This window comes from Accipiter gentilis, chromosome 2 (genome assembly GCF_929443795.1).
Source record: "Accipiter gentilis chromosome 2, bAccGen1.1, whole genome shotgun sequence".
NCBI classification, from domain to species: domain Eukaryota; kingdom Metazoa; phylum Chordata; class Aves; order Accipitriformes; family Accipitridae; genus Astur; species Astur gentilis.
The window spans coordinates 27,178,517-27,322,695 of NC_064881.1; positions in this window are offsets into that span (position 1 = coordinate 27,178,517).

Genomic DNA, 144,179 nt, shown 5'->3' on the forward strand with positions numbered 1-144,179 from the left:
GAGACCTTAATACATCTCTTAAATAAAAGGCAGCATCAGTTGCAGGGTGCAGTTTTGGACTGTTTTCTTGTCTTTGAACCCCGCACAGGACAAACTAGTCCACTAATTTTGTATTTCCCCTGGCTTTTCACCTATCTGACTTCTTGTCTCCACTCATCGGGATGAAAGCTTGCTATTTCCTTGGTTGGCTGTTTGAAGCAGAGGTAGCATCGGACAGCCCCGCTCCCTCAGCCCGTGCAGTGGTCAGGCAGGTGGGGTCACTACTGGCCCCCAGCAGGTTACCGAGTCCTTCTCAGACCAGTAACTGAGCCAGAGATCTCTGGAAAACAGGTAGTGAAAAACATAGGGTGAAAGTCTCCATCCAAGGCAAGCTTTGCTGTGCATGCTAAAAGGTGGCCAGGAGAAGAGCTGCCTTCCTTCACCACCAAGCCTCTTGCTGGTGTCCTGGGGAGCCAGGCTTCTGCCAGGGATGCAGCACAGGAGCACATAGCAATATGGGGCTGTGTAAAAGTATATCTAGATATATACTGTATTCCATCATGAAACATGGGTGCTTCTTTTCCTCCTACATCTACAGTATGCCCCTACCCATGGTTGCAGCCACTACCCCAAATGGTTGTACATCGGGATGAACGGAGTTGTTTTTCTAGCAAGCAGCTGAGTGCAACTTCCTTCCAAACACTACAAAACACAACTTTGTATCCAATGAGGCTAAACTATTTTCCTTCTGACTTATCTCTGCTAAAGTCTTCTCCCTTTCCACATCAGGTTCAAATCTGACTTGTCACCCTTTAATGTCTACCTTTCAATTTCACATCTGCATACAACTCTTCACATATTTTCTTCCCATCTTCAAGACAGCAGAGACTGCATCTTCCATGTCTTTCCATGATGTTTCTCTTTTATGCCTCTTACTGGAAGCTCTTATCCTCCACCAAATAGCCAATATCTTTCTCATGAAGATCTCTGTGAGGCTCTTCAGTAACAATCCAAGAAACAAAACAATCTTTGCTTTCCTCTATGCTTTGGTCATTACTCGTTTTCATGGCATAGAAGTTGAGTACCTTCTAATGTTAAGTTTGTTTGTCTCATGCCATGCTTTCTAGTGGATGAAACTAATAAAATTATTGAAGACAGTACTAAATATTTACCTTCCTGACTTCCTTGCTATCTACTTCTTCCCTTCTGAAAAGAAAGCTCTTGAAGTCCTCTGTGCTTTGGTAGCACTGATGCCATTCCTCAAGCTGCCTCTGAGACCTTCCTGCAGCTCCCCATCCTTCAGCATGCTAGGTTGACATTTCTGCATCTCATATAGCTACAATTATATATTAGCTCTCACTTTCTCCTCTTATCCATGATTGTCTCTCCATCTCACATCTATTGACATTATTTTAATATCTCTTATGCTTATAATTTTATATCTAACACATTGAGAAATCTTTGTCCCTTGCATTCAAAAGCCCACTTCTTGCTTTCTCTGCTGTGGGTTTTTTTTTTTTACTAGGACAAAGTACTGCCACCTTCTCCCCTGAGTGTTTTGACTAAATTTGTTTCTCTTGAAGACCTTATGCTCTAAGTTCATTTCAAGCACAGTTTTAAAAGACACAGTGGTGTAGATGTGAAGTACAATAAAGATTAGAAGCTGAGGAAGTAGAATATCCTTTGTCTCACGGAAGGACAGTAAGCATTCAGAACTGGATGTAAGCTGAACACACAAGGATTTTGTTTTTCTTTTCATTAAAAGGAAAGGCATTATCTGTAGGCATAAGCAGGCATTCCTGCATATGCAGTGGGGAATACCACTGACACTGAACTATCTTCTGGGAGAAAAGATTAAAGACCTGCTGCTGGCGTACCCCAGTTCCAAACAGCACTGTGCTTATTAAACAGACCCAAGCTTGTTTGTGTATATAAACAAGGCTGTAGACCAAGGGGGCCTGTATACTAACACAGAGACATATCAAGGATATGTGGCTATTGGTACACAGGCACTTCAGAGACCTAGTAGAAGGAAGATAATCTTGGAAAACTGAAATAACAGTATATAAACTATATGAGAGAATAGGAATTTAAGAACGGATTGTTCCAGCAGGGGAGGGTTGCTATACATCAAGGAAAGTCTGGAAGGAAATGAGTGAATTTGATCAATGCACAACATTCTTTATCAATGCATCCCTGGCAATTGCACAGGATCCCCAGCAGCTGCAACTTCAGACCTACGTGAAGGGCACACTATGAAGCTGTCTTACAATCACCCAGGGGAGGGACCACCTGGACTGTGATTAGTAAGGGAGTTAGAGAATCCACAAATGCAGGAAACATGTTAATAAAAGACAGGTCTCATTCTTCCCCGCTTCCTTCTGCACCTTCATGCCTAGGTATATGCCATGATGACATTATACTGAGGATACATTTTTGGGCATCACAGGTGTTCTAAAGCTACTATCTCTTGGAGCAGCTGGTTAGGAAACTCACAAGCAGAGAAGCATGACTTGATGAAGTCCTCATGGGATCAGCTCACAGGTCCTAGCCTGAAGCATTATTAAACAGCTATCTTGTAGTGCTAAGTGCAATATACTCATATCCAGCAGCCATGTAGAACTGAGAAAAGTCCCCCAAAAGAAAGGAGAAAAACTCCAAGCCCCACAGTCCAGTATCTCTTAGCTTCAAAATCAGGAACTGCATAAAATGATATAATTTTTTCAAAGGAAATATAAGTCCTGGTAAGAGAATAAAATGATTGTAGGTGGCAGAGAGGTTGCATAAAAGCATTAGATTAGAAGTTCAAAGTAAATACATTCCTATCCAAAAGAAGTTTAAAAGGTCAAGAAATATTCGGGTCATGCAGCAGAACAAAGACGTTTCTGGGAGTAGGGAGCTACCCTCAAAATGTGGAACAAATCTCCAAACTAGAAAACTGGAAAAATCATATACACTGGCATGCTGAATGTAAAACTATTGCAAGACAGGCCAGAATGAGTTCAAGGAACAGCAAGTTTAGGACATGAACTTTAGTAACAAATCTTTTCCAGCCATACCAGAAATGGCACATGCATTAGAAAACTTGTAGGACCAAAAGGTAGTTGAGTTGTAAAAGGATTGCTCAAGGAAGATAAAGAAGCAGCAGAAAAGCAAAGTGCAATATTTGTATCAGCAGTCAATATGGCAAAGCCTGGGTCTGGTCTTACCCCCTCAGCCTTTCTTTATAGGAGACAGAGTAGGGGAACCGTCTCAGTCAGAACTGTCAGCAAAAGACATTTTAGGATGATTAAAAAAAAATAATCAATAGAGCATTGTCAGCGCTGACAGTATTTGGCCAGTGGGTCTTAGATAATTCAGATTTGAAACGGTCATGCTCTCAGCTATAGTGTATAACCTACCACTTAAATTGTCCTCAGTACAAAAGGAAAGGAAGACAGCAAATACAATTCTAGTTTTTAATAAGGACTTCTGGGGAATCTGAGAAATTACAGACTAGGAAGTTGTACTTTTGTACTGGGCAGATTAGTAGAAACTGTAATAAATAACGTTACTAGCAGTACACATGAATTAACATGATTTAATAGGGGACAATTAACATAGGTTTTGCAGGAAGAAATAATGGGTCTTAAACCTCTTTCAGCACATGGAGGACTCATTAAACATTGGTTTATCACTAAGCTAGTTTGTTTACTGGGCTTGGATTTCAGAAAGGCTTTTGATACTATAACTTTCCAAAAGCTCTAAGAGAAAGTAGGGTGCTATGGGGTAAGAGGGAAGGCCATCTGCAAGAGTAATAGCTAGGCTAGAAGATAGGAAAGAGGACAGGAAGAAATGATCAGTCTTGAAAGGGCTGTGATGGGGCCTGTACTGCTGTGTGTAGTCATACATGAGCCAGAAAAGGGGTTACATAATGTGATCATAAAACATAAGTATATGTAAGTTTTCTGACTTTACAAAATTATTTAGAGTAGTTAAAAATAAAACTGATCACAAAGAGCTGCAGAATTATGTTGAACTGAGCAACCATTGACAGCTGCAAAAAAATGCACTTGAGAAAAATAACCCTGACATTAACTATTACTTAGTCAAAAGATGGATCTTAGATTTATTGCGGGTTGTTTTATGAAAATGTCGTCTCAATACTCACTATAATTCAAAATGAAAACAGAATATTAAGTACTATCACGCAAGGAGTAGAGAGCCAGCCTTTAAATGTCATTATAATAACACATAAACTCAATCATGTTCCTGCGTTCTGGGTTTTGATTGCCTCACCTCTAAGATACAGAAAAGATACAAACAAGAGCAAGGAGAATGATCAGCGGTACGGCATAGCTTTCAAGCAAGACGAACCTAAACCAGACCACACCAAATGTAATTATTCTGCAAAAAGTTCAAAACAAAGCAAGTCAAGCTTTGTCAAACTGCACATCTAATAAAACTCATTGCCAAAAAATGTTTTAGATACTGAAGTATAAATAAGTTTGAAAGCAGGTTAGGTGAAAATAGAAAAAAATGTTCATTAAAGCGTCACAGTATAAAGATGCAAGCACTGTGTCTTGCTCAGAAAGCCTCTAATCTGCAACTTTCTGTGAGTGGAGAAGGTAACTAAAGAAACACTGCTTGTCCTCTTATGCTCAGTAAATAACCAGTACTTAGGACAAAGGTAGACACTCCTTGTCTGAACCCAGTTCAGGTGTTCTTATGTTTTAAGGTGGCAGAGAATCACACTGTGGAGGACGCATCTCAGAAAAGGTTGTGACAACATTTTCTATAATGAGAAATGATAACTCCCACTGAAATCCATGCAACACTTCTGGGAGCAGGAGCTACTCAGTAGGTCTAATGCTGCCTGACTATCAAGCAACTTCACATGCTGTTATTCCAGGTGACCGGTGAAAAGATACTTAGGGTTGTTGTACAAGTAGTACAAGTAGTAACACACTTGTGCAGACTATTCCTTCTAGAAACATAGCAGTATTTGGCTAATAGCAGATCACTATTTTGACTATATTCAGTCCATTGTATTTAAACAGCTGCTGATGTATTCTCTTCATGCAAATATTTGCTGCTTGACACTCCTGCTTCTCATTAAATACCAAGATTGAGGAACATCTGCCACTAAACCTTCTTTTTTTAAAACGATCCAGTATAAGACTTACCAAGACTTATTTCTGTTAGCTTTCTAAAGCTCATTCTGCTGAAGAGCAATGATTTGTTAAAGGGAAGAGAATTATGTCAGGCCTTCTGAATATGCACTTTATATATTCATAAACATTCCCAGCCCAAAATCAATCTGGATCATAATCAGTTTACTTCTTTACTCAGCCATGGACAATTATTTCAAATGTATAAATGTCAGCATTCTATATGATGATTAAAACTCTTTATGGGTCTGAAAGTCTCAGCCACAGACTGCTACATGGAAATTATTGCAAAGATTTATTTTTATTCTCCTAGTTACACTGGCCTCAGTTTTCATCCTGTGGTTGAGTAGTTAACTTCACCCAGACCACGGGTTTTTCTCTTTCCCTTTGTTCTTTTATCCTCACTCACCGAGTTTCTCTTGCAGGCATTTGCTTTTTGCAGGAAGAGGGCCACATCATTAACTGTGGCTCTTGCTCAAGGAAAGCCTCATACAGCGCACAGTGATTCCCAGAGCCTGGTGCACAAAGGAGTACTGTCCCCAGGTGATCTTCTAAGTGCTTGTAACTGTCCCACAGAGCCAGGGTAGCTCATCACATTTTCAGTTAAAAGTTTGGTGGTGAGAGAGCCCAGCAGTCTGTGAGAGATCTTGAGGGCTGAGGACAACTCACCCCAGAAGACGGGAGCTGTGTGAGTGCCGTTGCTGGTCACCCTCTCAGGCATCACCCGTGACTGACACTGCAATTTTCTGACCTCAGTTTCAAAGTTCAGATCAAGGAATCAGGCCTGGGCTTAACTTTCTATTTCGTATTAGGCTTCTATAAATACACAGGCTTTGCAAATGTAAGCATTAGAGTCACGCCAAATGCCTTCGCAGAGAGCAATATTATCTTCTGTTCTTTTTCAACTATTAAAAATTCTTTTCTTTTCTTTTGTAAAGTAGCATATTTATTTTTAACATCACTACAACAATGGAACATCTTCATATGTATATAGCTCTGGTCTCTCGGAAACATTTAATAATGAAAACATATGGAGCTCACGCCTGGTTTCAGTGCCTGCCCAGTGTTCATGCTTCCCTCCAGCTGAAGCAATGCCCAAGAGCCCTTTGTGTCTCTGCTAGGTGCAATGCCTCCATTGATACCGGGTTACTGACTTGGTGGGCCTTATTCTTCCAAATGTTTAATTATCTGTGCTGTGTAGAGCAGTTGCATAAGGAACTAGTAAGAGTGGCACCCGCTGACTTCCAGAGAGTCCTGCCTCATGCCTGGGGTACCTACTAGGGGGTGACGAATGACAGGAGAGAACCAAATCTCTCACCCTTCTGCTGTGCCCTGGGCAGTGCTGGGACATCTGAGACATCGGCAGGTGGGATGAGGGTCTCCTTCTCCAGCTGCTCTTTGGCGAACTGAGTCCTCTCTGCCTTTCCTCACAAACATTTTTCACCAGGAGATTTCAGCCGAATTCATATTCATCTATAGCTGTTTGGGACAGACAAATCCGTTTAAAAGGAAGGTGCTGTGGCGTTTGCTCTTTTCTGGAGGAGCATTTTGGTGGCCAGGAGCTTGCTACAATTGCTGCAGCTGCTGCCGCACATCTTCCTTTGGGGGCAGTTGTGAGAAGAGCAGGATGTTGTTGCTCATTAGGTTGATGACTTTCCAAGGTAGGGAAAAGCAAGAGATCCTTCGGTGACCTGGCGCTGCAAATCCTCCTTCTAGAGCGTGTTTCCGGATTACGGTTGAAGCAGGCAAAGCTCCACTGTACAGGAGCCAGCACGGTTGATATCTTGGCTGTAGATTACAGGGTTATGCAACGAGTGAAGCAATCCTAGCTGGCAATATTTGTATGATGTGAACTAAAATTTGGCTCTTGCTGTGTGAAAGACTGCAGTGTAATACAGTGGTGTGACTTTGGTTGCTTAGCTCTGTATAGCAAAAGTGTATAAATAACCATGAACAAATAGCCTTTCAAAATTGTCACCAGCAAATTACTGATTCTCTGCCTCTTGCCATGAGAGCATTAAAAGTATTTTAGATATTTATCAAAAAATAAATCCCTCTTTCATGAGAGACAACTAGAATTTTCTAAAGGGTTGATCTGTACTCCTGCATGTTTATGGAATATATTTGGCATGTGAATATTTATAGACATTCCATACATGCCTATAAACATGTTGTACAAAAGATATTTCAAACCTGAAATGTTTATGATACATATGACACTTACATTGAGCCTATAGGCAAATAATATTTTAACACAGGCAAAAAATTCTGCATTGATCTGTACCTTTCTCAACAGGGTAATGCCTCTTCACAAGGTAAATAGTTTCAAATGAAACCCTGGATATTGCTAACACCATCCCCTTATATTTTCTTTAGAGAAAATGTGAAAAGTACCCTTCTAATCCCATAGGTCTTAAAAATTGATACCTGAAAATACTCACTGACAAGCAGATCAAAGGCTGGGGTCAGCCACCATACTGCCTTTATTGGGCATCGGATGGACTCAAAGACTTGACAGCGGACACACGGCAGTTTCGGAGGGTTGGGTAAATGGTTTGAACCAAGACCCTCCTGCATGCCCCCAAGCCCTGAGTATTCCCCTGATCACTCAAAAGAGGCGTGAAAGAGACAGCCCCCCAGATGTGCACACAGCTTGAACGGTGAATTATAAACAACAAAGATTTGCCACAAAACTGTTCAGAGTGATACTGATAACCTTTCCGTACTTTTGATTGTTTGTTAGAAGTTGATTTGCCAGAGCCCTTACAAGTCTTAAACAAGAACTTCCAGGATTTTAAAGATAAACAGAGAATGTTCAAACAATTTACGAAAGAAAATGAACAAACTGGTTTAGTGTTGGTGATATCTCTAAAGGTGTTAGTTTCAAAAATAGGAACAGTATTTTTGTTGAACTCTAATTTCTGCAATCAGGGGCAAAAAGATTTGAATTTGAAGACCTGGATTCTGGATGAATTTATTGAGTAGTTTACAAAAAAAGAGTCATCCTTACTATTTGTGACTATTTCCTGAATGTCCCAGGGTGAAGCTTATTCTGGGAATTTCAGTGATGGAGGAAAACATTTTTTGATTACATGTCCTGTGCTGGAATTAGCAAACTTTTTCTGTGACAGATAGGGATGTGAATGTGGGGAGGAGACGGTGGTGGAGGTATGAAAGGGGTCTTTGAAGACTAAAACAGCTATAGAGGATGTAAGGCCATTTCTCCCACCAAGGTTCCCATGGAAAGTTTAAGCAAATTAGCACCCCTCATAGAGGAGCAAAATGAAACTGTAAGAGAAGCTGAGGTGGGGCTGCCTCTGTGACTGTATTCCTGGCAGAAATTGCTGCCACACATCACCTACAAATTTCCTAATATTAGAAGAGGGCTGGAAATGAAGGTAGCGTAACATCAGGCTAGTAGGAGCTCACACGGAAGGTTTTCCTGTTCCACCGTCTCTGAGAAGAGCTTTCTTTAATCTTATTATGGTAAACCCAGCATCAGGTCTTTCCCTTATGTTGTTTTGACAAGAGAAGGGAACTGGCATGAAGGCTGCATCTATATTAGTGAATTAACCAGCAACGGGAGTGCTCTGGGGCCACTGATGCCTGCCCTGGTCCTCAGCGTGTCTTTGGCCTGGGCCAACCAGCACTTTTTGAAACACCTCTTGAGACTGGCTTTGGCATTAGAACAGGACCGGTCCTAAGAGAAAATCTGAAGTTGTTCCTGCACTTCTGCATTCTCCAAAACATGACCCAAAGTTATAGAATTTTTTCTCTGCCTCTGATTCTCTTTCTGCCTTTTTTGATTTTTGATCACTGTCAGCAATTCTATTAAATAGCTAATATCCCTATAAGCATTCTGCAGATGCCAGAAAGAAATGAGCTATTAAATATCAGCCACTAGGATATAATTCTGTCAGATGCTTTGTTCTGGATTTGCTGCACATCTGATGGATAACTAGCCACAAAGTTATCCGTAAGTTCCTCTTACCAGTGCCTCTCAATAGCATCTTCCTTGGGACGTTGCTTTTTACAGCATTATCATCATTATTTCTTCAAAACTCCATTGAACTCTGTTTTCTTCTCCGTTTCCTTCCTCCTCTTAAAGGGAAGTATTCCAGCTTTATTTAAAGCTTCCAACCAGAGGCCAAGCTGCTTGCAGAGGTCTCAGACACACTTGGATTAGACTCTTTGCAGCACCTGTGAGGAAGAAAGCGCAGCAGCTTGTGACAGGCTCTGCAGGTGTGCTCTCAGCAGGAGGAACGGAGCACTGAGCCCCTGGTGGGGACGGCACCGCTTCATCTCAGTAAGCTGAAGTACGGCCGAGCACCCGCTTATTGACCTATTGCATTTGACCTCTGGATATATATATTCAGATTACTTTAGGAGGCCTGGGGATGCCTCTGGAATGGGGAGAGGACTTAACAAATACCTGGTCAATTTTTTGCCCTCAACCAGTAGGCCTGTGACTAACAAGGTGTTATTAAACACAAGCTCTACAAATTTTTAAATTAGTGAAATATACCTTGCAAATAATTTATATATTGTGTTCTCAAGCCACTAAAATATTAAGGAAATAACTTACAAAATCATGTTGTCAAAGCCTCACCAAATTCACAAACCAGAAACTCTCTGGCTTTGAACAGGACTAAACAATTTTGCATTTTGTCTTATTCAGCAGGTAAATTTAATTTTGAAAGTAAAATAGGAGAGGCTGACCAAAATCATATTCAGGTTAATTCTCCTTCAGGGATGCTATGGCATTTGCTGAAATTGGTGTGCTGAAGACAAAATGAGCCAGTTATTTCTGTGTGTAAAGGCCATCCCCGCAGAGTGGGTACCAGTGCCGTAGCTGTGAGGCTTCACGGTCTCTGCCGAGCAATAGCGCCTGGCACCAGGTTGTCCCGTGAGCAGGTCAGTCCATAGCTGTTTACTGTGAGAACTACAGCTCTGTCCTCATCACAGAAAAGCAGTTCCTTGTCCCACAGACCACAGTGCTGCTGCTGTTCTCATGTATTGCTATGGAGGTGTTTATTGACCAAGCCAAGTGAAATGATAGGACCTGAAAAGTTACAATAACATGCTATACTCATTACCAAACACCAGAATTTCAATCACCAGCACCTTTTTGATGCATTTAATCAGAAATCTCATAAATAATCCACTCTTTTTAACACAGTTCAATGACTACTGAACAAAAAAATGTGAATACACTCTGGTACAGTGCTGGCTGTGCGAGGCTCATTCCTTAGGCTAGAAACCCACATGGTAGCAGTCATCTGTCTCCTCCCTTCCAGGGCACAGAATCAAAGAGGAATTCAACATATGGTCCTGTGGGCAAACATCATGACCCCAAAGCCATATCATTCAATCCAGATGCAGTTTAAGATGCTAAGATTAGGATTCACAAACAAACTCATAGGTGCTTACATCCCTGTAACTGAGAGGATATGTGATCCTAAAACTAGGATGGCAGCACCTGTAGTACTGAGTAGTGGATGCCAGGCAGGTACTCAAGTATCTTAGTTTCTGAAAAAGTGATATTCAGAGCTTGAAAACATTTCCTGGACTTAATATTTAAAACTCATCTTTGATATGCACAAATAACAGTTTCCTTTGAAGGAGTATCTGAAGTGCAGCTAAGTGCCTGTGTGAATCCTGTCCTACGTATATAAATCTGTTCTTTAAAAATGTGTTTTGTTTTAAATCTTGACCTGAATTTTCAGGCTCCAGAACCAAGATTCTCCTTTTATCCAAGATGTAGTACAACAGTTTCTGGTTGCACAAATTCATATCTGCTTAGAAATATACTAAAATCAAAGTCATCACATAAAGCAAGGTTAAACTAAGACAGCAATCTGTCTGGCAGGTGAAAGGCTGCTGCTTTATTTACTAAGCCTTATAATCTTTTGACTTGCAGTTCACTGCCAAAGAAGATTATGGAAGAACTACAGCCCATATCCAAGTGTTACAAGTCTATATTTGGTATCACATTGAACTCCTATAATAAAGGTTGGAAAAGATTGCCAAGCATGGAAGATTACCAGGTAGGTTGATAGACAAGGAATGGAGCTGCATTTTGGAAGATGTGAAAAAACAATTTATGCATTTATCAGTATCGACACAGACCCTTTCCCAGCTCTTTCCCATCATGGTTCAAAGCTCAGTGCCAGTGCCAGTGTCTGAGCTGTCTGAACTGAATTAAAATCGGAGGATGCTGCACAAATTATTCAAATGCAGATTTGGATTTTCAAAATTTGATAACAGGATACTTTTAACAACCTATTTTTATTCATTCATTAGTAATTAACTTGATTGGTATGCACACATGGGGTCTCTGTGGACTTCTTCAGTTCCTCATTGACTGTCCTCAGGAGGCAGCCTGGGTGCCCTACTGCCTCCATGCAAATCAGACTGATCAAAAAATCAGAGTGATCAGAGCTGAAAAAGGGTGGAAGTCTAGCCCACATTTTACATGCAATCTATTACACTTTTGGTAACAGCAGAGTGACAGCAGAAGTCCTTTTCAACCCCAAAAGACCATTCCTGTAACTGGATTATTGGTGTGGGCTCAGTATTTTGGAGTGGGCTGTGGCAGGCTGAGGTATGAAGAAAGGTGAATCAGTGGCAGAAAGAGCTGAGTTGGCATTACCTGTAAACCAGCCCAGTTTTAGGCTGACACATTTGTGGAGAAAAATCACAGCTTTTTTATTATTATTATTAAAAGCATGAGCACGGTGGACCTTCTGCTACTGTTTCTAACCACGAGGAGGAATGGCTGACAATCTTCTACAAGATGCAAAGGATGTTTCCTTACAGAAGCTGTAGTCACATGTGCCTACATGTATTCTCACAGTGTGTTCTGTGGGCTAGAAAGGAAATGTAAGGATAGATTAGGATAGGATTGTAGCCAATATTACTGGTAGTTGGGCAATGCCTAGTGTTAGCCCTTAAAAAATGGTATTTTCCTCTTCTGCTCATATTTTCTCTGTAAATGCACAAATAAACAAATTTACTTAGGATTATTGTTAAACTGCATAACTTAAGCCAACTACTCACATGGGTTTGAAGGACTAAGATTGTCTCATGAGGAATGCATCCAGTTAAAACTAATCCAAACAGCTTGAATATTCAGATATCACTTTGCTATCAGGAGTTTCACAAGGAGTTTCTGATCTGCAGTATAAAATGCTCTAAAATATTGATAAATAATTTAAGGCACACAAAAGCAAACTGCAAGCTGTGCCATGATGAGTTATAAAGGGAAAAGTAGTTAATTTGGAAAAATGTGTTGCACCAACCATTGTTCCCTAAGATTGTAGGAGAATCAAATAGATCCCAAGTTCATAACAATGCATCTTCCCATCTTTATTTCTCTGGAACATTGGTTTTAACAGCCGGAAGCCCTATCAGAATAAATATCTGCTGCATGCACAAAACAATAGACACTATCTAAATGCACATATATAGGAACTCCTGCTTTATAACACTTTGGCTGAAGACTTATTTGCTTTTTTACTTGCAAGTATCAGACAAGGCAATATTTGCCACTTCAACCAAGAGTGGCAGAAATGTAATTCCCTCATCTTGTCCTATTCTCCACCAATCTTGAGTGAAGTGGAAACCTTGGCTATGAAACCAAGATAAAGGATAGGAGGTGAGCTGAAGCCAGACTGCCAGGCAGTGCCATCTAGGGGTAAGCCATCAGGACAGTGTCTTCTGCATTACTCAAGCTAAAGAGACCAGACCTATAGTTGCTATAGGACAAAATACACTGGGGCTTGTATTCCCTAAAGCTGACCTGGTTTTCCAGCCCTGTAAGATGGCCTAAAAAGATGCAAAATATCACTTAGGCCCTTACAGCCTCATGTCTGTGACAGCAGCTCCATGAAGTCCTATAAAAACCTCTGTAGCACTTTAGTGGGATTATTAATAATGATAGTGTTGTATGTTCTAAGTTCTTCGCTTTTTTTCTCTTCAATTCTGTCTCTGTAATAAAACTGTGCTTTGATTAATGCATCTGATTGATAGATTTAAAAAGTCTTGAGGGGATTTTGGCAACAATTTGTATTACTGGCCATACAGGCAGAAAAACAATAAAATAGGAGACTTAATAGGACATTCAGAAACTAAGTCATGGCAAAGATCCCAGACAGTCACCAGAGGTCATCTGTCTGTCTGTTTATGTACCTGACTGCCTCAAAAATGGTTTCAGTATTTGGGGTAGGATCCTGCTACATTGTGAGGTGAAATGATGGGCTTTCTAATCACTTGATCATGGCAGCAAGCGGGAGCCCACCACCCAGATGAGATTAATGGAGAGGTTGCAGCCCTTTTAGACGGTCCATTGCCTCTTCGGGAAAGGGTGCTCTTTGGCAAGACCCAAATCCAAGCAGCTCTGCTCAGACATGATGTAGAAGAGGATGGTAAAATATTAATTTTTCACAATGTGAAGCGTCTTTGGACAGCTGGGTGAGTGCTATGGTGTGTGCTGAGAGAAGAAAAGTTATTGCAGTAATTAAACTTGGTGCAGCTACCTACTCAGTTTCTTAATTTGCAACATAAATAACATGAAATCTACAAAAATGCTGACATGTTTAATGCAAAAAATAACTTTTCTTAGGGTGTACCCCAGCACAGCTATACAAGCCATAGCCAAAATAATGGTATTTTCACTTGAGGAAGTGTGTCAAGATGCAGAAAAGATCAGTGCCCAAGGGAGTCTTTGATCTTGACACAATAGAGAGTTTAGAGAAGGGAGATGTAATCTCATCCTTGTAACAATGAATTGAGGTAAGAAGAGATTAAGTGAATAGCTCAAGATTATATAGGAAAGCCTATGATCTCAGAGCCAGGAAACAAACTGAAATAAGCAAGCAAAACAAAATACAGTCTCGGCAGTTTGAAGAATTCAGACCAGAACCCATGGGCCATTTTTTTTAGGGAAGGTAAATTAAACACTGGAACAGCTGACTGAGGTGTGTCTTGGAGTCACTATCACTTTTGAATGCATCACACTCGTATGGGAAGTCTTTCATAGATGCTGTGACTCCACAGAAAGCTAGGTGCAAATATCACTTGGTGATTTGCAGAGGCACTTAAGTGTCCACCCTCTGTTGCTCTGCACTTTGAGAAGGTCTCTGGCTTGTGCTGTGTAGGAGTACATCTCAGTTTATCATGATTGCCATATCTGACTTTATTGGTTTTGTGTGGCAAGGTTTTGGAAGCGGGGCGTGGGGGTTACAGGGGTGGCCTCTGTAAGAAGCTGCTGGAAGCTTCCCCTGTGTTCGAGAGAGAGCGAGCCCACACCAGCCGGCTCTAAGACGGACCCGCCGCTGGCCAAGGCCGAGCCCATCAGCGATAGTGGTAACGCCTCTGTGATAACATTTTTAAGAAGGAAAAATGTTGGGACAGGGAGTAACAGCCGCCGGAGTGAGGAGTGAGAACATGTAAAAGAAACAAGCCTGCGGACACCAAGGTCAGTGAAGAAGGAGGGGGAGGAGATGCTCCAGGCGCCGGAGCGAAGATTCCCCTGCAGCCCGTGGGGAAGACCCTGGTGAGGCAGGCTGTCCCCCTGCAGCCCAGGGAGGTCCACGGTGGAGCAGATATCCACCTGCAGCCTGGGGAGGACCCCACGCCGGAGCAGGTGGGTTCCCGAAGGAGGCTGTGACCCCGCGGGAACACCATGCTGGAGCAGGCTCCTGGCAGGACCTGCGGATCTGTGGAGAGAGGAACCCACGGAGCAGGTTTTCTGGCAGGACCCACGCTGGAGCTGTGTGCTCCTGAAGGACTGCACACCATGGAAAGGACCCAGGCTGGAAGAGTTCGTGAAGAACTGCAGCCTGTGGGAATGGCCCACGTTGGAGGAGTTCATGGAGGACTGTCTCCCGTGGGTGGGACCCCACGCTGGAGCAGGGGAAGAGTGTGATGAGCCCTCGCCCTGAGGAGGTGAAGCGGCAGAAAATAACGTGTGATGACCATAAACCCCATTCCTGTCCCCCTGTGCCGCTGGGGGACTTGGTGGTGAAATCCGGGAGTGAAGTTGTGCCCGGGAAGAATGGAGGGGTGGTGGGAAGGTGTTCTGAGATTTCGTTTCATTTCTCATTACCTTGCTCTGCTCAATTTGTAATAAATTGAGTTAATTTTCCCAAATTGAGTCTGTTTTGCCCGTGACAGTAATTAGTGAATGATCTCTCCTGTCCTTATCTCGACCCGCAAGCTTTTTGTTATATTTTTCTCTCCCCTGTCCAGCTGAGGATGGGGGAGTGATAGAACGGCTTTGGTGGGCACCTGGTGTTCAGCCAGGGTCAACCCATCTCACTGACCTTAGCCTTTAGGAATCACGACTCTCTCCTCTGTCACAACATCTCCAGATGCCTCTTCCCAGAATATTAAACATGCTAAAAACCAGACTGTACTAAGCAGCCTAATGATGGATTAGGTACTTACTGCTGAAAATTTTGGCCAGTTATTGCAGCAGACAGAAGTGACCACAGCTAACCCTCACTTTACTTCTTGGGACTGTTTCTACACTGTCCCGGCACAACTCCAGCCCTCAATGAATGTGAGAGTTGCCTGTGATGCCACATCAGAAGAACAGGCTGACAGCTTTTGCAAATCCCTGCTTTGTACAGCTATAAACAACTACAGAAGATGCAGGAAAGCTTTGAATGGAATAGCTGATCTTCTGAAAAAAAAGAAGTGAGCCGTATTAGGGCCAGCCCGTGCAGGGCACTCGCTTGCCAGGCGCACACCGTGGTGCCCGGAGTCTGCTGCTCCTGCCATGGGTAGCACACGCCGCCATAGCACAGCTGCTTCCACCGCATCTCACCACCTTTTTTCGCTCCAAATCCTTCCTGGCTGGGAGGAAGTCCTGTCTTTGCATTAGTGTGTGGAAATCTGTGGCCTGTGATGCACAGAAGCTCAATGAGATTATCACAGCTGTCCCTGCCTGAGTTAAAGTCCATTATTCTAAGCTACTAGGTCCTCTCCCTCCCCCCAGCCTGAACTCCTGCATCACTTACCAGAAGATCAAAGCCTACCACGTGTAAGTAATAATTGTAACTCCAGCTTGTGTGTTTTGGTGACTTTTCACAATATAAAACTGTACTGAGTGATTGATTATAGATGTTAACTGTAATTCTATGATGCTTTTCAAATCACAGTAAATGCTGAGCAGCCTAATATTATAAAGTATACAGTTACAGGTGGTGTGCTTTTTCTACCTAGCTTCTGACTTAGGTAATGAAAAAGTGTAGGGAAAAATCAATGAAAAACATAAAGAGGCCTGTTTGAATTCAAAGGCAGCCAGTTTGTGAAAGCAGTCAACTTTGGCTTCTGAAAGAAGTCAACTTTGGAATACATTTTTGTTGTTGTTTTGGTGTCAGACCAAGGAAACTTGCCCCAGAGCAATCAAAAGAAGGAGCTAGAATTTGCATCCCCTGATCTGGAGCAAGGGTTCCTTGGCAGGTCCATAAGGGGTGGTGACCCGTGTGAAGAACACATGCAGGGTAATGACACAGGAGCTGTGACCCAGCATGACCCCTCCTGATGGCTCTTTGAAAGCTTGTGGTGGATTGCAGCAGCCTGAATCTTTAACTTTGAGTCAACACCATCCTCGCTTCCAGGTGGTTCCCTACACTTCTGAAATACATGTGAAAAGCCTCTCCCTCCTCTGCTAGGGGTAATACAAATTCAACAAGGAATGATAGCAAAAAAGAAAAACTTCTGTTTAGGTTAAAGATGATGGTGCCAGCTCTTCTGGCTACATCCCAAGTCACTTGATAGGGTTACTGAAGGAACCTGACTCCTCTAGCAGGGAAAAAGAGATAAAATAAGGAAGAGGAAAAACGTTACCTAAGGAAACGTTTACAAGTGTGCTGCTACTGTCTCCAGGGATATATGGATATGTGGTCACAGAAATGAGGCAGTGCCAAGCCTGCTCCAGTTCATCATTTGAAAGTAGAAAGTTTGTCAGGACTTAGTCACAATGTACAGAGCAGGCTGTGACCAGGTCTGCTGGTACCTGCTTCTCTGGGGAGGACTAAGGAGAAAGGATTGTAGGTCTTTAACCTGATCGTGTATCATTATCAACAGGTGTTCATTAATAGGTGTTTGTGGGTTTACACAAAGCTTAGATCAGCATCTCCCAAGAACTTATTTCAAAGACATTTTTGTGATTGAATTTAAATATGGAAATGTTTTGTTACCTTGGTTTTGAATTTTTAGCATTTTGACTTGTAAAATGCAGAAAAGACAAAGTTATTCACATTTAGATGTGTAGGAGGAGTGTGCATTTCAGGGTGGAGAATCTGTCGTACAATAATTGAAAAACGAAATCAAATCGGTCTTAATGGGCTTGAGAGCTCAGTTGGTAAGAGATTTGTTTTTAATGCAAAATGAAGAGCTCTGAAGCTTTGACATAGTTGAGCAAGCTTTAAAGCTCAGCTCTCTCACCATAGTGTTAGTCTTCTGAATTTAGGTCTGTCTCTTTCAGGGAATGAGAAAAAGAAGATCGGAGCTGGATAATGAAAGTGTTAAAGGCCTTAGCACAATAGCAAACCCAGAATTAGAGGAAACATTAACAATATCAGCCAAAAAGTCCTAGCAGCCACCTGGGCATAGTGGAAGGAAGATCATTTTTACATCCTGCATCTCTAGGTATGGCTAACCTGCAGGACTCGGGAAGATCTCCTCCCTGCCCCTGTCTCCCCCCAGCCATGTCCTGGCACCATGTAGAAGCAAGCCTGGACGTGTATTTAACCCGCCAACTCTTCCTCCTCAATCCCTATGGGTTGAAAATTCAGACAAAACCTTAGTCAGGAGAGATGTGTGCAGCCCCTCAGGCAGGATGAGCAGGAGATACGCACTAGGGGCAGTACTGCCCTTCACACCTGCCACACATCTGCCTTGCTGACATGGGCAAGGCAAAGTCCTCCTGCCCGGATGGCCACCTCTTGCATCTTTACATAGTCCTCTAAGGTAGATCTTCCTTTCTAGCCTGATCACTGAGCACTTCGAATAATTTAAAGCTAAATAATGCCCTCCTGGCATACCAGGGCTAGAGGACAGTCTTGCTGCCCCAGTGATGGTGACAGCTTTGTCGGGCTTACAGGATGTGAAGAGCTCAGGACCATGTGTTCTGCTGCAGTCCCTGTTCCCAAGCTGACCCGGGTATCCCTGTCAGGCACTTCACTGAGCCATCTGCACACTGAATGGGCACAAACCTCCCATGGAAACACTCTTCGTGTTACAAAGGCATGCTTGGGAATTGCACAAATACATGTACTCTGCTTCCATATAAAAGAAAGTCCTGTCACCACACGGGAAAACTAGAATTTGTCTCAAGAAAGACAGAAGACTCTGACATTCAGAGTCTATCATTAAAGCAACTAAAAAAATCCACTAAACAGTAGGAGTGGTACCATGACCACTACCTCTGATCACCACCTCCAGGACTGCATACTCACCAGGATTGTCTCCATTGTAGCACAGTCCAGAATGAAAAAATTTCTATAGCTTCTTCAATAGATAGAGATACAGACATGCCAGCTAGTACATGTATTCATTGTCACTTCTTGCTCTGACGTGGTATTTATTGAATGATTTTGATCACAGTGGGATCGCACAGAGCTTTTGCTTATCTCAAACCTTGCACTCTAATGTTACAATAGTGTGTATATAATGGTTTAGATAGGAGAGTAGAAAATTCTTTCATTCCTGTCTTATAACATGAAGATCTAGAAGACACTTAATTAAATCATAGGAAGGGCACATTTAAAATGTATAGAAAATATACTGAGATATTTAGCTAAAAGTTATATGTAGATATTTAAGTATATATGCATAAAAATTTATCAGAGATAATGATATTATTTATAAACTTTATAGAATTGTGTTATATATTACAGAATATATAACATATACTACACAACGTATATGTACATCTACTTCTCTACAAATTAAATGAAAGCCTGCCATGATTCGGATTTCCTCATACGTATGTACTTTGATGTTTTGAACAGTGAAAAGTGAAGTCCACAGTAGTGTCTGCTCTTGGATGCAGGAAGATTGCTTGGACTTTGTACCTGGCTTGGGATTACTCTACCTTGCATATTCTGCTGGTGTGCAAAAGTACTGCATAAAAATGTCAAATTCAACAAAAAAGCCGTGCCTTGGACATTGCAAAAATAGATGTAGAAACAAATGCTCAAAGTATTCTCAAGAAGTTATCTATGAGTCTCTCTGGTAATAAAGTTCTGTGAACTATTTTCTGACTTGGTACTGACATGGTTCTTGTGAACAGTGAGGCAGAACAAGGGCCACTTGTGCAGTCTATATTCCTTTAGTGTTTTGGAAGCAATGTAACACTGCCTTAGCAGAGTTCTGCTTTGAGCTATGTAACACCTTCTATCTAGAAAGCAAGAACCATTTTTTAAATTTTTTTATTTAGCTATCAAAAGTATATTGTATTTATGTATTGTACACAGGACACTGGCGTTAGAAATCCCCACTGCAAACATGAGTATACTCTGTCAGGTGATGTCTAGCAGCCATAGTAAGAGCAAATCTGTGCCCTATGGAACTTACATTCAAATAATAGATTTAAAAGCAAGAATATATCACTGCAGTGAACTAGTCTGATACTACACTTAATACATGCTGAAGATCCATATCCTATAACAGTGCACTCATCTCAGATTCAGACCCATCATTTCTGCATGAGCCATTTTAGAAAGATATTCAACCCTGAATTAAGCCTTCCAATGATGTCAGTGGTCATCATAGATAGATAGAAAAAACATAGACTTTGTTTCTAGACTTAGTCATATTTTACTTCTGATCACTGAATCTCACTGTGTCCTACTCTCCTGAACAGAAGACTTCTTTACTGTCAAAGTTCTGTTCCCTATATAAATATCTGCAGACAGAAAGCAAGTCACTCAATTTTGCTTGGATAAACATTCTAAGTCTATCTCTCACTCAGGCATATGTGCCACATGGGAATAGTTTTGCAACACTTCCAATTTTCAGCATGATCTCTACAACGTAAGGACACAAGTGAACACCATGTCAGTATTGGTCCTGTTACTGGCATGCATAAATATGAAACCACCCCCATGGCCTTCTGAGAGATTATCCTGCTGGTAAAGTCAAGTGTTTCTTAGTTAGAGCCTTGCATGGGGAGCTCATGTTCAAGTGGTGTCCACCAGCATCATAATCAGACAGAGTGGAAACCAAACAGGCAGGAATGGAAACAGAGCTAATGGGGAGTTGAAATTATTGCTCATAAAGTATCACCAAAATTAGATTACGTCTTCTGAGTCCAGGCTTTCTGCTATACCCACCAGCTACCACTTCTCAAATGAACGTCTGCACCACCAAGCTGCTACATGGTTTGGCATGACAGACTGCCCTTTTCGTTCCCACTCCCTGTGGAACAATGTTGGGGGTTTTTCCCCTAAAAGACAGATCCTAAATTTATTCAAATAAGGTGTACTCTAAATAGGCTATGACGCACTCTACACCACTTGGACTTCCTATTGCTCTGTCCTATGATCTAATCTTTTCTATCCAAATTTTGGAGGTAGTTTTTTAACACCTTGATTGTGTGTGATAGCTCTTGGGTTGGGTTTTTTGTGTTGTCAGGGTATGAACAAGTAAAATGTCTCTCCCATCTCTGTTCTCTGGACAGAGCTATGGGGACAGTCTTTTGTGTTTTTCTGTGATTTGGAGAACACAAAAATAGCCATTCCTTTAGCTTTATTCCTTTTCCTTTCTTAATCATGTTCATCTCTGCTCTGCAGGCCTTAGAGATGTACAATGAATGCTGACACTGATTTTGTAACATACAAATTAACATTTGTTTGACATCCTGTTAATCTGCAATGATAATCAGCTGGACTCTTTTGATCTAGTAAGGGTCAAAGGGAGGTTAGCACAGGATGGACAACCCTTTTAATTGATTAAAATGATAAGCGGAGAAAGAGCAAGCTGCTTCCAAATTCCTACAGGTCAGTGGCTAGAGGAGTGTACACAGTATATTTTCTAAATACCCCTGTGACTAAGCAGCTTTGACTAAGATCTCCCATGTACATTACTTCTCACTTTGGGAATACAAGAGGGTGCAGGTCTTGAATTTGCAGATCAAGAGGCATAATGATGTCTATAGCCGTTTCGTGTTCTCCTATAGGGAAAACATCAGACAAAGCATATGTAACAGATTAAAAGATCAGACAGCTGCCGTAGGTTTGCATGTCAGAAAATCAGCTTTGGTTGTTCAGGTATCAGAGAAAAAAAAAGGATGTTTTCTTTCCATCTCTGTGTTTAAAATACACACGCATTAGGGCAATCTTGTAAAATTATGTGCCAGGGAAAGTACATTTTCAGTAGCATCAGTGAGAATTACCCCTCTAGATTTACAATTATCCCTTTCAAAACTGAACGGTAAATTTTAGATACACAAAGGAAAAAGAATTCCAGCCTGGTTTTAAAGCTTTTATATTTGCTTCCTGCTGAGCAGAAACATACAAAAACCCAGAATGAATGCAAACCTTTTGGGGTGCAGACACTCCTGAGCAAATGGCTAATGCATTATCTTTAACATAAAGCCATAGGAGAGAAAATTTAATTAGGGAGCACCCTGGTGGTCAATTAGTGAAAGGAAAAAGTTAAATCTGATGTGTGCACAACCATGACAGCAGCCATCAAAGTTATTGCTCAGACAGTAAAAAGAAACGTTTTAGCACTGTTATTGTCCCCTGTGTCTCACCTGTTGTTGCCATATAGTGTGCACCTTCAGGAGGTGTTGGCAATATGCAAGTAAGTGCACATTTATATACCACTGTGCTGTGAAGAGGGAAGAAAAAACCCTAGACCGACAGATTGACAAATTTTGTATTGTTGCATGTGTGGTCACTCCAGAAATAAAGGATCCATTGCAGACTGAGTCACTGTGTTTTTCTACTTGCTCAGCTATCTGCTGTCCTTCAGGTTTAGTTCATACTGGGTGGGGTTTTTCCCTGTGGAATTTAGAAATAAGGTCAGTAAGGAGGACTCCTTGTGTAAAGTGTTACACAAATACACATGGCAAAGAGTGTCTGCAACTCAAAAATTACACAATGGGTAATTTTTACACAAAGGCTACACACAGTGAAGCATATGGGAATAATGAGTATTTGACAGAGTAACAGGCAAAAATCTTTGCTGTTGTCAAGGATTTTGTTTTCTTTGAAATAATCAACTCAAAGAAGAACTTAAAGGAGAGACATGAAGGAGGAAAATTAAGTGGATCTGATGTATTTATGGGTACAATGAGAGGGAGATCTAATAAGACCACACCCTGCCATTCTTGAAAGTCAACTGTTGATGTGTGACATGATCAGGAAATGGGAGCTGCAGAAGAACGCATCTTCAAAGCATCAGGCTAGGATGGTGACCATGGGGAGCAGCTGTGAGCAGTCTGGGATTGGCTCTGCCAGTGTAGCTAGAGAAAAAAGATATTAAATTAATGAGTCACGGATGCCAAAAGGCTGAAGGGTTACAGCCATGAAAGAGACTGAGAGCTCTAGAGAAAGAACCTTGGATATAGTCTGAACAAGAGAATTAAGTTACAGCCAAGGCAGCTTCTCACTGGTAGATGTGAGAAACAACTAAGGTCAGTCATGGTGTCTGTAGGAATCTCACAAGAAAATAATAAAAAGATGGGGAAAGGAAACTCAAAGGTCTCTCTCAGCTATGTTGGCTTTGATAAGACATCTAGATATCTGGAAGGACATGCCAGAGACATAGGTGGAGTTTTTAACTGATATACATTAAAACACTGGATCTATAAATTATTTCGATGGAAAGAGAAGCTAAATTTGTGTCAGATCATAAAAATATGAAGAAGGAAAAGAGGAAAGACCCAAGCATGGAGCCCTGTGGGGATATTTCTCTCTAAAGCCACAGTGAAGGGACCCCAACCAGACAGCAAATTTCTAAACATGCCTGCAGGCATGTTCCCTAGAAACTTTATTCCAGACTGTGCAGGCTTTTAAGCAGCAGTATTCACACTGTGCAGCACACCTAAATCCTGTGCACAGTGGCATTTTTATGAATCTCCGAGTCAGTCCTTATTCCATTTCATGCACCTTTAACTTGCTTTCAGTGTAATAAGTTCTCCAATCACCTGGGCTGGTATTCTCATTATTCTCTGCCTCTGCTGATCTTCTTGGCCATCGCTTCTCCATGTTATGCATAATCTGCATCATAATCAGTCTGTGTGCACTGCTATGTCAGTGAAATATGTGTTGTCTGCTGATACTGTGAATGGACATCTTTACACTGTATAAATGAATACGGGCTTGCTTTCATCAGTCTGCAGTGAACACTAACCCATTCATATTTCAACTTACATTTCAGACTACATATATATATGGCACAGAATGGGCTTTAGTTTCTCTCACCTGTTTTTGGAGTGATGTTGAACTATAGGCTTTTCCTCACAAACTCTTTCTTCTCAAAAGGAGGATTCAGGTTGTTGATAATGGTCTTAAGCAAACTATGCGCTTCCTCCACTAATCAGATCAGTTGCGTTTATCGCAGCATTGTTCATCCTTCAGACTATTTAGCAATTATTTTATCCAATAGTTTTTTAATATATTTTCATGTATTCATGGGATGCTATATCAAATGGGCAACTAAAATCTACCTACTTCACCTCCTATCTTTGCATAACCTACTAATTTTGTAACAGTCTTAGAGCACCAGCTGTTCAATATCCGATTATGCTGTTTGTTGTTTATAATTCCATCATACTTACACATTCAGATTTTTTTCTCTTAATATTTATTCCAGTGATGACATCTAGACTTCATTTTATCAATATCTGCTTTAACCAAGCCTTTAATACTTTGTAATTTATCAAACTGCTGTCTTTAAATATCAGCATCCAGGTTGCCATCAATTTTATCTTCTTATTTACCAGTAAGCCTCTATGATGCTTAAAATGTCTCCATGTATTATTTGTAAAATCCTTTCTGATTTCTCCCAACTTTTTGTCTTGATTTACCTCACTATATCTTTAATTTTTTCTTTTCCTATAAATCTTCTCTCATTGTATATGCAGTTACACAAGTGTCCTTTAAATAGTTTCATTGGTACACTTCATAGTCAAGTTTCTTAACATTGGACATTGCCCAACTCTCTAATGATCGTCATTAGGTCCTGTACTCTTATTTGTGGCAACTTAGTGCCTGAGTCATCTTGGTGTTTGAATATAAAATGCCAAGAAGCTCTTGGCACTTCTTAGACTGTGTGCTGTTGAGACTAGGTAAGTACCGTGAGTCTGCTTTGCTCAATTATTTGTGTTCAGTCCCAAGCTGACAACATGATTATCAATTACATTTTGCAGGATTTCAGTTCTTATCCTGCTAATTGGACTGGGATGCTCATGGCTGACCTTTTTCTCAGTCTTTTACCCCCGTTGGCATATCTGTTAAAGAACCACATCTGACCACTTGTGTAATTCAGTCTGTCTTGTTACTGCAGCTGCTTAATTAGGGGTCATGTCTTCACAATAAACTACACGGGCCCTGTATGTTAGGGAGAATTTTGATTGTCTAGACCTTAAGGATGGTGACAATAGAGTTGAGTGTTTATGGGTAAGAATCAGGGCGAAGGCCGACAAGGCAGATATCATGGTGGCAGTCTGTTATAGACCACCCAACCAGGATGAAGAGGCAGACGAAATATACTATAAGCAGCTGGGAGAAGTCTGACAATCACTAGCCCTTGTTCTCATGGGGGACTTCAACTTACCAGATGTCTGCTGGAAATAAGATACAGCAGAGAGTAAACAGTCCAGGAGGTTCCTGGACTGTGTGGAAGGTAACTTCCTGACACAGCTGGTGAGGGAGCCAACTAGGGAAGGCACCCTGCTCAACCTGTTGTTTGTGAATAGAGAAGGACTTGTGGGTGATGTGACAGTTGGAGGCTGTCATGGTTTAAGCCCAGCTGGCAACGAAGCACCATGAAGCCACTCACTCACTCATCCCCAACCCGGCCCCAGTGGGATGAAAAAGGTAAAATATAAAGAAACACTCATGGGCTTTCCGATGGAGTCCCGGCCATCTTCGGGGGCCTCCGCTCCCCCGCTCCCCTCCGTGGGCTGGGGGGGACAGCCTGCCGTCTCACCAGGGCTGCAGGGGCATCCCCTCCTCTGGCACACCTCCTCCCCTCCTTCTGAACTGACCTCGGGGTCTGCAGAGGGGTTCCTCTCACATCCCAATCCCCTACTCACTGCCGGTTCCCCTTCTGAAATCTGTTCTCCCAGAGGCGCTGCCACTGTCGCTGACGGGCTCGGCCTGGGCCAGAGATGGGTCTGACTTCAAGCGGGGGAAGCTTCTAGCAGCTTCTCACAGGAGCCAGCCCTGAAGCCTCTCCCCTGCTGCCAAAACCACACCACACAAACCCAAAACAGAGACTGTCTTGGGCATGGCAATCACAAAATTATAGTTTTCCATTCTTGGAGAAGTAAGGAGGTAGGTCAGCAGACCTGCTGCCTTGGACTTCCGGAGGTCAGACTTTGGCCTGTTTTAGGAGGCTGGTTGACAGAGTCCCTTGGGAGGCAGTCCTGAAGGGCAAAGGAGTCCAGGAAGGCTGGACACTCTTCAGGAAGGAAATCTTCAAGGCACAGGAGCAGGCTGTCCCCATGTGCCAAAAGACGAGCCAGCAGGGAAGACCGACCTAGCTGAACAGAGAGCTTTGGCTGGAACTCAGGAAAAAAAGGAGAATTTATAACCTTTGGAAGAAGGGGCAGGCAACTCAGGAGGACTACAAGGATGTTGCAAGGTTATGCAGGGAGAAGATTAGAAGGCCCAAAGCCCAACTAGAACTTAATCTGGGTAGCGCCATACAAGACAAAAAAAAAATGTTTCTATAAATACATGAGCAACAAAAGGAAGGCTAAGGAGAATCTCCATCATTTATCGGATGCAGGGGGAAACATAGTGACAAAGGATGAGGAAAAGGCTGAGATACTTGATGACTTCTTTGCCTCAGTCTTTAAGAGTAAAACTAGTTGTCTGGATACCCAGCCCCCTAAACTGGAAGACAGGGAGCAGAGTGAAGCCCCCATAATCCAAGAGGAAATGGTTAGTGACCTGCTATACCACTTAGATGCACACAAGTCTATGGGGCCAGATGGGATCCACCCAAGGGTACTGAGGGAGCTGGTGGAAGTGCTTACCAAGCCACTTTCAATCATTTATCAGCAGTCCTGGCTAACCGGGGAGGTCCCAGTTGACTGGAAGTTAGAAAGTGTGTTGCCCATCTACAAGTAGGACCAGAAAGAGGATCTGGGGAACTACAGACCTGTCAGTCTGACCTTGGTGCTGGGGAAGGGTATGGAGCAGATCATCTTGAGTGCCATCACACAGCATGTACAGGACAACAAGGTGATCAGACCCAGTCAGCATGGGTTTATGAAAGGCAGGTCCTGCTTGACTAACCTGATAACTTTCTATGACAAGGTGACTTGCTTAGTCGATGAGGAAAAGACTGTGGATGTTGTCTACCTAGATTTTAGTAATGCCTTTGACACCATTTCCCACAGCATTCTCCTGGGGAAACTGGTGTCTTATGGCTTGCACAGGCATACTCTTTGCTGGGTAAAAAACTGGCTGGATGGCCAGGCCCAAAGAGTGGTGGTGAATGGAGTTAAATCCAGTTGGTGGCTGGTCACAGGGGGTGTCTCCCAGGGCTCAGTATTGGGGCCAGTTCTGTTTAATATCTTTATCAATGATCTGGATGAGGGGATCGAGTGCACCCTCACCAAGTTTGCAGACGACACCAAGTTGGGTGGGAGTGTTGATCTGCTTGAGGGTAGGAAGGCTCTACAGAGGGGTCTGGACAGGCTGGATTGATGGGCTGAGGCCAACTCTATGGATTCAACAAGGCCAAGTCCTGCACTTGGGTCCAAGTCCTGCCAACAAGGTCCTGCACTTGGGTCACACCAACCCCACGCAGCGCTACAGGCTTGGGGAAGAGTGGCTGGAAAGCTGCCCAGCAGAAAAAGACCTGGGGGTGCTGGTTGACAGCCGGCTGAATATGAGCCGGCAGTGTGCCCAGGTGGCCAAGAAGGCCAACAGCATCCTGGCCTGCATCAGAAATAGTGTGGCCAGCAGGACTAGAGAAATGATCATCCTCCTGTACTCGGCATTGGTGAGGCTGCACCTCGAGTACTGTGTTCAGTTTTGGGCCCCTCACTACAAGAAAGACATTGAGGTGCTGGATTGTGTTCAGAGAAGGGCAACAAAGCTGGTGAAGGGTCTAGAGCACAGGTCTTATGGGGAGCAGCTGAGGGAACTGGGGTTGTTTAATCTGCAGAAAAGGAGGCTGAGAGGAGACCTTATCGCTCTCTACAGCTACCTGAAAGGAGGGGGGTGTGGGTCTCTTCTCCCAAGTAACTAGTGATGGGATGAGAGGAAATGGCCTCAATTTGTGCCAGGGGAGGTTTAAATCGGATATTAGGAAAAATTTCTTCACCAATAGGGCTGTCAAGCATTGGAACAGGCTGCCCGAGGAAATGGTGGAGTTACCATCCCTGAACGTATTTAAAAGATGTGTATATGTGGTGCTTAGGGACATGGTTTAGTGGTGGACTTGGCTCTGGTTAATGGTTGGACTCAATGATCTTAAGGGTCTTTTCCAACCTAAACTATTCTATGATTCTATAATTTTTACTGGATTAAACATTATTCATCTCTCTGACTAACCTTTGGCTTTCACTGGTGCTTAGGAAGAAGAAAATCTCACTGATCTTCAGACCAAGGAGCTTCTCAAACATGTGGGAGGCAGTTTAGGCACCAAGGACTGAGTCTGGGATTACTTCAGAGATGTCTAGAGACTTTCAGGACTCTTGTGAGACAGACTCTGCCATGAATGAGAAGGCTTTCTTGTTCCCTAGCCTGGCAGAGTTGCTTAAATTCTGCCAAATTTAGGCAAAGTGTAGGTGTAGGTCCTTGCTCAAAGGAGCTAATATAGCAAACTCTTATCTCCTGACTCACTCTGTGGACCTGACACAGTTAAGGAATTTATAGTGACGCTCCCCTAAAATGAGGATGATGGTGACCTGGAAAGGTTGACGTTCTTGCATTCTTAGTCAACACCTCACTCAGAAAGCACTTGCATTCTTTAATTTCTAGCTAAGCTTTTTATGCAAATGTGACTAAGCAGTAGGGCAGGGCAAGGAACCCTTTCATTTGTCTCCAGAACAATGCTTAGAAGAACTAACATTGCTTTCATTCAAAATATTCTGATGACGAGACTAACCATTATAGTAGCAATACATTATAGTATGTTATACCCACAAATCCAGATAATCTATTAAATAAGGAAAAGCAACATAAACATTTAGAGTTAAGCAGCAATTTCTAAGAGTAATTTATAATTGGAAAGGATATGAAGTTTATTGAGCTGGATTGTTATTTTTGCCAGTGTCTGGGGATAAGCAATTTCTGCAGGGTTTACTGCTACGTGCAACCCCTCTTATTCTGAGAAATGCTGGAAGAACTGTTCCACAAAGGAAAGGTCCAAGGATTAAATCTTTTTCATCCCACAAACTGATGTGCACAGGAGATGTTTTGAGCATTTTCTGGGATAAGGAAGGCTTCGTGGGCACCCATCCCTGCTGCAGGGGAGCATGGTCAGGTTTCCTGGCAATCACATCAGGATTTCCCCCAATGATCCCCTTATTCCCACTGTCAGGAAGATGCTGTCTCTCCCTTCATATCAGCACAAAAGCTCAGGACTCCCTTGTAGCTTCAGGTGTGTGGCAGCAGTGTGGCTAAGGGACTATCACCTTAGCAGCCCTTGCTCTGCCTTCCTGCTCATGTATCTCACACTTAACAAGACAAAGAATGGATCTTCATTTTATGCTAGGGTTGTATTTTGGGGGCAAAATGTCTTTTACTTAATCGCCATTACTTACCCCACACTATATTCTTGACGAAGAGTTCCGAATGTGAGACTCCCTTCTGCTTTTATCTGTATTAACAAGTTCATTACCTCCTTTTACATGCTATGATCCACTGACATTTTGTTTGCTGTGTAATTCTTTGTTGGAGCGGCGGAGGAATGCACATAAGTCGACCCAATATGAGTGATAGAAGTGATTCAACTTTATTTGCATGGATAGCTCATATTTATACAGTTTGCGATAATTATGCCTACTAGTCCTAGTATGATTGGTACATTGCTAATGTTTATTCATTACTAAAACACACCCACTTGTGATTTGCAGCTATGCGTGTTCCGTAACTTTCTCATGGGAACTTCTTCAAAAGTTACTTATGAAGTTATGCCAAGGTCACACCGTCCCTGTCTTTCTCCTGATAACAGCGAGACCAGCTATTTTCAGCCAAGGCCTAGTCTTGTTGCTCAAACTGACATTCTTTCACACAGAACTCTGCTCACACAACTTTTCTATAGACCCATGTCCTTTTTCATCAAGCCAATTCCCAACAATTCTTGACCAATATGTCAGGACATCCCATTGTCTGAAGATGTGTCATAGATTATTTAGATGTTGCAAAGCAGACTGATTGCTTTCTGAAAAATAGGACACCAGAGCTTTAATTTTTTAATGTATTTTTTTCCATTTTAAATCCAAGTTAGGCCTCACTTCCCACTGACCCAAACATGTTATAGATGCTTTTGAAATGTGTTTTTTTCATTGATACTGTCCCACGCCACTAATTTCCACTTCCCAAATGTCTTTTTTCTATCTTTACTGAATGAAAAGAAGAAAAATGTCTCTCCTGTTCCTCCACATCAGACTTGCTGACATTTTTGCTAAAGGGCTTTTTCTCTATATTATGCATGCGGTTGTATCAGGACGCATGTGCGCATGCTGGCATCTGACATTTTTGGACAGTTTTACTGACTATATGTAGTCATAAAAAATGGAAACATTTTACCTGGCAGAGCCCTTCAGTGTGTCTCCAAATAGGCCAGTCAGCTAACTGCTCCTAGCCCAGTGGGTGCCCCTGTGGGTTCCGAAGTAACAGTGGGACATCAGTCCCTCCTTAGGCGAGAAGGAGAGAGGGAACGGTACCAAGCAGGGGTGACAATAGCTTTAATGTTACTCTTACCAAGTTGGAAGGAGAATGGGGATTATTAGGTATTTACTAACAGCCTGTACCTGCAGCTGGACACCAAACAGACCTGGCCATCTACACAAAATAATAATTCTCCATTCAGGCATTTCTTGTGACAAGGTGAAGAGGAAATTGCCCAGGTCACTTCCCTTGTGTCAGTCAGGCAAGCTCCTTGGCTCTCTCATGCTGTAACTTTTGGGATGCTTATGGAAAACCCTTTGCAGGTGGGAAATGCAGCATGGGGACACATCAAAAGCCCATCTGAAAGTCAAGTAATTGCATGATGGAGGTTGGCATCACAGTCCTGAGACAAATACGTTCAGACTTTTCATAATAACCAAAATACCTGGCTTCCACTGTTAATACCCGGAAAGCTGGAGATGCTGGTGATCATCCAGTCCAGAAAAGCATGTCTCTTCCCTCATTTTCCAAAAGACATCAAATGGTAATGTTTTCCATTCAGTGCCATTTTTGCCATTCATCTGTCTTCAGATAAATATTTGCTTCCAACAGTTTATGCCCTCCCTCCCAGTTTGGGTTTATAGTGTATCTGAATTGGTTTCGCATATGGTATTGCAGAGGGGTTTGATAGCCACAGATGGTGCATCTGCAAACACTGAAATCTGCTTCACTATCCAAACCTTTAATACTTGTCAGTGTCCCAAAGAGGGTTAGTAAATGCCTGATGTAGCTGTTCACTCATAATAAACACTAAAGGTTAGTGAGTTGAATGAGCTGTTGGGAATTAAAAAATCAAAGGCATCTTATCCCCTGATTCTGTAGCTCCAGCAATAATATCAAGAGGAGAATCACCTCACAGCAGGTAAATTGAAGGAGAAGTTTTAGCTGGCCTTTCTGAGCTTCACATTCATTTCCTTCTCTTGATTTCAGTCAGACCTCTGTAACTAAATGACATTATTTCTACGTTAGCATATTATGTTTTGCTGTCGTTAAAAGAATACAGGGGAAGAATTTGTATATGCATTGCCTAAAAATACCAAAGTCCATCCAAAAGGAAAAGAAAAAGCAGAATTATTAGGCAGACAAAACTGACTCATTTATTAGTGCTCTTCTATAGAAATTTAAAATTACTTGTCCTATTAGAAAAATCCAGACAATTTTTATTTTCGATGTTACATGAGTACCAGCACCCAGCAGGACTCAGTCTGTCTGAATCCTACAGACACCTGTTGGTGGGCTGAGGTGGGGAGGAGGGAAGGGCAGAGACAGAGCCAGCCCCTGCTTTAATACGATGTCAGCCCAAGCAGGTATCTCAGCTGATAGCTGTGGCCCAGATCTACGTGGTCATACTGTCTGGCCTTTCCTTCAAAGGCAGTTCTATATCTGCCTGTAAGTAAAGGTAAGGACAGAGAGAAACACTATCCTCTGTACTTGTGCAGACATTTTGAAATACAAAATGCCATTAGTCCCATTATCTCATCAGCAGTCCAGTCCCCCAGCTCTAAAAATTGCTAGGATGACTCCATAATTAAGGGTAGATGGCAAGGGAAAGGAAAAAAAAAAAAAAAAAGACATTATCCACATTTTGCAAATGATAAATTGAACTCCTGTGAACACATGTGACTTGCCCAAAGTGACACAGAAAAATCTGTGCCAGAGCTATGCTGTATTTCAGGTGAAGAGTGCCAAGCCCATACTGGGTTCCCACACTGATTTATCCACAGTCTAAAGGCACTGAGGATCCAGTAAGCTGTATGGTGGGAAGCTTCTAAGAACAAACACGTGGAAGGATGGAATCAGGTGGATAGTAAATGGAAAGTTGCTCCCACAGACAGGGTTATCTGGAAAAGTCCAGACGTAGGAAAGGAGACCAAGACAGAAAGTAAAGCTGAGCTTAAGAAAAGTGTAACAAAGGAGGCTTAGAAGTCAAGAGTAGACTCTGGGACAGGAGGAAAGGGAAGTAGGGTATAAGGATTTCATAGATATGCCATGGTTAGAGGAATGGATAGGGAAATACAGTAAGTTTTGCAGCTGCAACTTTGCTGAAAAGGAAAGGGGAAAAAAGAAGGTGAAAGAAAGGTGAGCCTATTTCCCAAGGATAAATGAAAAGGGCGCAATGATGCCCTCACAGTGTGTGTGTATATTTTGCAGGGAAAGAGGGAGCCAGTTTTGTCAAGGGCCTGGGTGAGAGAGAAGGCAAGGACCCCTAGAGCTGAGGCCACAGCAGGATGGGCAGCAAGGAAAGGTCTGTAACTAAGTCTGTCATTATACCCCGGGCTGTCCTGCTTGGGGAGAGCCTGCTCAATGGGTGCTGCAACAACCATGACATCCCTCCTTCTTGTGGACATCTGCTTCCTTTGAGCCTGCCGAGCTGGGAGCTGCAGCGGACAGTCATGGCCAGAGTGCGGGAGAAGCGAGCAACGAGCTTCGTGCAAGCAGGAATAGCGGAAAAAACAGGCAGCAGCTCATCTCTTACAGGCATGGTCTTCCTTCCCAGCCATTGGTAACAAGCAGTTTTAAGCCTCAAACTTGACAGCTTTTCTACAATTTACTTGAGAGTGAGTGTATTTGCTTAGGACTCACACAGCCACGTGTAGACCTGGCTTCCTAGACTTTAAATGGCTGTGCAAGGATCATGACTTTGAGCATGAGTTACTGGGCAACCAAAAATAGCATGGTTTTGCAACCAGGGGAATGAGAAGAGAGACCGAGATTCTCTCTCACTGTACAAACTTTCAGATTTAAACAGTACAGCTTGAAACCATAACTGTTCTAATGAGGAAAATGTGCAGTCAACTGAACATTAACTGTTTTGGACACTATTGCTGCACAAATAAATAATCAACCAACTTTATCTCTGAATAGAAAATTCTGCAGTGGGAAGAGTGACTGAATAACTGACATGATTGCTGAGGAAGAGATGGAAATAACAGTTTACAGTTCATGGGATCTCAATGGACAATCAACATGGTAAATTAGGATGTGGCTGAAATTATAGATATAGTAATTAAAATTAGCCATGAATAATAGAACACAGTTCCTCTAAAATAGAATAGAAAGTGCCGCTAGCAGAAACAGAATAATACTGTGCAAATGTACAGAAACTTTAATTTTTAAGAGAAGTTCAAATTGGCAAGAGACGTGTTCAGTATCACCACTGACACCTTTCACAGGCTTAGAATAGGCAGCTGTAAATTATTGTTGGAGAGGAATTTAATTTAATCGCTTGTCCTCCTTATGAAAAGCACTTTCTGAAGCACATTTAAAGTCAATGCTAAGGTGTCTCTAAATTACTATTCAGACGGAGTCTATTCATTTCAGCTGCCCACAGTTTGACTGTACTCTCCTCTGTAGTCTATTGCTCTCTTTTAAATTGCAGAAACTGTGTTATGAACAGAATAGCCATAAGCCCTGCTGTTCCAGCACAGCAGCTATTCACAACCAATGCTGGAGCTGCTTTTTACGTAACAGGAGAAAAGTACAAAACCCGAAAAAGTGTGGGGGGGTTATTTGTTCTGTTTCCCTCCAAAACTCCTGTTGTAAATCTGACAATGTGATGGAGAACATAAGATGTTAGTTGGTTCTAGCAGAATGATTCCCACATTCTTAAAATCTTAAAGTATAATGTTATCGTGCTGAATGAATAAATGACTGCAAAGCTGGCCAAGAAGCCCGTAAGTCATTAGATTTCTACTGAATATATAGGTTCAGATTCAGCAGGCTCTATAAACATGTCTGATTTCAAGGTATGTGGATAGTATGAGTGAAGTCCTTTTTATGCCAGATCCGATCTTAAGTAGTTCCTCCATAATATCAATGCTGAACATTCAGGCTTTCCAAGGGTAAAATTTTTCTACTAGATCCCACGCATACACTTTGAAATCTTCCCCTGTCTCTTGTATAAATTCCAGTGACACGATAGAGGATACCTATGGCATCTCTAATGTTTTTTAGCTGATGGGAATCTCAACAGAAAATTTTGTCTTAAGTGGGCGTATGTGCATATTTGTAATGCAGTGGGGCTTTAGGAGAACAAAATCATACAAAACACCAGTATAAGTAAGTTATTTATTATCAAGGTAACACCAACAAGATAGGAGCATTCGGTTGTTATACATTGGAAACCAGAAAAAAAAAATGGCCATTACTTTGCAGAAGACCTTTTAACATTCTCCAGTATGTCCCTCTCCAGTTGCCACACTGCCATCCCTGTGACTTTGGGACAGACATCAGATCCTCTCTGAGGGTACCTGTGTAGGCACATGAGTGCATGAGAATGCTGTGACATGTGCTAAGCCTGCTTATCAACTCCAAGACACACACCCCCCCCTTTAATGATAAAAACTGCTTCATCATAAAAAGGAGGGGTGAACACACAGCTAGACCTACTGTATGTACATCCTCATCACTCCCCCTCGCACACCAAATCCTCATCGCTCCTCCTTGCAAACCAAATCAGAGGGCAGCCAGGGTGTTGGGACTCTCCAAATTTCCTTTGTTCCAAGGGTAGTTGACGCAAAGACTTAACTGAGGGTTATAAAACCCAGGTGGGGATGGCCTCCACTAAACCCCAGGGGAGACTCAGTGATGAAGGACATGAGAGCAAATTTGAGTTTTGATATAAAAGCATGATTATCCCTGTGATATGTCTTTTTATTTTTCTTTCTCTTGTACTACATGTATTCTGGCAAATCTTTGGTTTCTCCAGCAATTTGCTAATGATCTGTTATGTTATAAACAATCTTGTTTTGTTTTGTTGTTTTTTTATTTTATTTTTTATTGACCTGTTTCTAATGATTCACAATTAATTATAACAGCTCTAAATTTTCAATTTAAAGTAGTTTAAATGATTGCCTAGGCTTTTCCCATAGGCAGAGGCATGCTGGTAGTACAGTACTGCTGAATTAGATTTAATAAGCATTTTAAAACAAATATAGCTGCAATTATGCCCAGAGAATCCCTGCCAACTTTGTAATGGTTTACTTTTATTGTAAAAGCATTTTTTAAATACCTTTGTTTCTCCTGGGATGGAAATTATTGTTTTAGAGTGTTTCATGCCAAATTTTTAGTTAGTATGTTACCTAGTAATCTATTTCTCATTGCATAAAAATCACAAGTTATATTACAATATTACAATAAAACATAGAACTAATACAAGAGAACATGCTGGAATTAGAGGTATTTGTGTTTGCTATAATATATCCAGTAGTTATTATTTTTATGTTACTCCTGATATTTTAAAGTGCTATGCAAACATTAAGTGAATCATAAAACCTAAGAACTCATTATTGCTTGTCATGGTTTAACCCCAGCCAGTAACTAAGCACCATGCAGCCGCTCACCCACTTCCCCCCCCCGCTCAGTGGGATGGGGGAGAGAATCGGGAAAAAAAGTAAATCTTGTGGGTTGAGATAAGAACAGTTTAATAGGACAGAAAGGGAGAAAATAATAATGATAATAATAACAATAATAAAAGAATTGGAATACACAAAACAAGTGATGCACAATGCAATGGCTCACCACCCACCGACTGATGCTCAGTTAGCTCCTGAGCAGTGATTCCCCGCAGGCCAACTGTATAGTGGCCAACTCTATCCCAGCCAAAACCAGGACATTGCTCTATCCTTATTTTATAGACAGGGAAAAGAAGGTACAGAAGTGCTCTGCCTATTGCAACAGGGAAGCAAAATTAGAACTCCTTTTCCCATCTCTCAGCTGACTCCTGAAAGTTCTTGTGAATAACTACCCACCTCATAGGTTGAATTTTGAATTTACTTCTGTAATAAGATTTGGACTTTTTCTTCTTTCATGATGCACAGAAAAAGAAAAGATGTTTACATTTTATTCATCATGTTGATAAATGTTGTACATCCAAATTTTGAACCATTCTTCCACTGCAGCTTGAAAACCAAATGAATGCTAAGCAATGCCAGTCACCATGTGATAGCTATACCTCCATTTTTCATGAGATGACATTATGCATATTAGACTGGCTCCAAAAGCTTCAGTTAGTACATTTGAAGTCCAACCTCCAACATGCACAACTGGCTGGAGTATTTATTTGCTTATACAGAAGCTGCTGAAAACAAAGCAATAGACACAGTAAGAAATAAATTAGATATGTAAATTTTTTCTACCTGATTAACAAGGTACAATGAGAATTAAGATGAAAAAAACATGTAAAACATTGATGGATAAAATAGGAACACATTCATGATCACATCTCAATCATAGGATATCACCTTAGAGTGAAAATACTACTCAGGTGTTCTGAAAGAGGCACAAGGCAAATAACTTTGAATTTGGTTGAATTTATTTTCATTTGGTTATCTTTGTCACAGATAAACCATGATCCGCTGGCACTTGATTCTGAATCTCACTCATTTTGTTAAATTCAGCTTTAGCAGTATGTTGGGCTGAGGCTCCAGTCATACCTTTGGTTGGTGGTACCTCTCTTATTTGGTATGAGTCTAGCGTGACACCAGTGATTATTACTATCCCTATTTGCATTTTAGATATTTATGTATTTATGTACATCTCACTTTTGCAGACTGTGCCAACTGTGGCTCCCCAATCTCAGAAGGGGTATCACAGAAATAAGAAGGTACAAAGAAGGGCAACAAAAATGTTCTCCCAAAAAATCTGTTCCACAGCTTTATCTGTGGCACCAGTGATTATTACTGCCACTATTCACTTCTTAAATGCTTACATACTTCTATCACAATTAAGCAAGTGGGGAGTCACGTCAAGTTTTAGTATCTCCTTATCTTTGTATTTAATTTGCCCTAGCTAAGTTTTCCAGCCCCTACATTCAGCAAGCAGCTATCATCTGGAGCACACCAGAGGACACTGAAGCAACAAAGATGGTGAATGTCAATTAAGAAAACTAAAGAAGGTATGAATGATTGTCCTGGTTTCAGCTGGGTTAGAGTTAATTTTCTTTCTACTAGCTGGTATAGTGTTATGTTTTGGATTTAGGAGGAGAAGAATGTTGATAACAAACTGATGTTTTCAGTTGTTGCTAAGTAATGTTTAGTCTAAAGTCAAAGATTTTTCAGCTTCTGATGCCCAGCCAGCCAGAAGGCTGGAGGGGCACAAGAAGTTGGGAGGGGACACAGCCAGGGCAGTTGACCCAAACTGGCCAAAGGGGTATTCCATACCATGTGACGTCATGCCCAGTATATAAACTGGGGGGAACGACGGCCAGGGGTTGCTGCTTGGGAACTAACTGGGCATCGGTCGGCTGGCGGTGAGCAATTGCATTTTGCATCACTTGTTTTGTGTATTCCAATTCTTTTATTATTGTTATTATTATCATTATTATTTTCTTCCTTTCTGTCCTATTAAACTGTTCTTATCTCTACCCACAAGTTTTACTTTTTTTCCCGATTCTCTCCCCCATCCCACTGGGGGAGGTGGGGGGGGGGGGGAAGTGAGTGAGCAGCTGTGTGGTGCTTAGTTGTTGGCTGGGGTTAAACGATGACAATGATTTTCCATGCAGGCCTAGAAGGATGACACTGGAAGTGCTGATTTTTAGGAACACTCTTCTGTAAAATTGCTATTGAAGTAATTATAGAATAATCTCTACTAGACAACTTGCTAACACTATTAAAGATTACTATTTTTTCCCTCAGTGTTGTGCGTACCCGTTGGATTGCTTCAGAATCGCAAAATATATTTGTTTAGTCAGGAGGACTCCTGCTAATTGTTTGATGGCACTTGCTGTGCTGGAGGGATTTGATATTTATGTTGTTGCTCTGAATGCAATGCACTTCTGATTCATTTTAATGTTGTTTGGATAGCTGTGAAGAGAAATAAAATGGCCCAATATTGTTTTCCTATGTTGCTTTCAAAGTGACATAATTACTGCAAATACTGCCTGAGATACCCACTGAGACAATCAGGGGACTTAATTTTAGATGAAGCAATATGTGTCTGAAGACTGAAAGCAAAATGGTGCACTGCAAAGTGATGGAGGAAGCATTGGAACACATATCACTGCTAAGCACCAGGTTATCTATGTACTCACTCCCAGCCAGAGGTTACCTATTTTGAGACAACTGCCAATTTTTATATCACGTGTACTATACATTGCATTAATTCTGTAACTCTCCTTTACAAATAACAGCAGAGATATTTGTGTGCTAATGGATTACCGTTTCAATCCTTCACAGAAAATGCACTTGTTATCATGAACAATGTGCAGTTATTCCTTCAGAGACATCATTTGTAGGTTGATTGCTTTCTTATGTTATGAAGCAGTCTTTCAATTAAAGAGAGAAATGAGAAATTTTATGCTGCTTCTTAATTTTACACCTCTCAGTGTGAATGTGTGTCTTAGTGTCACTCTTTATTCAGAATAACCACTAATTTCCCAAAACGCGTGCTTCACCTCTGAGGTTGACCCCAGAGCCCCCATCTCCAGAGGCAGACCTTGTTCTTCCTTTTATCCACGCTGGCCCACATAATATTAGGTCCATTCTTCACAGCCTTCCTCCTCCCTCATACAAATGTTCCGGTCTCATTTGCCTTACAAAAGAAAAGCTTGGTGCCTGGACCAGCTTGTGAAAGGGTAGCTTGCCCCCTAGCCCTGTGGGAGGAACTGTTCTGTTCACGAAATCATTTGGTCCAAGGCAGAGGTTGGATTCCCACCCAGAGGTGGAAGGAGTTGAGCCATGCTCACGCTGTGTGAGTTAGCTTGGGACCCATGGCATAGCTTAGAGTGAACTTACGTGAGGTTTGTACTGGAATTAGAGTGCCCTTGTAAACATGGAAGTCTCCAGCACTCTCAGAAGTGCACTAGCATAGGTGCAAAGGCTTGGTGATGAAATACTGTAAAGCAGCTTTACATCTCGCTGTATACTTGAGCATGCCTTGTCACTTAGAGGTCCCCTAGCAATGCTCAGAACTTCCTGGGGGGAAAGGGACTCAGAGCCCAGGAGGCAATTTTGTGAATTTCACAGAAATAACTGGGGGGAACTAAATCGGATTCTACATTGTACCTTCAGGACTTGTTATCCAGAGAAAAAAACTCTTGAGGGGTCTTTTGATTACTTCTGACCTTCATGATCCTTGGCAGCTCTGAAACACAAACTACAGATTTTGGATTCAGAGCATGGGTGGATGTACACATTTTCCCTTGTATCCTGCCACCAAGCAGACGCCTAAAGAAGAGAAAAAGAAAAGGTCAAAAATATAATGATGTTTCCCTAGAATACTTTTCTGGCTCCAGAGACTCCTTGAGCCAGAGATGATGTCTTTGTAATTAATAGCCCTGATGGCTTTTTTTCTTTTGATAATTTTTTTTTCAGTTATCATTTGAAACCATATAGATGCTCTGCACTTGAAAAAAACCTGTAGTTTACCTGCACCATGTGAAGAATCAACTCCTTTCATTTGCTCTGAGTCTGCCATCTGCTTACTTCTGTTATCCTGTAGTTCTTGCTTTGGCAGAGAATGTAAGCAGCCATTCCCAATGCACCTCTGTGTGCAATTTTTTAAAATGTGCCACCTCTTTCTACTCCCCACTCTTTGCTAAGCTAGTGTTTACCTAGCTGCTCTTCCTATGGAAACTGTTCCATATTTTTAAAAATAGTATTGTGGTTTTGAACATCCCTGTCACCCTGCTCTCAATCTTTCCCAGTTATAATCTGTATTTTTTGAGACTGGAGGATGAGAGCTGCACACAACAGTTCAAGATGTGGCTGAACCATGGATTTATACAGCTGGGTAATGAGATTCTCTGCTTGTTTCAAAGGCTGCTCTGTCTTAAAACTGATTATCTAGTATAGCTTTGCCAGCTCCTGTATGCATATTGTTTGGAGACCTGTAATTATGTAAGAGTCTCAGCTTGCATTTATGAGTTGCATAAACAAGTTTGTCTCTTTTGCGATTAGAGAAAAAAAATCTGCAGGAATTAAAACCTATAACTTTGAAATCAGACGCTAAGAGAAAAACAAAGATGTATTATTTGGGGAGGTGGGGTGGTGGTGCTTTAAACCTGATTTCATAATTTGAGGATATATGTAATATTTGTGTGCATTTTCTTAGTACTGCAGTATTTTGTGCCACTTGGTATACAGATTGGATGAGCTATGCTGAATAAAGCTCATTTCTCAGTGCACAAGATGTACTGCCATCCGTAGATGGGACCCCCATCTCCTCACCCTAGCTCCATACCTAGCATGTCCTTATGTTTTGGCCTCTGCGTTCTCCCCACAGTCCATCTCTGACTGCAACCAACCTGCTATTAAGAGATGTTCTTACACATGTGAACTCCCAAACCTGCCCAGGAACAGTTTGGGAGAGGAATGGTTGACCTGGGATGGCTCAGACAGGCTGTAGGACCAGCAGTCTTTAGGTTTTGGTGTCACACTATTTGGAAACAAGAGCAGGGATGATAATCCCTCTACGTGACTCATTTTACTTCTGATAGTGACATGTGAGCAGCCAGAGTCCTTCCCAAGAGCAAAAACCCAGTCCTGCTGATTTCTAAAATAAATTTCTGCCTCGTACCTGTATTCTGAGGATCATGTCTGTTTGTTCTAGCTCATCAAAGTTAAGGTCAGGTAACAATGCTAAATAATACCAGACAAAAGAGCTTTTATCACTAGTTGTAAACCTATAGAAGGAAATAGAATGGATGTCGGGAAAACAGATAAGCAAGGGTTAGACGTAGCTATAGAGAGGGAGCTGGTATTAAAGCAGGGTCCTTGTCAATAAATGCCAAACAATTTAGTCTGAAGTACTCTCTCTCAGCTGCGTAAGGACCCTGCATGATAGATGTGAAATGAGAGTGCTAATGTAGCAGGTACTTATTCTACAGTCTTGTTCTTCAGAAAACTGTAATTAGCTGCATGTCTCTTTCAAGCAGTGCTATTACTATTTTTATTTTTATTGACCCTTGAATCCTATCCAAACTGCCATAATGTTTTTTTGGACTGCTGATATTGCTTACTAGGTGCTTAGAAAAAGCTAGATTAAAAGTAGATATGCTGTTCTATAACTAATTGAATAAATAATCTAGCGTGTGCAAATAAAATGTCAAGACAACAGCTCCTGTGATTAGCCTTATTCAAATACAGTTTCCATTAGCTTTCCTTGGAAATAAAGTAGAAGGAACTGTAAGGAGAAATGTGTGTGCCTATGTGTGCACATGTACCTTCTTGTTTACATCTAGGAGGCTGAAAACTCTGAAAACAAACTTAAATTCAGTGCTGTCATTCCCATTGGAATAATCCTGTAATGTTTCTGGAAAGTTATAGACCTTTAGTATCTCCTACACTCATACACATTCTTGTGATGTTGCATTTTGAAATAATCAGTTTGAAAGCTAATGGCCATTTGTAAAAAAATAAGGTCTTTGCAACCTATAAGGGCTGAGATTCAGAATTTGCAAAGCAGTAATTGTATTTATACATTTAAGTTAATGCTAAGTTAAGGAGGCTGAACTCCTGGAAAATTACAGGTCCCGTTTCTACTAGTTTAGTTGTGAAAGTTGCCTAAAAGCATGATGGCTATCTTCTGTGCAAAATTTTTCAGCTCCGCTTTACATTTCCATCTTCTACTGGCCTCACTGACTCTGGAAGACTTTCTCCCTTAGATGTTTTAAAACTTTTATTACTTTTTATATTCATTTAGCAAATTGTTTCTGGTAATCTTTTTTGGCTTATCACATTGTGATAGTATACATCAACTGTATACAGAATTCATTACCTTTTATAATTATTTGTGCTTTTTGAAGGGTGCTTTTTAACACCCAGTATCTTTATTTTGTCATCTGTGTTGTTTTTCTGCACGTGTTTGGTCTTTATGAAATCCTAATTTTTAGAGTGTATCTATATGCTGAATCACCATTGTGGTCTCATTAAACATCCTTCACAGTTCCTTCAACTGTTTTTCTTCTCTTCACTATTCTTGGTAATTTTCTTTCAAGACATGCTCTCATTTTTATTCAGATCCCTTTTTTAACACATGCCCATGTTAGATTCTTTTGGTTTTGTCTTTCCTACAGAGATGGTCACTATGATAAAGTGGGTCCAGTCTTCAGTTACTACATCTTGAACCAGATCCTGTGCACTGCTTGGGAGTATACCAGAAAGTGCTTCTCCTTTTGTAGACTTTCTGACTAGCTTCTTCATGGCTCCATCATTGATGATGTCTAAAACATTGTTTGTTTTTTCTGGCTCATCTTAATATTTGTCTTCTGCTCTCACAATCTCTCTTATTTCCTTTACCATTTTGTACCATGCTTGCTGTCATCCTTTTGGTTGGGTGATCAGTAGTTTAGATACCATACTCTTCCTACATAGGCAAAATACTTTCGAGTAGAGATTTAGATTTCCACAGAATTCACCTTATTTGACTTGAATTTTTCTTCAACATCACACTCCTTTATCAGTGCAGCCTGGCCTGGAAATCTTATATGGTTTGCATCACAGAATTATACTGTTAGGTAGTCCCTTGATTATTTTCCTTTCAACAAGCTTTTGAGCTGCCTGTTCTAGCAATATCATCATTTAAAGCCAAGTATTCCACTGCAACTTGTTCTTTGAAACAATATTTGTGAAGTTTCTTTTTAAGAGCAAAAACCAAAACAGCACACACTGGGAAAAACAATAGAAATTACAATTGGTTTAAGTCAGATTTCTTCTCATGAGCTCCCTTCAGTGACCAATAAAAAATTCTGTTGGTGCTGTTAAAGTGGAGTTTAATTACAAGCAGGGTTGCTGCCTGGAAGTTAGACAGCATATAGATAACTCCTAATGGTAAGTGCATTGAAACACTGCCAAAGGCTAGCTACCAAGGGCTCAGAATCTCCTTCACTGAAGACTTTTCAGACAGACACTACTTTGCACAAAGGAACTGGTTCTGCCTCAGTCCAGTAAGCTAAACCATGTCATCTCTTCCAGCTTTACTTTCCTAACTAAAGTTAACTTAGTTAAGCTTCCTAAGTTTCAAATTTGCATAGTCCAGGTAACTCTTCTGTATGCCGCAAACACAGTCTGACACTGACAATGGTTAGATTTCCTCTACTATAAAATGAAGTCCTCAGGCCACGGTGAGTCAACCGACTAGCCATTAAAAATAAAACATTTAAAATAAACACTCTTTGTAGTAGAACTTTTGACTCCCACATTTCCAATTATGGAAAAGTTGCTTTCAAAATACTTAATGTAAATATTATTTCAAATGGTACAATTTTATATCCCGCAATCTGTTGTATACTAATTAAAATGAAGAGAGGAAATGTGAGAGACACATAAACTACTGAATTTAAAACAATCATTCAAGAAATTCATCCATTTTAATAGAATAAGTTTACAAATTAAAGATGGATAATTAAGGGAAAGAAAACAAGGAATCTTAAACAGTCCTTTATTTGTGTTCAAGTGATGCCCTCAACGAAGTCTTGTGATGACACCTGGAACTAACACATGAATTGTTATGAAGTTTATCCCCAGATTTAGTATGTAAATGTGAGTATTTTTCAGTGAGGTTCATACTAACTAGGAAAAGCAAGACTGAGCACAAACAATTCTAAATGACCACACCTTCAAAGAATGCACACTCAGGTAAACCAACACAGTTTTCGGGAGCAACACTCCCACACCCTGTTTTGTATTGCTATAAGAGAAGGGACAGTCCCCAAAGAGGACACAACCACCCGGCAGCAGGATGACAAAGCATGCAGGGTGCTCTGGCCATTTGCAGCGCCTCTATCCACATCCCTCCTGGCTTCTGTTCATGTTGCGCTAAGATGCAGTCAGTCTCCATGGGAACCAGCATCTTCCCTTCTGACGGAGCCCTGAAAGCCTAGATCCCTGGCTCTGCTGCTGCGTAGGTACCACTGCGAGGGATGGGAATGAGAAGTGCTCCCTTTCAATATTCACTGTTTTTTCCAGCCCAATAGCTGGGTAAAGCAAGCTCTTAAACTGGGAATACTAAAAAAAAATGGAATCAGTCAATTTTTCAGCTTGCACAAGGGCAGCCAGGTACCTTACCTACTTTAGGAAGTGGAGGCCAGTGCTTGAGTTAGCAATGGTCTTCCTTCTCCACTTCAATCTACTATGAGAGATTGCAAACCACTTTCACATGTCATCCCGTTTAGTCATCCAGAAGATGATAACCACGGAAACTAAGGTTCTTGCCCAGAAAGAATGCTAGACATAAGTACAGAGCAGGGAGGGAAGTGGCCTGGAGTTCTTCCCATTGATTTCAAATGACAAGAAAACATTTAGTGCTTCCACTGAATTGAAGTATCAATCAGAGGGAGCGGTCCTTGTCACAGTCTGCTTCCTTGAGTTGAATGCCTAATTTTTTTGCATACAGCTACTGTTCACCTCGTATCACTTATTCATAGATCTACCTGTGAATATACATCCCTTTATGGTCAGCATCCAGCACTCCTGGAGGCTAGACTCCAGGCAGGTATATAAGCCTTGAGCATGGCTCATATTGCTGGATGGCTCCCCTGTAGAAGAGCTTGACCAGCAGTGTGTGGGTGCACTGATTTGCAATCACAAAACTTGTACAATGTAAAGGTACAATCTTCTGAAACAAAGTATTACTTTTATAGCATAACAATCTTGAGATCATACCACAAAAAGATCTTTTATCAACAAATAAATTGCTTGTAAAAACCATACTTACTCTGCATTCACCATCTTGCCAATGATGCTGACTTTCAATAGCTATAATGATTAGAATTAGCCTTCTTTTTAGCACAGTTTCACCTGATACCAAAATTAAAAAAAAAACCCAGCATTTTTTCTGTTCAGGTTGGGGTCCTTTTTTCCCTTGCCATGACAGATACTTACTTAATTAATCTAAGCTTACTATCAAGCTGTGTTTAATTAATACTGTAACTGACATTCCTGACTTTAACTACCTCAAAATAAAACACAAAAGGTCACAAAATCCAAGGTCTGTATTCTAGAAATGTGCTTTTTCTTCATAATAGCCTTTATGATATAATAGGCACGACATTTTTCTCTCCAGTATCTGTAAACGTATATTGCAATAACGTCTATACTATGCAGAAGTATGTGTGCTGATGGAAGTTCTACATGGAGAGAAAGAAAACAAAAAAACGGAAACAACAGCTAACCAATATTTCTATCTCTGGCATAAAACATTTACTTTGCTAGCAAAATAAACATGGATTTCACATAGATAGAAAATCTGAACAATATAATTCCTTCAATTTTCACATTTTGTCTTGGAAATACATTCCTAGCAATGTGATTCTACATTAATAACATTAAAACAGAGTTACTCATTAGTTACAATATGTTAAATATTTGAATACTGTGGTGGAGCCAAATTATTTCTACACAGCTATAAAATGAAGATCACAAAGGACTTCATTAACTGGTAACACTTTCCCTGAACTTTTAATTAGAACAACAGTGCAGGGTTACAAACATGGTTCAGTCCTGAGAGATGTTCAGTAGCCAGAGCAGCATGGGGCTATCTTAAATAGTCTGGGGTTTTTTTCCTGGACCATCGTGCTAAGTACTCAGCCCTGGTTCCAGACTGGTCCTTGGCAGGAGTACTTGGAAGCACTGACTGGCTCCAGGCATGCAAGGACGTAGCCATAAAACCTGTGTCACTCCTCCTCAACAGACAGGGCAGGCCCACAGCCTGTTAGATGGGTATCCATTTGACATCCCTCAAGGCCACCAAAGCTCAGTATTGATGAATTCAGATAATTGCAAGGCAAACGACCAAGGTGCAGGAACACAAGTTGCAGAAGGATTGAGTTCAGAAAAGACTGCAGGAAATGCCAATTGTGCATGGCCAAATGCCAGCTGATACCACATCTCCATTTCAAGTTTGACAGTAGAGGCACTAATACCTTTAATTACCAACCGCACTGCACATGAAACACTTTACAAGATAACTACATTCTAGACACTCAGCTGCATGTACTGCAAAAGCTAACTTTTTCCCCTTGGATAAAAACGATTGTGTAACATTAAAGGAGCTCCTGGCACTTGCTGAGTGTCTTTCCTGAAAGCACTAGCTTTTGTCTGAAGATTGAAGCCCTGATCCTGTAGAGAGTGAAATGAAAATTCCTGAAGGCTGATGGTTCTTCCAGGCAGTCCTTGCAGAATGGCAGCACCGACTATGTTTTCCCTCTGTTACAGTAACCTGCTGTGACCCATATTCAACCCACATCTCACATGGACCACCCCAGATGTACCATTCCCTCCACTAAGACTTACTGCCTCTGACTCAGTCAATGATACAAAAAGCTTTGTCCCCTTGTAAGAAAATTACTTTAATTACTTTCTGCTGCTAACACTGGCAGCAGGAGGTACCTGAGTGTAGATTTAGTTCAGCCATGCCTTCCGTCACCCAAGTGCGACAACAAACTCCAATGGGGCAAAGGAAATGCCAGGACTGCAAACACGAAAGCATTAGCTTCAGTCTGCAAGGGCTCGCTTCCCCTATTCCTTTCTACTTCAAACAGCTTAGTGGAGATAATTGCTAGCTGCAGACACTCTCCCTTGTAAATTCATTTTCCTACAATCTGTAGCATCCTGTTTCTTTCAGTGTTTGCAAAGATGCTTTCAGTGACAAAAAAATACCCTGGTATATAACTTGCCTCAGACCCAAACTGCATAGAAGAAACCTACACTGTCAAAAAATAGTATGTCAGTGAATGGTTTCCAGTCAGTCAAACACAAGAAAACAGGTAGGTTTTGCCTGGCAGTGCTGACTACATGTATTTGCTCTCATTAGTCCATGCTGTTTTGCTGTTGGTTTTCCACTGTGAAAATTGCTGTATGAATCCACAGTGGCTCTTCCAGCTGGAAATAATATATATTATTTTAAGTTTCTTGGGAGGAGCAATCATCTGTAATTTAGTAACGCTGTATCATTCCAGAGCAAGCAATATGATCTGACACATTGTTTACAGTATGATGTAATAGAAATAAACCTGGCATGGTATAGAATTATCCTGATCTTGAAAAAATGATGCTCATCAGTATGTGATAGCCACCAGATATGAAACAAAGCCAGGAAAAACACCAGATGAGAGATTGGTGTTTGTACAAAACTCACATTTGAGAACTTTTCCCTCTTTTTACAAATGATGTGAATACAAAGGGAAACTCACTTACAGTCATAGACAGAGATTCTTCTTCACTGCAGGTGATTTTGTTGAAGATCTTTAAAGTTACTACCACCTTTAGCTAAGCTGTGTTTTCTCTGGCTGGCCTGAGCTCATAAAATAAGCCATAGGAAACCACAGCAAGAATGAGAAAGAAGGAAAGTAGACAAAACACCCCTGATTTGGCAGAATATGGCACTGATGTTTTGGAAAGTCCATTTTCTTCTAGAACTGCTGTAGAAATTATCCTATACACTGAACTGATGCTAGGGAAAGGGCAGTGTGACCCTTTTCTGTTAATTGCATTTTCTGGATGAGACATTATTGCACAGCACCACTAAAACCTGATCCCCGGCAGTTTTTTCCCTGAATATACTAACACTAATTTTTAGCGAAGTTCAAGGTTAGGCAAGTAGCATAATATCTAATTAAAGGACTCTTCAGCTTCTGGTAGGTTCAATTTTATTTCTGATCCTATTTTACTTCCTATTCCTTTGTAGTGCTGTTGCACATGTGCGGGGTGAGATCGAGTTCATTAAATTTCAGTGCCTGCATGTGCACCGGGTGTCTGAACTCCCGCTCCAACAAATGAAACCCTTGTCACCAGCTGATGGGGCATCAGCAAGTGGTGCAGATGGTCACCAGTAAGTGTCCGTGGAAGGAGGAGCTGCATCACCTCCCGGGCTCTGCTCCGTAGATCTCCATAGACCACAGCGAGCGATGAAGCACTGAGCGTGCAGGAAAACACCCGCCAGTAGACACACCTACGTTTTGGTATCATAACGTGCTCAGTCAGCCTCATGCCTGTGTGCTTAATAGTGAGTGAACCAGCGAAGCAATTCCCAGAAGTGCAATTTTCTGTCTACTTCTGAGCTCGCTGTAGTCAACTGAAAAACTGCGTGTCCAGCTAACTGCCTGGGCTCTTCCACGGCCATGGGGAAAGAGGTGGTGGCAGGCAGTCAAGCAGTTTGACATTATGACTTCGGTGCAGAGAAGCACCTCTTGAAGGTGTTCATCTCTTTCCATTACCTCTAGAAAGCATTCCCAGACAACTGGCTTTCACTATATACTGAAATTAAAGGCTAGCATCATGAAACTCACCCTGCACCACACTGTCTGAAGCAATATACTGGCAATAGCTACAAGAACCTTATTGTAGCTGGTGGCAGAAGCATTAGTTCAGTGCAAGATCTTTTAAGTCTCCAAAGCCAGCTCTCATGCGTTCCTGGAGTGTGGGAAATATATCACTGTACTCATTTCTTGCTGATGGCTGTGTCAAGGGCTGATGGTTACCAGCACCGCTCCCGCAAACCAGCCTCACACAGAGTGGCTGAGGCTGCGAGCAGCACCAAGGCCTGTGGCATTCCCCGTCTTTGGTTTTGGTAGATAAAGCTCCAGGCTGCTGAGGGCAACCTATGCGTGGTGGACGTGGCAGCACCTGAATGAAAGACGCTACATACATACGAAAGAACTTTGTGTATTAAAAGTATGGTAGGGATTATGGCTAAAATCTAATTAGTTGCTGCCCCCCATTCACTCTGAAGGCAGCTCAGTGGCCATGCTTATGTCAAAAGCATTGTCTGAATCTGCTCCCTGCTCCTCTCTGACCTGAGTGGTGTCCGGGTACCATAGCCAGCAAACAGTGGATGGCAGCATTCGTCCTTCACGTGATGCTTCTACTTACAACTCAATAGACTCATTTTGCTATATTCACAAAATGATAGAATGGTGTACAAGGCCTACCGAGACAAGGGAAAAGTGGAAGGTTTCTTCTACCAGTTCTCCGTATACAGACCTTTACATAATGTAAATTGCTACCAGTCCCTCATACAGAATACCCTGATCAGTATATGAAACATAACTTGATGTTTCTCAAATGCTGCAAGCACCTGTAAATAAAAAGAGGAAGTGTACAGGCAGATATGCCATAATATTACAGCTTTGAGATCTGTGGTTGCTAGCTGTATTTACTGTCTGTAAGCAGCCTTTCCCGTTAAGTATATTCATTGCATCTTACTCAAGCCAACATTGCTCAATATTCATTAAGCCTACAAATTAAATGTGAAGAATTAAAATTGGATTACCTCACTACCCTGCCATCTGTTCCTCAACTCCAAAGTAGCAGAGCATCAGGCTGGGTTTGGGGTTTTTTTCTCAAATATTCATTGCAGACCAAAAAAACCACTTACAGCACCTGAAGGCTCACAAGCTCCAGGACAGCGCCCAGAATCAGACCGTTTTACCGCAAAAGCTTCCGAATCGTTGTAAATCCAGCCCGAACACAAAGAAATGTGTTCTCTGACCACTGGAGGGCGGCAGCTTTGCTCCTGCGGAAACCCGGGTGTTGGGGGGCGGGCGGGCAGGATTTTTTTCTGCGAGCAAGGTGAGTGCTAGCAAATCTGAAAAGGTGGTAATCTAACAGTAAGGTTCTTCATCAGTCTGCCTGGAAGGAAATCGGACGGCGTAGCCAGAGCTCTCATGCAGTTGTTTTAAGTTGATGCAGCCAGAGTTGTTCTTTGTGAACATTTTGGTAGTTAGAAGTTTTCCTCAAGTTTCACGTAAGAATTCAGTTTGAAATTGAACATACCCAAATATCATCTCGGTTACTTCGGTAAAAACCAGATATTATTCTTTAATAACTTTTAGAACTAACTTCAAACTTTGGAACCTCAGTACAAGCCATTGATGCTAATATTTGGCATCACCTCATGCCCAGAGACTGGAGAAATGGCTAAGGGAAAGGCATACTGCCTTTCTGCAGCAATTATCCAAATGGATAATTAAAATGCAGGTAAAAAATTTCCTGTTTAGAAAAGGTAAACCAGGTCATCAGTGTCATATGACACTATCTATCCCTAGAGATCCATCACCTGATGGGAAATTCAGCTCTGAACAGAGGGCCAATAAAAGTCTAATTTTAGTGCAGAAGTCTTTTTTTTTTTTCCAGACACAGAGTGAATCAAGGCTAAAGGGGCATAAAGGTCATCTTTGTATTCTCCTTTTCGAGCTGTTGTAGCTGCAGATCTGATTATTGCTGTAAAGGCTCACCATTGATAATTGCAGCAAAGGGTCACGTTCACCGAGGGGTGAATTTCATCCTAACGTAGAGGCTCCAGTCCTCATTCCAGTGATGCAAGAAGGCACACGACGACTGTCAGGAAAGGCTAGTGACCCCTATTAAAACAAATAGACTATGCTGGGTACTTGGAATTCCCAGTAACTTTTGAATACTTTTTTTGTGGCTTCTGTTACAGCAGGATTTACTCTTTGATCTCTGCAAAATCCTCTTCTGAGCTCTATAAATCCTTAGTATCATGATGACCACATAAGATTAACTTCAGTGAAGCTGTGATGGAGCAATCTCAATTACTGGGAAGCACCTGGGTAAAAAAGGTTAATAGGAACAGCTAAAGGAAGGCATATATGACACTGAGCAGTAGTAAAATACTGTTTCAGAGTTATATGTCATAGAGAATCTCTGCCTGGGTTCCCTGTTGATGTCTGCCTTTGCCTACCCATTCTTACAAAGGCAGTAAATTCTTTTGTGGCTAGTAATTACTGATTACACTTCATGTGCAGAATCATTCTCTCCTTTCCTCCAAAGAAACCTATCAATAATGTGTTCTTATATTATTTTCTAATGGTTATGAGAGAGATATTTTCTGCCATACTGCAGATTTCCTTTAAAGCCACTATCTGTAGTAGTTCAAAGTAATTTTAAATCATGTCTGATGGATACCTAAATGATAGTGCAAAGATTTAGAACAGATGCAGCATCACATTGGTGTTTTAAAGAAGTTCAGAAGAAGTCTGCTCCATTAAATGATTTACAAGGGGAATAAAAGGTCAAGGAACTTGTTCTTACTGCATCCCTGTAGTCTGAAGGTCTAAAACTCTGAAGTCTCAGGCAACTTAGAACAAAACCAAACCAAACTGTACAGCAGCTAATTGCACCTCAAGGCATTTTTTTAAAGGTTACAGCTGGAGCTGGACAGGAACTGGGAGATCTGACGAGATTCCCACCCCTCCCCATGCACCATGGGGATCGCAAGTGCTGGAGCTGAACTTTGCAAGTTGAACTGCAGACTGCTGAGCTTTTTATTTGTTACACATCAACGACAAGAAGAAATCTCCGGGGTGCAAAAGTGGTCCGAATAAACTTATTCACCAGTATATTTCGAATTCTGGGCTAAGGCACATCAGTGCATGGCTGTATATTCTGATAGCATCTAAAACAAGACAGGGAAGCTTACTGGAGGCAGCACAAATTACTTGAAGCATACACTGTGTTCTGGCATGTTTTGTAACCTCATGTGAGGCATTCAGCCTAGACACCACCATTCCCTTCCTGGGGCATGATCTCGAGTAATGCTGCAAGGTAGATTGCTCCTGTGAGGGAAAGGGTCATTTAAAACTGCACTGTCAGTTTGTAGTTCGTGGTGTGCAGGCGTCTGTTTATGTGTATATGTGTCTGTCTGCCTACATGGGGAATTTTGACTCCCTGGGAGTCTTACGTTAAGATGACTATATAGTTGCTCAAAGCGTCATCAACTTGTGCAGCAGCAGATACGCTGAGATGCCAGAAGCAGTTACCCCAGCTATCAGCTACCCTGCCCACCCCTCTCCTAGACTTTGCCAGCTCCACAGCAGGGGTGTTTGAGAGGATTGTATACCCACCCCGAGCCGCTGGCATTTTTATCTCCATTCTTTAGCACAGTGGAAATGTTACAGTACGCTGTGCTGTAAACACAGCAGCATGGATGCAGCCATGTGGTGTGCTCAGATGTCCCTGTGAGGGAAACAGAGACCTGCAGAGGAGACGCAGCAGGAACGCAACAGAGGAAAGCACACACGAGCTGTATTACCAACCCAGCCAAGACTTGTTTGCCTGACACCCTGAAACTTTTGCTGTGTGAGGGTTTGATGACACCACTGCAAACATGAGGGATTTGACTCATACGTTTCTGCTACACCACCCCCAAGTCACATACAGCCACCCCAGAGCTCTTAACTAGGCTCAAGAACTCTCTGAGCGCTTGACTGGGAAGAAGCAGGAAATAGTTACAGCATCCCATCTGTTTCCCCCACACCACTTGGGATTTAAGATCAATAAACACGAATGTCCAATTCAACATTTCTCGCTGGTACCTTTCAGCTGTGTTCAGGTTTGATGTTGCCAGGTTGGCCCCAAATGTTCCTGCTACAGCCCTTTGAAATCACTTGCCAAACAAGATGAATAGCTGCGTGGACAACCTGCAGAGCTGTGGAAAGCTAATCAATGCCTGCCTCATTCTCCAAATGCTTTATGTGCTTTCACAGGTAGTGTGAAAGTCAATACCCAAACAGAAGACCATTGCCACATGTTGTCATGCCCTTCTGAGCAATTGTTTTGATTTGCAGATGGCTTTTCCTTCCCCTGCTCTTTGCGGCAAAGCAAGTCACGTACTGTCAGGCTCTGCCCAGATGACATGATGCATCATGTTGCTTGTAGGCCCCTGTGGCTAAATCTAGAGAAAGCAGGCATTAAAAAAATAACCAAATTCAGGGGAGGATGTTGATAAATGAAGAGACATCAGCCTCGGTAGGTTAGGTCAGATCCCTGGATTTTAGTGGCAGGCAATTAGAAGGAAATGACCGATGGTAAAATTCATCTTGCTTAACTTTAGTCCTCCAAAAGGCATTTGGTCTAAACTAGTTATTTGGGATGCAGCCTCAGTTAAGGGAGAGACACACCTCTTCAAAATGTGATCCGTGCATTCATCAGAACATGTCTCAGATGGGAGAGATGAATTACCTGTTGAATGTACTTATTCTTCCATATGGGCAGCAGCAGTCATCTCTGACCATCTGTCGAACTTCTAGGAAGTTAAAGGGTCCTCCCAGGAGCCCCAGCAACTCAGGGAAGAGCATGTGCACATTGATTTAGTGTAATAGTTTTTAAAGATGTAGGAGCTTAAGTTTCATTTCCAAGGGTGGTTTAGGTAGCAAACCACATCATGGCCTTGTAAATCAAGGGACTAAGGCTCCTATATGCCTGTTGCCTCTGAAAGTGGGATCCAAGTTCCTAAATTGCTTGATCTTTTGGGAAATCAAAGCTAATTCTGAAAGACTTTGAAATTAATGGCCCTTGCACTACACTGCAGCAGCTTCAAGCAATGTGTTGAATAACCTGATAATTTGAAAAGGTAACTGAAGGATGAGTTTTGTTTTAACTTGAACTCCAACAAGGAATATATTTCCTGGCCAAAATAGTTTCATAATTTTCAGATAAATCTCTCAGTAGGGAATATCAAGTTATTCTCTATAATTTCAATTTCTGATGGAATAAAATGCCTTTTAAAATGGTAATGCTGTATGTTGTGAAGCACTTTCTCTCCCTTGTAATCTGTGGAAGAAGGTTTGCTCTGAAGCATTAATTTTTGAACTATGCAAGTCTGTATACCAGTCCGTGAAGTCAGACCCAGACTGAAGTTTGTGCAGCCCATTTCAAGAGTCTTCTGTGTCTAAAGGCATGGTGGGAATGAAGTTTTTAGACAGAGGCTGTGCCTAAGCTTACATCCTTTTTGAATAAGGCTAATGTGTACTATAGTTATATAAGTCCATCAAGAAAGGTTCAAGAGCACTTCATCACCAGGAGTTGTTGCCAGGTTTATGGATCTCAAGATTTGCCAGGGTGTTTGTGGTTTGTGTTTTAGTTTATCAGCACTGAACAGTAAGTGCTTTCAGTAGCTGCTTATTGAGAAAGCACATCTAGAGTCTTGCACAAGGGCTAAGTGTTGCACATCTTTCTGTGCTTACAGAATTAAAATCCTGAAAATTATTTCAGAAACCGCAATCTATCAGGACGTTCAAGTCTGCAATCAGAGACTAAAGACAATGGGGGAAAAAAATGTAGAGAAATACAAAAAAAAGAAAGGCAAAGATAAATAATGATCATTCTGGCATATCCGGATCAGATGAGCCTGAATAGGGATAAAATTAGAAATCTTACATGATTTCAAATACAAATGGAAATGTGTTGTTGTTTAACCCCAGCCGGCAACTAAGCCCCACACAGCCGCTTGCTCGCTCCCCCCGGTGGGATGAAGGACAGAATCGGAGGAGTAAAAGTGAGAAAACTCGTGGGTTAAGATAAAGACAGCCTCCTTGCTGGTGGGGTGGGGTGAGAACCAGAAAAGGCCTTGGCTCTCTGTAAGCACTGCTCAGCAGTAATGAAAACTTCCCTGTATTAACAACACTGTTTTCATCACAAATCCAAAACATAGTCCCATACAAGCTAATATGGAAAAAATTAACTCTATCCCAGTCAAAACCAGCACAAAATGGAAAGAGGTCAGGATAAAAGAAGAAAACAGAGCAAGAGCAATTGCACTGTCACATGTCCTACTCACAATTCACTATATAGCTAACAGACTAAAGACCGAGGAAAATATTAGAAGTGCTCAATCATGTTGACATACGCAACCAAGAATCTGTGGAAACACTATATCCTCACATTACCAAACCACGCTAGTCACCAATTCATTCAGCTGCTAGATCTTGGGAGATGAACTAGGTCATAAGGGATTAGGAATAAGAGACAAAGAGTTTGTATGTGGAAGCATGGAGAATGTACACAGAGTCTGCAAGGCTACAGATATGAGCGAACTTAGTAAATAAACTCTCATACAGATGTAGAGAAAAGTAATTCTCCAAGTAGCAAAGATCAAAAATTTACAAGTAAAGATAGTGCCAAGTATGTGCAAAATCATGGAATCATAGAATCATAGAATGGTTTGGGTTGGAAGGGATCTTAAAGATCATCTAGTTCCAATTCCCCTGCCATGGGCAGGGACACCTTCCTCTAGACCAGGTTGCTCAAAGCCCCATCCGACCTGGCCTTGAACACTGCCAGGGATGGGCCAGCCACAACCTCTCTGGGCAACCTGTTCCTGTGCCTCACCACCCTCATAGTCAAGCACTTCTTCCTCATATCTAAATCTACCCTCTTTCAGTTTAAAACTGTTACCCCTCATCCTATCACTATAGCCCTGATAAAGAGTCCATCCCCATCTTTCCTGTAGCCCCCCTTTAAGTACAGGAAGGCTGCTATAAGGTCTCCCCAGAGCCTTCTCTTCTCTAGGCTGAACAACTCCAACTGTCTCAGCCTGTCTTCATAGGAGAGGTGCTCCAGCCCCTGATCATCTTTGTGGCCCTCCTCTGGACCCGCTCGAGCAGGTCGATGTCTTTCTTATGTTGGGGGCCCCAGAGCTGGACACAGTACTCCAGCTGGGGTCTCACAAGAGCTGAGTAGAGGGGCAGAATCAGCTCCCTCAACCTGCTGGTCACGCTGCTTTTGATGCAGCCCAGAATGTGATTGGCTTTCTGGGCTATGAGCACACATTGCTGGGTCATATTCAGTTTTCCGTCCACTAATACCCCCAAGTCCTTCTCCGCAGGGCTGCTCTCAATCCACTCATCGCCCAGCCTGTATTTGTGCTTGGGATTGCCCCAACCCAGGTGCAGGACCTTGCACTTGGCCTTGTTGAACTTCATGAGGTTCGCATGGGCCCACCTCTCAGGCCTGTCAAGGTCCCTCTGGATGGCATCCCTTCCCTCCAGCGTGTCGACTACACCACACAGCTTGGTGTTGTCGGCAGACTTGCTGAGAGTGCATTCAATCCCACTGTCCATGCTGCCCCCAAAGATGTTAAACAGTGCCTGTGCTGTGGTTTAACCCCAGCCAGCAACTAAGCACCACACAGCTGCTCAGTCACTCCCTCCCTGCCCCAGTGGGATGGGGGGAGAGAATCAGAAGAAAGAAGTAAAACTCATAGGTTGAGATAAGAACAGTTTAATAGAACAGAAAAGAAGAAACTAATAATGATAATGATAACACTAATAAAATGACAATAGTAATAATAAAAGGATTGGAATATACACATGATGCACAATGCAATTGCTCACCACCTGCTGACTGATGCCCAGTTAGGCCCTGAGAGGTGATCCCCCCACCCCCCCTCCCCCCAGTTTATATATATACTAGATGTGATGTTACATGGTATGGAATATTCCTTTGGCCAGTTTGGGTCAGCTGGCTGTGTCCCTTCCCAACTTCTTGTGCCCCTCCAGCCTTCTCGCTGGCTGGGCATCAGAAGCTGAAAAATCCTTGACTTTAGACTAAACACTAATTAGCAACAACTGAAAACATCAGTGTGTTATCAACATTCTTCTCATACTGAACTCAAAACATAGCACTGTACCAGCTACTAGGAAGATAATTAACTCTATCCCAGCCAAAACCAGGACGGCCTGTCCCAACACCGAACCCTGAGGAATGCCACTTGTCACTGCTCTCCACTTGGACATTGAGCCATTGACTGCAACTCTGAGTGCGACCATCCAGCCAATTCTTTATCCACCAAGTGGTCCCTCCATTAAATCCATGTCTCTCCAATTTAGAGACAAGGATGGCATGTGGGATGCACAAATACAAAACAGGAAATTAAAAGTAAAGGAAGACTTTTGGAGAAAAAACTTTCTAATAGTTAATGCTCAATTTATTGAGTCATTTGCAATAATTATGGCTAGGGAAATCATTATGCCAAAGTTTGCAGACAAGAAAAGCCAAGTACAAATGTGCCATACTGAGGAAGCAAGCAGTGACTCACAGGAAGAATTTCAAAATAATGTAATACTAATTGAAAAGAAATAGTTGGTAAGACCAGGTTGGCACTAGGTACAAAGACAAAGCAACAGCATCCACAGGAAAGCAAACTGAATGACAAACATGCAATGTAGATTATAGTATCTTAGTGAACACACAAATCTTCAACAAAGCAGCATCAAATTAAATTATATAATAGCGTGATCATTGCAGTGCTAAGATGAGCTCAGGCAGAGCACAAGGAAAAGTATGCAGACTGGAGGATTAGACAGTGCAAACAATTCAGAAATCATGGCTTTCACCTAAAACAAATCAATTGATGCGCTCATTGATACTAAACCTGGATGAATTGTTCACACCATTGACAAAGAGATTCATCCATCCAGGCTGGCAGGCTGTGAGGCACCGTGTGGCACCAGGGCACTGCTGTTGTCACATGAACTCATTTGGAAATCCAGGCCAGGCCAGATATCTGAGGAAAGAAAGCTATTTAAGAAGTTGCTATTTAGCTATATGTGAGAATACAGGCTTTAGGGTAAAATAGTGAACTTAAAAAGAAATGATACATGCACTGTCTCGCATCTCTCTCTACCCCCACCATACTTGAACATCCGAATCCCTTCTAAAAGATATTTTAAAAGTTTAATCTTAATTTTGCCTTTTCTTTATAGCCTTTTGTTTCATACTGATAACGTATGTGGGGAAACACTTGTCTGTTGCTGTTCTCCCAAAGCCATTATGTTTGAAAGACAATGAAACAGAAGAACAGGCCAGTAGTAGGTACAAAACCTGTGTGTTTGATGGATCTAAGTTCATCTTTAAAAAGGCTACATTAACACACACACCCCCCTGCCATTTGTTCCTCTTTGCAGCAGTGCTGAACACTGCCAGCTGAAATGACTTCAGAGGCAGCTGAAGTGACCACCACAGTGGGTTAGCTGAGCTGGCGACAGCAGTGGGTCAGTGCCAGTGTCACAAGTTGTTTGGTTTGGATGGCTGTCCCAAGGAAAGCCAATGAAAGATGAAATACACCTTACTAGGATAATCCTTAAAAAAAAAAATTCCTTCCCAAATACTGTATAATAGAAGAGGAAGAGGAAAGATGACTGATGTACCCAAAGAATCAAGAAGTCTCCAGCTGGTGCCTATACTTGTACAAGATACATCAATTTTTCTTAGCTATTGATCTGCAATTACTTTCCATCTTTAGAATCCTGAAGTACCTCCTTGTTTGTTTGCTTTTTTTTTTTTCTTTTAACTGTTCATGCTCCTGCATTGCATTGTATAAAAGCCTTTAGATGTTGCCTGAATTCTGTCTCTTGCCAAAGTTGCTAGGTCATTTGCAATAACAAACAAACAAACCAATCTGTGTTTTGGATAGATTCACTTTGCAAAACACAGCAATGTGAAAGACAAAATGTCTGCTTTGGCCGGACGGAATCCTGGAGTAAATTTGGATGTTCAGCATCTGAGCTGCTCTTAGGGTCATTCAAACCACTGATGCCACAGCCTGTTGTGCCCCGAGTACAATGTTCCTGAATACTTAGATGTCATTTCTGTACATTATCCGCTACTTCTACTTTCACAAACCATTGTAGAAGCCAAGTGAAACATTATTTTGAATGAATGAAAATCCTGATATAAGGGACTACCACACTGAATGTTGCAACAAAGGCAGTTTCAGAGCGCACCTACCTACTAACAGCTCCCTGCAGCTCCCCCAGCCACAGGCAGAGGTTTTTAGTGTTTTTATTGTCTTCTTCCATCCCAGGTTCACAACAAGCACCTCCACTTCTTTTTTTTTTTCCCCAATCTGGGGCATCTTGGATGAAAATCTACTCCATATTATTGCTTTGCAGATTTAAAGAGTTAATGCTTTTTCCCTCCCCCAGGGTATGTGGCCTTGCAATGTAACTTCTCAAGGTGGAACAAATGGTGGTTACTGAAAATTATAGGAAGATGCTAAGAGTATTTCCAGACCCTTTATTCTAAATTGTCTCATGGATAAAAATCTGCTTGTAAGTGAAAAGATTCACTTAGCAAAAGCATTTCATAATCATTTGGGTAATGGTACCATGATATCTAGCTGACTTAAAAGGTCACATTTATGACCATAAAGAAAGAATAACATAAATGCCCATGTGCACAGTTATTTTAACAAAAATGTCTCTATAATGAAACGTGCTTAGAGAAGTGAAATACAGTGAATGGAAAAAAATTTCAAATCTCTTTGCAATCAAAGGGCATAAAAATTCCAGCTCAAGTTAAAGTGAACTTTCCTTCAGACATGGCTAGATAAATTGCATGTTTATCACCTATCTAGTGATACTCCTGTCCTGAGAGGTAGTTGTACAGAATAGTGTCCTACCAACAGTACAAACAATGTGCTGATTACAAACAAGAAAGTTTAGGGGAACATCATTTCCCCACAAACATGAGATCAGGAAGTCCAAATTTCCCATTGTCCCCTAACAAAGACAGAAATTGGCTATTACAGCCACAGAAAAGTAGTATGTTTTAATAGGACACTTCACATATGCTATAGTTCCGTCTTCTCCTGCTTAAAATGATTTTTTTTTTTTTTTTCACTTAGGAGATTGATTGAGCAGTTCTGGTTTGAGCCACACTCTTTTCTCACTTTCTTTTTCATGGAACAATTTATTCACTGTTACCATGGAAATTATTTCATTTTTCCAATAGTAGGATTCCAGCCCTGCAGTCTTGGTTTTGTCAATATAGTGTCCAACACCTAACATTCCTCCTTTATTAACATCACTGTTAGGTGAGACTATTTACCTATGTTGAGAAAAAAATCTCTAGGACAGTTTCTTAAAGGGATTTTTTTTTTTTTTTCTTTTTCTGGCCATTAAGTTTGAATACTAAAGCTCTTATTCAGTTTCTTATCCTATATTGATGTGATATGGAAACATAACGCTACCCCCTTCTCTGTCCTGTGTCCTGTGTTCAGAATACCACTGTGTGACCTGCCCCCTATTCTGAAAGGGCACAAATGGGCATAAATGGACATAACCCAACAAAAGAAGAAGTAGGTTTTGGCCCAGTCCCTTGCTTGGTTCAACACGACAATCAACATGACATGGAGAAAAGCAAACTGCAACCAACTACATTTGTAGCAGCAGGATATAAAGCCAATCTCCTCTATAAATGGGTCCATAATCTCATTTTACAACACAAAGTATGACCAGACTGGGCTTTGGTTTCCCTAGTTTGTTCGGTCTACAGTACTGTCAGTACTTTAAGGCCTATTAAACATGCAAGTCTGGAAAAGTTTGTGATATTAGCTTGGAATCATTGGATCAAGAATGTTCCTGTGATGGAAAAATTTCATTCACTAAAGTCTCAAAGAACTTGATAACACTTGGAGTGATGGGTGTTAATTACAGATTCAACAGTATCTGACTGAACCTCCATTTTCTGTCATTTCTGTTTTCTTGTAAGTTCAGAAACATAGCATTAATCACTTTTAAAGTGTAACAGATCATACAAAACTTAACTTTTATTATTTATTTCTTCCTCTTTTATGTGACAGTAAGCCTAAAAAACCATTTTAAACTAAATAACTTATTCTACAAAGCTTCTAGTAACCTTGTCCAACCTTTCAGAAGACCTCAGTTTACTTACAGAGGAAATACTAGAATTATTATTTTAATTTTGAGGAGTCTGCTATATTCCTGGGAAAGGTAACTTAACTTTCCAGAAGTAAAGAAGTGGTGGAAAGGCAGCAATGAAGTGCAGAACCAAACAAGCTAATTTCTTCCATTTTTAAAAGTGCATCAAGGTTTCTCAGTCTTTCTACCGTGAAGGTAGAAAGGAAAAGGAAGGGGTATTTTTGAGACTAGCATACCACTTTCTGTCTGGCCAGGCTTAAGATGTAAAGTCTCAGTGCAAATTTTTGGTGCCTCTCTTCCCTGAAGGAGAAGTCAGGCCCTGGGAGGGTGAGAGCAGGTGTCTAGGGAGGATTATTTTCATGGACTTTTAGTGAATGTACTGCCCTTGTGTTTCTGAGGGTTGGTTGGGGGCCACCAGCTTCTGAGCTGATCTAAGAGCTCGCTGCCCCTGGGGTACGTGCGAGGTCTCTTCCCTGCTCTGCTCTTCTTCCTCTCTCACTCCCTTGTATCCCCCTGGGTTTGCACCACTTCTAGTATTTGTGGGACCCTTCATGGAGCTCATTCAATCCCGTGGCCCCAACCACTTCTTTTCTGCAGGTCACCTTTGTGCTGTGCTCGTGAGCAGAGCGGGCTTGGGGAAGGGTTTGGCACACACCAGGGCTAATGCAAGGGGAGCACGGGAGCATGCAGCCAGTGGGAGAAGGGGGCAGGACATCCCTCCTCCAGCAGTGAGATGTAGCTCACGTGCATTTTCACCATCTGAGGCCACGAACTGAAGTGGGCACAAGCCAAACACCTCTGCTTCCCAGAGCTGCCTTCCCCACCACAACCCTCTCCTGCCCACACACAGGAGGTGAAGGGATGTGCTGGCAAATGACATATGCTTGCAAGTGACATAATTTCACACCAGTTGAATTCATGTCCTGCAATCATACTGTACACTCATGTTTTCCAAGGTCTTATTTTAAAATACTTTCCACTTATTTGATCTCCTCGTCTTTAAAAGATTGTCAAGGTGATATGTCAGCAATTTACTGTGGAAATTAGAAGGCAACCAGAGAAAAAGAGATTCTTAACAGAGAATACTGCCAGTACCTGCATGTATTCAACCCATGTCTGGCTACAAAATTGTGCACCATGGTGCTAGACCTGTAGCTCAGCTGATGCAGCCATAGGTTGAGAATTCCCAAGCATAAGACACTGGGGTTTCAGGGAGGTGAGCTGAGAAATAACTTACTACTAATGAATGCTTTTCTCCAAAATGAAGAGGACAAAACAAGTCCTGGTCCAACTCTACTTCTTACTGCATGTAATTGTAGTCTTGTCAAATGCTTAAGAGTCACAGAACTCTGGAAAAGACTGCAAAGGCACCTCTGGAAATCACCTTGTCCAACCCCCTACTCAAGGCAGGGCCAACTTCAAAGACACATTAGGTTGGTTAGGACCTTGTCCAGTCAAATTCTGAAATTTTTTTTCTATTTAAAAACTTCCTTTTATAGGAGGTTGTTTCAGGTTTTCCTGCATACCCTTCTGTTAGCTCTCATTTTGACACAGGATTCACATCATTAATAACACAAAATAACAGTATTACTGTTGTATTACTCTTTGAAACTCCCTCTTCCGGAAAGCAAAAGAAAAAGCATTAATTTACTGTTTTACTAGATCTGAAGGTACGAACAGCCTTTCATGGAATCATGATTCAGTTCGCTATTACAAGACTACAACCCGACCCCTCCCACAGTTCCAGCAAGTCCTCACTTTCCTAAGGATCTGCTATTAGCCAGCACCAGAGATGAAAGGCGGGGCGAGACAAACCTCCAGTCTAACCCTGTATAGGAATTTGATGTTTCTGTACCACTCTAGAAGAAAAGTATCTCACATTCGTAATCTTCGGTTTGCTCAGCTGATTCTGAGCCTGAAAGTCCTCTAAGAGATGCTGCTGAATGCTGATTCAGTTGTTCTTAGCTGCCTCGGGTTCAAAATCAGCCACATTCCTGACAGTCACTGGCACTGTAATCACCTCCATACCTTTGAGGATCAGCATGAGTTGACTGGTTGCAGGCTCCCCGTCGCTCTATCTCTCAGAATGAGTTTGAGCTACATACCATGAGCTACGAGGATGCAGTATAGCCAAGCAAGGAAGCTGGGACTCCATCCTTTCATGGCTGTGTGCTGCAAACAAAAGACCCACGTTTGTCACCCTCACTATTTACTATGGAGTAAGTCAAGATACTTCAGCCTCCTCCCAGTGGCCTGTCTTGTGAGCAGTTCTCTCTCTCCTGGAACAGGTAATGGACAGACACTGGTGTAGCACAAGGTTTCCCATTGGATTTTTCTTTTCCCAAACTCACAGCTTTTTCATACTTCCCTGATGTTCTTTTGGGATAAAATAGACCTGGCATTCCTGAGGTTGTATCCCTACCTCTCCGCTGCTGTTGCTGGCAGAATTGCCAGGGGAAAGACACACTCTAATCCTCCTACCAGCTGAAAGAGAGTTTTGCTGTGTTTCATAAGGCAGAGGAAGAGGCAGAGAGAACACTCTCAGACCAGCTGATGGAGAGCAGAAGCAGCATACGCACAAATAATCAGAGCCACGTAAGAGAGTAATGATTTCCTCACAATCTGCTACGCTTCAGCTGTGACTCCTTTGCAAAACACCAGCCCCAGCCACTGTTCTTGTGGATGTGCTGGTTTGGGCTGTGAGGGAGGTGAGTGAGCAGCTGCATGGTGCTTAGTTGCAGGCTGGGGTTAAACCACTACAGTGGAGAATAACAAATTAATTTCTCCCTTTGATGTTCACCAGAAGATTTTAAGAGTCTATTCAGGAGCTGGTGAAGAGTGATTTAAAGTTCAACCTGGCTTTTGCTTGATTGTTTCCGAGGATTGCATGTCCGACAGGAAAATATGAAGTTTCTCTTTAAAGCATGATAAACTTCAAGCATTTTGATGAAAATGTTCTGCTCTGCCTTTGACTGTGCTTCAGACAGAAGTCTCCTGGGCTGCTCCTCCAACATGAGGCAGTAATGTGGAGCAAAGCAGTCTGATCAGCTGTAGTGCTATTACTCCATTTTAAGCCACATCAGCACTCCTTTAATTTTCTGACTCATCTTCTTCAACATTCTGGTGTGTTTTGTTCTAAACTCAACTGCTGGATGAAGTACATCCACCTTTCATTAAAAATCCCCTCATTGCCCATCTTTCTGAACACAGAGGCATTAAAGTTTCTCGTTAGAGCAGCCTCTACAGGGAGGGATAAATTACCTCATTGATTGAAGACTTAAAATTAGCAAGACAGAGCTGATGAGTGTGAATGAATGTGTCCTTTTAATATTTTGGGGCTCTCTGTACATGGCATGTCATAATATTACATTAAATTTTCAGATGTCTTGTTGCCTTCTATGGCAAAAAATAGATAGTGAGACAAGAGGGAAAACCATCAAAGATAAGAAATGTCTGGACAAAAAGACTATCTGTTCCAAGACACTGCACATTTCGATTATGTCATTCCCTTTTTATTCAGGCTCAGTGATAAGCCACTGGTGGAACACAATGTGGTGGTGTGCTGAATTCTGGCTTGGCTCCGTCTGCCCGTGGCAACGATCAGGAGATGACAAACAGAGCTGATAGCTCTAATGGTAATAAAGGTGACCCTGACGGTTCCTGTTGTATTTTCAGCTGCTTAAAACTTTGCAGGCTTTTAATGGTTAAGGGGGAAGTTTTTCATGCTGTCTTTCTGCTCTGGATGACCTTTTTCTTCTTTTAAGATTCACCTAACATAGTGTGGCTATTTCTGATGGAGAAGCTTCCTGTTTGGCTCCTAATGAACCAAAAAAAAACAAAACTGGGAGGAGTGGCTGATATGTCAGTTGAGAGTGTTGCCATTCAAAGGGACCTGATAGGATGAAGAAATGGGCTGACAGGAATGTCGTGATGTTCAATAAAAGGAAATGCAATTTCCTGCATCTGGGGAGGAGTAACCCCAGGAACCAGAACAGGCTGAGGGCTGACTGGCTGGGAAGCAGCTCTGCAAGGAAAGACCTGGATGTCCCAGTGGACAACAAGCTGACCACGAGCCAGCAATGTGCCCCTGCAGGAAGGTGGCCAACAGCATCCTGGGCTGCATTAGAAGGTGGGTTGCCAGCAGGTGGAGGGAGGTGATCTTTCGTCTCTGTTCAGCACTGGTGAGACACATCTGGGGTGCTGGGTCTAGTCCTGGGCTCCCCAAAACAAGGGAGAGATGGACTTACTGAAGCGAGTCCAAAGAAGGCCACTAAGATGATTAAGGGAGTATCTTGCGTACAAGGAGAGGCTGAGAAAGCTGGGACGATTCAGCTGGGAAAAGAGAAGGCTCGGGGTAGATCTTCCCCATACCTGATAGGAGGGAATGAAGAAGAAGGAGCAAAACTCTTCTCGCTAGTGCCCACTGACAGGACAAGAAACAAATGGGCACAAAACCGAAACACGAAACTCCATCAGAACACATGAAAACACTTATTTACTGTGAGAGATGTTGTGGAGTCTCCATTCATGAAGACAGACAAAATCCAGCTGGATGTAGTTCTGGGCAAACGGCTCCTCCTGATCCTGTTTGAGTTGAACTAGATGATCTTTAGAGGGCCCTTCCAACCCCACCAAGTCTGTGATACTGTGAATTAAGAAATCTTGCCACACCTTAACAGATAATTTCTAGCTTTGGAGCAGGAATTTTAGATGTCTTCACAGGAGGAGTCTTCTGCTGTCAGTTGTCTTCCTGTTTTCACCAGAAACTTTCTAAATTCACAACACATTGAAGTTGCCAGGGTTCAGCAGAGCCTGGCTGGAATTTGATCAATAGGCAAATCCTGCAGGCACCTCCTGCAAGGAGCACACACCATCTCTGGGATACAAGCACTGCATACAACTTACCCTACATTTGCTGCTTGGGACACTGTGGTACAAAGCTCAGACACAGTAAATGGGGCTTCTTCAGGCTTGCAAGGCTCTAATTGCTGGTGCCCCAGTTGGGAAGAAGAGGAAGAAGCCTAACTTGACTACAGCAAAGTGATATATCCCTCACAGGGAAAAGATTGCAAGAGTCAGGAATGAAGTGGAAAATACCCAATGCAGAGGAATGAAAATGAGTAACAGGGCTGTAGCCTAGGGGCATTTGGGGGGCATGGGACAGACTGTACCCAAATGCAGATGCAGAGAGAGACCAAGGGACAATGCCACAGAAAACCCAAGCTACAGCGTTTTGTGACCTTAATGTGATTTAGCAACTAATTATTTTAACACACTGTTTTGAGACTACTACACATCTTCCTCCCTCCTGCCCCATGCACAGATGTATATATGTGAATTCTGCCCACCAGGCTCATCAGAACTCTCTTAAGATGCTTTGAAAAACCCAATCTTAATATATAAAGTGCTATAGGATCTTTTGAGATAAAATTCTCTGGAGTGTCCCATTCATCTCCTCTTCCTTACTTTGTGGAAGTACTTAGTCTTTATATAATATTCAGCCCTGATTATAGGGTGCAAGACTGTTTTTTTCTGTCTAAAGAACTAGTTATGAAAGAAGGCTAGGTTTGGGTTTTCTGCCTTTATGCACAGCAAACATACAATTTTGTTACCAGTAGCAACAACCAGCTCAGAAAATGATTAGGCTTTTAAATGACTGGGTTTTGTGAAAAAAACATAAACAGGAAGGTGTGGGCTGTTTCTGGGGTTATAGAGACTGCACTAGAAGGAATTCAGGGAAGAGACAGAGTGAGTGAGACTCCTACACCAGATTCCACGTGGACTCTGCCAAGTCATAGGAATTCCTCCAATTTTATGCAATTTGCAAAATTTTAATTGAGTGTAAAATTTGGCCCTTACTGTTTTTCAGGGCCAGAGCTGGATTTTATCAAACTAAATGATAACTCTTTTGCAATTTTGAAAGGTTAATTATATTGCTGAGCAATATTTTAATTTATTCTAATTTGTCTCATCTGGATTCGTTTGCCTAATAGTTTTGCATATCTTTACATTCATTACAGTCCATTAAGGTAAAACCTTTTAACAAATACTCATTTGTGGCCACTTTCACCACTTTCTGCTTGAACCTCATTCTTTTCCAAATGTCAAACTCTTTAAAAATCTTGTCATGAAAGGTCACCTTTCTATGAAAATTGTATTCAACATTTCAACTCTGGCATGGAATGACAAGTTATACAGAAGTCTGATCCCTTTCAAGAGGAATCTCAGGAAGAACTTAAAGTATTTATTTTTTTTCTTAAAATTACTGTTTTCCCATCAGTTTTTAGCACTATGCCTCTCACAAAAGCTAGTGTATCTACTGACCACAGTTTTCACCTGAGATTATTTCACATGGCCCAGGAAGAATGCAAAGGCATTTCTTGTGCTTTGGTGGAGCATCCTGCTCTTGCACTGTGCTGAGCAGATCCACCAGTCTCACCAGTGCTCACTCATGACTCATGATAACGAAACGTGTACATAATGGCTGAAAAGACTGTCTGAGATGCTTATGTAGGGGACATACTCAACCATGTAAACTTGGATTGCTTTGCATTAACTTTCATAAAGAAGTCAAATATTTTATTTTGTTATTATTTGTACTGTGGTACTGCCTGCTTCCTCAAGTGTGCTTATACCCTGCAAACATACAGTAAAAAGATATTTCTTGCCTTAAAGGCCTTCTAAGTTTAGGAAAAAAACAACAGTAACAGGTTACAGCAAACAGACACATGGACACTAGGAAATAACTAGTTAAAACAAGTCAGCAAAAAGTGCCGCGGAAGTAATAGGTTTGTAATTTCTTTATAGGCACCATAGCATATATGAGATTGTGCATTCACCTGAGGCTGAAATGGCCATTTAGGGGAGCTGCTAATGATAGCTGTCAAGTGATAAAACCACTTTTTAAAGTCCAGGTAAAATTGAAATGGGAACGTTTATTGAGTTAACTGATATTTCCCAAATAAACATGTGTAAAATATATGGAACAAAATGGCACTTACTATTGCACAGTGCCTTATGCTGTTCTCAGCTTTGTACCCTTTCATGCAAGTTTTTAAGAGTCTCAGTTGTGGTACTTTTCTGCTTTTATTCTTGCATTGTCCTCGTGGCCCTGCACCTAGAAACCCCAATAGTGTTGTCAAGGCAAGTTCTCACAGGAAACAACCCCTTTTTTTTCCTCACTCCTTACTTCTTGTTTTGTAGACCTTAGCTCGTGTTGGAGAAAACTAAATGTATTGAATAAAAAAGTATAGCACAGTAATTTAAATATTCAGTCAATATTATCCAATAATTTATGTGCACAGAAGTTCAACAAGTAGCAAATGTGTAAAATTTGCACCCAATTAGTATACTCCAGTCAGTACTAATAGCAGTGTAAGTGGAAACAATAGGTAGTGTGAGTGGGTCACAATGAAAAGTATATAGTGCTAGGGAAAAAACATGACAAAAATCATCATTATCCTCATCATATTTGCCCTTACCACCTGCTGCACTGAACAGCCCAGCCACTGCCTCCCCAGAGGGGGACAGTCACCTGGAACTCTCTCTCTCCTCTTCCCGAATGGGCACAGGGAATAAGTTTCCCTCTTCCCTTCTCTCTTTCTCTCCTCTCCCTCCCATCCCCTCCCTCTTATGTTTTTATTTTTCTGCAGAAGTAACTTGCACTGTTAGAGTAGACATATGTCAACAGCTATGGACCCTACTAATGAGTGTGTGCACATGAACATGTCTCACTGTCCTTTGTGCAACATCACCATTTTCTCAGCTTTACTGTCTACCTTTAGAAATACTGGGCTTGATGTGAGTTTTTAGTATCTTCTGCACTCTGACGTAAAGGCTGATTATCTGATAGAAGCGCCTGTAATGTACACTCTGTTATCATGCCCTCTACATTTGAATCAATCAAATCAATTTCCGTTTTTTCTATCTGATTTGCAGTGATCCATTGAAATCCTCCCCCTTCAATATCTTGTTGAAAATAGCCTTATTCTCACTTTTGGAAGATGCTGCCAATATCTGCAGAGCATCAAAGTATGACAGTTGCAATTTATTTATCAGTGCATTAGGTTTTAAAGATACCATGCCCTCTCATCACCCAAGAAACAACTGCAGACTAGAGTCTTATATCTATATCATTTCTATGAATAATATGTGTAACTGAATTTAGTCCATCACTTGATATTATTCTGTCACATAAACGTCAAAGCAAAGGAGCTCTAAAGCAAACAAAAAGAATAAAAATTATAGTCATAAGGTAAAAGTTCCAAGAGAGACTCACAGGTTGAACATTCACTGGAAAGCTTTTTTTTACCAGGTAATAGGGCAGGTAATATGGCTTGTCAAGACCTAAAGAAAAAGAATATTAAAGAGCTAATGGACTTCTCCTGAAGGGCGAGTAAGAGAATTAGCCTATAGGCCTGTTTGGGAAGAACAGACTGACTGAGATGTAGGCGGTAAAGAATGGTCTAGACAGGTGGATCAGTCCCCACCTTGAGTTTACTAAGTTTTCAGCATAAAAATTAGGCACATAGGCCTTACACTACCCTATTTCACACTGCTACATACCTTTAACTGAGCAAAGGAGAATTGTTTGAAGAAACTGTCTTGAATCATTTAACTTGGCTGAAAACCAAGATAACCCTTTTATCCTTTCTCAGTAGTCAAATCTCGGGATTCTGCCTCCAGACAGGTGAAGGAAGTGAAGCCCATGGGTGGGAAGACACCCATGGCATGTGAGATGCAGTTCACACTGTACCTGGGACAATACCTTACTCAGAAAAAGTCTGAGGAACTAGGTAGGCATGTTTTTACTGTAGCAACTCGGGGTATGTCATGGGATTACTACAGTTATTGGGTTAACCTTATTGCCATGTTACCTCATAACCCGCAGTCTGTTCATCCTCATCAAACCTAGGTGAGGTGGGGCTACAGGTTTCTTTGGCCTATATTACAGGACAAATTAGGAATTGAGGCTCCCAGTGAAATGAGCAGGGAGAGTTGCATGCCACTAGGATATGCTGATAGGTAAGAAGATGATGGAAAAGGCTTATTTGCCTCCTAATGAGGTTTGCATAGTCTCCAGAGCTTGCTCCAGCCTAAGGAGGAAAAGCATATATTTCAACATTTTCCTTCTTGAGGAAAAAAATCTAAAATATTACAAGTGTAGCCAGAACAGGCCTCCAGAGGTCATCTCAACCAACAAATTTTGAAGAGCTCCAAGACCAGAAAATCCACCCTTAGTCCCTAATACATTTCATAAGCATCTCGCTCCTTGTTTGCTTCAGTTTCTGAGTTTCCCACAAGAGAGGTGGGAAGAATGAATTTCTTGAAGTTCTTCATAACTCACTACTAGCCGGTGAGTGTTGTACACTGCCAAAAAAACGTTTTTGAAAGCACTGAAATTGAGGAAATAGTAATAATGGTGTTAGAGAAACGAAAACTATTTTTGTAGCAAGACACAAGCACATTCATAAGAACATGACTCAAAATTTCCGTTTGCGAAACTAGTCCTGGGGGTATTATAGGCAGGAAAAGGTTTCAGTCTTCAAAAGTAAAAGAAGAAGAAGCTGAACTATTGGAAAAACCTTGGTGACTTCAAAGCTCAACACAAAACTTGTCTGCGTCAAGTCTTTTGAAATGTAAAATTCTAAACAAGTAAGCGATATTTCAAAAAATTGAATTGTGAAACTGTGAGATATTGCTGTGTATCTCTAATTAATCTCTCCCTATGTCTTAACTTCCTTATTTTTATTATTTTTAAGATAACAATAAAAAGTTGTGAAAAGACTCTTTTTCTACTGGAAAAAAAATAATTACAAACTTTCAGAAGGATTTTAAAATTCTGGGATTCAACCCTTTGAATCCACATTCAGAGAATAACAGCATTATAGAATTTTGCTTTGTATGATCTTCATTTTCTGATGTTCTTTTTGTTTGTGCTAGTCATTTAAGTAAAGCCATTAAGTAAAAAGAAGCCAAACAATCTCAGACTTTTAAGGCAAGCATCTTTTATCAGGGAAAAAGCAGTTGTAAATAATATTTTTTTTTCCTCTAACAACCATTTAGTTTATTGGCTTGAATTTTTTAGAACTGTTCGATTATTTTAAGCCTGCTGCATTTTACAGTGCGCTGCCAATGACATGTTGAAATTATATCAAGGTCGTTGTTTGTGATTGATGTTATCACTGTCTTTCTTCAGTTTAGTACATTTTTTGTGAGCAGGAAATCCTGATGCTGTCAAGTCGAGTACCTACTGAATTTCTAGAGATTTATGCTGCCATCCTCCTTAGGCAGAAAATAAATTGTTCTTTCACTGTTGCATAATCTGATTGACATATCTACATTGAATGGGTTCCTTTTTACCAAGACAATGAATCCCATCTCTCTTGTCATATTTCATAAATTCCACACAGTTGCATTACAGCAATCTGTAAGCATTGTGAAATTATGAATATGGCAAAAGGCAGCCATGGTTGGCCACTCTTTATAATGAAGGATGGATTTTAAATTAATTCCAATGATGTGATATATTTCCATGCTGGCATGAAAACTGTCACAATCTCTTTCTGCCTTTTAATGGACACACTCTGAACTCTGAAATAGATATTTCAATGAAGCAATTTCCTTTCTGCTAATTTAAAATTTTTTTTTTTTTTTTTTTTTTTGGTAAAGCTGTGATATGTATTTCAAATTATGCTACCTAAGAGAAAGGATTCACAACCTCTTTCTAATTATTATTTGGCATTGAACAAGAACAGTTCTTTTCTTCTCCTTTAATGGCCCAAGAGGAAGAGTTTTGTGTTTAAAGCACTTTTAGGAGAATCAAGTGGTCGAGATTCAAGCTTCAGTTCTCCTGAAGGTGTTCCTGAGTGGGGAGAAATCTGGCAGCCTGTGGTTTGAAATCCACAGCTCTGAGTTAGATGCCTCAGCTCCTGTAACATTGTATAGGATAAGGTAGGTGTAAGGATCTCTATAAAATCGGGACCTGGAATAAAGAGTTGCCAAAGCTGAATGAATGTTATAGTAGGGATTTTTCTGTTATACAAGGCTGAGTGGTTGGCATTGAGACACTGAGTGAAAGAAAATCTCAGTGATTGCTGAACATAGCTTGGTTTTCAATGTAAAAATAAATGGGAGCAAGGAAAATCCCCACCAGAACTGAAACTCTCTGGAAGGGAAGATAACATAAGAATGTTAAAAGAGCATTTCATCCTCAATCACAGACTATCGGTTCCAGAACACAACAAAAAGTAAGAAAGAAGATGGCTTTGTTTCTACCAATATATGATTCCTTATACCTCATTAGCTCTGTTTTTTCAGGAAAAGATGACTATGAATCTTTACAGCTGATGCTGAAGACACTTGAGCTCCACCTAAAGAAGAAATGTATGAGAGGAATATGTTTGCATAGACTTCAAAAGGAGAGTGAAAACACACAAAGCTTGTAAGTGGGCAAAGATTGGAGTTTAATTAGCTGTTTTGGAGAACCATTTGAGCTATTTGACTTCCTGAGAAGAAATCAGGCCAATTCAATGTGAGATCAAAAAGCCAGAGGGAATATAGAGGACCTCAAGGCAGTGATTAACCTTGATATAGTCATTATACAACAATTACAGAAAATTACCCCCACAAAAAAATAAGTAATTTTTCTATGACTTAGCTCCTGGAAAGGATTCACTCAGAAAAGCACTAATGCAATGCTAGGAAAGCAGCAAAAACACACTGCTGGGGATGAGGGAGTAGGCATGACCAATGAACTTGGAGTTGGGTGGGAAAGGATCTGTGGCATGATCAACGAAGTCTGTGTGAATTGGCAAGTAGTGTGGTCCAACATAAATGGACCTGTTGAGGGAAGCACTTCGTGTTGACAACCCAGTGTTCACACTGCATGTGTTTCAGGGGTTCTCTAACTTGGTCTCCTGGACTGGACACCCATTAGCAGCTGTAGTGAAAAGTTGCGCACCTAGAACTTATCTTCCGTTCTGGTTTTAGCCAGAAGAAATGCAATTTCTGTCTTCCATGACTGCTTTGTGATGTGAAGCAAAACATGAGAAGTAGAAGAGGAGGTTAATTTTAAAAGTGGGTTGTGATCTGAACCAAAATAGTAGCGTATACTCACCTAGAGTTCATCTGCACACAGGTAGGTAAGAGGTAGTCAATGTCTGGGCAGGACTCTTTTCCCAGATGTGCACTGCATGCTTGCTTCTTTGAATCTGTTGGCCTGGCATGGAAGAAGCTCTCAGCAAGGAAAAAGTCAGGATGATTTTTCCTTGCTGCCATTGGAGGGTAAAAGTGACCCTTTCAAGGGCTGCAAAACTGAACGAGACAAGCTCAGAGCAAATATGCAGGCTGGGCATTCATTTACTTGGAGACTAGATGCGGGCCTGTCTGGTCTAGATTGTTCTTCATGCTGGTTGTTAGTGTATGAATTGGTGGTTAGTGTGCAAACCGACACATGGCTCTTCAAAGTCAGGGAAAAATAATTTTTTCAATACGCCACTGATTAGATGCAGCTGAGTCAGAAGGGTATGAGTCACCACTCAAATGACAAGTGTAAATTTAGTGCCTAGGGGAAGGGAGGAGGCTTTTAAAAGCAAACACATTGTTTGGCACTGAAGAAATTGAAGCCAGGTCTCCACCACAGGATTTTGCTGGCATACCTGTATTGTCTAGTGGTGTAAGAAAATTCCCGCAGAGTTGACACTGCTCTATTGGCAAAATCCATGGTGAAGACACAGGGAGGCTTAAAGGAGAGTATTTGTCATGAAGCTGTTGCTGTACAGGGAAAGGATATAGCTATGCTGACAAAAAGAAAAACTCCTTAGGCTAAGATTTTTTTCAATGTGTGTTTGGGGTGCTCCTGACTCAATAAACATCTTGGAAAGCGGGAATCACTCTGTCTAGTTTCAGGATCCTGAATTAATTTAGGCATGAGCTAGCTCTCAGCTACACAGCTTAAGTGTTTGAAGTCAGGAAGATCTAGGTGCTAGGTAACGTTGACCCTCAGAGTCAGGGCTCAGGCATTAGAGAGAGAGTTGTTAAGACTGATGTTTTGGAGCTCAGTGTCTCAGTTTTCCCAAAATATTGCTTTAGGTGCCCACTTTCTTTAACATCATTTCAAGGAAACAGGAAAAAAGCGGTCTAGAAAAAATTGTCAAAAGGTGGCTTTGCAGCAAATTATTCCAGAATAAATATTAAATCACACCAAATTGGCACAGCATTTCAAGTGCAATCTAACAAGGCACACGCCTGAGTTCCTGAGTGTCAATGAACATTTTGATTAATGGGTAGGTTGATGGAACAGAAGCTCTTACAAAGTGTGTAGACATCAATGCACAGAGCAGACTGTAAACACCACTGAGGACAGGATTAGAATTCAAGATTATTACTTGAGACTGGAAAAAAAGGGTTTGAAAACAGTAACAAAAAAACCCAGTAAACAGCAAAGACCAACTCAGGGAAAGAAAAAGGCAACAGCACAAATATATAGAAAAAAAAAAAAAAAAGACAAAAAAAAAAGACAGATGAGTGAAACAGTACCTTGGAGGAAATGCACTAAAGTCTGTTGTGGACCACAAATGCTATGACAGGACTACAATGCAATGTTGTTACAAACAAGGCAAATTGCCATCCCAAATGAACAGGAGTGTCATCTGCAGAACTTATGAAGCAATTAATCTTTTTGTCTCCATATAGCTCGAGGCACTAAACTTTACGAGAGATGCAGTCACACTAAGAAGAATAACAGGAATGCTGAGAGACTTTAGAAAATGTGATCTATCCATCATTGCAGAGGTAATTCAGTTTGGTTTTGGAATAAAAAAGATGTATGGGAGAACATGATAAAAATTCCAATACTGAAAACATAGTTGAAAGGGTGGTGATACGTGACTTTTCATTTCCAGGGAGTGAAAGAAAATAATAATAATTAATTTTCTGTAGGACAAGATATAGTTTAGATATTATGGAATGCGTTCCCAACCACAAAGATCAATAAGCATTAATAAGCTACCTAAGCTGTGGCATCTCCATTGCTGGAGGTTTTTAAGACCATCTCAGGAAACCATTGTTGGGGAGAGTGTCAGGGTGGTTGGTCCTCATCAGAACAAGGACGTAGACTACCTGTCCTGTGAAAGTAATTTCCAACTTTGAAGAAAACTTCCAACTATAAAGAAAACGAACTTGCCTCTTCCCAGAAGCAAGCAACAAAAGCACAAGGGGCAACAGGCACAGGTTGCAACAAGGGTAATTCCAATTAGATACACGAAAAAGATTTTCTCTGTGGAGGCAGTTCAATGCTGGAACAGGTTGGCCAGAGAGGCTGTGGAATCTCCAAGTTTGGAAATATTCAAAGTTCTGCTGTTCTGCCCTTGCTGCTCCTTTGAGCATGGGGTCAAACAAATGACCTCCAGAGGTCCCATATAAATTAAATTATTCTGTAATCCTGTGATTCTACTGTTAAGCCTTATATACGGAAAGGGAATGTCATATCACCGTCAATGTAAAATGTTGCTTTTAGTCCAGAGAAGGAAGAGAGACAGTTGCCTATATTGGCATTAGCGATACACTATCTGCAGTCTGTCTGGGATCTTTTCTGTAAAATAAAAGAAGTTATTATCTGTAATTATCTTCAATCTACATGAACAAAAAAATTCTGCATTAAAATACCTTTCAGCTCCCCACCCATCCCCACCCCTTTCTCTTTAGATAACCAAATGTATTTATAATTTTAATCAGAGAAGAACATAGAAAAGAGCATTATCAAAAGCTGTCTTTGGAAATTGACTTTACTGATTTGCCTTTGATCCCTGTCATCAAGTAATTAGCTTTAAAATTGCAATGTCAAAATGGCTGGGAGAAAAAAGAAAAAAAAAAAGCAGAGAAATTTTCTTTTACTCCGTCTTTTGGCAGGAAAGCTAGCCTCAGACTTGAACTGAACTTGACTACATTACTATGAGTTAATTAGAAAGGCAGAAACCTCCTTTACTGTAACTAAATTCTCTTGTGTGTAGGATTAGCTGTTTCCTACATAGTTATTATAAAAAGTTCGTTGGACACATAACATGCTGTTTTCAATGAAGGATGAGAATTTTACTATTAGCTAGGATAAAAATGTGTTCTTTGTTTGTTAAAGTTACTTTAGACTTATGTGAGCATAGATGAAGATAGCATTTGGTCCATTGTCATCTGAAGCAAAGCATTGGGTTAATTTCAGTTATGCACAGCAGGTCATAGGAGATGGGTAGGCAGTCAGGTATGATAGCAACAAGTTTCTAAATCTACCTGAAAGCCCTCTGCAGACCTCTTGGCAGTGAGCTGAGAATGGCATCAGTCATTTAGGAGGTTTGTCCATTTTGTCTTCACTGGATCTGTAGATAGCCAGTTAATCTTATGTCAGTGCTGCTTTCCAGTAGAGAAAATGAGGCTTGTAAAAGCCCTCAGGGACAGAAAAAGACATGCAGAGAACCAGTGATGTAAGAGACACTTGAGAGCATACTTTGAAAACTTTTAGGAAAACTGTAGAGCAAAGATGCCTGCATATGCAAAAATAGATGCTTTTTGTAACTAGTTTGGAAATATCTGGTGTGATCACAGCACAGAGGAACGGGAAAGAAGGTTCATAGAGGCAAGAGGTTTTACCTATGACAGTGAGTGGTACTGGAGTTTCAGAACAGAGGAAGGACAAGCTAAATGAATTAACTTGGATTTCCAGCAGTTCTCTGAGGACTGCTTGAAGAAGTTAAATAAGTCCTCTTCAGGTGGCATGTTTCCCAGGACAACTGCAGTCAGTGGTAAGTGAAAATACTCAAGGAATATCATCATTGTGTTCTGGGTGCCAGACTTGGATTAAAGCCTAAATTTACCTAGTACCTTCACAGTCTTTGGACACAAGCTTGTACACAGATATAGGCTTTGGGCCAATTTGAGGATATGATGGGAAAAATTTGATCTACTGCTTAATATGGGACGAACACCTGCCTATCCAAAATGCAGGGAGCTAAACTAACCGTGCTCTTACCTATAGTGTCCCATCCCCTCACACATCTACTCTTATGCTCCCACTACTTGCGTTCTTCTCACCTCAGCACTTCTGAGTCCTTTCCATGAGCCATTTTGACTTACTCAGTCTGGCAGAAAAATAAATGAGAAGAAAACATCTGCTCCTGGGTGAACAAACTCAAGCAACTCACAGAAGGTTCACCTGCTGAGGGCCAGAGTCAGTGCAGCAAAGGAAAATGACAGCACAGGTCCAGAAGAGATGGAGGATGAAAAGAGAGCTCTATGGAGGGAGCTGAGTGACTGTCTCAAAGTCACTGAGACAGTAAATCAGTTCAGCTGCTTAACAGATCTCAGCCTTAGAGACCTTTCTTGGAATGCAGTGACTCCAGAGGCATTTTTTTCTCTCTAGAAACTCTGAAGGGAACCTACAGTAACTAGCTCAGTTAGACAACCCACTTTTAGGTACTTACATTAGTATATATTAGACACCTGTACCAGTATACATCCCCATCCTTAAGGTGATGTAACAGGTTCAGTATTGCACAGATAATGTGTTTGCACAATTGTCGCTTAGAGGATGAGGTATAGTAGTAATCTGAATTCTGTCTGCCTTTCAAGTACTGAAATCATGAGGTTGCTGTATTTAGTACGGGAACCAAACATACAGTACTGTGGACGCACTGAGATGGATACAGAAGCAATATAGGAAGCCTGCTAAAGCAGAGGTTCCTGGTCCTGCTTCCTAATGCCACCACAGTAACACTAGTGATATGTTTCAAATCACACATTCCAACCTAAGGCACGTGAGTCATGGCCAGGACAATGTTACTGAATTAGATGCAGTGGTTTCAGTTTTTACGATTCTTCTCCAAAGGCAGTCAAGATACTACACAGCACTTCACAGTAACAAATAAAAATCTAATAGGATACAATAAAACAACATTGTAAATTATTGCAGCAACAGGAAACAAAGACTTGAAAAAGAAACCAAGAAAGGTCATCCTAATGACACTTCCAAAACAGTTGTCAGTAGTTTTAGGGGAGTATAGTTGAATGTCAGAAGACGGCTGAAGCTAAGGCAATAACATGCAGAGCTGAGATGTACTGATGGCTGTCCTAAAACTCAAGTGATGTCACCGGCCAGATTACCTCTGAAGTTGCCACAAAACCAGCAGCTTAAGTAATGAAAGAGATCAAGTCATTCCTGAGTTAGGCTTGCTTGGACAGTAATCATTAGACCTGCTGAAGCTCTCATGTTGTACTTACAGTTAGCTGGGTGTTTGGGACAAAATCCAGCCTGTCAGATTAAGTGCATAAATCAGGTGTTGCAGTGCCCAAAGTGTATTCCTTTAGTACCAGAGCAGAGATCCAGACTACTTGCTTTAAGTACACAACAGCTCAACACAGCTCATGGAGGGACACATCTTCTCTGAATAACAGCCCCAAAAACCTAGTTGTTGCTTAGAGTTGGCTAAAATAGCCATAGGAAACAACAGAGTCAGTCTGAACTTGACCTTAGGGGAGTGACTGGGGGTTACAATGAGGTCTCTAGTTAGTAGGGCAGCTAGACTACACAGGGAAAAAGAGAAAAAAAAGGAGGAGAACCTAGAAGCCACATCTCCTACTTCCATGTTAGTTAAGGGCACAAACTAAGGGGATATAAGAAAGCAACAGGGAGCAATACCATTCCCAGTTTTTATGGGACCTATCCTGCAGCTTACCTTGAGCACCTATCTGAATTTCAAGATGTCCACAGGTCACTCTTGTTTTATGAAAACAGTGGGTAAAAGGTATTGAAATTTAGCTAAATAGGGCTTGGAAATCTAGAGTCCATCTACTTTGTACAGTGAGAAACTGACTGCCTGTTTTAATCAGTTCCTCACAGTCAGATTACTCACAGGTACTTTATGAGAACAGTCTGGGTCTAGCTAATTCTGTGAATTAGGTTTTCTGTTTGCCATGATATATACTGGAGAGCAAAATCTCTTCAATCAACTGCAAAACCTCTATCAGACACAAATGTGAGCACTGGAAAAAACAATAAAACCATGACAAAATGTGAGACTTAATCTCATTTTCAGCTTCCGATCTTCCCGTTTCTTACAACCATTATCTCCTCAAGCTGCACAACAGCTCTCTGAAGAGAAGCAGGTCTCAAATGGAGGTTATTTCACCTCTACTGAACCAAAACTATTCTGTGGTAGGACACAGTGACCCCAGGAAATGGAGACTGATGCTATAGTCACTACAGACACAAGACAATTAGCTGAGCAGGAGTTAGTGCATGTCACCCACATCAGTGCTCTGCCAGGCAGGTAGCACCCTGCCTTTTTTAACAGGCAATGCTCTTGTGCATTTTATCACACTCAAAGGGCAGCACCCCCCACTGCGTTAAGAGGTTATGGCAGGGCATGAACTCATTTCTTACCCAGAAGGAGTATCATTGACTCACTGGTGTCCCAAGGCAGACTTATTTCAGCCTGACTATGCTTATCTTAGGAGCACAGCACAGGATGATCTGCTGTGAAGTCTTTTGCATAGGGCTGTCATCAACAAAACAAAGGCAAACAAGAAAATTTTGATAGTCTTTTGAGTCATAGGGCAGCACTAGTAATGTCTTCCCTATTTCAAGTTGAACCTGGTCCTACCTCCATCACTGCAAACAACATACTAGATAAAAGTGGTATAACTTAGACCTGTGTAATGTGAAAGAATTGCAGTTAAAGTCTTGCCTACTTCAAACACTGAAATTACTTGGCTGCCAGGGTGTTGTTTCCCATTGTTTCTAGGTTTCCTATTGCCCTGGTACCATTCACTGGGAAATGTGCAACTTGTGTGTGGAGGTTAGATTTAGCATTCGAGGAAGCAGAAGACACTCTGTCCAAATGCCAAAACAGACAAAGGACTTCTTCCACTCAAAGAAAGATGGACTTGGGCAAGTAGGAAGCAGAAGAGTTAATTTTTTCAGGACTGAGGCGGGTGGGGTATTTAAAGGATTGGGGGTTGGCTCTCTGCCCTTTGTCTTCACAAGCAGCAAATTTAACTGCATGAATTGATTATATTTATAACAAGACTTACTACGCATTAGGTTACACCTGTAATGACGCTGTATATGCCAATGCACCTTGTAAGTCAAAACCAAGCAGCTCATAAATCCCAGCAGTTTTACCACCCATAGTGTTAGAGGCTTTTGTCAAGTCCACCTTAGAGCATGTCTCCTTTAATTGCCCAAAACTGACTGCTAAAGCCTCAGCACAATTATGGCTGGAAATAAACTATATTACACAGCGATTTCAGTTCATGATCGGTAGCCATGGTAACGCCAAGCAATAAGGCTTAAAAAAGGAAATGGCCTTAAAGGGCAAAAATGTGCATCTTGAATCCAGGCAAGTGGGATACTGAGGAGGTTTTGTTTCTTCAGAAGGAAAAATTCTTTTTTTTCTTCCCCAGTTAATTTTTTAGGTTCTATTTTAAGGCAATTAATGTCTTCATTTGCCTCACAGAAACTAACACTCATACATTTTTTGAAGACTCATTAAAGTCTTCATATTTAGCTGTCTATTGTTTGAAGCACTCATATATTGGGGTCCATACTTCTGTGAGGCCAATGACATTAACAAAAAATCCCTTTCATCTGAGCTTTTTTTTTTAGCTTGTGATTTGTTGCTACGTGTTTATTTTGGTGAGCAGTGCAGGCTTGGTCCCCGTTACTTTAAAGTGAGAAAATCCACTGTAAGACAACGTGATTTTGGCAGCATGTTCAGTATTTCTCAAGCCCAATCCTGAGCTCCTTCACTTGCAGCACACCTTATAAAGCTAGCCTCAGTTCCATTGCCTGTAATAGTTTTGAAATGTGGGTTTAGTTCTTTAAATCCTTTCAAAGCTTTCAGATCACCACTTTTATTAATTCAAATTGATAGTGTATTTTTTGCTCTGTGCACAATATTGAAAATCCAAGAAAATCAAATGGACAAATGGCTGCTTTTCAAAGAACTGCATAAATTAACTATAAACAAACACACCAATCTGTTAGGTGTGTCAGTTTCTGTAATAGGGAAGACAGATATCATTAACTTTCTTAGGCAATCATCATACAGAAGCCTAAATATTTGATTATTTTTTTTCCTCTGTCCAAAAGCTAGCTACACTACCACAGAAAAAAATTATACTGGTTTGATGTGATTTGCTCTGAAGAAATCCAAGTCTGCTGCTGCTACCCATCCCCTAGTTATTTTTCCAAAGCTTCTAATAATTTCATTTTTCTGTTAATTTTTTTCCAGGGATTGAAATTAAACTGATTATAGATCTTGGATCCTTTTTTCCTCCCTTCACTGAAGACAGGTCCTGGTAAATAACCCATTCTCCCCAAGGGCAGAAAATTGTTACTGGTTCCAAGACGCTTTCTTCCTTCAGGTCTTCATGCATCTTAAGATAAAGTTTGACAGACTCAGGTGAATTTATCTAATTTACTCTCTAATTTGTTCTTTCTATATTCCAATCTGAGACCTTACCCCTTCATTGATATGCGCAGCTGTATTAGGTCACAGCTGACCTTTTGGTGAAAACAGGCTCAAAAACACGTATATAATTTGAATTTTTGATGTCCTTTGTTAGTCACTTTTCCCATCCATTAGTTAGCAGAAGAGAATGGGCTTTGGTCTTCCTCTTGCATCTAGTATACTGATTGAAGGCACTGAGGATATCTTATCATCACTGATGTTTCCTCACAACCACATTTCACTTATGCTTTGTCCTTCTGATGTTGTTCCTACTTGCTCAGTTTGTCCTTTTATATCCATCCTTAGTGATCTGATCTACTTTCCACTTTCTCTATTCTCTTTTCTTGGGTTTGATGTCAATGCAGAGTTCACAGTTTAACTAACCTGATCTCTTACTGTATTTTTTATCCTTCTGTGTTGGGACAGTTTGTGCTTCTGCCTTTAGTAGTGTTTTCTTGAAGAACAGCCAGCTCTCTTTAATGCCTTTGAAAATCCATTGACATTTCCAGAAATGCTATGCAATTCCAAAGATGAACAATATACTTTTCAGTAGAGTTTTATGTTTCCTTCATAAAGGTGACACTAAGCCTGGATAAAAGGTTCAAACTACAGGCAAGGCAAATAACCTCCTGTTAGGTGTCCCCATTAAACCCTTCCAAAAACATTCTTACCTAAAGAGGCTTGTAGGACACCTTCACCAATGAAGTTCTACTCTCACCAGATGGGTCTTTAATTGGAGAAATAATTCAATGTCCTACCTGGAAGAGAATGAAAATTAAAGAGTAAGAAACAGTTATTTTTTAAAGATGGGCTGAAACTTGATATCTTTTACTTTTCCTTAGTCTTAGGTGGTGGTTGTATTGGGTTTTTTTCTAAAACTAATCTACCTAATGATAATCTACTGATAAGTTTATTAATTATTTTGTGCAGACTTGTATGAAATTTGTTGGTTTCTCTTGTATTTGACATTGCTTCTTTTCTGTAAATGCTATGCTTAAGGTATAACTGCTTGCTGTCAGATGACGGTGGCTCTTATGCTGGTCATTATAATACTGTCACACTGGAGAAAAAGTCACACCTTCTTAATTACAAATCTCTTGTTATATACAGTTACAACAAACATGTTGGAGAATAGATTTTAATGAAACCTCTCTGCTTTACTGTCTGATTTTGAGTGTTCAGTACTTTAAGTGGTCACTTTAAATTCTCCACGTTACTGTATCCTGCTCCTTCAACAGTACTCATTAAAAGGAGATAATATTACAGCAGGCAGGATAGTCTTCAATTTCAGTCTCTAAACCAATCAATAGCTATCAGACTAGATGATTTATGATTCCCTTCACTCCAGAACCTGATCATTCACATACTTCAATGAATTTATTATTACAGCACATTTCTAAATCACGATCATGCTTATAGAAAGTTCAAGGAATAGGAGGCCAAATAAACAGGGTATGGCAGAGTCATGAGCAGAATTAGGGTCTTCACTGTGTTCTTTCTCAGACACCAAAAAACCCCCCTATAGACAGTAAACGTGGAATACTTCTTGTGGAAGTGCATAGGAGCTACAGGGGATTACTCAAATGTAACTCTGTGTTCAATTTCAAAACATTTCCCCATGGAACCACTGAGCCCTCAGAAGGACCCCCTGAAAGTTTCATTTGCTGTACAGAGGGGTGAGGATCTTAATTCTACTGCCCAGGTTTGATACCTGAAGTTAGACACCTGAACTCTTGGTAAGTTTGCAACCTATAGAGCTTTCCTCATTTGGAATGCATTTTCCAGGATGCTGGATATTAAGGATGCTTCACAGAAAAGCATTTTTGAAACCAGTTAGCCCTACCTATTAAGTAATTTCAGTTATCCTAAAAAGCATTACAGGGAACATCACAACGGCAAGACTATGCGAACACTACAAAAAAAGCCATGTAGTAAACAGGCTTGAGTAGCAGAGCATGAATAAGAGCTGAGAGCTTTGAACACAGCAGACCTTTGCAGGCAATGGAAAGAAATTGGAACTTAATAGAGGAAGTGGAAGTGAAGGTGAAGAGGTAACCAAATGTAAGGACAATTTTTAAGCAGTGCTGCATTTTGATTATACTGACAGATGGAAGAGACAACTGCATTGAATTGAGAGAACAAGACCTACAGAAATTAATGATCTGGAATGTATACTGGTAAAACTTGTTGGCAACAAGGTAAGTCTTTATTTTTTAACACTGGGCTTAGGAAACACCCAACCTTCCCGCTTGTAAGCAGACATGAAACTTCTACCCTGTTTGTGTTTTTAAGTTGCTTACATATTGATTAACTTTGGACTCTGAAACTGGGCTAAGTGTTTTAAAGAAGGACTGCAAACTCTTCACCAGTGACATCAATACCTGGTTCACAAAACTGTCTGAGAGCAGAGCTTCCTCATACACAATTGTACTTTTTAATTCTGCAGAGTATCCTGGAATAGTTTATGTGAAAGATGTTCTATGTAAATAATTATACAACTGACTTAACAGAGTCACTCCAGTAGTAGAGCAGATCTGTTTTCAGAGGCAGACAACTCCCTGTAGACAGCGTATCTCCCGGGCCTAACTGTGGCTGTGTTTTGAAGGAAAGTTTCAGTGATCTTAGAGGATTTTTATCTGACAGGCAGCCTGCAAATGCTGCTGTAGTTCAGCTGTGCTGAAGAAACTGTATAATATCTAGCTTGAAAATAAAGGGTGAGTACCTGGGGCAATCAATTGCAGGAGTTAGAGTCCCCAGTGCAATTCTATCAGCAAACCAAGACCAGGACTCATTGCTTCCTTAATTCTAAAACAGTCTGTGTTAGTGAGATAAACCAAACCATAAATTCTAGAAAGATAACCCTAAAACCATGGCTGTGTAAGTGAGAGGTCACTGTGACTTTTCTGGTTGGTTGTAATAGGTATTACCTTCTTGGTAGTAATTTTTCTCTTCCAATGAATCCACACACCTCTTAGAATTTCTTTCTCCCACACTTCCCCCTTGATACGCAAAGCTCTGCTTTGATTAAGCCTCACAGAAAGTCAGACTTCAGTTGGCCAGCTGAAGGCACTGGGCTCCCTAGAGGAAGAAAGAAGCAGCCAGATTATAGTAGATCTACAAGTCAGAAATTCTGGATGCCACTTCTCTCCCTGGATTGCTGGAATACTGCAAAGAATTAGAAACAATAATAAGACATTTCCCAGGTGTACTACAGAGGTTAACTAAGCTAGTTTTTAAGATCATAGAATCATAGAATGGTTTGGTTTGGAAGTGACCTTTTAAAGATCATCTAGTCCAATCCCCCTGCTGTGGGCAGGGACATCTTCCACTAGATCAGGCTGCTCAAAGCCCCATCCAACCTGGCCCTGAACACTTCCAGGGATGGACAACACTTCTCTGAGCAACCTTTTCCAGTGTCTCACCACCCTCATAGTAAAGAATGTCTTCCTTACGTCTAATCTAATCTACTCTCTTTCAGTTCAAAACCATTGCCCCTTGTCCTACACTACAGGACATGGTAAAAAAAGTCTCTCTCCATCTTTCTCATAAGCCTCCTTTGTACATTGAAAGGCTGCATTAAGGTCTCCCTGGAGCCTTCCCTTCTCCAGGCTAAACAACTCTATCTCTCTTCTAAAACAAAGATACTTTAGAGTATGTCTTTGTATGCATAGTAAAGGTACAACATTTCACATCAGGCCAGTAGTGCCAAACCCCAAACCAAAGCCCAAGTCCACTCTTCACTTTCAAGTGGCCCCCTCCTTCGTCTTGAGTTGTCTGCCCCAACTATTACTCCATACTGCAGTGTGTAACAGGGGTAGCACTGGTCTATGCTGGAAGACCCGACTTCCATCCGCAAAGCTGGAAGTGGCTTTTCAGGTGACATGGAGCACATCAACTGATCCATGTGCCCCAGTGCCCACACCAGCAGCAGGGAGTGCAGTAGGGAGGGAATGACATCCTTCTGTTTTGTAGAACCAACAGGGCAGATCAATGGGTGATCAATAAACTGCTGTGTAACAACCATGGTTTTGTATAAGCAGTGCTGTAGACTGGTTCCCTGACTGGCCACTCTTTTACACCTTCAAGGAGAAAGACCCTGCCAGTTCAGAGACTAAACAAGCAGAAAGAGGAGTGACAGGGTAGTCTGAATTGGGAAACAATGAGTTTGTGTAGCATTAAAAACCCTATGGACTTCAGCAGTGGCAGAAGGAGGGGGGAAATGGAATTGGGGAGAAGAGCTGTAGCACTGAAAACTACGTATATAGAAGTAACAATATAGAAGTGCAGTCTCAGGCGGTCTGGCACAGGCACTGGGATCAGAGGGGCAGTTCTGCAAGCCTGTTTTAATCCCCCCGGGTAGCCTTGTGATGCAGTGTGCACCACACGCCAATAGCTTAGGACATCACCAGAAGGACAGATGTCCAGCCCATATGAATTAGTCATAGTAAGAGAGGAAGAAGGAGTAGGGCAGCGTGGCAGGATAATACAGGATGCCAATTTGTGAGTCTTGCACTCCACGCATGAGCCTTGACACCTCTGCACCGGAGGTGTGCTGCTGCAAGAGGACCTGCAGTCGCACCTGCACACAGAGCTCCCTGCAGATGCGACTTGGGCACACCAGGCTCAAAGGCGCATCCCACAAGTTACAGCAGGGCACGCATAGCATGTGTGTGGAATTCTGAGGAGAGGGTAGAGCAACATACCAGATTCTTCTCTTTTCTGGACCAGAAAAATTAATTTCTTGCTTAAAGTGTGAGGTCTGACAAATCCCTGCTAGTACCATGCAGAGCTGCTGTCCTAGTCCCAGACAAAGCCACAAACTTTGCCCTCATAGCCTCCTGGACACCCAGATAGATAATCCCCAGGCACCTCTTTTTTGTGTGTCATTTTTGGAACAGATAATGTTTTGAACTCAGCCTGCAAAATGAAAAGTACATTTCCTGCTCTGCTAATGCAAGTTTTTTTCATTTTGTGCCCTGGACTAAGAAAATACTTTGTGTTCTAAAGCAGAATGAAAGTAATAAATAAATCTACACATAAAATGTACCTTGTGTGCAAAATAACAATCAGAAAACAATATATTGGCTCAGTGAAAATATTGTGTTTCACCAGAAATTAGATGTTTCATTCTGATTTTGACTAACAATCATATGAAATGAAAACTTGATAATGAAAAGTAATTTGAAAATAGAAAAGATCAACACTGAGTGTTAGACTGATTCAAAATGTTTTCTCCCCAGTTTTCCTTTTAAGAAAACTTTTGTTAAGCACATTTCAGTGTTTGGAGTGATGGACTGATAATTATAATGTTGCAACTTCAACAATGCTGGTATTTTCTCCTTTGGATGACTAACAGCCATTCTACAACATGCAGTGTAGTTACAGACAAGCCAATAAATCTTACTCCAGAGGAAGAAGCTGCATTACTCCATTGCTTGCTTTGGGAATTTCTAACTTGGTTCCTACTGCACCTTGTAGATGTGACCAAAATCTCACAGCATGAGCTCTGTGCTCAGTCTTCCAAGCTGCCTTTGTCCCATATAGGGGGAAAAAACACTTGGTTACATGCCTAGCACACATTTGGGACACCACAGGTAAGAAAGATTAATTATATCAAAAGTTGGGAGCACGGAGTTTAGAGGTTTTAGAGGTTTAAATCAGAAATTTAGAGGAGTGAAAAAGAAGAAAGTGTGAAACAGAAAATAGGTTGGAATTTTGCTTTCTAACTTAAGGTGACAGGATGAATGTGGCCTCATAAATGTAAACAAAAGAATTGTGTATATGTATATGTACACACAGCAAAGCATTTCACCATATATGTGGTGAAAATGACAGTACCATTTGGCTTTGTGACAACTTATCTGATGCTCTATACAAAATTATAGCACTGTGCCTATCAGTCAGCAGTCTCTTCTCTGAAATGTAGGGTCATTTTGCCTGTAGGAGTAAAGGAAAGTACTCTGATACTTGTTGAAGTTTTGCACATTCAGCCAGTTCTGGAGTAGGAAGTGCAGCTGATTTCATTGAGGGCATGTGGTCTTTCAGAGATAATGAAATGGGCTGTGAAAGAAATCTTCTCCAAGGAGGTAGACAGTTCAAAGCTCCTGTTTGAGAGGTTTGGTATGGAAGATGATGGACTAGTCAGGAGCTACAAGTAAGCCACTGCATCCTCTGGAAAGCAGGTCTGCTTTCAGTGAAGTAGTCCTTCAGAGCTGATTGAATAGGAGCCCAGATCAACTGTGTATCTCCCTGTTCGAACTTCCAAAATATACCTTGTGGCTGCCTGAAGCCAGTTTATTACCAGTGCATCTGTACCTAAGCAGTCACCATGTACCTAAGCTTCTCTCTTCAGCACTTTCATGACATTTTTCATATTAATCCACAATTGAAAGAAATTCAACTCTTAAAGAAACAATATAGGAAGTAAACAATTTTCTATGATTTATCCTTGACAGAAAATCTATCGTGCCCTAAAGCTGAATGCTCCACTTTTCTTCCCCTAATACAGGCACTTCCCCACCTTTTCATCAGTCACTGCACTGCTCTGGGCCTTGTTAAAATATGAGGTCTATGGGGCATTGCTGCTGTCCTTGCACGTGCTTAGATAGCTCCTGTGATGCTTTAGGTTTGTCTGCACAAAATTCATACAAAAAGTACACTGAAAGCATATTATTAACCTTCTAAATCAAGTATTAATAGCTGAGGAAATACCAGGATTAAAATTTGCCCTATTGTGCTCATGGTTATGTAGAAGAATGTAATATGAACACATTCTCCTCTCCTCTCTTTCCCTCGTCCCTCTTCTCTCCTCTTTTCCAGAAATAGATGCATTTTCAAAAAAGCCTAAAGAGATGAGAGAGTCCAGTTACCCTTATATGATGGATGAAAGAGTCCAGTTAGCCCAGTTATCCTATCCCAATAACACCAAAGACCTGCAGCACAGAGCTCAAACAGAAAATTATCAACTGACTTGGGGTACCCAGTTTAATATATCTCAAAGCTGCTGTTACAAGTAAGAAAAATAGCATTTTTATACAGCATAGGTCCCTGTGTCTCCATTTGTAGCTTCAGCTCAACAGTAATGCTGGCTGAAAGATCTCCAAAGCAGCTACTGCTCTGCCGAATCTTACATCCTGGTTCCAAGGAAGACAGAAGCTAGAAGTTTTTTATTTCACTTGCACTAAACCCTGATTTTTTTCTATACTCTAAATCACTAAAATTGCTGAAATACTTTGGCTGAAATTTAAAAGAAAAGATAATCAACCTGAGCAGTCACCCAACATAGGAAACTTCAACCCAGGGGAAAGTTTGGCTAAATTATAAGCTTCTGAATGCAATCTTACAGAAAGAAGTATCAAGCAATGCTGACAATAGGTGGGGCTAGAAGCCTTCCCAGTAACGTGAAGGTGCTTACTTTTGGACAGAGTTATGGAACCACAAAAGACATCAATACTGCAGCAAAGGTATTAGCTCTTCCTTCAAAATCATTTGTCTTGCTGGGGAAAAAAGCAGCACCATTACCTTATCACAAAGTCTGTTACCCTGCAAGTAACAACATGCAGCTAGTCAGTCAGTCAGTTAGACAGCCAGAAGTGTTTCATTCAGCAAGAGCTCTCTTCTCACTGTGAAGCAAAATTATGAAACAAATGGCAGTCTGCTGAAAAGCTCTGCTTTGGCTTGGGGGTCCCTGAGAAGCAGGTGAACAAAGCCACAGTTCCATTGAACCATAGCATCTTCCATTTGGCTGGCAAGCAAAGCTGTCCCAGGCAAAAAAAGAAATAATGCCTCAGTAAATACAATAATGCCTCGGCATCTGCAAAATGGTATTTCTGACTGTGCAAAGTTCCTTCCAGTGGGATCTCAGATGAGGCAAGGGAGACTCTCTTCAGAAGTGGTACAGAAAACCAGAAGGTAAGTTTCTAACCTTGCAAACACATGACTGTTGGCTTTCTCTTCTTGCATTTTATTCTATCTCTTCTTATAAAGAACCTGTTCTTTGAGGATGATTCAGTTTAGTCCCTCCACCCTTCCCCAGCTGGACATGTGATAAAATTAGAGTCATAGCTATAGAACTATTTCCTTTCTCTGCAAGACTCTCCTGCAGACCCTGATTGGTTCTCAGCCCAGGGCAACCTCCTGGTTGCTTCAGTCTTTGAACATGTATAAAGGTGCATACAAAATAGGAGAAGATCATATGATTTCATTTTGTAAGTTCAGTCTCAGACAATTCAACAGATACCAGTTACAGAGACATGAGGCTGTTCTGTATATTCCAGTTCAACACTCCACCTACTGCAGTGTTATACAGGAACTGGACACAGCCATAATTAATTTTATTCTCATTCCCCTCCTGTTCCATATCCCTGTGGATAATCTTCCAAGTTCCCTTAGATCCACTAAAGAACAAAGAGCTTCCTAGGTCAGGTGCTGCAGTATCTAATGTATAGACAATGTCCAAAGAGGGAAGCTTACCTTAGAAATTTTGTCACAGAACATGGTATAGTAGGGGAAAGTTAGCTTAGAATAAAAGCCCGAACACCCAGTGCCCTGAGCCAGAAGAACGCTAATTCAAAATGACTGTGTAAAGCCAGGATGATGTTAGGGACAATGCTGGTATAGACAAGTCCTGCAGTTCAAGGACAAAGCACTTCTGTCCATTTAATATTCATAGTTGTGAATCCCTTCAAGAAGGGGCTAGTCCATTCTTTCCAAGAGCCAAACTGAACTCAGTCAATTTTGAATATATTAAATATAGAACTATATACTTTCATATTTTTATAAATATATAAGCATATATAAATAATGTATCAAAAAAAATGAGTGAGCTATCCATGGTTTTCTTTTACAAAACAGTCTGCTGGTTGTAGCAAACTTCTTGGAAAAGTGTAAGCCCAACTCATTTCCTTCATCTCCCTGAGGGAATTTCAAGGTACAGTTTCACCGCTCGGCTCAAGCACCTTTAACACTCATGCAGTAGGAATAATGCAGAGTCATCAACCTTCCAACAAAGGTGCATCAAAAAAGTGCAGAACAGAATTCAGGATTTATTGGTGCTTTCAAGGCCTGGGGACTCTCCAGGGAAGAGTTACCCAATGCTCTCTAATTATATGCCCCTATTCTAGTTCAGGTTATTCTTCCTGTGATTTTTCCTTCTTTCTCACTCTGCACTGTGTGTTTGTGTTGGGGTTTTTTGTGCGCTGGTTTTTGTTTGTTTGGTTTTTTTAAGCCTATAGAAGGCAACTCTTGCTTCCAAGAATTGTTCCCCTTAAGCACTGAGACTGCTATAAAAATGTGGACAAACAGATACTGCTAAAATGGTAGGTGTCACTTGCACACAGTATAGCAGAAGCTGTTTGACTTACTTTACTCTTTAATGTGTGTCTTACTAGTGCCAGTTATCATCCATAATGTGACCTGAATTGTGATAGGAAACGCCTTTAACAGTCAAATACTTGTTATTGAATATTGTATAACATGAAATCAGAACAAAGGCTACTGAAAAGCAATGAAGCCAACACCTTGATAAAGCTTGTTTCTGCTTTGCTGTTTGCTCAAACTGTAACTTGGGTTTTCCTTCAAAGCTGACTTCTATTCATACACAAGAATCACTAGCATAAATCTGAAGGCTTGCTGGGCCCCCAGAAGTTGACTTATTGGAGCTGAGAGGGTCTGGAATCTTTTGAGATTCCCAGTTTCACTCCTCACAGCAGCAATAGGCTGGATCACAAAAACTTCTAAGGTTCCTCTGCAGTCCCTCTGTATAGACTTCCCCCCCCTGCCCAGAATATGTCCAGTGGAGTAGCTCTGTTGAAATAGTAGTTGCTGTGAAGAGAAACTCGTATATGAAAATATATCTACTTCTGCACTTTTTTCTGCATCGCATAAGAAGAAATTAAATAATCAAACAAGCATTTTAGTGAATAGAAGCCTGGAACATCTTTCAGATAGAAATTATTTAATTTCATAAGGAATCCTCACACAGAAAAGGCCTGCCACAGGGATGAACCACAGCATTTTCTATTTTTTAATATGTTTCTTATTTTTTCATTTTGCATTATTCTTTTTAGATGTTATTATAAGAAGGGAACTTCTAAAGACAGGCAGTGTTAAAAAGAATTGGGCAATATGTAATTTATGCAGTTAAGCAACCAAATTTATGTATTACTGTGGCTGTTTTCATTTCTCAACAATTCCTGTAGCAGTTGTTTATTTTACTTTCTAAATACATAAATAGAACTGTAATAAAATAACTCTGAACTCACTTAGCATTTGAAAGATTAAAGTTCCAGTGAGCAGCAATTAGGGTAGTTCCCTACAGTTCAAAAGTGGTGCTGTACATATATATGTCACTATAAAGAACTGAAATAAGGCATGGAATAAAAAAGCTGAAATCTTTGCTGTAAGAAGTAAGCTGTAACTCCAGTTAGGGTAATGACTGCAGATACAGAGCAAAATTAGCTACACTTTCAAGATGCCCCATGAGTATAGAAGTCAGAACTAGTATACTTTTGGGGCAGAAGGGAAGAATAAGGTAACATAATGCAGAAAAGGTGAAATTATACTTGTAAGTTGCCAGAGATCATAGCTCTCCTAGACTTTTTTAGAGTTGTGGGGTTTTAAGAACCTAAGAAATGGAAATCAACTTTCCTGACAATTGTTTTGGATTTTTACTTTAAATGTATTAAAATAAATAATTCAGAATACTCTCCAAGGTGTTATGTTTGAGTGGCAAGTAGTACTTGCCATGTTCTTTCATAGAAGTGGCATCTGATAGAAGTAGTACTTGATAGAAATTTTACAGAAATAGCCAGCATGCAAGGAAAGCGGAATAAAAGCCAGCACAGTGTCTGGCTATCCGTATTTTCATTTTTCACTGGGTTACCTCATCCCAGAGAGCCATTCACAGAGAATGAAACATTCATACTTCATTTGTGGTCTCCTTATAAACAGAAATATTGATTAAAAGATGTAATGATATAAATAGATTGTAGTCTAAGCATATTAGTTGAATATGTAATAGTGTTATATGGAAGCAACATATTGTCCAGTTCCTCTTGATCATAATCCACAACATTTTGTACATGATTACACATATTTGCAATCAGTTAAAAAAATAAACAGCAGGTATGAGTTAACCATTTGCAATGTGCATCTTATTGTAAAATGACATTTCAAAATAATGTAAGACTACATTTCTGTCTGATGTGAAGTAGCATATATGAAAAGAAAAATTCTTGAACATTTTGGGTTTATCAGTTCTTAGATCATTCAAGCTAGAAGGAGTCTCAGGAGGTCTGTAATCCAACCACTTGTTCAAAGCAAGGTCAACTATGGGATGTGATGTACTAAAGAAAGCTTAGGAAATACAAAAATATCTATAACATGTTCCTGGTTACTGTTATTTTGATTTGGTCTTTTCCTAAGATTTTTGGCCATAGATCTCTTTGGCATGTGAAGTCTCATTGACTTGGGACTTACTCCACATAATCTGTAATGTAAAAGCTGGTGAAAAAACATTTAGCATCACATTAGTTGACTGAAATCTATTCTCTTAAAACACATTTTTCAACCTTTTATCAGATAATCCCAACCCTGATTCCACATGAAAAGCCTCGATGCCAAGAACTTTGTTACTTGTCATTAATAGAAAGCAAAAGTTACTGTTGTGAAATGTTGGATAATTTATGACACTCCTACACTTCACTTGATTTAATTATTTCTGGTTTCTCCCAGAGGTGTAAGGAGAACATGACGTATTCTTAAATGTAGTTATGCTGGTGGTTTGAATTTACTTATGTCGCTTACGTCTTTCAACACATCATTCCTTTTTCCTCTTTCAAGTATCAAGGGAAAACAAGCAAGCTATTGCCTTCCTTACTAACCATCACTGTGTTACATTTTTTTGAAAAGACATTGCTCACACAGAGAAACTGGACTGGATTCTGCTACTTAACTGCATGGCTGTCAATCTGCAGGAGCTCCACTGTCTGCTGGTTACAGATAATCATCTTCTGGTTTCTGAATCTCTGGTAGAGCATTAGATTCCTGTTGTCAAATTATCTCCTGCCGACCACAGTATAAAGGCCATAATAACAAATTTCAGTGAAATATAAAACAGGCATTCTGGTCAGCCATAGTAATTCTCTTCCTAGTTCTCCTGAGCACACATTCAAGGGCACCATTTAATTGTTTCAAGAACAAGCAAGTGGGCTTTAACTTCTGCAACTTCACCTCAGACAGCAGGTCACTTTTCATATTTCTACTGTTTTGCATTACAATGATTAATTTTGCATTTTCTGAGTCAATTTATTGGCCCGTTCCTGTCCCCCACCCCTTTTACATAACTGCAATCTTTTCAAAGTCATTCACTTTTGCTCATCCAACAGAAGTTTGCAACATCTTGTTTATCATCTCTTTAGAGTTGTGTTTTTTCCTGTATTTGGAAAATACTTTGTCCACTGTGACAAAATCAAAACTGGTACAAGGAAATACTTTTACCCACAGTAAATGCATAACCTATGAAACTTGTACCTGATGGAAGTTGCTCAAGACAGGAATTTAATTAAATTTGGAAGGAGCTTGATCATTTTGTATTGCTAACAGATAGTTTTAATAGCTCATGCCAATGCACTTCTGGAAGAAATATTAACCTTCATGATGCAGATCTTAAACCAAACTCTTAACTCTTCTAGATCAGGACAAAGCAGAATTTACCACCTCTGTTTATGACAAAGCTTGTATATATTCCTTTGAAGCATCTATGACTGACCATTCTTCCAGGGACACCACCAGATTAATTGCACTTTAGAGCAACTACATTGCCTTGTATGGCAACTCGTCTGTTCTTTAATAAAGTTACCTGACTTCAGGGGGGAAAGAACCACCTCATATCACTCCTGATATTCTTGCCTGAAGAACTGCACAATCTAGGAAAGTGTGCGTTGGTAGAAATAGTATGATTATCCCCGAAAGCTGATATTCTGGTTTTGTGTCAGAACTCCATTCCACAGAGCAGTTTAAGGTGCAAAGCCACAGAGTATTTTGAAGAAAGAAGGTGGAAAATAGATAATTTAGTGTCACCTTTCCTTCTCCACCTGTATATCAAACACATTACTACAGGACAGAATAACGTATTTTGAACAGAAGTTCTTAGGTTTAAGGAGAAAAAAATAGGCCTACTTGAAATATAAAGACCTGTTTCAGAAATTGTATTAAAGGACAATCCACTAGGGATATATAAACTTTGCTCTATGACCACAGACGTAGTTCCCTTTGATTAACTTTGCCAAGAAGCCTAGAGTTGCCTAATCACAATAATAATAGTTCATAAGTTAAGAAGCCAGTAAGACGGATGCAAATTGTCAATGAGAAATTTCTTGATCCAGGAGAACTTGCCAAGTACCTGAGCAACCCCATTGGCATGAATATTCAGCAGGTGGTTAATGGCAAAAAACTGAAAATAGCAAGTGTGTGAAATAAAAATAATGCTTTGATTAAATAGTTTTATTTTATATTAAGAAATAATTTTAAAATGAGAAACCAAACCAGTTATTATAGTGTCACAAATCAAATTTCTCACCTCAATATGTTAAAAAAAGAAGTTTCCCAATATTATCGGATTAGCTATACAAGTGTCTGAGACCTTGCCTTGATTGAGAGATGAGTGCTTTTTGCAGGTCACTAGTCATAGGACAGCCAAGAGAAGACTAGTACATGACCATGACCCAGTTAGTGCCCAGAACTCAGAATTCTTGCTTGGCCTAATATGTATGTAGCTATCTGACAAACAAGTGCATTATTTCCTTCTATTTTTGTCATAGTAACACAGTGCAAGCAGTTTAATAGAGCAAAAGTTATAAAGCTCAAACCTACTAAGAAAATATCCTTTTCCAAGAAAAAGATGTGATAAAAAAACCCTGCAAACCCTTTTTACTACTATCAGGACTATCTTCTATCTAACATACTAATGGAAACAATAAAAAAAACCAACTGCATTTGCCCATGCCAGTAGATTAAGGGCTCACAGTGCTTCAATATATCGATGGATATTAATCAGTGGATTTAGATAAACCACAATGAAAAACTTTCTAATTGCTAGGATGGTGAAACACAAATTATTGCTTGCAGACCCTGTGGAATCTCCATCACCAATAGTTTTAATAAAATGTTGCACAATCACCCACCTGCCACTGTCTCATAGATAACTCAACTGTGAACTGTCCTTGGAGGTGAAAGGTGGGATAGATCATCTTTTGAGGCTTATTGTAGCTCAGAATTTGTAATGATCCACAATCACTCAGGACCTTTGCTTCTTCTCTAAATAATTCTGAAATTTACAGTAAGGAAGGTATAAATTCATCCCTATTTTGATCTTTACAGCCCCTCTGTTAAGATAAGAAAGTAAAAATGCTATCAAAGTGCTTATGATGTTATGCTGACTTTTAGTAAAAGAAATAAAATAAGATCAATGATTTAAATTATGTTTGAGATTTCCAAACAGATACAAAATTTAGTGTACACCGTATGAACAATTAGGTCATTGTTCAAATTGTGGCCAAAAAAACCCCAAACTCCAACATGTTACTACAAAACTGAGCCAGGTGGACAGATGGAAATCATACTATTAAATACTTTATTGCCAGAGGTCATGTAACCAAGAGCCAATAAAAGGAAAACCTTGGAGAGATAAGAGACAGAAACATTTCAGTTAGGAAACAGCATGCTTTGCAGGGGGTGTAGGTAGACATACTGCTTCTTAATTAAATCAAATTATTAGTTTATTTTTTTGATTTGACACTTACTATCAGAAATTATTATTGCTAACTTCTGAATATTATTTGTTTAAAATTCCAGAGAGTTAACCAACATTAACCTAATAACATCCTAAGTGGAAAACAATCAAGAACTCTGAAAATGAGATTAAAGTGACTTTTCTGAGTTTTTTTAATATGAACATTTTTTATTATTATTTACCCTTGTAGATGTTTTGTGTGCAAGAATATTGGAAGTTTGAGCCTCAACCATCAGGGTTTTTTGTGGCTACTGGACACAGATGTCACTCCTAATTGAAATAATTGGCTAAAGAAGGGAATCCAGCAGAAATAAACTCGTCTGCATTTTCCCAATCCACACACAATTTCAGCATTTGTTTTCTAATCTTTTAAATGTTCTCAGATGCTGAAAAGTATTAGTTTTCCTAATAAAACAAAATACACAACTGCACATTTTAAAAAATGTTTTGAAATACTTTTACAGATGCTACTGATAGTGAATCCCATAGTTGGGTATGTTACTTTTTCACCTGATTTTCTTCTCATTATAAGCCTGTCAAATTTTAACTGTTCAGATTCAAAGGTTTTATATCAGGTCCTGCCTCAGGCGAGGAAAAGTTTCCATTAAAAGGATTGAACCATTGCTGTAGCTAGAGGAAATATGTAACACTTACATTATAAGGTTTTCAAAAATTCATGACTGTCTACTGAAAAGATCAAGCTCCTCTGTACCTTGAAGCACTTACTTGACATTTGACAACAATCCTCCTGGTGTCAGGAATATGCCCTTTTTTAACCTCATGAAAATCCACCCAAATTTGACCAAATGAGGAGATTTTGAAAAATGTCAGTATGGTCAGTAGAGATTTGTTACACGCTGGCAGTTTCCAGAGACACCATCTGTTCTAAGTGTGTTTCATTTGTTCTCAGCTTTACTAGCCAACCAGACATGCCATGCATCATTCCCACTGAGCAACTGTGTTGTGCCCTAGGGGGTGTGATGTGTCCAGGAGCAAAATCATTTACCTGCAAGTGCTCTTCTTGTCTGCTGAGGCCTGTTGGGTGGAACAGAATCCAGTATTATACTGAGCCAACTATGAGTCGCACAACCTCTTTCTTCCCACCAGAACAAGCTCGAAGTAAAAATCAGGCCCAAGATTCACAGTCGTTTAGATTAGTCTGATTTTATCCTTTGGTCTATATAGTTTGTGCCACTGGGGCAATGAATATGTAACATGCTTTGAAAGCAGGGCTCTAGTAACTTAGTCCTGGCCATAGTTCCCCAGAGAAAGCTTATGGGTGCCTCCCTTAGTTGAGACTGTCAAGGGAACATGGCAAACAGGTAGTGCAGCCACAACTAGTCACGGAAAGAATAGCATGTGTATTTTGCCTCAGTTGCTCCTAGGATTCTGCAAAAGAGATAAAGTTTTTAAGGAAATTAACTAAAACACCAGGAGTCACCTGATTTAAAGTTTACCTTCAGAATTTTATTCTGTTTCACTTTCTTCATGTATTGCAGCATTAAGCCAGACAGTGTTCCTATGCGATTCCATATACTCCCTTCCTAGATGAGGGATCTGGAATGAATGAGCATTCATTTGTGATGAACTTTATAAACCTCTACTAAATATAGGATGACAATTAGAAGGTTCGCAGCAAGGGAACTAAAAGAGCTGTGACAGCTCTATAGATGTAGATTAGACCAGAGATAGCCAAAGAATGGCCAATAAGCCAAATCCAGCCTGCCATCACAGTGCACTGACCATTCTGACCTGTTTGCTCCATGCTGCCTTCTCTCCCAAAAGGCTCAGGAAGCACTTGAAGGGGAACACATCTAGCCACATGGGAGGAAATGTTCACAGTCCTGTGATGAATGTTTTGGTCACAGCATAGGCACATGTCTGGTCACATCATGGAAGACCTGGTGGAAGCTCTGGGCCCCTTATCCTGTCTCAGGAGCTCTCATGGGGAAAAGATAGTTTGATCTTACCACCAACTATTTTAAGGAACCATACTTTTTCATTTTTAAAACACAGAGCATTTAAACAGAAAAAAAAACAAAAACAAAAAAAACCCAAAACAACCAAAACAAAAAACAAACCCTAACTACAGTGCAACAGAAGCTTCTATTTCTTTCTTCAGTCTTAGAGGTACTCAAGGAAGTCCTTAGTGGTCTTATTGGACTTCAGCAGTACTATACAACTAAGTAAAATTAGTGATTATGTAACTTATTGCAGTCAGGTCTGTGGCTGCAATTAACCGTGGCTTGTATTAACTAGATCAAAGATTTTTCTAAATAACAGCCTATATATAAAAGATCTACTTGTATATCTGCTTATGTTAATGTGCCTTTCTGGAGGAGGAGGTGCTTGCTACTTTCTTTTGAAGAGTGACAGCAGTTAAAGCCCTCATGTGGTTTTAGAGATAACGTCTCGTATTTACCTTCCAGTGTGTGAACAGTCATACCAGTGTGACAACTTTACACTGCATAAAACTTAGCAGAACTGTGCAGCTTCCAATACCCCAGCCTTGCTGACACAGTACAGCTTCAGTTAAGACAAGCTATCAGACTGGTCACAAAACCTTCTTTACGAGGCTTGTTTCTTCCCTGCTAACACCTTTCTCAACACTTTTTTTTTCTCCCAGTGTGGCAGCCAGCCTTCCACAATCTGCAATAGTCATCCTGAGCCTGAGGAAAACCATTGTCTGAACTAAAACTTGTGATCACTACTGCTTTCTGCAAGTATTGATGCCCTCGCTAAAAGTTTGACCCTTTCCTTTCCTCCTATGTCACCTAGTGCCCTAAATGAAGTTCGGCTTAGGTGTTCAGTGACATGATAGCTTTGTTCTTTATGGTGAAAGGAAAAGATAAAACTCTTTCTGATCAGCTAGCTAGCATTGTCCTTCTAAAGTCTCACAAAGCTTTGACAAGGGACTCTCATTTTGAAGACCTGTGTCATTTTGGGCATCAACCAGTTCTCACTCACTTTCCACCTTTTCAAGAATTCATTGCGATATCTTCCAGTCTGGACCCTCTCTCTTTGGAGGAGGGACATAAACTATGTTGGGAGTGAGCAGTTAGTGATATAAAATAGTTCTCTTTGTTATAAGAAGCTCTTAGTACAAGGATAAATTTCACTTAAATTAAATGCTTAAAGTTAGAGATAAGATTCAGATCTCTTATGTATGTCTACATGTCAGTATTTACATGTGAGCTAGGTGTTAGCTACTATTAAAATTGGTGGAAATCTAGTCAGTACAGTCAATAGAGCCTAGAGAGTGATTTGACTTATCCTAAAGAAGATATCACAGGCTTGGTTCAGTTGTTCATGCACAGGCAACTAGAGCCACTTCAGGTGTCCCAGGCTTTCCTGCCTGGCCTCCTGCCACAGGGCAAAGGCCACTGCCTGGGGCTGGCTGGCAGGACCAAGGGAGGGACACTGCTAGGCTAGTAGTTGGGCATCAGGTGGGAGACCTGGCACACTTCACGTGGCACTGGGAGCTCAGATGCAGGGCAGGGAAGTCAATTGAGCTCTACGTGTCTAAGTGAGTTAGTTACTTCAGGAACCTCCATATCATCAGTGGAGACAAACAGGCAGCTTCAGATGGAAGTACACCCGACCTATTTTAGGATTAGAAATGTTGACTTCTGGAGATCTCAATTTCTCCCTATTGACCCTGAAGGGAGCCTGACTAGGTCAGACTGAGACACCTAACTCCTAGGCGTCAAAGGAGGGATTCAGCTATCTCAGCAGGGGTGTCTACAAGCACATTTGACAGTACCAGGTATGCTATTTGGCTTCCAACTACACCCTCAGAAGTGTGAAGGCCTCTCATAAGTCCTGCAAAACATCTCCAAAGTTGTGCAGGTGTCCTGGGTATGCTAGGGCATCCAATGGCATTGTGTGGCTCTGTTCACACTCCCCTTAAGTCACACGATTCCCATTCAAAGTGTGCACCTTCACTTTAATTTTAAACATATTTTTGTCTTTCTCCTATACAAGAATTTAAACTAATACTTTTGCCTTGCAGCCTTTCTTCTTTCAATCATTGAGAGGTCACCAACATATTTTTATATCAATAATAAAAACTTAATAATAAGCCCTGCTCATACAGTCCCTGTTTTTGTTTGATCATATGAAAATGGAAGGCATACATGTATAAATCTTAGACAGAGACACTTGCTTTCATACAACTATGTCTAACCTCAATATTATTCTGATGCCTGGAGTGTCCCAGCTTAACACACTGACAGCTTTGTAACCTATTTCTTCTATTCTGAGAGGATTTTCCAAGTTTTTGATTGTTTGGTTAAGAATCACAGATGTTCATCACACATAAGAAAACCTAAAAACTGCCCTTGATATCAGTCTGAGATGAGATGACCTACTTTGCAGCTCTTCCATCATTCAAAAACCAAATCCTCACCTGAAGTTTTTCTCAATCTTTGTTGAGCTTCTTTTTCCCACCTTTTTCTTTATTTATTATTTCCCACTTGTACCAAACTGAGTCAGTTATTTATCTGCCTAGCTGACAAAAAGGTAGAGCATAATATTCTTCTCGTGAGTTAGCATGTTCCAGGTTTTCTGTTAATTGTGCATTCCTTTAAAAATATTGAGTGGGATATGAATGGGTTAAGGTCTACAAAAACATGGAAAATTTGGTATGCAGTACAACAATAGTTTAAAAGTATTTTAATCCATTCATGAAACAGCTAAAACTATGTAAAGTGTATCCTTAACATGCTTGTTCTCTACAGGTAATAAACTCCTGAGGGCAGGATTTTGCAACACTATAAAGTTTTCTGAACACCTGGAACTGCACAAATAACGCCATTGACCAGAGCATGCACAGGTTCATGTTTTACACCTGCATAGACATTACTGAAGTCCAGGTGAATTCATGCAGGTGTTTCTACTCACTGGAAAGATAAGTGAGTAATAGTAAAGGGTGATTTCATAAAAATCACTTCAGGATGATTTTGAAACTGCTGTCTCAAAATATTAACGAAGTACAGAAACTGTGTTTGCAATGACACAGCATGGAAGCAATGAAATAAGGCATATGATATATACAAATATGAGAATTTAAATGTGGAACATTTAAAGACTGGAGTGTTTGTACAATAATTGAAAACAAGAACCATGCTGCCAGATTTCAACATTTGAATAAAACTGCGTAATTAATTTTATATATTATTCTAAGTATTCTTGAATTACCGATCTAAGTTAAGGAGTGCTCCTCTGCAGGTGCCAGAATAACCCGTTACTTCATTAAAAAGCAATACAACTTCTGTTAATCCTCACAGAAGTATCAGATGTTAAATGAGACGACTTTTAAAATTGTGTAATAGCAGTACAACAGAGTGAAGAAAAAACTATGAAAATATTTTCTATGAAAAACTGATATAAAGGCACATTTTTCGACAATGCTACACAGATTTTTACTATTTTCTTAATGAAAGATAAAAGAAACTTATGTTAATTTCAGAATGCCCCATCCGGGGAGGGGGGGAAGAAGAATTTTCTTTCTACATCCAGTCAGAGGGGCCACCCACCCCTGCCCGGGCCAGCGCCGCCGCCATCCCACAGCAGGCAGCAAGGCCAGCCCTGTCTGGAGGCCTCTCCTCAGCCCCTGGCCCCGCCCTGCCACTGTCGGGGCAACGCCTCAACCAGTCCCAGGGCTCCTTCTGTTCTGATTGGCTGACAGCACCTGCTGTCATGCCACCTGGCTTCTAACTGGCTGACTGTTGTGGGCGCATCCATGACCAGCCAATCAGTGTGGCAGCAGAGGCCCTGGAGGAGAAGTAGCACGGTACTGCAGCAGCCATGATGGCTGCCAGCCGCTGAGGGGGTGGCAGCGGCACGGGGGCTTCCTTGGGCTTTGCTGGGGGAGCATCTAACAACACTTCAAAGAGCAGCTGGGAGAAAATATTTTGAGCGGTAACAGCGACTTTAAACCGTCATTAACGGACTGACTTTCTCAAACCACTTTGGCTGCTTTGGGTCACTTCTTTTATCTCACTTTAACGTGTAATCTTTTATCGCAGGATGGGTCCCCAGTTCAGATAAAGGAAACACTGAAATGAAAATGCTTGCCGTCTCTTCGTGCCTTCCAATATGACAGATATCTGAATAACTGTCAAGCAGGACAAATAAGAGTCAAAAGAGCTCTCAATACCGATTTCACCAGTATCACATTTCCATAAATGTGCACACATGCATCCATGTGATTTCCATTTGTAATTGTGAACATCATATATTTTTTCAAACATATTTTCCACATATTCAACAGAATAAAAAGGACTGCTGCAAGGAAACACCACAGGTGCAAGGGACAGCTTGTGTGTATTAAGACAGAAGGTGGAAGATTAGCTGACGTGAAGGTCGAAGACTAAGGATTTGCTGGTAGAAAAAAATATTTTGCCTGGGAAGGGAAGGATGTAGACCGGAGCCAAAATGTTGACTACTTCAGCTTTAATCATTAAAGAAAATCTTATTCCTTCCACTGTGCTCTAGATCTAGCTGCGTTATTGGCATTTTCTTGGAATTTAGGATGAATGTAAAGTCTTCAATGTATTTACTGTAGTTTGCATGCAGAAGTGTCTTTGCTTTACATGAAAGGTTCTGTCCTTTGGTAGGGATTAAATTTTTATTCTCTAAGCACACGAAAGATTATTTCAGTGTAACAGTGTCAAAATAATTTTGGATCACTGTGCTCCTTTGCTCTTATTCACAAATACCACATCTCTCTTCCCCACACATATTCTGGCAAAGCTTTAGACCTCAGAAATACATTGAAACACGTTGACATTGGGAGCTGGAATTACAGTAACATGGAAACCATAGTTCTACCTGTAAACAGAGAGTCTGTCTTGTGTGGGCTCACTAAGGCAAACGTAGGAACACCACAAGTGTTCATGTGAGCTATGTATATTGCTTTCCCACCCACACAGCCACAGGTAGCCTTCAGTGGAAATGCATGGAAACTGCCTAAATGAATATGAAGTCATTGAGAAATACCTTCAATTCATAGAAGAAATTCTGATGGCTGTAATGAATCCAGCCCCGTAACTGCTATGATCTGCTGAATTAGGATCATTCATACCCCTAAAAATCCTCCAATTTCTGAAGTCCATAGCTTTCTGACATTGTCTCTAGGAGGCTGATGTCTTTCAAGCTTTAATTTTGCCCAGAGTGATCTCCAATTTTCTTTGATGAGTAGATAAAAAACCAGCCACAGAACAACAGGAGAAGAATGAAATTACACTTCTTACTTAAGGAATACTCCAACAAGAACAATGGATGAAAAGGAATTCTTTATCATGTTTTTGGCAGGATTCCTCAATATTTTATATAGCTTCTTAGTTACCAATATGGTTTTCAGGAACAGTGAAAGGATCAGCTCTTACTGATACAGGTCTGCTTTCCAACTCACTTCTTAAATAGTCACCCATTCAGGGAGCATATTAATTGCCTTACTGCTCTTCAGAAACTTTCCTGTGGTCTCGTATCTCACAAGAAGATGGTAAAATATTATTGAACATTTGTGAAGTAAATAGAAACGAATTCTTTCTCAGTTGTTCTCTGGGACTACATTAATTCTTCTGTGGTTTCTCCCACTGCCACAATGGATAGCTGAGCTTTTGGGGAAATCAGTGAGGAAAGAGGGTTTGGTTTGGTTTGGGTTTTGGTTTGGTTTCTGAAGGGGAGGTAATTATGTTTGTCAATTTTCAATTCTTCCAAAAAAAAAAAAAAGAAAGAAAAAAAGGTACGTATGTTATGTGCACATGACATTTAAGAAACAGAAAGTAAATGACTCAAAAGACAATGAGAAAAGGAACTCTCTTACTAGGTTGCTTCCCTGAATGTCCAATGCTGAGAAAATGTTGCTGTTTGCTAGACAGAGCAAATAAAAAGTGGAAATACACATCTCCCCAATATTCCTGCTACTCCCCCAGCAAGGGATACTATTTTCAGAGTCTTCTCAGAACAAGACCTGTGTCACAGATAACGTTTAAGCTTTTGAGTCATTCCTGTGATATAGGTTCCTTTCTGAAGAGTATGTGAAGGAGGCACGCCACACCTTCCAAAAGGAGGGTACAAGGTGTTGCTCCTACGCATCTCACTGGCCAGACCAGAGCAGTAGTTATAGCTCTATTTCCATTCTGCTGCTTCTCCCCTCATGAATGGCCATTGCTAAACTAGGACAGAAGGTTGTGTTCTGAGACGAACTCACTAACATGAATTTGCAAAGGACTGTCTGCCTAACATAAACAAGGACAATTGCATTTCTAAACACATCGCATCACAGACAACACTATGGATCTCAAGAAGGGTATTGGAAATAGACTGCAGGAACTGTAAGCTAGCAGCAAGAGACAATCAACCTACTTCAGAAATGTTTTAAATGAAATATGTCAAATTAGGCACTGGCAGCACAGGAAGATGGCACACTTGCAGCCATTTGTGACATTTTTTGCCTTTAATGGTAGCAAGCAGCTGCAGTGATTCTGTCAGCACTCTGCATTTACTTTGAAAGGGAGTAGCTATGCTTGATACTGTTGGGTTTCAGTTTAGAGCAAATGAGTCATTGCTACAGCCAAAGATAATAGCTGAACTGAGAGGATATTACATATGAACTCTTTTTTCACAGAATTCACTGAGTCCCTGATAGGAAAAAAACCCACATCTAGCACATCCCCCCCTGCCTTGATGGAAAATGATTTTAATCTTGAATAATGACTTATAACAGGTTATCTTTTTCGCTGAGATTAAGTGAACCACCAACTGATAACACTTAATATTGCTAAGCTTTAAAGGGTGGCAAGAATTTATGTTCTGGCCCTCTTTTCTCTTAAACTTGTTCTATTGCCATCCTTCAGGAGTGTTCCCTTTTGCTAATACCTTTGACAGTGGTCCTTTCAGACAGTAAGAAATTTACATGCGTGTCTCCCTTTGCTTCTTCTCTCCTTTGCTGTGGGAAAGGTTTTCGTTATCGGACCTAACTTAGTTCTGGAGGAAGTTCTGATTAAAAGGAGACACAGGCAATGGTTTGATCACATCCTTCACTGAACTATACAAATATACAGAGGCCTGCTTTCACAAGTGATAAGTAGGGTGTTCCAAAACTAGCCTAATGCAAGGCACCTGGTAGATTTTGGAAACCTGCATCCCATCTGCTCTCACGTAGTCATCTTATGCAGCAAGGAGTGAATATGCATACTTGCTCATTCATTATTCCTCTCCAGGACCACAAATGAAGACAAGCTTCTATCTGTTCTTATGGCAGCTGTTCCCCCCTCAAATCCAGAAGGCCTAATGCTTCATCTATTTAACAAAAAGTGGAAACAAGTTACTGATTTTATTTTCCTAGCATTTTTCTCTTGCAGGTTAGGCCAGGGAAGATAGACTGGATATCTCAGCATTGTATTCCCACCTCCTCCTAGCCTCACCTCTCCTGGTGGATCCCCTGTTCACCACATGTTTCTCCCTACCTAGGCCCATAGGATAAGCAGCAGTCACAGAGAAGTTCTTGGGATCCAGCATTGCAGAGCACCTTATGGAAGGCACTGAAGGCAAGTAGGAAGCCTCGTTTGTATGGTCTGTCTTCTCTGAAGGGTGGCAATAAACCATGGTTGAGCACAGCTTGAGAGAGGGGAACATAATACCTCTGGCTATTCTGCAACTGCCTTTGCCCTGCCTTTTGGCTCTCCTCTCATATTATGAGGTTTTAAAAGCCTTGGGGGAACTAGTGAAGGGAACAGAAAAATCCATTGCCCCAGATGGAGTTCTTCATACACCAAGTCTATAAATTGTCAGAAACCAGAAGACTTCCCAGCAAGATCCCCAGATTTTTACAGGATTTGCACAGTGTGTGTTTCAATATAACATTAGCATATCTTTTCTCTGTGCAGCTCTTGAGATCATTTGCAGCAAAGATGGGTGCAACAGTCCAGAAAAAAAGACTTGCAGATATTAATGAATATAGAATTCATCTAGAGACAGAAAGCTATGCTAAGCAATTTAAAGAATAACATCATTCAGAAAATGGCCTTGCAGTACCATCATTGACCTTTTTGGCAAAGGATGACCATTTCTTAAAGTCTGCTATTTCTCAGACCTTGGCTTGTCTCTGACTTAGTCATTCCACTTTTACAGTTTCTTTGTTTAGAGATACAATTTCTTCTTTTTGCCATTGCATATTAAACGTTAGAGCTTGTCTGTCTGTTGGCCTGGAGGTCTCCATCAGCATCATTTAATCTTTGTTACCATTGCAGTGGAGTGGAGAAGAGAGAAGGTCTATGTGGACCAGAATGCTTGTGGCTTTTCAAAGACTGATGCTTTTGTGTCTCATGTAAGAGATACTAAACATGGCTTAGTCAATGAAACTGCACAAACTGTGTACCAGACAGTTTGTCCATTCTTTCTATTCCAACTTACTTCACGACCTGAGAAATAAAAGACTCTCAGATACAGTCACCCCAAAAATGAGGAATCACCTCTGCTAACAAACGCTACTTTACCAACTAAGATAAGGAAAAGGATAGATCAATTTTGTTACAGAAATGTACCAGTGAGGAGATAACCCTGATCAACAACCACTGTTAGCAAGAAAGGTCAAGAGGATCTGTGAATTCCAACTAGCAAAATCGTTTCAGGGTCTTTGGATGGAAGAGGTGGCCCACAGTCATCCCATTGCTGTTGTGGACCCATAAAGACTCAATTTTTTTCTTCTACTCCATTTATAGAAAATAAGCAAAGACTGTATGCTTCTCCAAGCATGACTTACATCTGCCATAGCATTAAATAAACATATGCCCACTCACTCTGCTTCACTTCAGCTGTAGTGGTATACTTTGTAGCATGGAGCTTAGGCTGCTTCAGGTCCCCAGACAACCATATGCTGGCATGAGTATTGCTTGGAATTTAAGCTAGCAACCAAAGGCTGAGCATCTCTTAGCCTTACCCCTGCAGCAAGTGATCCCTCAGGCAGCAATCTTCCTCTTCTTTACCAAAACACTTCTGCCAGTGACCAGGTCCTCTAGGACAAAGCTTGAAGCTATTAGGTGCCTGTTTTTTGGTTGTTTTTTTTTAATCGTAGCTTGTATTTTTATAAGCCTCCATAACTTCTACCTTCAGGAATAGTTTTTGTCTCTGCCCTTTCAATGTATGTGTTTTTCTACTACAGCTACCCATGATTACCTCACTGCAAAACTTACAATTACGTGGCACATCACAGCCTTGCTTTGAGCTTTTTCTCTAAAGGACTTCAAGAATCAGAGTCATTCCTAATATAATTCAGGTGAGCCATGATCTTTCCTTCTCTTTTCTTCAGGACATGTGTCTAGAGGCAGCAAAAAGGAAGCTCTGAAAACTTTCCCAATGAAAAAAAAACAACTTGGTCCCTTCTACATACCTAAAAGCTAATTACTGCAACTATGATATTAAGGCATTCTTAAAATAATTTCTTTCTGACACACACTCTGCTGACGTACAATAAAAGCTTTTAAAAATATCTCCCTTCACCTTTTGTACTCATTCACATAGAAAACCCAGCTTGTTGAATTTCTAAATGTTAATTCACAGCTGTTCATTCATCATATTTATAATCGGGGCTTTTTTTGCATTAGTAGCTGTTATGTAATTTTCAGTAGTTTAAATGCCAGCTACCCTTACCTATCTGCATACATAGTTCCTGGGATTTCTTGAATATCTTTATGAACATGTAGAAAAGCAAAAGGCTTGCTCAGACTATTCAAAGTGTATAGACAGACTTCAGTAACTGTGAAGTTCTTAAAGTATAAGGGAAAGCAAGCTGGTTTTGCAAATGGAAACAAATTCATACAGTTTTATATCAGTTATCTCAAAAACATTACAGATTACAATTAATTTTAAATTTGCCCTTCATTAGACACTCAGGCACTTCAAGTTTATTCAGAAAAGAAAAAAGCAGGAAACTTCAGAAATAGAATATATCTGTTTCTGAAATTAGTGTTTCCTTAACATATTTTTAATCACTACTTTTATAAATGGAAGGACCTATTAATCTGAATCCCATTTCAACTGACTTAGGGAGATGTGTATACACTAGAAGTTAGGTGATTTCATAGCAGTGGGATTCAATAGCTTAAAGATGTACAGAGTTTGTGAGCAGTCAGAATTTGTTCTTAGGAAAGGGCTTTGATGACCTGATGGTAAAACATTCACTGATATTCTAATTAGAAATCTTTTGAATTAGAGTATCATACTGAGGTCCATTCACAGCTGGATCCCTGTTATTGTAGCCACTAGGTAAGCAAACAAGATGAAGAATGCCTAAATGAGTCTTTGGGTAGGAATTAGATCAATATCATCCACTTACAGCATAGAAAGAAAAATTTTTAAAAATCACATGCAGGGAGGAGAATAAAGTAAAATAAACAGCAATGTGGCTTCTATGTTCCTTCCTAAAACTTGCTAGATTTTAGGAATTGAGTGTGTACCTTTGTACCTTGCACATTTTTAGCCTCTCTCTTCTTCCTTTCCAGATTCTTTTTATAATTTAAGTAAGTAAAAGCATAGGTATCAAATTGTACTTTAAGAACTTAGAGGTAGATATATGGTCTGCAGACTTGAAGCTGAAATAACTAAAGGGTCAGGCTCCCTGACTGCCACTATATGTCCAAGGCTAGTCATCTCATTCCTAACTCTGAATGGCCTGAGGCCAAGAATAACCTCAGTTTCTACCAGGATACCCCCAAAGTGCTCACAATGCTAGTTTGGGCAGAACTGCCAGCTTTTGGAGCAGTGATTCTACAATACACATGATCTGGCAGATCTACCACTTTCACTGCACTAGCAGGGCTGTTCTCAAGAGCATTGTCACCAGATTGCCATTTGCCCCAATAAAGGAGGAAGGAGAAAGAAGTAAAAGCAGAGTAACAGAGTAAGACTGTCCTTATAGACAGTTACCAAAGCAACACTCAAAGGCAGGACCTCTGTTTCCTAACTTTCTTCACAATAGCTATCCCACATAACCAGACTTCTTCATGTGGGTGATGGCTGCAGCATTGAAGACAATTGCTGAGCGATAATTCACGCCCACAGACAGTTCTGCCAGTCCAGGAAACATTTCTTTGAAAGTGAATACAGTTTAAACATGTATTTCTGTGTTGACCTGTTTGCATTTTTTAAGTACCATGCTCACCTCATGGACAGAGCACTCTCCCTTTCTGTTCCCATCCACAAATGAAGGCAAGATGTAACTCTTCTTCTTCCACCTTGAACTGCTGCTCCTTAGGACAAAGTGCTCTTTGAAGACTTTAGGGCAGATAATTAACTGGTGGTTCTGACAGCTCTGTCACTATCAGCTTTCATAGGTTTACCAGGATGGACATCACTTCACTGAAGCATTATAAAACATGCAAAGTCATTCATTCAAACCCAGTAACAACACAACATGGCATGTAAGATGCTCTGCAGGAGAATTTCTTAGGCTGCAGCCTCTACAGGGGCTCAAGGACACCCATAGCCTTGGACTTCCTCTGGTCTTCCCTCTCCATATGACCCTTCTCCCATTGCTTTTCTCCAATTGCTTTTCTCCCACTGCTTTAGCTGAAATTACTCCATGCATCCTGATCCAGTCACCTTTTCATAGCTACATCCCCCAGTCTTGTCCTTTGGCCCAACAGCAACTTTCCTCTCCCTTGAATACACTCCAAAGTCTTTCCTGCTACTCTCCCTAATTAAGAGGTTTCTAAATTGGGATGGTGGGAGCCAGAATATTGTAAGCTACATAGGGAAAGAAGTATGAAAACTAATCTATACATACATAAATAATATGCTGCAGCTACAATATTACATCAATTCTATGTTCATTATATATCACTAAAAAAAAATTAATTCTGTTGAGAAAACAAACAGGAGATTTTCCCCCCTTTCTGTTTACAAGCATTGGTCCCATGACATTGGGACATTGCCCTCTTTCCTTTGTCTTCCTGCAACACCAATTACCCTTAGTCCCAGCCAGTCATGGGCAGGACTCTTATCCCAGATCTATGAGAAATTCCAAGCAAAACTAGGAACAAGAACCTGACTGCAGTTCCTTAACAAAAACAAAGCAGAAATATAAAAGGCGTTAGCTCTTTTTATGAGACCTAGGACTGCTGTGGAATGTAGGCCAATTAAATAGACCTGCCAATTTATACTAATGTCTTCTCCAAGTGCTTTATCTGGTGCTTCTACCTTGCAAGCGTACTGGGGCTGGATGGTCCTAATATGCACTGCAGCAGTTTCCCACAGTTACTTTACCTGACACACAGTCTTGGCAGTGTTGTCATTTGAATTTTTCATACTTTCTATTTCTCCTTATACAGCTTCAATAACTTGTCAAATAATAATCGCAGATATCAAACCACTTAGCTTATCTATTTTATTCTTATTTTTTTTAGATCTGAGTAGCTTGCACTGTTCTATAAGCTCCCCAATTTCCTTAGGCATTTAAGCACTATTCTCTCTTCCCTTAAAATTAGTTTTGGAGCAAAAGGTAATAAGTGATTTTATACAACTATTTGCTGTATTACGAGTTGGGGGGGTTGGGGGGGGCTGTTGAGAAAGAATTATTTTGGCTTGTCAAACTGAAAACATTTTAATGGAATGAGGAATGAAAAATTGCCTGTACAGGACATGCCTACCATAGAGACAGCTGAAGAATTAAAGTTGAACTTGTTAAAAATATATTCTGACAGACATTTTCTGGCTGTAATTACTGACTTGATTTAATAACAACACTCTGTGGGAAACTGTCAAAATTGTTGATGGAACGCAGGCAGGGAGGCTGGTGTGACCTGCCTTGCCTTCCAGGCTCCTTAGCTCTCAGGATGGACAGCTTTTTGGTCACCAGGCTCACTGGGAAGGGAGAGATCAAAAGTGCTGACCAGTTGCCTGGCTTCCTGGGGTCCTTCTCTGGCCAAAAGTCAGTTCCCTGACCACAGTATTTTTAAAAAATGCTGTTTTACGTTGTTTCTCCTAAGGAAAAAATTCTAAAAATTCTAAAAAGTCCACAGAATATTTCACATTTCCAAAGTGTTGTTCCAGAACAAAATGGTAAATAAATTGAAAATGGAAAAGCTTCCCTGTGCATCTAGTCACACATGGTTTGTCAGACCAGTAATCTAATAAAATGGTGGTTCTACCACTGAAGTCTGGAAGACACATTATTTCCTGCACACTGTTTCTGCTGCCTTGGGTGATTAAATCGGGCCATGCTGCAGCTAGCAAGAATGTGGGCATTGGCTTTTAACAGAGCTGGGACTTTACGCCTTTACGTAACTAAAACACTAGCTTCATAGTGTAGCTCCAGCCACACACAGGCCACTAAAGAGACCATCTGTGTAAGGCTTACTGTTGATTCCCATGCTTAGCCAGTGGCAATTCTTCTAATGACTTCAGTGAATGTTGAGGATTTCACAGGAACTGGAGAAAAATGGTTAAATGTCTGAAAAGATTTACATGGGGAAAGAACAAAACTCAAAATGCATACAGCTTAGCTAAGCAGTGACTCAGAGGGATCTGATTGCCATCCACAAATATTTCAGAGAGGTTAAACACATGGGTGGGGAAGAACTACTCAGGATAACAAGGGAAAGGAAGCAATATGATTGCAGACAATTTGGATTGAACTGGAGGCATATCTTCTCAATAGCATGACTGGTTAGACTGTGGAACAATTTGCAAGTGAGACAGTGGTAGTCTCAGCATTTTGGCCATTTACTGCCAGATGGGGAAAACACGTGGTGATGAATAATCCTATTGTAGAAGTAGATGGACTTCACAGATTTTTCATGAGCTGTTTCTATTACGCTTTCAAGCTTCTGGGATCTCAGGATGAAAAAAGTAGAAGCAGATGAAAAAGGTAGAGGCAGGTACAGTTTTACTGCTGTTTGCTACAGTAAGAAAGTAGTATCTCTAAGTAACCAGAGTTATTTTCATTTTTCATTCTGTCATTGCTCTTTTTAAAATCATCCTATTATTTCACTCCCTCTAATCTAAAATTTCCTTAGTTTAATAGCACTGTATTAAGATGGAACTAAAAGAATCATAAGCCATCTGCATTACTTCTTGCTTAAAACTAAATAGCAGCCATTATGCCAAACAGATAATATTTAAATAGGCTTGCAGAATTCTGTAGTTATACCAGCACTAAAAATTAAATACGCACATTTTCTTCCTTTTCTGACCTTGGGTAATGACAACATTAATGAATGACTTACATTTAAATAGCACTCTTCTTAAAGGAGACCAATTGCTGCACAAACTGATTTCACAGACAACATACAAAACACATTTCACTCATAAGTGTTAGGCAGTCAGTGAAAGGCTGAAGAGAGCATAACATTAGAGCTCTGGGTTTAAATGGCTTGGAGAGAGGGATGTCTCCAGATGAAATAGCAGCATCATGTAGGCCAGGGCTGAGCACATTTCTTACAGCAGTAATGACTTTTGGGACCAAGGGTGGCATGAACAGCATCAACATCTCAGCTTTGCAGGAATGAATGAGAGATTTTGAAGTGCAATGTGTGCTTTATTAAGTAGAGGAAAGGATAAGATGAAATTTGTACCACCTAAAGACAGAAAGAAAAATACTGCCCCAGCCTTAAGATTTGAAAACGTCTATTTGAAAAGGAATTTGAAATACTGGATTTAAATTGCTTGAAGAATGTTTTCTAGGGGGTGTGGTAATGCACAGCATAGTAAAGGATGTCAGACAGAGGCATTATTTCTAACTCAGACAAGATACGTATCCTGACATATTTACATTACCTAAAAGTTGGGTTGTGTAATGCAAGCAGAAAGAAAAAATCACAGCTGCACCAGGGTTTCAACTCTGTGAACCAGCATGCTCCATGTGCTCTTCTTTAACTACCCACACCTTTTCCAAGCCCCTTACCAACCCACATCTGAGCTACAGCAGAACATACTGAATGGCCACGAAGTAAGGCCCAGATATTAAGAAACTCTAAATTTTATTCATGCACTGACATCTCTCTCCAAGAGTCTGATGTCCTTAGCCACCAGAGGCTTTCAAAAGCACCTACATTTAAGCTTGAAAATTGTTTGGAAGACAAAACATGCTTATAGCCTAGCACTTAGGTAAATGAGAGAAAATCAGGGCAGAAACTGTCATGTTGTATAATTCATGTTAATTGCAATTCATGCTGTTGGGTAAGTGCTTAATATTAAACAACTGAACAAAGATAGGTGAGATCAATAGAACAGGTTTCCTGGAATAAATGATCTCCCAGGAAGAGAGTGAAGGAGATATGCTCTGTCCCAGCCTTTTTGTCTCAGCACCCCTGGAGTACAGAGCAACACAAAAGAGGTCATGAAACAGAATGAGGACAGAGGTGCTGAAAAAAAGCATTGAGCATCCGTACAATGTGCAAAAGCACAGTGACTGAGGGGTCAGGGGAGAGACAGAAGAGCATAAATGAGACGGAGGTGAAGTACAGCTCAATCAAGCTTCAGCTGATTGTCCAAAGAGGCACCCGCTGTGGACAAACCAGCACCTGAGCAGATTGCTGGTGAGAGGAAAGTGCAAAGCTAGAAACCAGGATAAAGAGATGGTTACAATAATTGATCTGAGAGGATGAAAGGAGGGACAAAGGTTTTAGAAGTAAACTCAGAAGGGTTGCAACTATATTGGCCCAGATTCCAGGCTTCCTTCAACATAAAGGGACCTTTACTTTTCATAGGATGGGCTTAAAAAGCCAAAGCTCTTTATATTTTGCTAGCCACACTGCTCTCCCCAGTGGAGCCCTTAAACATGAATTTCTGAGTGCTGGATCCATCAGCTCCTGCACAGAATTTGCTCCTGATGCAGGGAAGCTCTCGTTAGGGAAACAATTTACAATCTCATGTTATTGGCAGAACTGATTTGGAATAGTTTTTATACCTTATTCCTTGCCTTGCCTAAAGCTCAGGCTCTCCCTGTGATGTCTCCTCAGCAGCAACCCCAGCACATCTCTGCCCACATCAGGCAGCAGCCACCCTGTAAGGATCTGACAGGGTGAACCAGTCAGGTCAGGTTGCCCAGTGGACTCGGCTTTCTAAAAGGCCATGCTACACCTATGCCTGGAGCATCATGTAGATGTAAGGCATTTGATATTTTAAGATTTCAAAAGATCAGGCCGAGTGGTGTCGTAGAAAAGTGGAGAGAGAAAAGCTGAAGTTTGCCAAAGGCAAACACAAAATAACAGAGAAAAAAGGAGCATCAACATTGCATCAAACTTTATATTGGCTAAAATCTTCAGTGTAACTCCACTTACTTCAGTGACTCCAGGGTGCATTTGGCCCACTGGATAGATAATGGTCTACACTCTGGCTCTTGTATTTCTACCATGTACTTGGATAAAAGGAGTCTGTCTAGCTTTCTGCCTACTCCTCCTGAGGGAAAGGTGTTTTATTACGACAGGAGCAACATGCAGTGGGGTTCGCTCTGTACCTCTCACCAACAAAAGCCAATCACTGTGACCCTCTGAGATTTCATACTTTGCAATCAACCAAATGCGAAAAGGGCTGGAAGCCCTCAGCCATGAAAAAGAAAAGGAGAAACCTATCTGTCTGATGCCTTTGTTACACATAGCTTTTCATTTTAGGCCTCCTTTAATCCAATATAGCAGCCTATAAAATATATCTCCATTCTACCATCTCTTTTAAGGGAAGTCTCTTGATGATTTTTTGTTCTCTATTTTTTCTCAGTCGGATTGTATCATATTTTTTCTCTTCAAATTCTCTTTCCTCCTCAGGCTTTCAAGCTCATTTCTCCTTTACTCTATCTAGACCCATCAATACCTTTTCTTCCACCTACCCAATGTCTCAAATTTTCTCTTTGAAACAAAGACAGACCTCGAGTGTTTTCAAGTGCTCAGGTCTCTAAAAATCTGTACAAATTCACTCCTTCATCCTAGGTGCCTTTTGTGTTATCAATTCACTTTGTAAAAGATTTAAAGATGTATAAAAATTAGTTTTAATGCTAAATATTAATGTATTTTTATGGAATGTCTAAAGCAAAGCAACATTTGAATGTCAAGAAACCTGAGAAAAATTATAGAATTATCTTTGAGAGCAGCCCTGTGGAGAAGGACTTAGGGATACTGGTGGATGAAAAATTGGACCTCAGCTGGCAATGTGTAATTGCATCTCAGAAAGCCAATCATACCCTGGCCAGCATCAAAAGAAGAGTGGCCAGCAGGTCGAGGTAGGTGATTTTCCCCCTCTACTCCGCTCTCATGAGACCCCACCTGGAGTACTGCATCCAGCTCTGGAGTCGTCAGCACAGGAAGGACATGGACCTGCTGGAGCAGGTCCAGAGGAGGGCCACAAAAATGATCAGAGGGATGGAACACCTCTCCTATGAAGAAAGGGTGAGAGATTTGGGGTTGTTCAGCATGGAGAAGAGAAGGGTCCAGGGAGACATTTTTGTGGCCTTCCAATATATAAAGGGAGCTTATAAGAAAGACAGAAATACTTTTTACCAAGGCCTGTAGTGACAGGACAAAGAGCAACAGTTTTAAACTGAAAGAGAGTAAATTTAGATTGGAGATAAGGAAGAATCTTTTTACGATGAAGGTGATGAAACACTGGCACAGATTTCGAAGAGTTGTGGATGCCCCATCATTGGAAGTGTTCAAGGTCAGGTTGGACAGGGCTTTAAGCAATCTGATCTAGTGCAAGATGTTCCTGCCCGCGGCAGGGCGGTTGCACTAGATGATCTGTAAGAGGTCTCTTCCAGCCCAAACCATTCTGTGATTCTATGATTCTTTAATTATTGAATTGCTGAGATCTGTAAACACTGTCCATATTCCTTCCATTCAGTATAAAAGGTAACCCTTCTTCAAACTCCCAGATCAACACTCTTGAAGGCGAAGATAGGAAATCAAGTTTCAATCACAGCTGCTTAGTTTCAGTGGTTTTCAAGAATTTGGCTTTTCCAACCAAGTAAAGATATCTACTGATGGTACAGTAAACACTATTAAATACCTTAAAGAATATGGTTTCTATTACTTCCTTTCTTAAACTGGGTAGCCATCTTGTTTAAAAAGCATAGCTTATCCCCTTCTGGGGAGTCTTACAAAAGCATTTATGGAAGATATATGTGAGAAAATGTGGACCACTAGTATATATAGCAGCAACAGTATAAAATAAAAGCATCTCCGCTCAGTTATTAAGCTGAGATGTCCCCATTTATCAGCTGTGATTTATACAGAACTCAGACATTTAGGGATTCCTGGCTGATATCAGTTTCAAATGCCTGGGTCAACTGATACCTGATTTTCACTTAGTTTTCCATCTGAATTCCTATGCTAGTACAAATAAAGTCAGCAAGTAGCCACTAGGATTTCTCCTTCAGTTAGCAGAACCAAAACTGCAGTCAGAAAGTGGAACTCCAGTAAAAAAAAAACGAACAAAATTTTCTTAATTTCTTCCTGACTCTCATAAAAGCAATCAATTTTCTGGAATGATAATTTAGGTAAAGGCCCCTTCTATTGCAACTGCAGCTCACTCCTTTTTTTCCTATATTAATTAAATCACATGCAGAGCATAATATTCCAGACAAAATTCCATTGCATTAAAAGTTCAGAAACATGGTTCATTTTGTATAATAAATGCATCAGAAGAGCCATTCTGTATTCATCACAGATGGGTATGCCCCACTAAAATCTTAAGTCAACCTTTGGGCAGGCCATGCTTCCTAAGATTCAGTGTGTATTGTGGCTTAAGCTGAGTAGGTGCATTAGCAGTGTCTCTCCCCAGACTGATGAAAAGTATTTTTTTTTTTTCTTATCTGGAGCATAATATGCATTAGCAGCCAAACAGATTCTTTGAATTTAATTAACTGAAAGCCCTACAGTAAAGGAGAATAACTTCCAGTTGACCCAACATAAGAACAGCCTTCTTCATGAGCATTTGAGATAAAGCCCTGGTGTTCATGCAAATTACTATCTGAATAATAAATATGTTTTATGCATATTTATGATTGAATAAATGAAAACTGGGAGTAGTAAACTTCAAAACAAAACCTCAAAACAACTTTACTGTAAAGCTGTTACAGTTTGTTTTGGATACACAGAGTTGAAAATTTCCATTAAAAAGCAAGATGCATCACTCCCCAGCAGCCATTCTGAACACACTGGCTGGAGTTTTTTGGTTCGCTTTTCTTCTTTTGTTAGAGCTAGACCCAAAATCACAACCTTTTAATCTCAAAAATAATCTTCAGAAAATGTGTGAGTTTGTTAAAACCAGTGTCAACATGACAATGTGTGAAAAGATAATCTGTCTCTGTGCATAAATATTTGGCATACCAGTCCTATATGGTGAAGGCTAGTGCAACTGGGCAAAGGGAGATGGAGGGGAGAATGTAAGCAGGAACTTCACTCAGAACCTTCCTTTTTTTCCTCTCAAACTGAACGTGAACCAAAGCATCCTGAAAAGACTGAGATACTTAGATATTTTCAGGCTTCTGAAAGAGCAGAATCGGCAATGCCTGACCATGAAGGGGAGTTCTTAAGTGATTTCCAGTCATTTCAAGTGAAAACATTAGAAATGTGGGGTTTGCAACAATCTGAGATCACAAGATGTTCCAACATCATTAAGTGTCTTAATCTTCTGCAGTCAAATGTTTTTAAGTTCGTTTAAAACTTTTTCCCCTACATTGGTGAATGTTTCCCTTGTTACTGAAAATAATCCTTCCTCAGTAATTTCAGCTTCTGCAGAATGAGATGTCAGTCCTGCAACATTATCTACATCAATAAATGCAGAGAGAAACGTGGGTTTCACTGAAGAACCTGCCTCTGGTTTTTGGCCCAAGGCATGATTCAGTGGTGTTCTTTCTTGACTCTGTGCTGTAATAATAGACTATCTGGATCATTTTTCTGCCAAATAGGTGTTTGAATGTAGGAAAACCAAACATCATAATATAAAGGTTTGCACCAACTTCTTGGACTGTTTTAAAACTAATTTCTGAAAGTAATTGGCCATTATCTGAATACCCAGAAACACAAAAGAATTTGCATTTTAAATTCAGCATGGTTATTTCAAAATTATCAAATCCACTTAAGGTTTTGTTAATTGTTTTCAAGTTCACTGTAAGAAACCTACACCTCTTTCAGTGAGGGTGTAATTGGCATAAACCTGTTGTCTTTTGACTGACATTTAGCTCAAAGACTTTTTGGATGCATAAGACAGTTTCAGCAGGAGCAAATGAAAACTACTTCCCCCCACCTCCCCCAACTCCTCTTCACTGATGAGGAACTCAGGCTCTCTGGTTTCCTGGGAAGAAGCAAAGGTCCACTGCAATATAATAAGGATAAGGCTTCCTGAAAAGAAGGACCTGGGGAAAAGAAAAAAAAAAACAAAACAGGAAAAAAACACCACAACAAAACCCAAACATTCAGTGATGTGCATTGAATGATTTGAAAGGCTTGTGGCAAGAACTTCACGTACTGTATTCCTAACTGGTTTTTTTTCTAATCTAACTTTGGAAAGTCAGTCCTGTATGATGCAGCTGACTTTCATGCTAACTAAAAAAATAAACAAATAAATAAAAGGCAGTATCATTTGCACCTCAAAATGCAAAGTGAAAAATACTTTCCTCTGCAAAACGTACTTTAAAGACTAATTTCAAACTAGTTGCTATGACTACCACAACACGCTTAAAGATACCTGCTTTAAAATGTCATCATCCTGCCATCGTGTGCCCATTTGTGGTACTGCTCACAAAGTCTGTATTTAATACTGAAATTATGACTTAGTTTTAAAACTTGGACATTTTTATCACTAGAAAAATACATGTTGCAATATAAACATCACGTTTTAAGCACTTAGAATTATTAATATGCTATGATGCTGAATGCGAATGATTAATGCATGTATATAAACGGGATGCAATAACTGGTTTTGCTTCTTTTACTTCAGAGCCAATGACCTATAATATAAAGCAGTTGGGAAAACAACAGCTAACTTGATGACATTGGTACCATTAATACTTTACTTGAACAAAAATGAGTAATTTCAGTCTTGGGCTTTCTTGCTTTGTCCCGGTGTCATTCAGTTCTAGACTGTTTAGAAAATCACTCATCTTGCACCCCATTGCTATACTTAATCACCTGCATTAATCAGGTTTGCCGCATCAGATTACCCAGTTTTAGCAGACTGTATGCAGCACAAGATGGGAAGAGGAGGGAAAGCTGCTTTTTGTTCTGTTTAGGGTACAGAAACCAAAATCTCTTTCAATGTCTGAGTGCATATCCAGCCAGCTCCCAGCTCTGTATGAGAGCAATATGTGGGCACGCACCAAACTCTCCCTCCTCTTCCACCGGGAGATCCCCAAGCACATACCCTTAAATCCCAGTACGTAAGTACAGACACATTTTTTCCCCTCTGTGTTACTGAACAGCCATAGGACCTCCTCTGTTTGAAGTAACAACACCTCAGTTTCTATTACAGCCTCAACATTGAAACACTGATCAAAAACCTTTCAAGCCACATAAATGAGAAGGTAGCAGCCTCTTTTCTCATCTACTTCTTTAGCACTAGACTATGTTGAGTTTGCATCACCCTCCTAACCCCCTTGCTGACAGGTGACAGTTTGCTGTGTAAATGCAAAGCTGGAAGAGAGAGACAATACATTGCCAGCTGGCCAACATGAAAGTGAATTCACACAGCACTGATCTGTACTCCTGAGCCACTGAGTATATCACTTTAAACATGTAAATTTAAAATTTAAAAAAAAAAAAAAAAAAATCAAAATGGCTGAAATAGCTCAGGACCCCCAGGAAGAAAGCATTCACAACTTCCATAAAACCTCAAACTCGGAAGGTGTGATTGAAAATAAGTCACTGAAATTCTCTAGCCAGCTGTTACAGATGAAGCAAAACATCCACTAAAAAGTTATTTAAAATCTCCACAAGGAACCTGAAATATCCTTGCTCCAGCTGAGGCAGGTTATAACTGTTAACTATCCATGTATAACCTTATTCAGTAAGATAACTCAGAAATGGGAAGCTATGCTACCTCCAGAGCAGAGAAACCCAATATTGCCTGGGCTGATAAAATGTTTTGCATCTGTTGCCATCCTACCATTGCACGCATTTAGGTCCTTCCAATGGCAGCCAGCCACTGACAAGCTCTGTACAAAGTTATCTCACTAAAAGCGGTTCAGTTTCTTCATTTAATCATCTACCCTCTTTCCCATTATGATCAGAAATGAGATTAAAGGCTACCACTAAGAACAGAGCTGTCAGAGGCAAGAAGCACATCTAGCTCTCCCCGTTTCTTTGACAAACTGATGGATTTTGGTGTCTCTGCTCTGACACCAAAGACCTAATCTTCCAAATAGTTACTCACACAAATAGTCCCAGTGATTGCAGTGGAAGTAACTTCCACAAGTTTGCAGAATGCCCTCCTTCTGCTGTGCACGTGCTGTAGCCATTACTCAGCTGCTTGAGCAGCTGATGAGAAATGAATGTAATTAGACTTTCAGGGCAAAAGCCCAAGGAGTTTACATGGATACTAGCTGCACATATCCTCTGCAAGGGCCAACAACTCAGTCTGCAAAAGCGTTTTACCTCAACCATTTTATCTGCTTATGTTTTACTTCAAGAAAATCTAATCTGTGAACTGGTCAAAACCAAAGCCTGTACTAAGGCCAAGTCTTCTGGGTCCAGACTAATGGGATCTGGCAGGCTAGTTCAATCCTCGTGGTAATTTGTGGCAGCAGAGATACCAAAGTCTCCTAATCTTGGAATAGTACCAAACATATGTAATTAACTCAGCATTGCTTCCTGCCACAGCTTATTGCATTTGGATGCTGCAAATTTTCCTCCTGCACCCTGATGCCCATTTTGCAACAGGAGCCGTCATCTGTGATAAGCGTTTCCACTGCCTTGCAGCACAGGAGGGCTCTCTCCTACCTCGAGCAATTAGATTCAACCATTATCCAAATAAATAATTATAAGGTTTCCTGTATTCTTAATGTGTTGTAGCATAGAATAACTTGATACAATGGCAAGGGCATAATAGGATTTTTACGGGACAGAGGAAAAAAGGCAACCTGGCTCTCACACCTGATCTGCTCCACAGGCCTGTGCTGTTGACAGGGCAAGCCCAGAGCAGATGAGTGACCACCTCTTCTCCACAGCAGTGTATTGGGGTCCATTTAGTTAAAGAATCTGTGCTAAACATAAATGATTCAGTGGGCTGTTACACAACCAGCCAGCTTTGTTCACAGACATTAGCTACACCAATAAATCTGAGTCATGACTTGATTATAGTGCTGATAAGAAGGTGGGTGGTAAAAAGAGAACTATTACAGGTTTGAAAAATAGGACTGATAGAGATCTCAAGAGGTCATCTAGACTAGTCTCCTCCCCTGCCCAAAGCAGGAACAGTTACATGGATACAGTTTTCAGATGACACCCAGCCTACCAGTTGTTTGTTAAGCTTGTTCTCAGAAAACCTCACTGGTGACGGGCACTATGCATTATCCCAGAAAAATCTATTTAGTGCTTCCCTGTTCTTACTTTCAGGATTTATTTGGTACTGTCTGAAAAATCTCTGCAACTTTATGTGTTGTTTATCTCTTCTTTGTGTTCTCTTTTGGTATATTACCATTTAATTCATACAATGTGTAGTGTTGCCCCTTAGTTGAAGGCGTTTCATGGGTACATCTCTGTATTGGTTTTGTTTGGCAAGGTTTTGGTAGCGGGGGGTGGGGGTTACAGGGGTGGCTTCTGTGAGAAGCTGCTGGAAGCTTCCCCTGTGTTCGAGAGAGAGCGAGCCCATACTAGCCGACTCTAAGACGGACCCGCCGCCGGCCAAGGCCGAGCCAATCAGTGATAGTGGTAACGCCTCTGTGATAACATTTTTAAGAAGGAAAAAAAGTTGGGACGGAGAGAAACTGCCGCCGGAGTGAGGAGTGAGAACATGTAAGAGGCACCACCATATAATGAGTTATCAGAAGATGAAAGGTGTTATGCTTTGTTTACTGATGGATCCTGTCGTGTGGTAGGGAACCATCGGAAGTGGAAAGCTGCTGTGTGGAGTCCCACATGACAAGTCATTGAGGCCACTGAAGGAGAAGGCGAGTCAAGTCAGTTTGCAGAAGTGAAAGCCATCCAACTAGCTCTAGACATTGCTGAACGAGAAAAGTGGCCGGTACTCTACCTCTATACCGACTCCTGGATGGTGGCTAATGCCCTATGGGGGGGCATTTTTTGTCTTCCGGAGCAAGCACTACGCGTACTGAAGCCCTGCTTCCCAGGAAGTGGCCAGACATCGCCTGCTGATGGGAAGTAGAGAGTAACATCATTTGTTTTTTCTTTGCTTTCGCGCGCAACCTTTGCTATCATTTTATTAAACTGCCCTTATCTTGACCCACGAGCCTTTCGTTATATTTTTCTCTCCCCCGTCCAGCTGAGGAGGGGGAGTGATAGAGCGGCTTTGGTGGGCACCTGGCATCCAGCCAGGGTCAACCCACCACAATCTCTATTCTCACTGATTCTAGATCAAATTGATTGCATTTGGCAGAATGGCTCTCGCATCGCCTTTGAGTGGAGACGCTTATGCTGTGCAGTGCCTTGCTGTTGGAGCACACATCACGTGTTGTTTCCTTCTTTGATCTTTAGAACTAATATTGTTCAAAAGCCTCCCTTAAGCATTCACATGTACATTTTCTGATGTGCACCCATGTGTAAAAAAATGTCGTGATACCAAAGAACATGCAGCTACAAATATCTGTTTGCTTGTGCAAAGTGGGAGGCATGGAATTTCCTCCATAGGTCTGCAGATAAACCTTGCAAGCTGAGTGGGCTTTTACACTTTTTATCATGTGCTGTATCATTCATGCATTGATGTGAAATCCTTTTATGAGCCAAAGAACAGCTCACTTCACCGCATACTGCTAGTGCTATACTTCACAAGGTGTCTGGCACTTAAACAATGTGCTTGTGCACACTGTTTATGCAGAGGGGTCATAGGAACAAGCTGAAGCATTGGACCACACAGTTTATCTGTTAGCCCAGTCCCTAGCTCTGTATTGAAATCATTCAATGAACTTCCTTCAAGACGCATCTGTTACAGAAGGTTTAGCCCTAAGCAACCTTAACACACCTCACTTTTTATCAGCTGGCCTTGGAGTAACAGCCCTAACATTCAGCAGAATTCCCCCATCCTCTCCGAAACTTCCCATCATACAACCAAAACAAGAGAAAAACCCCACACATCTGGTCACACTGCGCTAACCCTGTCCTCAAACAGATCCTAAACAGATCCAGTCAACAAAAGCCACTCACAAACATATTGAGCTGGAGCCAGTGTTCTGGACTGAGCACAGCCTGGCTTCAGGCCAAGACATGGTAGAATATCCATCTTCAACCCTGGCCTTCTCGGAGGGCATGTAGTACTGCTGACTATAGTGTATTACTGCTCAAGAGAGAGGACAGGGGACTCGGGAAATGCTTTAAAACGCATTCAGTGTAGGAATGGAAGGACCTGAAGTCCTCCTCAAAGGGGTCCTGGAGAACTGTGGTAGAAGTCGCAGCTTCAGCAACAGACCCAGGCCATTCTCATGCAGTGTCTAATGAAGGCATCAGAACAAATAAGAGAAGCATCATTGATGCAAACACCAACATTTGCAAAGTTCTCCTTGTCCTTCACCACATACAACAATGCTTTTGATTGAGTTGGCTGGAAAAGATCAATTCATAGATGATTAACAGCTAGATAAATCTGAGGAAGAATATTACTTGAGCTAGTATAGGGAAGTTTGCAGCTACTGAGTGAGAAGACCTTTTTGGCTGAAGGTAACTGACTTTCAGTGGAAGGGCCTTTTCTAAGAAAATACACACCTGAAAAGACAATGCAAAGTTCCCATCCCACCATCCAGAAGTAATGTTTTCTTTCAGATTTCCAAAGCAAGAGCAGCTAATCCTCTGCATCAGTAGATGCTGACCAGCCTTAATACCTTCCTTCAGCGCTTACTGTCTGAACTGCAGCAGCGCACTATTACCAAGCAAGATGATTTCTAACGTCACACCTCCAAGGATGCTCCAAAGCATTCAGCATGGTGTAGATTGGCATTCAGTAGTCTAGGGCCTGGGATAGTAAAATATCCTTCATGGTTCCCAGCATGCTAATGTGCTGTGCAATCATACTGTCGCTGGCTGTGGGTAATGGGGTGAACTGCATTCACATGGGAAACAGAACTTTCTTACAACAAACTTCAAAAAAATACCCCAAATTATTCTGGAAGCTTGGGAGAGCATTAACCCACCCCAATAAAAGCGTCTACAGCCTTGACCTTTCTCTTGATGTCTGCTAAAAAATGGAAAAGAATTTCCCATAGGAATGATCCAAGATTGAGAAAATAGTATGAAGGGCAGTTTTGTTTCCATTTTCCTGGAAATTTTCAAGTATCTGTCAGGAAACCAGCCTCAGCTCTGTGGCTTCTCCCAGCCCACAGTCAGCTTCTTCAACCCCCATCATCCAAGCCCTCCCAGTGAGCCTAGCAGCAATGTGAGCATCTTTTGTTCTATCTACACCAACACATCCTTACTGCAGGAACTCCAAAATACTGCCAAATTTCAGCTGAAATAAAAACATCCAGGTATTTGGATTTTCATCCTGAATGATAACACAGACAAAAAGTCACCTGAAAATTCAGAATTTAAGCTGAAATGTGAAGCTACTGTTTCACATGCAATTAGTGCTTTTCTGGAATACACATTAACATTTATTGCTTTTGCAAGGTGACAGATTATCTTTGTTCCTATTTCTCCTTTACTGCAGAGATATGCCATTCTGTGAGATAACATACATAAATTTTATTTAAATCAACTTCATAATTTCCCCCATAGCTAAAATTCAACTGAGGGGAAAAAACCCCCAACCACAAAACTGCCTTAGTTCTATAGCAAATCATTAACACTTCCCATTAAGTTGACCAAGAAACAAAAAATATTATTGTGACTTTTGTGGATGAAATAACTAAACTTTTTAATACTGGCATCATTCTGTTTCTCTGCTGAACTGACTGAACAATTGTACACCTACTATCTGACCTGCTGTCTAACTCTTACTTGATTTTCTGCTGATTCTGTGCTATTTTTCCCCTCTCTGTATTAATAGGAAGTTTAAGGTCTTTGTTTCTGGTATCAGATTTAAATATCATTTTGTTGGCATGCTTGCATGAGGCTGATGCACACTGACTGCTACTCTTTGTTGTTTCAGTCCTCACAGTAGTTCACGTTGCTTTAGTTCACTAAAACAGGAAACATTCATTTGGGCAGCCTGGTCAATGACTCTCTTTTGCTGTTGACTATTACTATCTGTTAACCAACTCCCCTGTTTATGGCAGGTTTTTTCCTCAGATTAGCTGGTAGGAAACTTTTGTACCTTTAGAGGAACAAAGGAGCAACCAAAGCTGCCTTAGTTTTATTGAAGTAAGAATTAAAAAAGACCTGTCAGATCATCAAATTAATCACTTGATAAGTACAGGACTATTGTCTATTTCTGTCCCAGCTGTCAGCAACCAGAACACCAGGAAGCAATTTTATTTGATTGCAGATTTGGCTTTTAGCTGCTGCTCCACAACCGGGCTGTGACTGGGTAGGTTGAACCACGTTCCCGTGCACCATGGGTTTGCAGCCAGAAGCCAGGGCTTTAACTACCTGTCTCTGACGTTGCAGCACACCGAGCAGAGCCAGGGGACAACAGGCTGCTTGGATGAACTTTGCTGAGAGTTAAAGCTCTCCACAAATATGGAACGTGTCTTTCTGGGTTAGAAGAGAGAATTCCACAGCGCTTTACACTTCCTGCATTCATAATTTTTTTATTCCTCATTTTGAGTAAAACCCACGATTGAGACTTAGCAGGTTGGAAAGCAGAGAGGGAAGGCAATCAATACTTGCAGAGTGTGAATTCTTGAGAATCAAAGACAGTTGTACCAGATGTCCAGAAACTGTAGAGCCAGAAGTCTTCTTGGTGACAAAGTGACTACTCCTTGCAGCTACGGACTATGTACGCTTGAAGTTGTCTCTGCACTCAAGAAGAAAAGAGGGGGGTGCATATTTGAAAGAATACTCAGATATAAGACCTTTTATTCATCTTCACTGAAAGAAAAAAAAAATTAAAACGGAACACGGAGTTCCCTTTGCAGCCCACAAACTATGGGCAAACAATAAAAAACAGCTGAAGTCTTCGGTTTATGTAGGTCAGGCACTCTACATGGTAAAACTGGCCTATCATTGCTCATACGTTTACATACCTGCAAGTAGTTAGAGAAACCAACTGCTTTGATTTACTCGTATATTTTTTGCCTAAAAGATGGTATAATGTACTTACATACAAATAATTCAAAAGCAAAACCACTGAATGAGCCCACTGCATCCCACACCTGAATACACTGTGGAGAACATGCACAGCAGTTCAGAGAGCAGCACCATGGAGCTACACCAAAGAGGAACATGGTCTGCTGCAGCACCAGCATCTTACTAACCTTTCCTACTATAGCATCTCTGGTACATAGAGTGTAACACAGGTAAAATGCAAAAACTCTCATGAGTATTAAGAAAATATGGGGAAATTATTGATTTTGTGAAAATGTTTCAGCCATTCTTCAAGATTTACTGCAAGTCTAGCTTCTCTTGTTGCTGGGATTATTTCTGTTATAGTATTTGACATAAAGAATAATTTATCAGGATTATAATATGCATACATGAGCTCAGTTGTATAACTCAGCATTTACTGAGCGTTATCCTTTGTTGTGCTAATGGGTTTTTTGGCTTTCTTCAATTTTCATTGTCAAATCACTCAGTGAAGAGACGGTCAGAGCAGTTGTTTACAGAGAGTGACTTAAATTACACAGCAGTGTGTAGCAAGATGGAAAGGATCCTATCTAGTGGCAGCTGCAAGGGGAATTTCTGTTAGCTGAATGCCATCAGTGAATAGAAACATAGCCAGCAATTCAAGCAATAAACGTTACAGTGTCTCTGCGATTTACAGTGACCTATTTTACTTCTGATTATAGTCACTAAGGGCAGTAGCTCCAATGATACAATGGCACTGATGCTGTCACCTGGCGCTTCCCAGGCTCAGGGTGCTCTTGGACCACTTTTCACACCAGCGCAGAGCAGGTCTGCAGGTCTCTGTGTGGGTTTTGGACACGCGTCTTGCTTTGTCCTTTGTGCAGAAGAACCAGTTTCAGTACTAATGCTTCCGTGATAAGCTACGCAAAGATTTGGTGAACACCATAAGCAACAGTCTGTCTGTGCCTGTCTGAGAGGTGATGATCAGGACATGCTGTCCAGAAGATGCTCGGTACCTTCTGGCTTACCTCTCTGGAGATGATTTGCACTAGATCTTAAAACTCTGCCTTCACCTTGGAAAGGGGCTGAGTTGCATTCTGACAGCAGGATAATTACTGTGCAGTAGTTAGATGGCTGCAAAGTCCCAGTGGCACCAAGGGCACTAGTCTTTTTGACAGGTTGATAGATAATGGCAACGCAAGTGAGAGGGAGCTACGCCACTGCCCAACTTCAGGTGAGTCAGATAGGTGCCCAGTCGAGGAGGCTGGTCTTCTCCTACTATTAATAAAGAGAGAGGCAAACCTTTCCAGAATGCAGTTCAGAAGAGGAGCCAAAATTAAATGCATAGAAGTGCATATGACTCTGCCAGCGGTTCACTTTGTAAAGAAGTCTAGAGTATTTTGCCTCCACTAGCATCTTCGTGTCTGAGGTAACACTGAGTCATTCTGAGGGGACACTGGTCTTTTATGGGAATGAAACGAGGCCCTTGTTATGGCAGCATCCCACACTTGCTTGATGCATTACATTGCCCTAATGTCTGTACATTCACTTCAAAAACAGCCTAATCTGCCTTGCATCCAAATATAAAAGTCTCCAGATGTAGTACTTCCACTCATATCCTCCAGTATTCATAACTATGTATATGGGATGAATATTCAAAACTGTAATCTTGGCATGCCCCAGACTAGTTCAGGGATGACAAATATAACTTCTGATCACACTCTGTTCACGTGGAAAAGTTAGAACAGCTGCTGCTATTTGAGTTCTCACAGGCAGGGAGTTAAATTACCTACAAATAGACATAGCAAGCATAACCCAGAAGGCAGACAGCACCTGGAGGTGTGCCGGTGCAACCTGCCTCCCCACAGACACAAGGGCTTGCAAGGGGATACCTGGAAGACAAGCTGCAAAGCTGCCCTCTGTAGTGCTTATGTTAGGGGAAACATGCCTCCCTCTCACCCCCTGCACCTTCAGAGCTGGAACCAAGGTTTCTGGAGCACCTTCATGCTTTTTTTTGTTTTGGTTTGGGTTTTTCGTTGTTTGTTTTATGCATCTTCAAACACTAAACAAGTGGCAAAGAAAATCTTATCCAAGGAGTTTACTGACCATAAAAAGAACTCAAGGACAGAACACAGTGAAATAGATAAACCTTGCTGTAACTGTATTGAAATATGACTCATATAGGTGGTTAAAGAGAGGGAAAGCAAAACACATTCATCTTAACGTTTAGAGTTTGATTCTGTTCCCCCAATTTCCTTGACAAATCTGGTCCTACCTCATCAGCTGTAAATATGCGCCTGTATAACAACCATAGCTAAACTCCAGCAGCTGGGCAAAGAAGTTAATATTCTTCCTCAGAGTCAGCCAGTGCATTTTTAATGGCATATGTGGGATTTTTTTTTTTCCCAAAAAGTAATTTCTTTTGTTAGCAAGAATATGAAGATAAGCTCTTAGAAATACCTGCACAAACCTATCTTCTGACCTCTGCCTTTCTCCATTTTCCTACTAGCTACTCTCCAGGCAGTCAGCAAAAACATCACAGGATTTACACAGCCAGCAGCTCTATAGGAAATGCAAAATGAATTGCAATGTAGGAACGGCAGAAAATGCTGACAACGGAAGTAGATTCGACTCTTCGGAAAAAAATTAAATCGGACAACATTTCTTAGAAAAGAGCAAATTTTGAAAACAAAATATTAGTATTCTGTGAGAAAAATGGACAAGACTTTTTGGACAAATTAAAGAAAAAATCACTTGCTTAAAAATAATTTAAGTCTTGGAGAAATGATTAATCATTAATAGAGAGTTGGAAAGTAAAGATGGAAGAAACCTAACAGGTCATCTAGCCTATTTCCCTGCTACTCCAGTATTTCAAACTGTCTGAGCTCTTTCAGCACAAGAACTGCCTTTGAGGTGTACTTCTAAGACTTTCTCTGCTATAGATGTTCATGGAACACATGTGAACAGAATCAAAGAGATGTCCTGAACTAAACTAAAGATTTCATTCCAGGTGAGATTCAACTTATTGTAGAATATGTTCCATCAGTCAGGACAGAATGAATATATCAATTAAGCAAAGCAATAGTTAGTCCAGTTTTACACCCCAATTGTAATATTATTGCACTAATTACTGTCAATTTGTATGATCCAACGTGGATTATCCAACATGGACTGCCAGACAGTGACCTTCAGCTTCTCATCTTTGTTGATAACTGAAAGAGCTTGATTGCAAAGGTAAGAAGACATGTTTGTCACTATACAGCACCCATTTTTTCCTATTTCTTTGAGCTGACAGCAGGTAACTCGACCTGGAAAAATGAATAGGAATACAATTCATAGAAATGTCAACCAGGTATTGCTTCAGTGCATTTCTCTAGCATCAGTGTTAAGTGCCAGGCATTCTAAATGTTCTTCTTCAACTCACTGGACTGTGAAACTACTTGGAAAGCAAACCTTGAAATTGTGCTTACAAAACCTTCACACTGATGAATTTAATTTACTATCTCTTTCTGGAAACAACAAATGTACATTAAAGTTCTGAAACAATGGCAAGTGCAGAGGAAATGACAATATAATTCTTATTGACAGCTTCCTATCTGTCCTAGTTCTCTGCACACTTTAGGCCTATTTTTCCATTTTGTGGGGATTAATATTTAGAAAATAACTTTAAGCTTTAATTACACAGAATATACAGGCAGCACAAACTGCCATTCTCAAATATGCAGTTATTCTGTCAGGGAAGATATCAATGATTGGTTTAAAGTGTAACATTGCCCATATTTATTCATGCGGCAGAAAAGAGATTGTAGTTACATAAATACTTGCATAAATATAAATCAGCAGAGACATGAAATATAAAAAAAAAGAAAAGGCAGTCTTAAGAGGAAGACGCTTTTTTGTTTTGCCAGTTGTTTTCCACTCTTTAATCAAATAATGCATTCCAGAAGTCTGTATTAGGTTCTGATCCTGCAAACACTTGCAATATGTTTAAGGTCGGGTGCCTTGTCCCACTGATTAGTTAATTTAGTTCTGTGTATGATGAAATTGCACGACAGGAAATCCATCTTGCCCAGCACTCATCTTACTGTTCTCTCAGGCTTTGTTACTGAGATGGGACAAAACCAAGCGTCATGCAGCTTTAAGTCAGCACATTCCCACTGGAGTTCAAGAAAGAAAAGACTTCTGCTCTCCTGAGTAAAAGCTAAAGTACTTTTAAAATAATCTTAACTCATACTCCTATTTTAGACACCACAAAGACTTATTCCAGAAGATGAGAAAAGAAACTATCAGGTCCCCTGTCTGTGTGTCCTAAATTGACCAACATACCACAAACCATGAGGAAAACGTATAACACACCTGAAAAGTTCTCTTACAGACTTGAACTGCTTTTACAAGTTGCACGTTTTTTAGTTTAAAGAAACTGGACCAGAATGATCAGATAAAAATACATCTGTACTAACAACCTGATTCTAGAAGTGCCAGGAGGCAACGAGCTGGAACAATGTTTTTAATTCTGTGACATCCAAGAACTGTTCTAAAGGATGCATGACCTTTAATTAAAAGAAGGCAATTTATGATTAAATTCACTACGTGGAAGTCCAAAAATTGTCAGTCTGAAAATCAAGACTGAAAAGATACTCTGAAACGTCCAGGCAAAAGTGTATTGATTATAGATTCAGAGTTTGACAGAAACAGTAGATTTGTGAATCACTACGTGAAAAATTTCATGGTTTGACTTAGACCTCACTCCAAAAGTCAAACCACTGTCCATATATGAATAATTTTTTCCTCTTAATTTGCCTGACTTACATAAATATAAATGTATTTGTCATTGAGCTGCCTAGTCCCCTGTCTGCTTAAATCTATCATTGTTTTCCTTAAGCCTTCTTGATTTAGACTTCTGAAGGGTTATTCTAAGAGGTAATAAAAGAAGCTATCATATTCCCCATCCTTATTTGCCCTCTAGATGATGACCATTACATTGAGGCATTGAGAAAACTGTGTAACACCAGATCACTTTGATCTGTAGGCAGAGCTAAAAAAATAAATCAAACTAGCTTTGTGATTCCTTTTGTCCCTGCATTGGAACAAATTTATAGAATACATTATGAGCATTCAAATTTTACCTATGCAGAATATTACGAAAGATTGTACTGGTTTTGTCTGGGATGGAGGTAATTTTCTTCATAGTAGCTTGTATGGTGCCACGTTTTTGAATTGTGATAAAAACTGCTGATGGCACACCTATGTTTTAGCTATTGCTGAGCAGCGCTTACAGAGTGTCAAGGCCATTTCTGCTTCTCACATTGACCCTCCAGTGAGTGGGCTGGGGGTGGGCAAGAGGCTGGGAGACGACACAGACGAGACAGCTGACCCAAACTGACCAAAGGGACATTCCATACCTTATATGACGTGCTCAGCAACAGAAGCTGGGAGAAAGAGTAAGGGGGGATGTTCGGAGTGATGGCATTTGTCTTCCCAAGTAACTGTTATGCATGACGGAGCCCTGCTTTCCTGGAGATGGGTGAACACCTGCCTGCCCATGGGAAGTGGTAAATGAATTCCCTGTTTTGCTTTGCTTATGTGCATAGTTTTTGCTTTACCTATTAAACTGTCTTTATCTCACCCATGAGTTTTCACACTTTTACCTTTCTGATTCTCTCCCTCACTCTGTTGCGGGGGGGGAGTGAGTGAGCACCTAGGTGGGGCTTGGCTACCTACCAGCATTAAACCATGACAAACATTCATGTTGCAGTAAAGCTCGAGCTCTTTATTCCTCAGCCCGGTTAAGAAAAGATACTCCATCCAATATACTTGTAGGGATTCCAGCTCCTGACTCACAGTAGAGTCGAGTCAGACGTAGGAAGCTAGATACTTTTTAAGGTCTGAGCCTTGGGCTCTTGCTACTTTATATACAAACCAGTAAAATCTACTGAGGTTACCAGGTATTTTCTTAATCGACATTTTGGTTTCAAAACTTTTTAAATTAATACCAGCAAGATGGAACCACTTGTTTTCATCTCCAGGTTCAATCATTTAAATGCAAACCTATCCCTTCTCCCAAGCATTTGGCATATCCATACTAAAAAGTACTCACTGATATTTTGACTTTAAAGCCACCCAAAGACAGAAACACTACTTTGTTTTGCTGCTCCTTGCCAGACAATCTTTGACATTTATCCTAAAAGCACTGTAATAGCCTTGCTAAAATCACGCTGACTGGAGAATGCAAACAGTGAAGCTGTACTTGCTGGAGCATCACAACAGCTGAGCAGAAGAGATTCAGAGCAGGAAAAAGCAATTATAAAGTTGTATCATGAAGTAAAAGACTAAAGTCACATGCCTAAAGACTAAACTTGACAAAAAGTTAAATCACTGATGTGGAGAAAACGTAAAATGTCCAAAGCAGGGCACTGGATTTCTGCAGTGTGTAAAATATTCACGGATAAGATTTTTGAGAGAGTAAGTCTCATGAGCTTGAAATTAAGATCTGATACATTCGTTTAACCCACAGTGAAAGTTATCTCATGCTTTTAAAAGTAATAAACATTAAGTCATACGTAAACATAAGATAACAAAGAGGCTTGATATTGATTTAACCTACACCAGCTCGAATTAGAAGTGCTAAAAGTGACCTTAAAAAAGCCAACCCCCTCACCAAAAAAAACACAGGGGGAAGAAAAAAAAAAAAAAAACAAACCAGAGCTGGAAATATTGTTGACTTCACTGGGAAAGGCTCTCACAATACTATCCAAACAGTATCCAATCTACAGTTAAGATTAAAAAAAAAAAAATCTGGGCCAAACCTAGGTCTGTAAGTGAACACAAATTGTGAGTTTAGATTCAATATCACCTTGCTAGTGGACAGAAAAATTGCCATGGTTTGGAAAAAACCAACAAAGTTGACAATAACAAAAGTTATATGTCTACTGGCAAATATTAAACAGCACCAAGAAAAATTCCCAGGCACTAGAACTCAATTTTCTGTATGCTTAACTATTAGAAAAGTCCCTAACATTATTTTGAACTGGACAAACTAGCAGCTTCACAAACAACTTACAGGCACGTGTCAGGAATTAGCTGTCATCATGACTATCCCCTGCAGGCAGCTTGGATACAATCATCCTTTTTTGGAGGTTAAACTACTTTAACAGTTGGACGTGGGCTATTCTGTGCCAGTTGGTCTTCATGCTGGAGAACATTCCCAGAGATGTTTAGTTTATGAATAGCGACATAGCCAAAAATTCCAGGTTGTAGGCACCTGAAGCTAAAATTATTACAAGAATGTGACCTGCAAAGCTTTACAAGCAGTTGATAAACAACAGCAGCATACAAACTGACAGGCTGTTCAAGTCATGGAGGAATCGTGAGAGACTCTACAAAGCATTTTCTCCTGCAAGAACAACTTCCTTGCAAACCATACATTTAGCTACAACATTTGCTTTGTCACTCTAGCTAAAAGGCAACAGTCTAAGACTGTATTATTGGAAATAGAAGGGGAAAATAAAAAGTCTCTTAATGATCAGAAAAGAAATTTAGTATTTATCACATGGAGGAAAAACATTACAATCCTCTTGAAAGTGCTTAGAAAGATACATTTATTTGTTAAATAATTAAGTTACTATTGCTACTCTCCTCATTACATCCGAGAGCTTTTGTTTCATGTGTGCTTAACTCTTGGGCAATTTCTATCCCTGAGTGAATGGAAAGTCTGAGTACACACAACAGCTGGTTGCCAAGCCAGCAACATATCTGCGTTAGCAAAGTTTCAGGACAGCTTGCTATGTTAGGGACACCAGCCTATTTAGAGTAGAGACTAGTGTAACATAAATAGCACAATGCATTTACTTAGAACGTCAAAGAGTTCCTGCTTGTGATGATGGCAAAGCCTAGTATTTTCTCTTGGCTCACTGAAGGCTATTAACAGAAAAGACAGGTTCAGGACTGTAGGTAGAAATGAGGTTGAATCAGTCAGATTAAAGAGGAAACAGGACCAGTTCTACTTCCAGTAGCACATTTACCCTGTGCTGTCATCAGGTGAGCCCAGAAACATGATCTCATGTCTTTGATGTTGATTAGAAAGTTTACTCTCCAAATCTCAAAGCTCCAGAGAGCAAAGGATAGGATTAATTGGATCAGGTGCGGGTTATGCCTAGCATACATCTCAGCCAAGTCACCATAGGATCATTCCATAGTCCTTCAGAGAGCAGTGAGCTGGGCAGGAACAGCAAGAACAGCTGATTTTATATGACCAAATGAACTGTACTTTAATTTCCACTGACTCTGCTGGGAATCAAAACAACCAGACACTTAAAGTTAGGTGAGCTCTAACCAGAGTAACTGTTTTGAGGGTCACTGCAGTGAACACTCACGGAAGGCATACATATATATATATACACGAGTACACCCGAGTTCAGTGCAACAAGTCAGATACTAGAGCACGCTTTGTACTGCCCAAAAACAACATAAGGGTTAGGCATATCCCTTCTTAGCACAGACTTGGTTTAACTGCTACTAACATAAAGGCCCTAACCTGCTGTCAGAAAAGGTATTTGACTGTGTCGCGGTTTCAGCCCGGCCGGTAACAAAGGACCACGCAGCCGCTCGCTCACTCCTCCGCCCCGCTCCGGTGGGATGGGGAGGAGACGGAGGAGAGAAAAGAAAAAGAAACTGGAACCTCGAGGGTTGAGATAAAGGCAGTTTACTGGGACAAACACAAAGAGATTATAACAACAACAACGGCAATAATGAAAAAAAAGTATACAAAAAGAGTGATGCACAGTGCAACTGCTCACCACCCGGGACCCGACGCTCCGCCACCTCCCCCACCGAAAACAGAGACCACCCCCCGGCCCGCTCCCCATCTATATACTGAGCATGATGTCCCATGGTATGGAATAGCTCCTTGGCTAGTCCAGGTCAGCTGCCCCGGCTATGCCCCCACCTCCCAGGTTCCTGTAAAAATTAACTCTATCCCAGCTGAGCCCAGGACAGACTGGAAGATCAATAATCCTGAGGGCTTCAGGGTACCCTGTCAATCAATGTGGGCACTGGGAGATGCAGGAACCTAAAGCAGTTTCAGACATTTGGAAAACAAAAATATTCACAGCTTTTGAAGGGTACGTGTTTTATGTAAGAGATTTCTCATGTACAAGCACAAACACATCCCCCTTTCAGGCGCTGGAGTTTGCAATGTAACTACACACACATGCTCAGGTAATACCATAACTGTGGAGCTGACCTCCCAAAATCATCACCTTACTCTCCATTGAGTCCAGAGATAGCTGAAACCACTCAGTATCTTGCAGGAATCACTAGCTCAGGCTGGTCAGTCAGATACTACCATGGCACGTATAGAAAGGTCAGAAAAGGGCTGGAGAGATAATACAGGACTAGGCCTGCAGATAGTAATAAATACATCTCATGCCTGTGAGCACCCATCATAAGCTTTGATTGAAGGAAACCAGGAAAGCTGGGGCAGCTGTTTACATTTTGCCTTCATATTTCTGTGGCTATTTAAGAAAATATCACAATGTGAGAGGCGCTGGTGCTATCAATATACGTGTGTTCTGCTTTACACACAAGCTGACATTATTCATTATGAGCTTCTTGTGTCACAGCCAAAACTCTGAATACTTTAGTTTGCAAAAAGTCAACAAAATGGGACCCGTGAAGCTTCAAGTCATCTGAAACATACAGCACTTATTAAATCTGTTTGTGGGTTGTCACCCAGGAAGACTGCATAATACTGCAAGGGAAAACAAGCTAGAGAAAGCAGATGCCTTAACAGCTAATTAGAATCTAATTACTGTTTCAATTACCTTTACTCACCACTCTCAGTCCCCAAGCCAGCTACTGACAGATATCAGCTGTCGGTGTGGCATCCTCATCTAACACAAACCCTATTGAGTGTGAAATCAAATGAAACACTGTTACACCAACATTAGCAGCATGCCTTTCAAACTCTCTGCAGTAGGAAGGCATGCTGAATATTTCATAGCACACATTTATAGCTAGTGCCTTCCTTTCGAGGCAATACAAATACTGTATTTCTGCAGAATTTCAGTGCTGCATAGCTATAGACAAGTGATTAAATGCTATGTAGAAACACACAGACAAATCACAGTCATGCTGGACTAAACATAGCTTCCCCCATCCTTTTACTTGAGTTCAGTCCCCTGTTGTTACAAGCAATTTTGTCATACGATAACGCCTAGAATCAATCCCTTCTTTACTTAAAACCAGAGAAGATTCCTTGCACGCTGAAGGAATGAAACATAAATACAATCCTTATTCCTCCAGGGAGAGTTTTCTATATATTCTAATGAATTGCAAATCCCCAAATCTCCATCATCTAGAAAGCTATGTCTACCTGGCTATTACTTTATTCTCACAGTGCCTAGAGTCCTCCCACAGCTACAGGATCCCTCCATAGCGGGTCTGTAGCTGCTTGCACTGCGAGCAAGCCCACATTGTCACAAACACACAGCATAAGCACGTAAGAAAATGGAAACAATCTCTATTTACGGATGAGGAACAAAAGCTGAGAGACACTTCCCCCAAAAAACAGGAGGCTCAACCTCAGACTTCTTGCTTTCAGCAGTGTTATTACTGTGGGTCTGCCCTTTTTTCCCCAGAAGGACAGGCTTCTTTGCTTGTAAATAAACACATCTTAGTTTTGTGGGGACCTGAATTTTTGAAGCTCACCAAGCAATGAAACTGAGACATAAAGAGTTCGTCAGCAGGAGAGAAGAGTACCCGAGTGTGGCTTTAACATGAGAGTTACCATGGGGGTGGTACTACTCGGCTGCGATTACAGTGGTATTGCTGCAGCCCACAACTGCTGCAGGAGGAAACTGCACTTGTTTCTTGTCTAGCATGCTCTACCGGGCAGCGTACACGTACCCTAAGCTCTTTCATAGGTGATTTGACCACACTTTGCTTTGGATCTGCCTTTTTTCGACCAGTTTCTCCGAGCATGCTCTTTGTCCCCAGAGGAAGGAGTCTATATTCCATCAGGACAACTGTGGGCACGCGAGATGGCTAAAGGCTGGCGTTGAGATCTTCAGCCTGAAGGGTGAAGGGACTGTAATACCTGCTGAGGAAAACCTGGTAACTCTCCAGAGAGCAGGAGACTTTTCCCTCAACCCCTCCACAGCTAGAGAAGGATCCCCTTACGTGGCAGATGTTTCCTCCATTTTAGATTCATCTGCCTCAGATTGACCGAGGTCTGCAGGCTCACGTGCCGCATAGTAATGGAAACGGTCCTCCTAGGAATACCCCTTTGCTCCTGTAAAGGAAGCGATACACTGGTTTTCAAATTACAAAAGTTAAGAAGCAGCAGGGAGTGGTCTCGAGCATTCGCTCTCTCAGCTACATTCCCAAATTACTAAAACAGTCCCCAGAAGGGTCCCTGGGCTAAACAGCACTCTCCTAAAAAAAAAAAAAAAAAAAAAAAAAATCCAAGTTGTGTCTGGGAGTTAGTATGGGTGGGGAATTCATCCAGTTTGGGTATCTCCACTCTGTTTAAGAGCACAAGAGGGTTTAGCTGTATGGAGAAGGACTGTTCACAACACTATGTCTCAGTGCCAGCAAACAGTCCCAGACATAATTTATTAGTACAGTTGCAGCTTAGCTCTCTGTTAATTATGGCCTGTCAACCTACTTGCCAAACTGTACAGCTCTTCTTCAGATAGGTCCAGTAGAAACAAAACAGTTAGCGGAAGAGATCAAAGAGAAGAACAGAAACCGTTGCTGTGATTCCCCTTGCTTCTTGCATCCACCACAGACCACAAGGTTACTAAGGTCAATAGTCATTTGTTTTCCTGCACAAATCCCTGTTTGGGAGGAGGTGATCAGGGAGATTACAAACTGTGGACCAGAACTCCCCCTCCTGACCACACTAATCGATCTCTCCTGTTAATTAGCTGAACTTGGTTATCAACATTAGGAAGCTCCTAATAAGACCCAGAGGGGTTTTTTTTGATTCTAAAGAGAGGTGATTACTGACGCGCACACACAAATAGGTCAAGCTAGCAGATAGAAAACTGCTTTATATTCTATCTCAAAGCATCCTTCTTTAAGAAAAATCACGGTCAGTCTTGCATCAGTTTGTTTTCTTATTACAGGCAAATTTGGGGTGCACGTGGCAGCTGACCAGATCTTTGCCTTATCTTCTGCTGCAAGTGAAAAGCCAGGCAAACAGCATTACAAAGGCAAAACAAACTGCAAAAGGAGAAGCAGCTCCACTGAAGAGACAGGAACAAGTCCTGCTGCCATGGGAGTTTAAAAGATTCCTAAGCCTCAGGAACCCCTGCCCCTTTCAAAAAAACCAAAAATAAAAGTCTTTACCAGATATTGACCTTGTCAATCCAAAGAATCCATTTTGAGAGTAGGAAATGGGGGGAGAAAGATGCTTAAAATGAGCACTGTACAAAAAGCTGCGTGTCTGGCTCCATGTAGCCTACCTACCTAAAAATTTCCTTATATTTTTAGTGAACGGGTTTTTTTAATTCATTCTCACCTAGACTGTAACATACTGTTCTACAAGAGGTAGATAGATTCAAATTCTGCAGCTCACAATGAATCAACGTACCTTTTTATTATTTCTTATGCATTTTTTTCTCTACTAAATATTATTCTGATTATTAAAAGAACAGTATTCAGACAGTGAAATGATTAAAAATATTTCATTTAATGTAGCATTTAACACAAGACTTTTCCTTGGGGGATATTGCACTACTTTATTAAGCCACTGTTCTGCAAAGATGCATGAACTTACCTTACTGTACAGACCTCTCTGCTGGGTTCAGACTTTAATTATGTTAAATCCAAACTTTGACACTTTCCAGAAATGCTGCTTGGAACTTCATCCATATATTCAAAGGGGAGGAGGGATGAAGGGAGAGACAGCTGGTTCTTTTCTATTATTCTTTTTTATTAATTATTAATATTGACTAAATATTTGTTGAACTTATTTACCATCTCTGAAGATGAATGTAAAGAGAATGTTTTAAGCAATTTTCCTGCATCCTATTAGATTTGTAAGATCTAAAACCCTTGAACACATAAAGACACTTAGAAAATGAGGGGGGTTTTTTGGTTATCCAGAACAAGGGGAGGTTGTCAGATACAGTGGGGGAGTTCTCCGTCATCCCTCCAGGTCTGAATATTTAGCATACGGCTTTTTTCATCCAAGCATTTTCTTAAGCCTTTAAGTAGGAGCTAGAGATTTAATGCATCTATATATGAACATACTAATAAAATAACCTTAAATTTATACAAGATTAAATTATACTTAAATTATAAAAATACAACTGTTTTTTCTTTTATCTGCTTCAGTTCCAATCTCTTACAATGAGATAATCCAGCTAGTTCCAGAGTGGACACCATCTGTATTTTAATTTATTATTAAATCCCCAAACTGTTAAGTATACATCAGAGGACACAAATCTAAATACAACACAGAGTTCTTAGAATCCATGTGAAGTTAATATTGTAAGAATATTGACACAAGATAATAAAACTTGCTTATTGCTACTACTTCCTTACTGCAAAATTCCAGCCTTTCCAAATAGCAGCTGAAGACTGATTGTGCGTGCTGCAGACTACTGAAAGGAATTATATCCAAATGGAACAAAACTTTATCCCAAGCCAACGTAGAAGCCAGTCTTTGGCAACTAATGGCATTGCCTTCAACGACTGCTTCCCTTCACCTGCTGTGAATCAGAAGCATCCTTAGAAAGACAAATGCGTTCAGGGGTAAAACTAGGATGCTACTGAATGCAACTGCAAGCCTGATTTGGCAGTATGTCTTCCTGATGTGTCTTTGCAGGGAGGAACAAGTGCAGCATCTCAGAGACAGTTCCACAGAAGCACTCCCAGGGGCCAGACTTCCAGGCTGATTTTGCAAGGACAGGAATTTGAGAAGAGATTTTTGACTTGCAAGCACACAGATACAGCATCCCACAAAACCCATTGCGCAAAACTGTTTTACAGATTAAAGTTGCACCGCTGCTAAGTTTCTTTGGTCAGATCGAGAAGAAATGTATTTTGAAGTCCCAAATGCCTGTGTGCCTGAGATCACAAGGCTGTGAGCCTACTTAATCTGCAGTCTCTTATACACATATATGAACAACTGATTTCCTAACCTCTTTGTTCCACACCTCCTCTCTCTTCCTGTACGTAGTACAGCAAAATGTGTCAGCACTACCTTCTTTAGGATCATCTCAGACATATGCTGAGAGATCTCTAGAGCAAAGCGAGACCATATATAGCAAGCAGCACTTTTGCTTTGCATTACATTGCAGCTCCAGCTCACACGCCCCACATGATTTAGGTTGGGCGGTTTAAGATATTAGTAGGGACCAGGTCTGGTTCACTATCCAGTGTTTCAGTACAGTCACAGCCTTCACTTGTGATTTACGTTAAATTCAGTTTAACCTAACTTGAGCTTGCTCTGCAGTCTGCATTTAAATGATGACATCAAGGTAGATTAAGGTTTGACAAGATTTCAAGAAAAGTCTTATCAAATTTTAATTCCTCTGTCCCAAACTAGAGGTAAGCATGTCTGAGGCAACTCAGGAAGAGACAGTCCCTCTCCAAGAGCCATGAGGCCTTTATCACAGTATCTTGATTCAGCATGAGCGACGGTTCCCGAAAGTTGCCAAGCTCAGAAATCAGCGGGAATCAGGATAAGGGAATTGCTGCTTTGCAGAAGATACCAGAGCACTCCTATTCTGATCCTCTTGTACCCCACTGAACACTGAGCAAGACATAGTGACACAAATGCTAGTAGGTCAGAAGGCAAAGACACGGATCACCCCTCAGAACCACTGTTAAATGTCAGAAATGTTCAGTGGTACTGGGCACTGAAGTGCTTTGGAGACTCTTGGTACATGGCCACCTAAATACTTAAGGAATGGGTATCTAAGTTACTATGCATAAAAGGACTTCCAGTGTTCTCTGTGAAGCTCAAACAAATTATTTTCTTCTCTTGTGTTGGTAGCATTACCATTGTGCTGCTACTGTTAAATACCCACCACTCTTAGACAATCAAAAAGATAAAGCAGTTGCTGGGATTGCACAGGCCTGTAAATGCCTCAAGAGCAATTTCACAGTACTTAAAACATATATTTGCAAGTGTGTAGACATTTGCATTAATTATCATTATTGCAGACACTTACGTCTATGAAGAAAAACACTCTGCTCTGAATAGCTGATATTCTGGTATTATTTTTACCTGGTATTACTTTAAGCTGATACTTCAAAAAGAACAGTTTAATAATTTCAATGGCATTTACAAGAAAATTTTGGAATGAAATAATACAGGATGTAGATACTTCATTTAAGCAAATACAACAATTCAATATTCAAGTTTTGGGAACATGTCTAAAGTTATTTCATAAAACGGCAAAAATGCATATTCAGCAGCAGGATAAAACCCACAAAATTAGTCTGAGATGTCACTTGGGATTTCCTATTTTACTTTGTTCTCTAGCTGTAACTTAGCCAGGTCAGCGTTTGGAGATGCCTTTCTCCTCATCCATGATCTTCTTGCACAAATAACTGTTTTGCAATGTAAATATGCGAAGTGCGTGCACTTCATTACAGCCGCAGGGGGACAACAAATCCAAGGAACTGTGCATTTCTTTGACCCGCAGGGCTGCCTGTATGAACATGACCTTTTGCACTTCTGCTCTCTGTCCAGCCAAGTTTCCCCATCATGGTACTAACTCCCCCCTAGCACCAGCCCTCCTGCCAGATCTTCTGCTCATTGCAGCTGGGCTCTTGTGGGCCAGGGCAAGGCAGGAGCAGATCAGCAGAGGTGCCTCTGAGGGAGCCGTGGCTCCCAGCTCCCGTTCCACTGCTGCCTTTGACTATCTAACGGGCAGGCAAGAGAAGACAGAGCCAGACTCTTCTGGGACGTGCTCAGTGACAGCAGGGGAGGCAATGGGCACAAACTGCAACGTGAGAAATTCTGACAAAGTATGAGGAAATATACTTTCACCGTCAGGCTAGTCAAAGACTGAACCAGGTCATCTAGGCTTGTGGATCCTCCAACCTTGAAGGTATTCAAGCCTCAACTAGATGTAGCCCTCAAGCAACCTGATCTGACTGGATGTGATGTGAGCAGGGGCTGGACTGGTTGACATCCCTTCCAATCTTCATTACTCTATAATGCTGTGACCTGGAGACAAACTGCTTTTCAGACGAGCTTCAGCTGATCAATATGATCTCACCTGTTTGAGACAGAAGTTCCCAACGTGGATAACACTATGCTTAAATATTAGGTGAAAGTAACCCAGGTCTTACTTAGGCAAATGCAATCACACATTACACCTGTGTACAGGGCTTCCATCAAAGGTACCCGAAACACTGTAAATATCACAAAGGATAATGATAACCAATATCAGACAATACAGGTGCGTCTCCCAACTTTCCTTTATTCAGGTTCCAAGCTGGTAAGAGGTGCTGATAAGAGGGAGGGATTATTTGCTCAGGTTCATATCATGTTATTGCAGCTATACATTTGGCTGATTCTAAGACACGGAAGCAGCTCATAGGCAGGCAGAGGCGTGGGAAGAGGACACCAGGTACTTCTGCACTACATGCAACCCTAAAAGACTGAATCCCCAAGGACTTTTCCCCAAGAGAATATAATCCACATGATACAAATCTATCCATGCTTCACTACACGGCTCCCTTTCCTTTACTGTTTATCAAAACAGATATAATGAAGAAAAGTAGATTTGTGCCAACATACCTGCCACTTATAAAAGCAAATTTCTGCCTTGCCTCAAGGTTAATATTCAGTAATCTTTATGAGTCTGCGTTTTCTGTATTGTTAATACAGAGGGAGGAGACTCCCCCTCCTTCTTCTACTCAGGTTTTAACAAGTGAAAAGGATTTTTTAAAAAAATACATTTAATGCATTCTCTAAGGAATGATTCATTGAAAAGGGGAGAATAACCTCGTCCAATTATAGCTGCCAGGATTTTTACCTCCTGGTTAAGTATACTAATACTGTTGCACTAATTGCAACCTTTCCCCTCCTCCTACAAGTTTGCAATTCCAGTCTCAAACTGCTTCTATACAGAAACGTTTTAAGAACTAATTACTCCAGGTCTCTTTTCCCCAGTGCAAATGCCAGGGGCTCTGGGGAGTCCAGGGTTCTTCCTCCAGACCCTGGAGGATTTTCCCACCTCAAAGCCTGTTTGAAAGAAACAGTAGCACTGTCATAAACACCTTAATCTAAAGAAGCAAGGAGGGAGAAATCTTTCATTAGACTGACTGATGTAGCTGGAAAAAAGCCAGATTCCTCAGCTGAAATGAGCCAGACACAGAAAAAGACCTGTTCCTTGCTATACCTACACACATCCATATTGAAGTTCTCTGTTTGACTGCAAATTAAGTGATAACCATACAACATCTGGTAAACCGCTATGGCTGACATGGAGAGGGGGCGGAAGAGGCATGCTATAGCCAATGAAATACAGTTCAACTCACTGCACAGAAAAAGCAAATAACTGTACTCTTGCCAAAACCAGGAGAAGACACACATCACATTGCAACCAGCACAGCCTTCCCACAAAATGCAAGAGACAACAGAATGCTTGCAAAGCACAAATTCATGTGACATTGGAACTGCACACGCCATGTGCGGGTGTTGTTCCTACAGCTGTGAAACCCTAAAATGCAGTGCAGCATTAAGATGACTGGAAATTAGTTATTCGATACACTGCAAGCTGCAAGGACAAATCCTTTCATGGCTACCATAGTCCTGCACCATAGCAAGCTCAGCAGCAGGAGACCATCATTTAGTGCAGGAGTCGCTGAGCGTGGAAGAGATTACTACAGCTGGCTGAACACAGAACATCTTCTACCTCAGTTTACATCCACAGGAGAATATATAGGATATTCATTTACTGGTATTAATTTT